The sequence below is a fragment of the Apodemus sylvaticus genome, chromosome 20 (assembly GCF_947179515.1).
Source record: "Apodemus sylvaticus chromosome 20, mApoSyl1.1, whole genome shotgun sequence".
Classification (NCBI taxonomy): Eukaryota; Metazoa; Chordata; class Mammalia; order Rodentia; family Muridae; genus Apodemus; species Apodemus sylvaticus.
The window spans coordinates 22,164,025-22,267,079 of record NC_067491.1 but is presented as its reverse complement, the minus strand read 5'-3'; the positions used below and the strand labels follow the sequence as shown (position 1 = coordinate 22,267,079).

At 41.6% G+C, this 103,055-nt stretch overlaps 3 protein-coding genes across 6 annotated transcripts; 1 reads left to right on the top strand and 2 right to left on the bottom strand.

Annotated features, from left to right (window-relative positions):
- The first annotated feature begins 40,324 nt into the window (after positions 1-40,324).
- Krr1 (KRR1 small subunit processome component homolog) lies at positions 40,325-50,965 on the top strand. Its single transcript, XM_052164962.1, has 10 exons — positions 40,325-40,500; positions 43,237-43,409; positions 44,505-44,639; positions 44,858-44,983; positions 45,062-45,145; positions 46,301-46,357; positions 47,151-47,321; positions 49,510-49,587; positions 49,668-49,761; positions 50,563-50,965. Exons 1-10 carry the CDS (start codon positions 40,419-40,421, stop codon positions 50,703-50,705), a joined length of 1,143 nt encoding a protein of 380 aa, XP_052020922.1. The 5' UTR covers positions 40,325-40,418; the 3' UTR covers positions 50,706-50,965.
- Positions 50,966-51,498: 533 nt separating this feature from the next.
- Positions 51,499-69,332, bottom strand: Glipr1 (GLI pathogenesis related 1). 4 transcript variants are annotated; one of them, XM_052164965.1, is made up of 7 exons: positions 69,117-69,332; positions 63,933-63,997; positions 62,304-62,718; positions 58,592-58,831; positions 54,707-54,792; positions 52,722-52,807; positions 51,499-51,848 (listed from the first exon to the last, which is right to left on the bottom strand). In XM_052164965.1, the coding sequence occupies exons 3-7, from the start codon at positions 62,475-62,477 to the stop codon at positions 51,634-51,636; spliced, it is 801 nt and encodes a 266-aa protein (XP_052020925.1). In that variant the 5' UTR covers positions 62,478-62,718; positions 63,933-63,997; positions 69,117-69,332; the 3' UTR covers positions 51,499-51,633. The 4 variants fall into 4 exon arrangements, with proteins under 4 accessions (XP_052020925.1, XP_052020926.1, XP_052020923.1 ...); XM_052164966.1 differs by lacking the exon at positions 63,933-63,997 and having other exon boundaries at positions 51,499-51,738; positions 51,822-51,848; positions 69,117-69,329; XM_052164963.1 differs by lacking the exon at positions 63,933-63,997.
- A 14,206-nt stretch (positions 69,333-83,538) lies between these two features.
- Glipr1l2 (GLIPR1 like 2) lies at positions 83,539-94,249 on the bottom strand. Its single transcript, XM_052164967.1, has 4 exons — positions 94,019-94,249; positions 86,821-87,072; positions 84,646-84,749; positions 83,539-83,638 (listed from the first exon to the last, which is right to left on the bottom strand). The coding sequence occupies exons 1-4, from the start codon at positions 94,247-94,249 to the stop codon at positions 83,539-83,541; spliced, it is 687 nt and encodes a 228-aa protein (XP_052020927.1).
- Positions 94,250-103,055: the final 8,806 nt, after the last annotated feature.

Sequence of the window (103,055 nt, the reverse complement as noted above, 5' to 3'; positions counted from 1 at the left end):
GCATGCTCACAGAAACTAAACTCACAGGGCCACACTACACAATGTATATTTTTGTTTTTAAAGCAAAGTGAGGTGAGCCTCTTACCTCAAGGCTTCTCTCAAGCAAACGGTTGGAGCAGTTTTGACTCTTCTCATGGAATAATTTCCCTCCATGGGATGTTATAGGTTGGAATCTTCTGGTATAAAACCCGCTAGAAGTCACAGGGTTAGCAATCGTTTCTGTAGAGTCAAAGCAGTTACAAAGCTTGACAAAGGATTGGTTTTAAAGCATCCGCGATGCGAGGTAAAGAGGAGGAGTAAGTTTACGGTTCATGTGATGACGGCTGTTCTGAGGGCAAGCGACTAGCTGTGAGAACCGAGCGAGCCTCATCTGTAGCTCCAAGATCACCTTTGCATTGCGATTCCCACACCAGCGGCTTAGCAATGAGTGCGTCGGACTTTCCTCAAAGCCAATTCAAAGGCTAAAAGGTAAGCAGCGTGTATTTGTAAGATTGGGTAATAGAAGGAAGAATTCTCATTTTAAAAAGTAACTCTTGATGGTGGGGGGAGGTGGCCCAGTGGTTAGAGCACTTGGTGCTCCTGCAGAAGGCCAAGCTTTGATTCCCAGAAACTACATCGTAGCTTACAATTATGCAATACTCCAGTTCCAGGGACACCGTGCCCTATTCTAGTCTCCATGGGCACCAGGCACGTATATGTGGTGTGGCACTACAATACCCGAGTACTTTCATAAACCTGAGTTAGCAGGTAAAAGCGACTGTGCCTCGTGAGCCCTTGTCTCTGTGACAATGTTCTATGACTCTATATTGGTTCCTTGGGCAGCCATATCAGAACACATCCTGACTGAAAGAAAGCATGGACCATTCAAGCTGTTTGCTTTCAGACCTCCGTATGGGACAAGGGGCTGGGGTGCATGTTTTACATTACCTAAGCAGACTGGTCTCCAGGTTCTCCCAGCATCCTTCAGTCCCTACCTGGCACACCCTGCCCCCAACCTTGAACTTTCCAGGGGCTGGACTGTCCTTCCCCCAGAGGCTCCTCCCTCTATAATGCAGACACACCCTTCCCCTCCTTCCTCTCTTCCTCCCTCCCTCCTTTCCTCCCTTCTTCTTCTTCTCCTCCTCCTCTTTCTCCTCCTCCCTTCTTCTTCCGTCTCCTCCTCCTCTTCCTTCTCTTCCTCCTTCTCTTCTTCTTCTTCTTCTTCTTCTTCTTCTTCTTCTTCTTCTTTCTTTTTCTTCTTCTTCTCCTCTTCTCTCTCTACTGACACACCCTTTCTCCTCCCCCAGCCCCCATGGTGACTTCCCTGGCCTTGTTCCTCAAGACCAGTGAACTAATCAGCCCATGAGCAGCTTCCCCCTAAACCTGACTTTAATATAATCTAATCTGGTTTGAACTGGCTCATTTCATCAGCAGAGGAGAAATGACCTATCACAGGCACTCAGGATTATGCATTCTACAAGATGCTACAGATGGATGTCACCGGTCTCTATAGAGAATTTGGGTCCTTCTGCTGTTATCTTCTTTTTCTATATTATTTAGTTAATATTTAAAAGATTGCTCATATTTTTCTCTCATACAATACATCTTGACCTCATTCTCTCTTGCTTCCCTCCTTCCAGTTACCCCTCCCCCCTCCCTTCTCCCCAGATCCAGTACTCCTCTGTTTCCCTTCAGAAAAGCACAGACCTCTCAGAGATATCAACTGAACATGGCTTAACAGGATACAGTAAGACTAGGTACAAACCCTCATATCAGGGCTTAGGGAGGCAACCCAGGAGGAGGGAAGGAGTCCCAGGAACAGACAAGATTCAGAAGCACCCCCCACTAGTACTATTAGGAGTCCCACAAATATGCCAAGATAAAGAGACATGCATGTACACAGAGGGCCTGAGGAGACCAGGCAGGCTGCTGGCATCCTCTTAAATAAACCCCTGTGGTATTACAACAAAGCATGCTCAGTATTTCACCAGTCTTACAGGATTGCAGCCGTTCATCAGTCCTGTAAGGTATATCTGGTAACTTTCTGACTTCCAGGTGTACACCACAGTAAGGGTGGCACCTACCCCCAACCCCCTCCAGCATCATGTACACAAACATACTGCTAATAATAATTTTAGAACAATTTCGACACCCACAGCGATGGATCTTATTTTATTTTAGGAATTCTGTCCTAACACCGTCACAGAGGCTATATTGCATTGCACAGGTGTTACAGCCCAAGTAGGCAAGAGGCACATTATAAACAATTACTCAGTAAAACCTGATGAAGGTCTTGGAAAATAAGAAGACAGCTGGGCAGCCGGGCGTGGTGGCACACACCTGTAATCCCAGCACTTGGGAGGCAGAGGCAGAGGCAGGTGGATTTCTGAGTTCGAGGCCAGCCTGGTCTACAGAGTGAATTCCAGGACAGCCAGGACTACACAGAGAAACCCTGTCTCAAAAAACGGAAAAAAAAAAAAAGAGAGAGAGAGAGAAGACAGCTGGGAAAAGTTTTTTCTGAGGCTACACAAACTTCGATTGTAAAGTATATCTGGTAGCTTTCAAGTTCAAAGATTCAATAAAGAAGACAGCTAAGACTGCCTCTGGCTAAAGTGAGTCTAGGGCACGCTTTAGGAGACATCTTCTGGTATATTTGTTATTCTTCATTCTCTTGACAAATACTGTCTAACTACTATCTGTCCATCATTGCCATAAGATCAGAAGACACTACGGTGAATGAAATGCACCACATATTCATATATTGTAGTTTACCCTTAAGCATGCACAAATGCACACACATGGGGGGAGGGGGAGGGATGGGGGGAGAGGGAGAGCATGATTTAAGCAGTGACTATAAGACAAATGCTGCACCATGCCTGGCAGCTGCAAACAAAAATATGACAATATTTCTAGCCCTGCACCCCCCCAAGCAGAAATGATGTAGCTCAGTGAAGAAAGGTTCTTGCCTCATAATTCTGAATATCTGAGTTCAGTCGTCAGAACTCACGGAAAAAATAGAAACATACAAGAAAGAAAGAGAAGACCCGAGTTAACAGAATTCAGGAAGTGAACAAGAAAACATTACAACAGACACCAAAGAAATTCAGAAAGTTATAAGGAATCCTTTAAAATAACAGGGGCAGAGGTTGGAAGGACAGAACCTCCTCCACAAAACTGTCTTCTGACTTCGCATGTACACCATGGTAAGGGCGGCACCTACCCCTGCCCCCCAGCATCATATACACAAACATACTGCTAATAATAATTTCAGAACAATTTCTACACCCACAGCAATGGATCTTTATTTTAGGAATTCTGTCCTAACACCATCACAGAGGCTATATTGCATTGCACAGGTGTTACAACCCAAGTAGACAAGAGGCACGTTATAAACAATTACTGAATAAAACCTGATGAAGGTCTTGGAAAAGAAGAAGACAGCTGGGAAAAGCTATTTCCAAGAGTGAGTAGCCTCCCACAGACCATGCGCTTTGTCTACAGCATCTCTCCCAGTCCTTAATGCATTTTACACAAGCAGCTAGGAGTTTTCCTATGCATTCAGCGCTGCAAATTGGAGCCAGCCCCAAGGACGGAATTCCCAGTCACCTAGCCTCAAGCTGCAAATGCCAGGGGGTTTGAGTGCTTGGGTCTCTCAGTAGCAGCCAAGCTTTGAGTGCCCTGCCCATATGATGTTAAAGCCAGCGGCTGTTCCGCACGCACAATAGAAACATCAAGAATAAGAAAAGCAGTTCGAATCTCTCTTCTAAAAGCTACCGGTAGCCTTGAATGAGTTAAGTCTCTGCAGCTTCCTCATTCATGAAATAAGCTGTTAATCCTGGACTCCCGAAGCTCCTGGAACTCTGACAATTAAGGTGACAAGAGAATTAGGCACTTTAAATTCCTCACAAAGGAATGCATTCCACTAAACAGAAAGACTAAAAATAATTCTATTCACAACAATAGTCCTCAGGCAGGGTCCTTAACGCAGGTTCTCTGGAGGCAGCTATGGCTACAGCTACGGGATCTCTCACTCAAAGTCCCTGACATTTGTCTGAGATATAAATAGACAAACATAGGATGGCTATTCCTATGTGTTAAGATGTCAATGGCTTCTTGGGCTTTGCTTTCAATTTTTAATTAAATTTAAAATCGTACATTTACGAGTTTAAATTTTCAAGTCTTAAATTTACAAGTTTAAATTTTCTGCATATATCCATGCATCTATTAAAATGTGTCTCAGAAATACTTTATTGTGTACTGACTGGTTCCAATGGTAGGTTCCAGAGAAGAGCACATGTAGAGGTGCCTGTCCTGCATTCACAGTACGTAAACTGGTAATGGATACAAACGGTTTGTAAGTTATGGTCAGGTTTAATGTCTTAAGGGTTCTTTGATCCCACAGGAGTAAAGGATTTTGAATTCCCTCACAGACAACCTGGAAAAACAGAAAATAACTGCCTTAAAGAAACAAAAGTACAGAATAATCATAGGTCCAGTGAATTGCTGGTGGGAACAGAAAAACACTCCTTATAGAAGTGGCTCTTGACCTATGTGTTGAGACCCCATTGGGGTCAAATGACCCTTTCTTAAAGGTCACAATCATAAATATCAAATATGAACATCATGATTCAGCAAAATTACAGTTATGATGTAGCAACAAAAATAACTTTATGGTGGGGGGGGTTCACCACCACAAGAATAAAGGGTTACAGCATTAGGAAGGTGGAGAGACACAGGTTCAAAGGATGCCGAGAGAGTCTCTGAAGCGCTCTCTGATGCGAGAGGGCTTCTCTGAAGAAGTTCCGTTGACTCACAAGAAATCCAGTTTATTACATTAAGAAATCACATATGACAGGGATCAGAGAATAAAGCCACTTGCTGCCAATCCTGACACCCCGAGTTCAGTCCGCTGGACTCACAGGGGGGAAGGGAAGAACTGAGTCTCAACAGTTGCCCTCTGACCTCCACACCATTACCGTGGTACATGTGATATGTGCACACTAAATACATATATGCATACACTAAATACATACATACATACATATTACAAAAGGGAAGACATGTAATCAGCTGTCCTCAACTTCTCATGTACTACCTTACCTGGGTGTAACCTTAACAGACCAATCTTCTTCAATCTCCATACTCTATCTCCTGACCTATATGCCAAGATAAATCTCTCTTACTTTAAACAAAGGAAAGAAATAAATCAATGTGATATGAATTTTAAAGAAGGGATATAGAAATTGAAAACAACCTAGCACTGATAGTGTGTTGTGTGTGTGTGTGTGTGTGTGTTGTGGGTTAGAGGACTGTATTTAGAAGGCTCTTCATTTCTTCCACCGTATGGGTACCAGGGATCAAACTCAGGTCTATTGAAGTTTGGTCTATTGCTATGTATAAAGGATTAGAGGTAGGTGGGTTTCCAGTTACCTGGTTGGGGGTGGAGGAGAGAGAGGAGTGAGGTGAGACCAGGAGAGGAAGAAGGAAGAACTAGGGGAGAGGAGGAAGCCCCCATGAGGGGAGATGGACCATGGGCACACAGCCAGGAGAAACAGCCAGCATCTGGGGTACACCCCTGGAGAGGTAGGCAGGCCAGCAGTTAGAAGAGTACATTAGAGGCTACCCTCCAGTAATTGTCAAAGCCAAATAAAATAACCTTACTCTGTATCTCATTTATTTGTAAGCTAGTCGAGGTTAGACTTAAATTGGTTGCACTCCACAGGGCACTGGACTTGGCCGCAAGTCCTTATAAACCCTTTACCCACTAAGTTACCCCTCATCATGTGCTTTTAAAACCACTGTGTTGATTTTGTTTTCTCAAAAGCCATACTGGTTCACTGTTTATTTCTACATGGTTGCTACGTTACCTTGGCAGATTTCCCAAAGACCAGTGACTAGAGAGTTTTTTAACTTTCTGAGCCTTAGTTTCTTCTGAGAGTGAGACTGTTATAATGTGACATACATACATTTGCTTTAAGAAAGACATTCATCAGGACATATACTTGGGAAAAGGCAGGAGGCCCTGGGTTTGATCTTTAGTTATGTGTGCATGTGTATACATACATGCATACAAATATACACACAAATATACACATATATAGATACATACATAGATATACATATACAAAGACAAGTACATGCACACATACACACATATATGCACACATGCAGACACATATATACCATGCACACAAATTGTGATCCCGATACTAGAGTCCTGACCTGTAGTGGTTTATGTCTGTATTTTATGATTTTTCAGAAGTACCAGTGATGAAGGTCAGTGTGACAGTCCACTCGCATCCAGGAGCTGATTGTGATAATTCCCATGGATTAACCATTTTTTGTAAGCACTTTGCCTAGACCGTCTCAGTTGAGGTGTATTTTTAATCTAGTTCTCAATTTACAGATGGGATTATGTGTGGAATGATCCTGGGCCCCATGTTAACCTCCCTGAGCCTTAAATTAGTCACAAGGCCTTGTCACAACCCCACAAATGCTGATTCGGAAGTCCTCCCATGTGCACACACATATTTAGAACACTAGGCATCTCTGTTTCACTGATTAATTGGCAAAAGCCATGCCAAGCTTGTCTGGATGTCTGGAGCTGTCTAAACAGCCATGATTCCTCTGCCCCCGAGTTTGTCGGATTCTGGGTTCAGGACGCATGTAAACTTTTTTCTCTGGGCCTGTGGCTTGGGTAGGGGCTCTTTCGTACCCTAAGGATTCACTTGGTAGCCAAGTGATATGTTGAGTCATAACTGTAAATGTGGAGGAGGCTCTGGCACAACTAGAAACGGTTAGACAAGCCCATTCCAGACTGTCCGCTTCTTCCAGTTTTGTTACCACTGGCCTGGAAATGGTGTCTGCTGGTACTGACACGACAAGCTAAATAGCCAGTGAGATCCTATTCCTAAGGGATGTGGAACCTCGGCTGTTAATACCTCTGTCTCTGCCTTGCTAGCCCTGCCCAAAAAGCCTTCTGTCTTCCTTTCCACTCTTGCTCCTTTCCTCTTTTGTCACATACTCTTCAGAGTGTCCACAGATGTCAAGTGCAGAGGAAGACATGTGGCACTAATGCTCTCGCGCTGGCACAGAGACACTTCCGGAGGAAGATAGGGCCTCTGGCCGGGTCGCTGAGCCGGCTGCCCATCTGGATTTATCACAGCTCGGGGCCTGTTCTTGACTCAGATAGCTTGACAAATCTCACCCTGGCACGAAGCCACCCGGGGTGCCAGTCAACGGGCCATCTAGCCATATCAAGCCCGGCTGCTCAGGACAGGAATCCTAGCCAGGAATTTCTAAACTGCTGTCTGTGAGAGGTTCCGTGCATTTTGGCTGGAGAACGATTTCCAAAAATAAACATTAGATACTGTGGCCATTTGTTTGGACTTTTGTAGAGGTGTTATTAGTCATTGCGGGTAAGAAAAGGACGTCAGCAGGAAATGAAGTCTAATTAATCATTCTGACAGGAGGAGGAGGAGAGGACTTGAGCCCACTCTTCCCCGAGCAACTGTAGGGAATTTAGGAAATGGCTAGAACAGCATTTTGTCTTACCAAAGTCTATTTATTTCTTCAGAATAAATTGAAAAATCACAGATAAAAATGAGATAAGTCCCTGGGAAGTAAACAACATAGAAACTGGAGGAGTGAGAACATGCCTTCTTGAGACGTTAGTTCTAAGAGGGTCAAGCCAAAGGCAGTTATTTCAATGTTTAGAATTTACTTCCTTTGTATGATGTGTGTGTGTGTGTGTGTGTGTGTGTGTGTGTGTGTGTGTGTGTGTGTGTTGAGGGGTATGGATTGAGACAGACAAAGAGAGAGAAATAGAAAGAGACAGAGACAGAGAGGGACAGAGATTGGACACTAGGCAAATGCTACATTCTTGCATACTAGGCAAAGGCTCTAAGTGGAGCTATATACTACTCTGCCTTCTTTCCACTTTTTATTTTGAGACAAGGTCTCACTAAATTGCCAAAGCTGGTCTTAAACTTGTGATTCTCCTGACTCAGCCTTCTGAGTAGCTGGCGATGTATTGGCTTAAGCTGCCAACCCAGCATGTTCCTAGTCTCTAATGGAGTATTAAACCTAAGGTTTATGTACCTTGGTGAGTTGCTAAAGTCTCTCACTGACGGGTGCTAGCATGTACCTTTTGTTTAAAAACATCAGTTTTTAATCCAAACAAATTAGAGTTGACCCCTGCCTTTCCACTGAAAACATTGTTTTTTCCTTCTTCCTGTTTGTGTAGAACTATAGAAGGGCAATAACCATATAATTTCACAAGAATACTATGTAGAATAAGTAAGAAAGTTGGCCAAGAGGTCAAGGTTAATGGCACAGGGCTGAAGTTGCAGCCACTTTGGAGGCAGAGGCAGGAGGATGACAGGGTCAGGCCCTGCTAGAACTACAAAGTATGTTCAAGGCAAAACTTACAAAGTGCCATGGACGACTAGTGAGTTATCTTCTCAAAACAAAACTCTTTTTGAAAGGACTGACAGGATAGTTCAGTGGTTGGTGCTTGCTTTCCAAGTGTCTTAGGTCTGACTTTCTTCTGGGCAGGAGCTGGGAGGCAGGCAGGACTGAAGGGAAGAGAAGAGGATGGGGGAAAAAAGAAATGGAATTTAGGCAAACATCTTAGCATTAGTTGGTGCTCAATAAATATTAGTATCAAGTGGATCCACTAGATTCCTGACTCTCACAGACAAGGAGTTCCTTTGTTTGCCCAGCCTAAATATATCTTTGGCTTTTTGTGCCTGTGTTTTACCCTGGTCTCCATGTGGTGTGATGAATTTAATTCCTATTAATTTGTAATACGCAATTGTTCCACTTTGGTGCTTTTGAGATACTGGTCATGCTAAAAACATAGAAGCAAACAAATTCGTGTGTGTGTGTGTGTGTGTGTGTGTGTGTGTGTGTGAATATGTATATAATGTATATGATGTATATGATATATGTACATGTATGTGTACATGTACATGAATATATGTGTGTATGTATATGTATATGATGAAGATGATGGAGATGATGTATATGTATATATAGTATATGCTATATATGAATATGTATATATGATATATATGATATATGTGATATATATGAATGTGTGTATATAGATGATGGAGATGATGAAGATGATAGAGATGTAGAAAGTTGTCTCCCAACCCTTGTCACCGGAACCCCCTTGAGTGGTTTGACAACAGCAAGGGACTTGAAAGTGGACATCCCTCTAGTGGTCTCTGAAGGTCATTACCCTCAGACATTAGTGAATGCTGCCCTTCTGGCCTTCATTACAAAGGGCCAATTATTAAACACTTACCAGCATGCAACTGTCCCAGGATAATTTAAATATCCAAAGTAACTCAGGCAAACATTTACCACTGACTTCAATGGACACTTTGAAATAGGAGACATTTGTATACCTACACCAGCTGAGATGTACTCACCGTTTTACCAAGTCAATGCTGCTTCATTTATTATAGTGTCTGAGCCTTTATGCAGTTGATGGCTTTCTGGGAGACCAATTTAAGATTTTCCTACCTCAGTTTCCCGAGTGCTGGGATCACAGACGTGTCCTTTCATGACAGCTCTCCAACTTCTTACAGGACTACTCTTCATAGCCTGACTGACACCGGTCTTGAATGTATTAAGTTTTTAATGAGTATTTGTGGCAAAATGGAATATTTCTACATATGATTGTATTCCTATTAATTCATACTCCATAGAAGTAGGTTTGTTAAAAGACAAAAACAAATTTAACTTAAAAATCTTCTGTGGTTTTGTCTGTGATCCCAGTCTGGGGCAGCCCTTAGCAGCAGGACAGCTCTGTGGGTCAGGAAAGAATGCTAAATACATTTGCAGATGAAAGCAGAAATGGGGTGCATGGTGCAGAGAAGCATGAAGACACTGACAAAAATAACAACAGTCTTTCCAGCCCTGTCAAAATTTCCCCCCGCACTGCTGAGTTGCTTACACTATCAGGACCTGCCCTTGATTTCCTCAACATTTTAATTCTCAGTCCTTATTGATGACCTTCTTTATTAGTGACTCCGGTGAAAGGCCAGTCAATGTGAACAAGTTTATGAACCTACAGGGAAGATGAAGTCCCTGAGGGTTTCAGTTATCTACAATTCCATTTACCACCCAAAGCCTCACACTATTCTGGGAAACAAACACACTGCAAATGTTAGGCTGTCTACTGTGTGATGTCTAGAACTGCTTTTCCCTCCAGACTCAAGAGAGTAACTGCAGTCTGGAAGTCGACTATTTCAAAAGTCCATGCCTATTGCTGAGAGCAAAACATTATTAATCCACATTAAACTGAACACACCATGGCTAAAATCTGATGACAGCACATGAGGCAAGACGTTTACTGGCCAAGGTAAAGGATCCCTTTTGCTTAGGGAAAAGGTGTTACAGGAAAAATAAATCTTAGAAAGATCTCGCTGAGCCAATTTATAATCCCATATCTATTAGTTGTCTCTATAAATAATTGGGAATACATTAGTTCAGAAAGTTTTTGAAATTGAGAGTTGTCTCAATTTTAGTTTGAGTGAATAAATGACTATCTCTGTAGTAAAACAAAAAGAGACAACTGGAATTTCAGATCTTTTTTTATATAGTTCCTCATAATGTGGTAGAATAGTTGGATGAGATGGACAGAGCTAATGGTGCCAGCTTGCATTAGGTTCTGTTCGACCTTCCTAGAGGGCTTATTTTTCAGGTTTTGAAGATTCTTTTCATTGCAGACCAAATGGTGATCTTCTACTTATAAGTCATCTTCTATTTGTCAATCTATAGAGCAAGAAGGAAGTGCTGGAATTAAGATAGGAAAACAGAGCATGTTCTGTAGGAAAAATCTCTCTTGTGTACTGTATGAACGAAGGCATCACCTGTCAATATAAAGCTGATTGTCCAATAAGCTGAGGCAGGAAATAGGAGGTAGAAATTCCTGTAGGAAGCAAGGACTTTGGGATAGAGTTAGGCAGGAAGAGATTCGCCCTGAACTCTAAGGAGGCAGACACATGAAACCAGCCATGTGGCACTCACAGAATACAATAAACGGGCTAATTAAGTTACGATCAAGTTGGGGACCAAGCCCAAGCTTATGGCCTCAGAGTTATTATTTCAGGAAGTTGTAGAAAAGCCTGCAGTTACAGTGTTCTCCATTGCCAACTTTGCTTTTTCTGTTTTTAAAAGATTTATGTATATATTATTTATACAGTGTTCTATTTGCATGTATGCATGACTTCAGGCCAGAAGAGGGCACCAGATCTCAATAGAGATGGTCATGAGCCGCCAAGTGGTTGCTGGGATTTGAACTCAGGAAAAGTAGCCAGTGCTCTTAACCTCTAAGCCATCTCTCCACCCAAGCTGCCCTTTTCTTTCTCTCGATCATCTTTTCCTCTACTAAGCCACGTGCTAATCCTTCCAGAAGAACCATGATAGCATGGCTTGTGGGGTAATGGTGAATGCAGTAGAAAAGAAGCCTGCAGGGTGAATAAATGCAGCCCTCCGACCCTCTGCCGCTCACAGCAGGCGACAGTTGGCCGCTGGGTTTACTCACACCCTTCACTCTTCCTTTGACTGTATTCTGCAGCATCACGAATCGAGACACAGATCATGTTCCTAAAGTTTTCACCCAAGCACAAAATAACAGATTTTATAAGAATTTGCAGAAAACAGGAAGGTAGTATAATCCAAATGCAACTGGCTTCCAATGTTTTCATAGCACACTAAGAGGGTGTGTAGTTGGTCCCGGTGATTATGGAACACAAAGAGGAATAACCACTTGTACCTTGCAGCATTTAATTATTCAGCCTGGTCTGATTGGCAGATCAAGAGTATGGTCTCCTTGCAAACCTGAGGATTGCACAGCAGCTACTGAGTGGTCTCAGTGGAGATGTCCAGTGAATGGTAACAATAGCAACAATAACCACAAAAAACACCACCACCAATACTACTACCACTACCAACAACAATAACCACACTAACACCACCACCAGCAGCAACAGTAACACCACCAACACCAACAATAACAGCAGCAACAGCAACACCACCACCACCAACAGCAGCAGCAGCAGCAATACCACTACCACCAACAGCAGCAGCAACACCAACACTATTACCACCAACACCAACACTAACACTAACAGAAACAACAACAGTAATGCCACTACTACCACCACCAATAACAGTTAACAGTAACAACACCAACAATAATAGCAGCACCACCACCAACACCACTACCAACAACAACAACCACACCACCACCACTAACAGCAACAATTACAGCAGCAAGAACAACAGCAGCAATATCACTACTACTACCACCACCACCACCACCACCACTACCAGCAACAGTACCAACAACAACACTAACAGCAACAACAACAATAACACCACTACCACCACCACCAACAGCAGCAACAACACCTCCACCAACAACAAATTCTAAGCCACTGCTTCTAAAATTGCCATCCCAAAAGCTCTTATTTGTATTTTTCCTTTGCACTAAAATAGATGGAGTCAAATTTCCCCCAAACAAGTCAATTATTCTAAGCATATAAAAGAAATAACAAAGTTAATTCTTGCATGCTCCCCCTCTGTCTCATTCCCCTCAGCATTGTTTTTCTGCTTTCCACTTTAAAATAGTTGCTTGTCTCTCTTATGAATTTCCTTCAATGGCTTCATTCCTGTTTCCTACCAATTCTCTTCTAATTTAGCACAAATCTTCTCTGGCCCACTTAGGATGCAAAATTGTCATCTAGTCTATTTCTACTCCTGCCTTGTAAGTTTAGACCAGTCACTCAAGTGCAGAACTCAAAGGTTGGGAAGAAAACTAGATGAGGAAAGGGTGCTTTAAAGTGGGTAGGGTCTCTTCTTGAGAGCAGAAAAACTAAACCATGGCGTTTTGTCTCTGGAAGAAGACCCTCAGCGACAAACAGAACCAGCTAGGGTAAAACTCAAGCTGGATCTCTGGATCATCTGTCCTAAGAAATTTTCGCCTCTGGTTAGAGTTTCAGGATCAACTTCAGTCTCTTCCAGAGTTCAGATTGATCACTCTGGTTCTCACACATAATTTCAAGTTTCGTTTCATTTTAAAAGAGATTGCAGGCTGGAGAGGTGGCACAGCACTTAAGAGCACTGGCTGCTGTTCCAGAGGTTCAATTCCCAGCAACCACATGGTGGCTCACAACCATCTGTAATAGGATCTGATGCCCTCTTCTGGTATACATGTGTACATGCAGATAAATAAAACTTAAAAAAAAAAAAAGATAGCTCAGAACCATCATATTTAAGTATAAGTGAGGAAAAATTCTGTCTTGAAATATCCTTTTAATCTGGTTTATTTTTTTTTTACAAAAAGGCAGAAATTCCTTTTTTTTAGGCCACACATAAAACATGTATATGCAAACAACTAAAATATATTATACAACTCAATGGATTGTTAATTTAACAGGTCAATTTATGAGACATCTAGATAATAAAACTAAGAATCAAGTTGAACTCTGATATGTAATTGAGTTCCATAAGTAGCACTTTCTTTGATTTTTTTAAAAAGATTTATTTTATGTATATGAGTGTTTTATTTTATGTATATGAGCATTTTATGTATATGAGTGTTTGTTTTATTTTACGTATATGAGTGTTTTATTTTATGTATATGAGTGCTTTATTTTATGTATATGAATGTTTTATTTTATGTATATGAGTGTTTTGCCTTCATTTATGTATATTCATGTACACCATGCACATGCCTGGTGTTTACCAATGTAAGAAAAAGGAAACAGGTGACCAGGAACTGAAGTTGCAGATGTTTGTGGGTCGCCCTGTGGGTGCTGGGATGGAACCAGGGTCTTCTGCAAGAGCAACAAGTACTATAAATTGCTGATCCATCTCTTTGACCTTATTATCTTAGGGTCACTATTGCTTTGCTGAAACACCACAACCAAAAGCAACTTAAAGAAGAAAGGGTTTATTTCTCTCACGGTTCCATATAACAGTTTATCAGAAAAAGCAGTGAGGGTAGGAACTCAAGCAGGGCAGACAAGCTGGTGCAGAGAGGAAGGGGTGTTCCTTACTGGCTTGCTCCTCATGGCTTGCTCAGCCTGCTTTCTTATAGAGCATAGAACCACAAGCCCAGAGATGGCTCTGCCCACAATGCACTGGGGCCTTCCACAGAAATCACTAATTAAGAAAATGCTCTACAGGCTTGGTGGCAGCCAGATCTTGTGGAGATATTTTTCTCAACTGAAGCTAGCTGCCTTCTCTCTGATGACTCTGGCTTGGGTCAAGTTGACATAAATCCAACCAGCACAAGCCTCCAAATAATAAGTAAGAGGAATCTAGAAATAGTTTTTATAAGGGACTGTATCAAAGGAATTCTCAATACATTGAAAGCTGATGAGACTGTCTATTTCTGGGATCTCTAGATCTTTGGTTTGTTGATAAGGTTTAAGTTTCAGTTGTGCTTTAGTTTTATTTTAGTACTTTCTTTGGCCCTATCAACAGGATCATGAATTCTGTTTAGATTAGTTTTTGCTTTCTAAATTTTTTTTGTAATACTTTTTGATCAATGACACAAAACAAATAAGAAGCTGTAATTTGAGTTGACTCAGAGATGTTTTACACTTGTGAACAGGATGCGTTCAAGATGTGTGTAAGAATGGGGAGAAAGAGAAACACTCCTCCACTGCTGATAGGATTGCAAGTTGGTACAACCACTCTAGAAATCAATCTGGGGGTTCCTCAGAAAATTGGAAATAGTTCTACTTGAAGACCCAACTATATCACTCTTGGGCATATACCCCAAAAATGTCCTACCATACTACACGGTCACATGCTCTACTATGTTCATAGTCACCTTGTTTGTAATAGCCAGAATCTGGAAACAACCCAGATGTCCCTAAGTGGAAGAATGGATGCAGAATATGTGGTTCATTTACACAATGGAAAACTATCCAGCTATTAAAAACAAGGACATAAAGTTTGCAGAAAAATGGGTGGAACTGGAAAATATCATCTGAATGAGGAAATGGTGTGTACTCACTGGTAAGTAGACATTAGCCATAAAGCTCTCAATATCCACGCTACAACCCACAGACCATATGAAGCTGAACAAGAAGGAAAGCCCAAGGATGGTTACTTCAATCTCACTTTAGAAGAGGAAACAATAATCATAGGAGGTAGAGGGAGGGAGGGACCTGGGTGGGAGAGAGGAGAGGAAGGGAAAGAGGGGGCAAGATCAGGTATGGGGTGAGACAGGAAGGAAGCCCAGAGAGCCAAGAGAATGAATGGAAACATGCAGCAGAGTGGAGTCGAGGGCGCGGAAACCTCTAGAGAGTCCCAGAGACCTGGGATGTGAGGGGCTCCCAGGACTCAATGGGGACCACCTTAGCTGAAATGCCCAAGAGTGGAGAGATAAAACCTACAGTAATAGATAGACATGGCCCCCAGTTGAGGCACAGGGCCACCCACCAATCTTCAAATTTTTTGACCCAAAATTGTTCCTGTCTAAAGGAAGTGCAGGGACAAAATTGGAGAAGAAATTCAAGGAAGGGCCATCCAGTGACCTGCCCAACCTGGGATCCATCCCATGGGCAAGCACCAAACCCTGACACTGTTACCGGCGCCATGTTGTGCTTGCAGACAGGAGCCTAGCATGGCTGTCCTCTGAAAGGTTCTACCAGCAGCTGACTGAGACAAATGCAGATACTTACATTCAACCATTGGACTGAGGTCAGAGAGCCCTACAGAGGTATTAGGGGAAGGACTGAAGGCGCTGAAGGGGATGGAAACCCCATAGGAAGAACAACAGTATCAACTAACCCAGATCTCTCAAAGCTCCCATAGACTAAGCCACAATTCACAGAGCATACATAAACTGGTCCTTGGCCCAAGCATATATGTAGCAGAGGACAACTTGTCTGGCCTCACTAGGAGAGGATGCACCTAATCCTTTAGAGACTTGAAGCCCCATGCTGGAAGAGGTGAGTTGGGGATGAGGGAGCAACCTCTCAGAAACAAAGGGGGAAGGATGGGGTGAAGAACTTGGGGGAGGGGGGCAACATTTGGAATGTAAATAAATAAAATAGCTCAATAATAATAATAATAATAATAATAATAATAATAATTAGTAATAAAGAAACAGGGTGCCTTCAGAAATCATCCTTTTAGCTCCTCTCTCTTCTTTCCTCTCGTTGTCTTCCTATTTGGTTTATTGTCCTGTAACACGTTCTTACCATTTAAAATGAATAGGTTAGGACAGAAGACAGAAGCACTTTAAGGAAATAATAATAAAAAAAATCTTCTAAGAATAATTTATCAAGTCATAGGGTAGTTATTTTAAAAATCACCACACTAAAGATTTCTTTACCGGTATGGACTGCATCCCACATGGGCACTAATAAAAAAAAAAAAAGTCCCCTGTCTAATGAACAGCTGTTACTATCAGTTAATCTGATTGGAATGGAGAACATGACCAGCTGCAGAATGCATTCAGGAGCGGTGAGAGAAACTGGCAGCTGCTATCCCGAGTCTATAAATATTTTTAATTAAAATGTGCCTCCTGGTTTTCAATTTGGGCGATAGCAAGGAATTTTAGTTGGTGACTTTAGGGGTGAAAGGATATCTTTCTCTTCAGAAGAGCCTCTTCACTCTTCCATTCACGACGACTATTAGCAATAATGGTGGCATCCTGCTGCCTGATGAGACACTTACGTGTACCCAGTAATTTCCAAGTGCCTTTTCTTTTCTTTTAACACCTGCATATTTTAGACAAAAGTCCCACCTTTCCATCAGAAGTTCTTGGGAAATGTGAAGACAGTGGGTGGAATTACCTTGGATGGTTCTAAACGAGATGGGCAAATGAACGCCCCACCCCCAACACATCCACCCCCTCCATTCCACTCCTTGTCTCTGTCATCCTGCACTTCTGCCTCATGGGACTCCTCATTCACCCTGACAGTTCCCTTTCATCAACCATTTGCTCTCGTGGTCTCTCAGACCCTTCTCTGTTCACTCTCCTTAGATACACTTAAGAGTTCTGTGTGTGGTTTATAATAGTGATGTAATTGTACCCTTCTTTTACCTAAGCACCTAAGAGTCACCTGGGATAGCCCTAGGCACCTATAGCCCTTTAGGGAACCACACACCTGCTTTCAATCTGCTAATCTCAGATAATGGCCCCTGCAGCCTCATTACTGAGGCCTTAAAATAGAGTCACTTAAGACTCCTTCCCCCCCCCCCACCTTCTTGACTAAATCACCTCTACCTTTGTTTCTACAGCTGATCCCTTTAGGTGAGCTGAAAGTGTGCTTGCCTAGCAGCCAGCAACAGCCTCCTCACTGGCATCCCTGTGGTGGAGGGCTGACTATGCTTGGTCCACAGGAAGTAGCATCATTAGGACTTGTGGCTTTGTTGGAGGATATGTAGCCTTCTTTGAAGAAGTGTGTTACTGTGGAGGCAGGGCTTTGAGGTCTCAGATATATACTCAAGTCTGGTCAGTATGATCTAGAGTTTCCTCCTGGCTGCCTTTGGATCAAGATGTAGAGATCTCAGTTCTCCCAGTACCATGGCTGCCTGGATGCTGACTTGCTTCCCACCATCGTGATAATGGACTGAACCTCTGAAACTGTAACCCAGGCCCAGTTAAATGTCTGCCTTTATAAGAGTTGCCTTGGTCATGATGCCTCCTCATCAAACAATGTCCTATCATCAAAGAATGAAACCTGCCCAAGTCACTCCTGCAATTAAGATGCCCTTGGCTTTCTTCCCTCTGGGATAAATTTTAAGTTTTTAGCACAGGCTGCAAAAATCCCCTTGAGTGTGAGCTGTGAGGTCCAAGTTTCAACGCCAAGAAGTGAGGTTCACCACAGGCTGGGAAAAGATTTTGAGGAACTATGGATAAATCAGACGTGCTTTACTTACCTGAACACAGGACACTAGGCAGGTAGATGACATGTCACCCAGGCACACACCAGCACACACAGGCTGCACACAATTGGGCGACTGCATGTATTTAGACTGGCCCACAGACTGCATGGATAAAGGCAGACTTACCGATTGGCACACACAGGAGAACTAACAGACACTCACCTTTGACCTCAAGGCCATAGATACAAAGACTCACACAGAAGTGGCATACTGCCACATCTATTGTGAGGAAGAGTTGTGTAATGGATTACACCACTATTTACTTTTGGTTCCCTGGACAACCAGTGTCAGCCATTTTGTGCTGACTCAGGATCCCCTGGATATCCTGCAATACCCACTTGGCCCTGCAGGACATCTGTACATAAACTGGTCTATATAGTTTCTCTCCCCTTCAGGGCTGGCTTCACTTGCCAATTCTCAGGTCATGTCTAATGGCAGTATACTTAACTAGCTCCTTATATGCATGCTAGCCTTTGAAAGAAAGGGAATAGCTTAAAGTTCACATTAAGTGAAGTCTTCCATAGATGTGCCTTTCATACTTCCAGGTATAGGTGAGCTATGTCTTCTCTAAGAGTTGCAGGTGCGTGTGTGTGTGTGTGTGTGTGTGTGTGTGTGTTGTATGCCCATATATGCTGCACATGCCAAGGACAGAGAAGGATATGTTGAATGTCTTCCTGTATTGCTTCTATCTTAACGTTTTGACAAAGGGTCTCTCACTGAAGCCAGAACTCAGCATTTCAACTAGGCCGGCTGTCCAGGCATTGCTTGTCTTCATCCTAGTGGGCACTGCACAACACAAGCCACCATGCCTAGGGTTTGTAAGGAATGTGATGGTTCAAACTCAGATCACCTTGTTTCCATAGCAAAGCATTCTTACCCCCGGGAGCCATCTCCATGACCCTTCATCATGTATAATCACTGTGACATTTACCAAAGACTATTATAACCACTTTTACAAGCTCATGTCTCTAATTGTTATATTCTTAGAGCAAAAGCCATGTCTAACTTACTATCATTTCCCATAGTTACCATCGCAGAGACTATTAAGTGTTTTGCTATAAGAAAAACTAAAACAAAAAAATTCGAATAGATAAAATTAGATCAGCAATTTTGAAAGTCTTAACATTAAGTAGGCAATTAAAGAACATTAGAATTTTTAAAGTACTCATTAGTTTTATTTAATCAGATAAATACTTTGCTGAAGTCTGAAAAGGATTTGTGTGTCTTTTATTTACAGATGATATTCAGCCAAATCCATTTATTCTTGTTTAGGATAATGGCACATTGAAAGCACCTTATTTTCATTTAATTAGTTTCTCTCTAATGGCTAAAGATGTGTGCTTCAAATATCTCTCTAAGGTGCATATTTTTCATAATATATCATTAATATTCCTATTATTGCAATACAAATAACCTTTCTAATACATTTACTTGTAAAGAAATTTTAAGCCTTTCTTCATCAAGAAATCAAGACTTAGATGCAAATCTAAGGAACTGAATATATATACACATATATCTATATATACATACACACACACAACACACACACACATATTAACAAGTACATGGTAGAGAATCTGCTTGCTTACACATTGCCTGCATTGTTTTCAGGCAGAAATGCAAAGGACCACATGAAATGTTACTTAGTCCAATTCTCTGTAGCCAAGTGTTTCTGTAGGTGATGTCAATCCCAGATCAGCCTAGGATATAATCTTATCAGCCCAATGGGTGTGGTAATGCCCTGTAGAAGAGCGCTGCTAAGGGTAACATGCCACAAAGACTTGCCTGACAACCTAAAAAAGACTATAAAATAAGTGTGCTTGATAGTTGTAGGAGATAGAAAAAATAATTAATGAAGAATGGAATTCTAAAAATAGATAAAGACAAAAATGGGGGGCCAAGTGAAACTTGAAGACGTCAGTGGTTTCACCTAGCCCAGAGTATGGGAGGCTGTTCGTCTATGTCTTTGGGGATTTTCTGTATTCTGACTATGTTCTATCGATAGAATATGAAACCATTCTCATTTTCTCCCCTTGCAAGTTTCTGCTACGTTTCTAGAATGTCCAGGTCGACTGGGGACACCTATTGGGTTCATGTAGCTTAGCAATTTACATTTTCATTTATAACTAGAGTCACTTTGCCTTTACAAATTAATTATAGTCAATGATAGTCTAAAAGCTCCAAGTATTGCCTGTTTATGAAGAACACGTTTGGGTTTTGGAAGCAGAACATATTGATACTGTGTCACTTTAGAACCCGGGTTCTATTTGTGGAATTATCAGCAATACAAAATTAGCTTCTGAAGACTTGGTAAAATACATGGCTTGTTTGGCTATCAATCATCCTGCCAGAGTAATATTAATTTTAATAAACAACTCAGTGGCTTACATTTAAATCTGATATCATTGCTAACTGTCTTAAATAAAACTAGTAAATAGCCGGGCGGTGGTGGCGCACGCCTGTAATCCCAGCACTCTGGGAGGCAGAGGCAGGTGGATTTCTGAGTTCGAGGCCACCCTGGTCTACAGAGTGAATTCCAGGACAGCCAGGGCTATGCAGAGAAACCCTGTCTCGAAAAAACCAAATCCGAAAAAAAAAAAAAAAAAAAAACTAGTAAATAAATAAATTTGGGCTTTTTGTTTTTTCCCATAATACAAACAGTACTAGAAGCAAAACAAGACCCAGGAGATCTATGTGGGTGTTCAGAGCTGCTAGGGACCTTGCGGTCTTAAAAATATCTCTTCCACTTGGTATTATGAAGGTGAAATCAACTATGCTTGTAGTGGCTATTCCTGGTTGTCAACTTGACTATATCTGGAATGAACTAGAATTAGAAGGCTCACCTATGATCCTAATTTGGAGGCTCAGAGATATAAATTTCTGACCTGGATCTTGGCATGGAGACCTTGAAGCATAGTGGCTAAGACAAGGAGATCTCCAAGTTCAAGATCATTTGGGATTAAAGGCATGGATGCACATACCTTTAATCTGGGACACACCCTCTGCTGGAGACCTACAGCCTTTAATCTGGGCTACATCCTCTGCTGGAGATATATAAGGACATTGGAAGAAGGAAGACTCTCACTCTTCCTTGCCTGCTTGCCTCCATGGGACTGAGAAACTGCTAGATCCTTGGACTTCCATCCACAGCTGCTGCTGACCATTGTTGGGGAGTTGGACTATAGACTGTAAGTCATTGACAAATTCCCTAACTATATAAAGACTATCCATACGTTCTGTGACTCCAGAGAACCCAAACTAATACAATGCTCTTTAGATGGAAGGTTGTTGGAACGTGATTAGGTCGTTAGGATGCTGTCACCATGGATGCCAGTAAGAGCCGCCATGCACTGTGCCAAGGACTCCTCCCCAAGGAAGCCATCATCTGGAACCTCAACCTCCAAAATAGAAGATATTTTGTGTATAAAGTTATCCTGTCTGGAGTACGTCCTTATAATAATAATCTAAAGCAAAGAAACACACAGGGAAACCAAGCCTTCTCAAAATTCCACATTTACTTAAAAGGACAAAGCTAAACGTGTTTTAGCGAAGGCTTGACGGGACAGTTGATGTTAGAGCCTCGCTTTCATATGAGACAAAGAATCTCACAGCTAGTACACATATCTAAATATCTGAGAACTGTTTTCACCAAAATAGAAAATATGCTCCCAGGGATAGAGAGATGGCTCAGTAGTTAAGAGCACTGACTGCTCTTCCAGAGGTCCTGAGTTCAATTCTTAGCAACCACATGGTGGATCACAACCATCTGTAATGGGATCTGGTGCCTCTTCTGGTGTGTCTGGAGAGAGCATGTATACATAAAATAAATAAATCTTTAAGCAGCATAGCATTCTCTCTCTCTCTCTCTCTCTCTCTCTCTCTCTGTGTGTGTGTGTGTGTGTGTGGTGCCTCTGTGTGTGTGTGTATGTGTGTGCATGCAGGTGGGAGTTTTCTTCTCAATTGTTCTCCGTCTTCTCTGCTGAGGCAGCGCCGTCTCTGCCACTTTCTCCACCCACCCACCTTGCTTGAGGGTCCTCCGTCTCGTCTCCCCTACAAACGGGCATTGCAGACAGGCCGCCATCTCCAACAAGTTCTGGGAATTCTAACTCTTGCCCTTCTGAGCATCTTCCCAGACTCTAACTTGACATTTAACAATGAAACCATGAAATCCTCTTCTTTCAGCTGCAGGCTCATCCCTGAATGAGACACAGCTCTTCACCATTCACGTTAGAGTGATCGCAGTCCTGGGCTTCTCAAAATTAAAACCATTTTCACCCTCCCTTAGAGGCAGGTTGGCGCTGGCAGATTTATTTTTATTTAGTTAGGCTATTCTGATGTTTATTGATCAAACCTCAAACCTAGAAGATAAAATGCTGCTAAGATAGCTTCATACCTCAGAAGCAGTATCAGCATATTCTGACCAGTTTTTGACTGCTGAAAGTGTTCATTATGACCTTTCTATATATGGTCAATACTATTATTATTATTATTATTATTATTATTTTAGGATTATATTAATCTTTGATAGACAAACACTAAATAAAGTAAAGCAAACATATCAGATTTAATACAGATTGTGCAAGCTTCCCCCCCCCCCAAAGCATTATTAAAGAACTCAGCCCAAAAGTGGTGTCACATTCCAGCACTCAGAAGGCAGAGGCAGGTGGATCTCTGAGCTCCAGTACAGCCTAGTCTACAGAGTGAGTTTCAAGACAACCAGGACTACACAGAGAAACGCTGTCTCAAAATAAATAAATAAATAAATAAACAAACAAACTTTAATCCCAGCAGTCTGGGAGGCAGAGGCAGGTGGATTTCTGAGTTCGAGGCCAGCCTGGTCTACAGGGTGAGTTCCAGGACAGCCAGGGCTACACAGAGAAACCCTGTCTCAAAAAAACCAAATCAAAAAAAAAAAAAATCAAATAAGCAAAAATAACTCGATCTCTGTTCCTTCTGGTTGTGCTGTGTGTTTCAGTGTCAACTTTTACCTGCATGACTTCATGATGGCCGTTAGAGTTTCAGGCAGCACAGACTTGTTCTAAGGATCAGAAAGCGCATTTCTCTTAATTCCCAGGAAGCTTCTCGAGGAGAAGCAGGCTCCACAGCTACCCTTCCTTCAGAGAGAAGCCAGGAAGCACTTGGTGCATCCTCTTCCAGCCTTGACGACAGAGGAGAGCCACTGAGGGGCATTGAAAGAGTCACACTTCAGCGCGGCTGGACGCCACCTCAGGAACTGTAGGAATGATCAGAATCCTCTATGTCGCTGTGCACGCGACGGAATCCCTGTACTTGGTAGGACAAGGTCTGGGGCATTTTTGCACATCTCCTTAGTTCTCGGAAAATGGGGTGCAGGGGTCTGAGGTTGCCCCGCAGGGACACAGGCAGCTCACTGTGGACGGGAGGACAGCATGAGCAGTAGGACGAGGGAAAAGGGGCTTGGCTCTGGGAGACGGCATGGCACGTGGTCTAGCCAGGGTATTTCCAGTCCTAGGATTGCAGTGTCGAACCTCACAGTCGGCCCTGTGGGCAAAATCATGGATATGACCATTGTTTCCACTGAGTCTCCAAAAGCCCCCAAACTGCACTCACGGGTACAACCTTGAATCTACCATGGAGGTTAGGGGGATAGTATGTTTTGAAAGAAAATGTCTCCCATAGGTTCATGTGCTGGTCATCTCTCCCTCTCTGTCTCTCTGTCTCTCTGTCTCTCTGTCTCTCTCTCTCTCTCTCTCTCTCTGGTTTCTCTGTTTAGCCCTGGCTGTCCTGGAACTTGCGTTGTCAACTAGGCTGGCCTCAGACACACAGAGATTCACCTGCCTTTGCCTCCTGCCTGCTGGGATTCAAGGTGTGTGCCACCATGCCTACCTAAAGGGTAAAGTTTTTTTGTTTTGTTTTGTTTTTTTGTTTTTTATCATTTAGAGAGACTATCTTGCTTGCATCCATTAGCAATAGTTAAACATATTTCTATAATGAAGAAAGAGGTCATCTTCGAAATTTGTGGAAAGCATATCCTGACATCGTGGGAACTTCAGCAGGTGGTGGGCCCTAGCTAGAGGTTGCTAGGGTGTGCCTTTGGGGGTGCAATGTCTAATTCTGACCTTTTCTTGGGGTTCCTTTGCTCTGCTTTTCCCCTACCCCATCAGCAACTTTGCCCCGTCAGTCCTTTGCTACCTTGAATTATGGAGACCTCTGAAACCCTAAGCCAAAATATGCAATTCCAACCTGTACCTTTTCCTGTCAGACCCGTGGCTACAACCATGTAAACATACCACGTGGCATTTGACAAGGATCCCATTACCTTGACCCTGCCAATTCAGTCCAAGCCCTGTTAGCTGTGTGTGAGAAAACGGAAGCCTAGGAAACCAAGTCATTCACCCCAGCACGTCACAATGTAGGTCATTCAATGCCCTGGTCTATTTCTGACCAGTTGGAAGAAGTAGAATACCGAAGTGTGTTTCTGCTGCACTGTGTGTCTGTCATGTGGAACACAGACGAGTTAACACTATGCGTTTAGTTCAGGGTAGTTTAGTATCTGCCTAGTTAACACCAGCCATTTGCTTTAGCTTATTTTATTTTATTTTATTTTATTTTATTTTATTTTATTTTACAGAAACCCATGGTTATTGTATTGTTGCAGAAAAAAAAAAAGCAACAGACAAATCCAACATCCCTTGATGCTAAAAATCTTGGAGAAGCTAGGGATACCGGACATGTTTGAACATAATGAAAGCAACATAAAATAAACCCACGATCAATAATACCATGTTGCAAAGAGAAAACTCAAAACCTTTCCACTAAAATCATTAACAAGGCAAGGATGTCTACCTTTCTCTACTCCTGATCATTTTAGCACTTAAAGTCGTGGTGAGAGTAATGATACCAGTGGAGGGGATTAAGGGGTTTCAAATGGAAAAGGATTAAGTCAAAGCATCCTCAGTTCTTATAATGCATGTATACGTAAGAGATCCTAAAGATTCCATTGGAAACAACTACAGCTGATGAATACATTCATCATAGTAGCAGGATACAAAATTATTATACAAATATCAATGGCCTTTCTATCTATAAAAACAAAGAGTGAAAAAAGAAACCATGGAGACCATTCTATTTACAACAGCCTCAAAATGTATTGGAATAAATCTAGCCAAGTATATGTGAAAGACTTATACAATGAAAACTTTAAGACCCTGAAGAAAGAATTTAAAGAATTAGAAGATGGAATGACCTCCATGCACACAGATTGATAAGATAAACATTACAAAAGGACCATTGTACCAAAAGCAATATCTTGGTTCACTAAAACCACCATAAATTTTTTTAAATGTCTTTTTTTAAAAAAAAATACCAACTATTTTATTTATTTACATTTCAAATGGTAACTTCCTCCCTGTCCCCACTCACATTGTTCTTCACCAGCTTCCCCAACTCCTTCACCACTTAGAGGATGTTTCCCCTCCCTGCCCCCATTTCCCTTTCCTGAGGCATCAAGTCTCTACAGGATTAGGAACATCCTTTTTTTTTTTTTTCAGTATTTTTTTTCTTTTTTTTTTATTCGATATATTTTTATTTACATTTCAAATGATTTCCCCTTTTTTGGCTCCCCAGTCCCCGAAAGTCCCATAAGCCCCCTTCCCTCCCCCTGTTCTCCCACCCACCCCTTCCCACTTCCCTGTTCTGGTTTTGCCCTATACTGCTGCACTGAGTCTTTCTAGAACCAGGGGCTACTCCTTCGTTCTTCTTGTACCTCATTTGATGTGTGGATTATGTTTGGGGTATTCCAGTTTTCTAGGTTAATATCCACTTATTGGTGAGTGCATACCATGATTGATGTTTTGAGACTGGGTTACCTCACTTAGTATGATGTTCTCCAGTTCCATCCATTTGCCCAAGAATTTCATGAATTCATTGTTTCTAATGGCTGAATAATACTCCATTGTGTAGATATACCACATTTTTTGCATCCATTCTTTTGTTGAGGGATACCTGGGTTCTTTCCAGCTTCTGGCAATTATAAATAGAGCTGCTATGCACATAGTGGAGCATGTATCCTTATTACATGCTGGGGAATCCTCTGGGTATATGCCCAGGAGTGGTATAGCAGGATCTTCTGGAAGTGAGGTGCCCAGTTTTTTGAGGAACCGCCAGACTGATTTCCAGAGTGGTTGTACCAATTTGCAACCCCACCAGCAGTGGAGGAGTGTTCCTCTTTCTCCACATCCTCACCAACACATGCTGTCTCCTGAATTTTTAATCTTTTTAGCTTAGTTTAGAATCATCAGAGGCCTCTTCTTCACTACATTTTCACATGCAGGTAAGAACTATGTCAATCTCTTTAAAGCCCTGTGCAGTTTGGGTGGTGAAACTGTTATTAGATAGAGTTTCATAGAGTGAATCAATGACAGAAGTATCATTCAAAAACATACTAACCAGGCCCTGGTAAAGCCCGGTGGGCCCCGAAGTGAAACAAACCCAAAACAATAGGACATGAAAGTGGGATGGGGACTTTGTGGAAGGCTGGTGGCAGACAGAGGCAGGTAAGAGAGGGTGGAGAGGACAAAAGTGGTGAGAATATATTATACACACATGTGACACTGTCGATAAAGTCATAATAAATAAGTCTTTCAAAAAAACTATTAAATTTTTTTAAATGCTACTACCCAGCAGAGGTGGAGATTATATTTTCCCCTCAAGTCACTGGAATGCCCAAGTCTGTCACCAAGGACACCAGCAGAATTAAGAGCCAACACCTCTAGATGAGAGGTTCCCATTGCTCTGTTTCTGACTTTCATTTTTATTTATTTATTTATTTATTTATTTATTTATTTTGGCTTTTTGAGTCAGGGTTTCTCTGTATAGTCCTGGCTGTCCTAGAACTCACTCTGTAGACCAGGCTGGCCTCAAACTCAGAAATCCTCCTGCCTTTGCCTCCCAAGTGCTGGGATTACAGGCGTGAGCCACCACGCCCGGCTTGTTTCTGACTTTCTCATTGTCCACTTTCTCCACAACTGAGGAGCATTCAAGCCCATCTTGTGTGTGAATCTATGAGCAGGGAAGGAGAGACATTTCTAGGAAAATGTTCCATTTTCAGAGGAGACATTGGGTACCCAGAAATGCTTATAGACCGGAGCCTCCCAGGTGGGAAGGAACTGAATCACACAGATGTTCTCATTGGAGAGCTTCAAAAGGCCAGACTGTGTCTGTTGGGACCACCCCTGAGGCATCGTCACCAAGCTGCCTGGCTGATGTGGAATGTAGCTGGTCTGCATATCCTTCACAGACATTAGCCAACTGGAGGCCCACGAGGGAAGGGGGATTATTTCTGTTGTAACTATCTTTGGACTCTGCTGTCTGCCTTATGTTTTCAATACCTTACTTTTCGAGTGCCATTCCCATGGCTTCAGAATTAATTGTGTAATTTCATTCCCGATAGAGATGTTGCTTAAGGTCTGGAGGGTTGAAGAATGCGAGGGGCGGGGAGAACGGCGCCCCCTCCCTGCACTATACAGCCTGGTCAGAACAGCACATGAGGATGTGGACCGATGTCAGGCAGTAGCTGGTTACCCAAGGTAAGAGTGTGCTACAGAGAGAGGACTAATTGTAAACCCTGTGCTCACTGCAGGATGAGACACCACAGTTAGAAATGATTTTGAGACATCAGTTATTTTAGGGTATATTTATAATGTGTGAGGGCTCCACCTAGTGGCCATAAAGAGAAAATCAGAATCCTCCCTCCCACAGAGACAGACCTGTGAACTGAACACAATGATTTTGTTTCCCTTTAAATTGGGGTCTAAATAGCTGGAGCTTGACTTCAAGGCAGAGGTTCTCAACTTGTGGTCCATTATCCCAAGTCTATCAGAAAACACGAGTATTTATATTGTAATTCACAACAGTAGCAGAATTGCAGTTATAAAGCACCAATATAAGTCATTTTACGGGTGGGGTCTCCACAACATGAGGAACTGTATTAAAGGGTCACAGCATTAGGAAGGTTGAGAACCACCAGCTGAAGGCAACTGCCCTAACTGGTATACTATCTCTGTATCATTCATTTCAAACCACTAGTCAAGCGGAGTCATTATGTATTCTCATCAAGTCAAGCAAATGTCATTGAATATCTGTTGAATTACATATCAGTAATTTCTCATTTCTTAGTCCACAAACATGTTATTGATAAGTTATTTCTCCATCAGTAAAATGAGCCAATCCAAGCCCGACTGGAGTATATAAAGGCATGTTTATTGGGAAACTGCTCTCAGAAGGGGTCACTGATCCCAATGAACTATTCCAGAGAAGTCACCATGGGAAGAGAGATAGCAGAGGTGGAGGAGGAAGAGAAAGAGAGAAAGCATGCACAGAGGGAGAAAAAGAGGGAGACTCAAACGTCTGGATGATATAGGGAAGAGCCCCCGGGAGAGGGGAAGCCCAGCCTCCGGGAGAAAGTTCAGGGTAGAGGGCCTGGGTATCCCAGGTAGGGACTGAGGGGTCCCAGTCCCGGGAGGGCCTGGAGGCCAGGTTCACATTGTTTTGTAAAATATGCACCTCAGCTGTTTGACCCAGGTCTGAATGCCAACAGTTATAAACATAAATATAAACATAATGACACAATCTACCAATTTTTGCTTTTATTTTCGTTTTACAAAAATTATCTTTTATTGAATTTTGTTTTTCAGATTTTCTGCCGGGTTTGTTTCAGGTCAGAGCTCACCCCGCACTTCCTTGATAGCGTGGGATTTTTTGATGTTTTTTCATGACAGACATTGCAAGATTGGCAATTATATCTATATAACCATGCATGCATCTATGTAATATTGGACATCTATAGGTTGTAAAAATAACTCAAGGTTTTTGGTTCTTTTTCTTGTCAGTCCCGTTCTTTGCCTCTAAAGAACTTCAACTCCTATGCTAGTGCATTCAACATACTAATGCACTCATATAAAAGATGGCAAGTCCTGGTGAGTTGTTTGGGTATGCATGTTGGGGTTCACTGGGATTCCATAGCCTCCACTTCCTCCCTCTTGGGATGTGCAGATGCTGCTGCACCCAGGGCTGTTAGGAAGAAGTGGAGTCCAGAACGAGTGGGGATTTGCAGAAGGGGGTGGGGGAGGCCTTCTCCAAGGACCTTAGTGTTACAGCTCTTTTAGACAAAGACCTTCTCTAACGATCTTCAGTGAAACAACTCTCTTAAATGGTCTTAGCTTGTGTACCTACCTTTATTTGAGGGTGGCTTATAAAATACACTTTATTGGGGTGAACCAGGGCTATATATAGGAACCTTGGGGAGTGGGAAGGAGGTTCATAGGGTGAAGTTTCATTGGCTGGAGTTTAAAGTATTGGGAATGCCTCATTGTTTGGAGAGACATTCCAGGAATCCCAAGTCCTTACTAGGCAGGTTCTTATGGGGAAAGAGGAAGTTGAACCCCTTATGGGGTAGAGGGTATGGTGGGACCAGCTCCCCAGGCAAGATCAGAGGAGGGGAGGCCTTGCTAGTAAAGGGAGTCCTCCATTTTGCACCTAGCTCAGTGGAGCTGTCCAGTCATGGTAGACTGCAAAATGAACAGGGTTTCCCCACAAGTTGTAATAGATGTTCAGTTATCATCAGTGAATACGGACCAAACAAGAAATTTATCTTAGGAGAAAAAGAAAAGGCAGAATTTGAAGTCACCATTGAAAGGAAAACACATTCAAATTGCCTTCTAGCCACTGTGACCTTCCATGTCCCCAGATTTACCTGAAAGCAAGTAGCTTTTGTGATGAGAGACTACGCTGTAGTGAGCCCCGGTGAGATGTTGTGGTATGTATGTTGGGGTCCAGCTGTGGTTCCACATCCTCCACCTCCTCCCTCTCAAGGTGTCTCAGTTACATTCACTGTTACCTAGATGCTCATGTCTGTACACTACATACATGACAGAGAGAGAAGCAGGAAGCAGGCAGGCAGACAGACAGACAGACAGACACTGGGGGGGGGGAGACAGAGACAGAGACAGGAACAAAGAGTGAGAGATAGGCAGATGTATACACACACACACACACACACACACACACACAGGGATGGTGAGGGGAGAAAATACCATATATAATTGTTTATTTTTCTGGGGTTCATGCATTAGAAACTTGGTCTCAGTAGAAAAAGTTGAAAGGTTCTACAGACTCTTAAGGGTGGGGCTTCATGGAAGGTGGTTTAGGTCGGTGGAGGCATCACTCTCAGAAGAGATTGGTGTAGTAATTTTTATTATATTATTGATGTTTAACATTTTTTATAATCAAACACATAAAATACTATTATCCTTTCCATTTCAAATGGAGAACACAGGAAATTAGAAAAGTTAAGTAACCTGACCAAGGTCACACTACTACTAAGTTGCATAGCTGGAATTTAATTGCATACATTTGTCTATTTGCCCAATATTTGCTCATGCAGCAAATATTTACTAAGCACGTACCAAGGACGTGACACCAAGGGAGACTATGAGGAAATGGGAAAGGGAAGCAGTTGTATTCTTTCAAAGTCACTGGTAAGTTCAAAAGAATAGGGAAGAAGAATGGTCCCATGCTGCAGGCCTATAATCTCTGGCCTGGGAGGCTAAGGCATGACCAGTCAGAGGTCAAAGCCACCCTGAACTAAGTAGTAAGACCCCAGCAAAGCAAAACAAACAAACATATAAACAAATAAAAACCCTACCAAACAACAACAGCAAAAGGAGTCCAAAGAGCAGAACAACCTCCCACCATTATGGAAGGACCACCACACAACAGTCTTTGGGTGAGAATCACTCTCCTTATGAAAGAAGAATGAGTTTTGGGGGTCTTGCTAAGCGGTTAAACCCCTGGATCCAAGCTGTCCTTTTGCCTTGACCTCCCAAGTAGCAGACATCACAAGCATACAGCACTGAATCTGGCTAGCAGAGAGATTCTCCACTTAGAATTCCTTGCGTGAGAAGGGACAAGAAGTATACATGAGTGAAGGCATCAATAGTGGCTTATTTAAAGGTTCTATACCATATTCACTTGACATTCATTGACTACCTGCTTATTTACCTTGGGAGTACTCTGACTCTGTACCAATATATTCCTGGCAGGGATGAGAAGTTAAGCCATGTGAGGGTAGTGTGATCTTTGATCACACCGTGAGTCCTGAAAATGTGTTATTTACTGAAAATACCTGTCTCTAGTTGTGGTGTGACTCAGCCCTAGCACACATCTTTGATCCCAAGCAATGAAGGTAATGTTAGTTTGCGGCAGGGAAGCAGCCATGATTGAAAGTGATGTCTGGTTGAGTGGCAGACAAAGTGACAGGCCAGAGAAAGATTTGATAGAATAGGATATGCCTGAGTCTCAGGAGAAGAGGGAGGAAAGGAAAACTATGAGAGAGAGAGAGAGAGAGAGAGAAGAAGAAGAAGAAGAAGAAGAAGAAGAAGAAGGAGGAGGAGGAGGAGGAGGAGGAGGAGGAGGAGGAGGAGGAGGAGGAGGAGGAAGAAGAAGAAGAAGAAGAAGAAGAAGAAGAAGAAGAAGAAGAAGAAGAAGAAGAAGAAAGAGAGAGAGGAGAAGAGAAAGAGGAGAAGAGAGAGGAAGATGAGAGAGAGAGGAGAAGAGAGAGAGGCAAGAAGAGAGGGGGGGAGAGGTGGGCAGTTTTATTTATCGGAAAAGTTTCACAGGAATAGGTTGCCAGAGAGAACAAGCTAGACAAGGTGAATGAGCCAGAGAATGAGAAGGAGTCAGATTAGAACAAATTGCCAAAATTACTTTGAGGCCAAGCAGAACAATTCAGGAGAAGCCAAGAAAAGCCGGTTTGAACCAGTCATCTTGGAGAGCAGTTTGAGCCAGAAGAGCTGAACTCAATCAGCCAGCCAGCATTCAGAAAGAAGGCTGAGCTTCTTCAGCAGCAAGTCTCAGAGGCTGAAAACATTCTAGGCCCAAATAAGATTGTACGGAGGCTGGAAGCTTCCGTGTCTAGGTCTAGGTTAGCAGACAGAGGCAGTAATTTCCAGAGATGACAGTTATTACAGGAGGATAAAAAATACTTTTACACCCCTCCCACCCAACTGAGATGTTGACATTAGTCATTGCTTTGGTGGAATAATTGCTTCAACCAAAACCACTCCTGCGAGGCACCTGCTCATCTACCCTAAAATATGACTAATTATCATTGTAACGGTTCTTCAGCTGTATTAAGCACCTGTCTTCTACAAAGCCAGATGAAATTAATGCAGGGTTCTTTTTGTTGTTGTTCATGAATCACTATAACGTTACTGTTGAGACTGTGTCTTTGTTACCCTTCTATTGCTGTGACAAAAAAAAAAAACAGGGAAATTTATGAAAGAACACAGTCACTTGGCTCATGATTTCAGAGGGTTTGAGTCCATAAAGGTAGAGAAAAAGTATGGCGGCAGCAACAGCTGAGAGCTTACTTCTTGATCTGCAAGTTGGAAGCAGAGGAAGCAATAGGCACACTGGGAACAGCAAGGGTCTTAGGAATCAAGGACAAGCCTCCTTACCTTTTCCAAATAGTTCTGCCAAGTAAGGACCAAGTATCCAAGCATATAAGCCTACGTGTGGCCATTCTCATTCAAACCTTCATAGGGAAGGTAAGAGTGTATTCATGCTTAAACATTAAGTCAATAAAACAAAAGGATGCTTTGAGAAAGTTAACCAGGATCACACAGAGGGAGTCCTCTGTAAACAAGTGAGGGGTAATATATTCCTTGCTTTTATATTTCTGAGATCAAACACCATGACTAAGGTAACGTCTAGATGGGAGAGTTTATTTGGGGCTTAAGGTTCCTGTCCTTGTGAGGGTTTTTATTGTGGATGAAATACCATGACCAAAGCAACTTTTGTAGGAAAGGGTTTAATGGCTTATACTTCCAAATCCCTATTCTTCATTGACAGAAGTCAGGGCAGGAACTTAAACAGGGAAGAAACCTGGAGGTAGGAGCTGATGCAGTGGCCATGGAAGGGTGCTGTTTACTGGTTTGCTTCCCCTGCCTTGCTCAGTCTGCTTTCTTATAGCACCCAGGGCCACCAGCCCAGGGATGGCACCACCCACAATGGGCTTGGGCCTCCCCCACCAGTCACTAATTAAGAAATACTTTATAGGCCTGGGTGCAGCCAGATCTTCTGAAGGCATTTTCTCAGTTGAGATGCCCTCCTCTCAAGTGAATCTAACTTGTGTCAAATTGACAGAAAACTAGCCAGCACAGTGCCAGGGAATTAAGAGTCCATTGCCTTCACCGCAGGGCAGCATGGCAGTGGGTAGGTGTAGCAACTGGAGCAGCAGCTGAGAGCTCACATCTCAAATCACACCACAATCCCAGAGGGCAGAAGAAACAAGAAATGGTATGTGACTTTTGAAGTGTCAAAGCCAACCTCTCCATCCCCCCCTTCAAGGAGTCATGCCTTCCTGCAAGGTCACATCTCCTAATCCTACCCAATCAGCGCCATGAACTGGGGACTATGTATTCAAATGGTAAGAATATGGCAGACAGCTCATTCAAAATTCCACAGACAACACACTCATTCAAGTTTTCGTTGTCAACTGGGCATAATCTTGAAGAAGGAACCTCAACTGAAAAATTTCCCTAATCAGATTAGCCCATGGCTGCATCTGTGAGGAACTACCTTGCCTGATGACTGACGTGGATGTCATCATTCCTGAGCAGGGAGAGCCCAGACTATAAGATAGGATGAGGAGACAGTTGCTAAGCATGTCTCCTCATTGTTTCTGCCTCATGCTCCTGCCTCCAGTTTCTTTCCTGATTTTGCTCAGTGGTAGATGATGACTTGGAAGTAGAGGATGAAGTAAATCCTTTCCTCCTAACTTGCTTTGACCATGGTGTTTATTGCAACAGAAAGGCATACTAACATAGTTATCAAATTATTTTGTATTTGTCTTTCAGTGTTTTACAGCTCGCTATTTAAATATCTCAGCATTCTAAAATATTTCCAGAAGCATAGATAGACAGACAGACAGACAGACAGACGGACGGACAGACAGACAGACGGACGGACGGACGGACAGACAGACAGACAGATGATAGATAGATAGATAGATAGATAGATAGATAGATCTGGTATAATGAAAGACTATCATCTGCCCATGTATCATCCCCTCTCCCAGAAGGAGGGGCACCATAATAAAACGTAAACTGTCTCAGAATCAAACCTAGTTTTACTTCTTTTAAGCTTTGTCTTTGGATACACTACAGATTCTCATATGCTCATGGGCGAAAATGTCAAAGGCATGTTGTGTGTATCAAATATGATTCTATATAGCAACACAATAATGGCTTATAACAGGCATCCAGTAAATAGGAAGGGTTATTTTCCTAAGTCTTGTCACTTCAGAAATTTTAATACATTAATTAAATTAAGGAATGGAAAGGATTAACAGAGCACTTTCACCCTTTATTCTATGCCTATCATTTAAAAAAAAAAACAAACAACTAAATTGATTAATTTTAGCAGTTAGCTGATCTATGTGTTGTTAGATGATGCTGAATTAGTATATTTAGATCTAGCCTGTATGAGTTAGTGTCTCTGGGTATTTTCATCCTTATACATAACTTAACAGCTGACTCAGATGTCTTTTTTTTTTTTTTTTTTTTTTTTTTTTTTTTTTTTTTTGCATCTAAACTCTGGGATTCCATGGATACAGGCAAAGCCTTTCAACTTTTAACCAATACCATCGTCGTGCCCTCTAGTGGCAAGAACCAGAGACGGATCCATCAAAAGATGTTAAGGGTTTCAATGAGTTCTTAAGCTTACTTCAAGATGATACTCGTTGTGTTTGCATAAAAATTGATTTACCTTTCCAATAGCTGCTTAAAACAATGAGCTGTCGTGGAGTGAAGATTTGGTCAACTGTCTGTTGCGTGGGGATGCTAATGTGAGACTTTGGTTTCTCAAATGAAAGCCGCTTCACATGGGTGCTGCTTACCCTGCAGAGTGACAGCTGGCTTTTCCCACGTGATAGGAGGAAAGGAGACACAGAGAGAAGTGGCCGAGAGAGGAGATGACTGTCTTTATGTCACTGTGCCTCCTAAATCTAGTAGGTAGGTTCATAATCCCATGATTATGTAATAGGTCACCCTCTTTAATGACTTTAAGTTAATCGTCTATGTCTTTTGAAGGAATCTCAAGAAGATTGCTATATGCTGAATCTAAGTCAGTTCCAACTATAGAGTTTTGTGCTTATTTATTGAGGTTTAAAAGTCCCCAAGCCTCTCCTGAGACGCTCTAATCTCAGAGTATTCCTTTCTCATAAGACCCTCCCTAGCCCCTTGAGATATTCCTACCCTGGTCCTTAAGGAAGTATAACCTTGATACCTGAATCACTGGAGCTTCTGGGGCAAGGCGCTCTTCTGAGTTCTCAAATGCATGTTCTTTTCTGCGGAACAATGTGGACACTTACCAGGGCGTAAAGGGACTAGTAAACAAAAGTGGGTTATAACCACCATGTGTTCCTAAAGAGGAATGATGAAAAGCTTGAATCTTCATGTTTCCCAATGGATCTCAGGCAGTTAGACTGTTCAAATGGAGAATCTGCAGTAACGAAGTTGCAGTGTTTACTAGTACCATTAAGTGACTTAGTTAAATACATATTCACTAAGTGTCTAAAATACTTTCCGTAAAAAATTCATTTTATTCCCATCCATCTACCACTATCTCCATTAAGAATGAGAGGAACATATAAATTTAACAAACGACTAAAGATCTGCTTTCCCAAATGCTCATATATTCCTCCCGTGTTGTATATAAAAATAAGATACCGTAGTTTGTTCCCTTTGCATAGAATACTTTGCGGCAATATCAATACATCTCACATGCCACCAATTAAATCTTAAATATTCATGCAGGCATTTAAACCCCTTCTGCTGCTATGCTACAACCTAATATTAAGAAATGTGTTCCAGTTCTCCTTTAGGGAGAAAGAATATTATAACTGCAAATGAAATCAAAGCTCTTGCTGTCAATGAGAACAGCACAGGAGAAGGGAAATGCCTGTTGTGTAAGAAGTAGGTGAGGGGGATTAGATTTTCAAAGAAATATAAATGTTTTATTGATTTAGAGCTCAGAGGAACTAATAGTCAAGCCACAATGAATGTCTTTAGACACCAAGCCTCCCCTGTGCTTACAGGTCCTATTGTGTGGGTAAACAGGCAACTGAATCCTAGACAACAGAGGCAAAGTTAAGAAATGGAACAGGGTTGCTCATCAAGAAGCCTAGCAGATGAATAAGCGTACTGTCAAACTTCCTTCTAAATATTCATAACAGCGATGGTGGCGCATGCCTGTAATCCCAGCACTCTGGGAGGCAGAGGCAGAGGCAGGCAGATTTCTGAGTTCAAGGCCAGCCTGGTCTACAGAGTGAGTTCCAGGACAACCAGGGCTACACAGAGAAACGCTGTCTCAAAAACAAAACAAAACAAAACAAAATCCAAAAAGACCCACTAAATATTCATAACTATATGCATAGTCGAGTACTGCTTTCAAACTGGACCAGAGAAGCCTCTGTATAGTAGGACTCAGTGGAGACACTCAACACTGGTCCAGTGTTGAGAAGTGACTGCTGAGTGCCACGCCCTAAATGGGACACCCATACCAGCCTCATGACCCAGGGCACATCACAGAAAAGGATCTGGAAGGTCAGCAAGAGTTCTGTGAAATGCGGTCTTTTCGATAGGACATGGCCCTTTAACCCAATAAACTCACCGCAGCTCTGGCTTCCTAAACGATGCTTGTACAAGATGAATCGGATCCCATTACAGATGGTTGTGAGCCACCATGTGGTTGCTGGGAATTGAACTCAGGACCTCTGGAAGAGCAAGCAGCCAGTGCTCTTTACCACTGAACCATCTCCCCAGCCCCAAGGAGTGATTATTATTATTTTTTGGGGGGGTATTTTGGATTTGGTTTTATCGAGACAGGGTTTCTCTGTGTAGTCCTGGCTGTCCTGGAACTCACTCGGTAGACCAGACCTTCTAGCTGGAAGCACTAGCTGCAAGGACCTGACGGGGAGGGGAAGCTATGGAAGGACATCCTGGGAGAGTTGGGTGAAATGGAAGTTTCTGGTAGTGTCATGTGATATACTCATGTGGGGTTTTGCTGAGGTAAGACCTGTGGGAGGACACGTGATGTTTGGAAAGAGTATAAATAGGACTCAACGGACAGCTACAGCTTGCTTGCATCGCTAGCTTTGCAACTCTGTTGGTCTCACATCTTCCTACACAGACAGAGGAATAGAAACTGACTCTGCATGGCATGCTTGGTTGAGATTAAGGCATTTGCTGACCCTTTGTTTTGGAATCCTACAAATCCAAAACCATAAAGATATAGACCAGTGTTTCTCATCTTGGAGCTATTCAGATTTTAATTTAAATAGTTATTTGTTGGTGGGGGTGCAAATTCTTGGGCCCTTCCCAAGTACTCTCTAAATTGGGCCAATAATTGAACACAATTTCTTCCTTTTATGTGTTTGGTTCTTTTTGTACTTTCTCTGGGAGATTACTGAGACAGATGTGAACGCTTTATACTGCTAGATTGTTTTGCAAAATTCCAGCAATTGTGTACATTTCTACTAGAAGTGTTTGCAAATAGTCTTTCTTCTAGAAGAATTATTTCTCTCTCTGTTTTCTTGCTAAACTGGTGGGCAAGAAGTGATTTTTTTAAAAGATTTATTTATTTCATTTATGCGTACACTGTAGCTGTCTTCAGACACACCAGAAGAGGGCATCGGATCCCATTACAGATGGTTGTGAGCCACCATGTGGTTGCTGGGAATTGAACTCAGGACCTCTGGAAGAGCAAGCAGCCAGTGCTCTTTACCACTGAACCATCTCCCCAGCCCCAAGGAGTGATTATTATTATTTTTGGGGGGGGTATTTTGGATTTGGTTTTATCGAGACAGGGTTTCTCTGTGTAGTCCTGGCTGTCCTGGAACTCACTCTGTAGACCAGGTTGGCCTTGAACTCAGAAATCCGCCTGCCTCTGCCTCCCAGAGTGCTGGGATTACAGGCGTGCGCCACCACCGCCCGGCTTAGGAGAGATTTTTTATCGTGACGTTTGAACACTTTTCTAGCAGGAGTGATGCTGAGAATCATACATGAAAAAGCCGCTCATCTAACAGTGTTCGTGGTAAGATGGTGGGCTGATCCTGGGAAAGGGCTCATTGCTGCAGAATCTGTTCTTGCTGGGGAGTAGCTGCTTTCCTTTTTCTGTTCAGTCTTCAACTTGTGTGAGTCCTGCACACTGCTATAAATGTAAACAGCGATACTCACAGAAGCGTCTAAAACAGTATGTGACTAAATATATGGGCACTTTGGCCCGGTTAAGTTGCCTATTCATATTTTTTTCTGTTAGCTTATACTGTTTTATTCCTTTTCAAACCAGAAATATTAGTCAAATCAATGTGTTGCAAATATTTTCTCAGATTTCATGTTCTTTAATTTTGTTAAATGATTTCTTATGATATAAACTTCCCATGAGTGTTTGCGTGGTGATTTTAAACAGACTGGTCTGAAGATCACTATGTAGACCAGGTTGGCCTCAGACGTGAGTTACTCCTCCTGCCTCAACCTCTCAAGTGCTGGGACTGTAGACGACTGTGGTCAGCAGAGCATTTTATCTTTTATTGTTATGTTCTTTTGTTTTTATTCTTTACATACATTGTTTTCCAGCCAGTTCCCCCCTACTCTCCACTCCTCCTGGTCCCCTCCCTCATCTTCCCCAGATCACTCATCCTTTTAAAACAAAAAGTTGATATCCCTCCCAGGGATATCAACTGAACACAGCATAACACATTACAATAAAGCCCCCTATGTCTTGTATCTTTTAAATTATTGATTTAAATACTTTATGATCAATGAGTAACAGACTCAGTAAAATCTAGATGGAAATTATTCAGAACATGTGGATGCTTCCAATCTGATAGTCATGTTGAATTTCCCATCTTCTCAGTTGATCTTAGGAGACATTTTAGTATTTATTGAAATATTATTATGCTTTCAACTTAAAAAATAAAACAAGGGCTTGAAAGAAGTTGAAGCAAGACCATCAGCCCCTTTTCAGTGAAAGCAACCCAGACCCACACAACCATATGTGGAAAGCACTCTTTGACAGAACATAACACTAATTATATGTTATTCTCAAAGCTACTCAAATGGGTTTACCATGATGAGGCATCAGTTTGTATACAGAGAGTTTCCCTTAAAGTTTGTTTAAAACATAATTGAATACAGTGGTTACCAACCTTCCTAATGCTGCAACTTTTCAGTATAATTCTGCAGGTTGTAATGACTCCCCCCAAACCACATTATTTCATTGCTACTTTATAACTCTAACTTTGCTACTGTTGTGAACTATAGTATATATATATATATATATATATATATATATATATATATATATATATATATATATATATATCTGTGTTTTCCAATGGTCCTAGGTGACCCCTGTGAAAGGTCATTTGACCCTCTGAGGAGTCACAGTTCACAGGATGAGAACCACTGATCTAAAAACCTGAAATAGTGTTCTCTTCAGTGTCTCAGTTTTACTAAGCATATGTGTACGCTCCTCTTTTCTTTATCTGGCCTATTGACCCACGTGCTCATTAAATGTTTCCTGGAGGTTGGGAAGAGCATAGTTCAGAAGGGGAGATCCTACTGTGTTTTCAGACCCTTGTTACATCTCTCCACATCTTAGTGTCTAATTTACTGAATATATTTTGTGCTATTCTTTTTTGTTTTTACTAACTATATCCTAAGCTTTTAAAAGTTATGATATAAAAATAATAAACAATAAAGTTTTGGTAACAGTTTCCCCCAAGCCCCCACCAAAGAAACCCAAACATTTGAATGTTGAAGATGGGTGTGGTGGTACACACCTTTAATCCCAGATTCTGGAGTCATAGGCAGGCAGATCACTATGACGTTGTGGCCAGCCAGGTCTACATAGCACATTCCAGGCTAGAGAACGGTACATAGTGAGAGACCTTGATTCATAAAATGGTAAGGTCTTCGAAGAACAATCTGGAAGCTGAGAAAGTTAAAATACAAAATTCAAAGTAGGTTTTCAAATGGGTTAAAGAATAGCAACAAAGTATGGGTAGATTTTAGAAAAAAATTACCATTTTCATTAGATTTCTAATCCTCCTCAAATAAGAATTTTAATAATTTTCCTCTCTTTTTTCCCTCGCCTTCACCCACCTCTCTTTTCTCTCCTGTTCTTCACCCCCTTTCTCTTCCCTCCCTTTCCTTTCTTTGGGGTTACAAGCAGCTACAATTTAGAGCTTGATTAAAAAACTACAATTCCCAGCTTGCAACACAGAGGTTGCAATGCATCCTGGGAAGGAACCGTCATGCTCCCCCACCATTGGCTTCCTGTCGTCTGAGCAGAGACGGCGCAGATTTCGTCGGGATTACCCGGAACTCATTTTGCATTTTAGACGCTGATAGCCGGCGGGATTAAAGAACAGTGCCATTTCCGGTGCCACCGGAAGCAATTTCACCATGGCTACTTCTGTGGACGCGCCTGCCAAAGAAGCTCGAAAAAGTGACTCTCAGCAGCAGAAACAGAAGCGCGAGAACCAAGGTGAGGTAGTGCGAGAACCGAGACCTGGAGCTGGTGGATCTCGGAGCATCGTTTTTTCTTTGCTTGGATGGAAACTTGGGTGGAGCCTCCTTTAGACTGTTAGGTACCTGCTGCAGCAATTCCCGATCTTTGGGGGTGTTGACTGCGCCGGCCACGTGTTGCTAACGCGGTGGTTTTGCCGGGACTGTCCCTGTCAAGTGGAGCTGATGTGCCTTCTGTCAGCGGTAAAAGATGGGGACTCAGATTGAGGAAGGACGTTGATGACCTCTGGGAGGGAGAGTTGAGAGGATGCGCATGTGGATCAGGTGGGATCTGATCCACGTCCTGTGGGCGCTGATGGCGAACAGGGGGGCGGAAAGGTGGGGACGGAGCTAAGTGGGAAGTTTTGTCAGAACTTTTACCTGACTATTAAATTGCTAGATGACACGGTTCAGTCTTTAGTTTTGACCGCTAGTTTGATTTTTTCTTTTTTGCTCTTCTGGTTTGTTTGCTTTTTTCCGTTATGATGATAGTTTCGTTTTCTTTTTCTACCTTCAATTTTTAAAAAGTTAAAAGTTTTGCTTTTAAAAACTAAGTACAGTACACCGGTAACGTGGCTACACCAGTAAAGTAAAACTATAGATACCGGTAAAAGCTCAAACCAACGCTTGAGGAATTGACAGGCAGAGTTGACGAATCTTCTGCAAGTTTCCCATGTGCCAATCACAGATGGTAGCTTCCGTTCTGGTACCCGGAATAGTTCATTCGAGTTTTTCTGTTATCTTTCTATAGCCGTTAGGATTTCTGACAAAACGCTTCGCTATTTGCCAGATTTTGGATGACAGGAGAACGAAAGGAGCTTCTATGCATGTTTCTCTTTGGTTGTGTAACCAAGGTGACATTTGTAGGTGTGATTTTTATTCATTACGATGCTGTGTAATATTTAAATTCCCCTGTTGGGGGACAGTTGACGTCTGCCCTCAGCTTGCTCAGGCTAGCATCTTTACCCGCGTCTTCTGGTAATGCCCAGGGTTTCTGCAGGAACATAGGATGGAAACTGAATTGCAGAGTATCCTCAAGTTATGCCAATGCTCCCAGAAAGGGCTGTGCCAGGTTTTTTTCTTTGTCTAGGAAAGGTTTGTTTGGGTTCACAGTGTGAGGGTACCGTCAGCCATGGTGGGAAAGCTGGGCCAGCACAGCTCTACTAGATGAGATTTCTCATTGCTACAAATTTAGTGATTTTTTTTTTTATTTCACTTTTGAAAATGGTATGCCTGGTAGATAAGAAATTGTATCTGATTGTGTTTTCAATTGGGCTTCGCCAATGATGAAGTTGCAGTTTCATATTTTGGGGCTATCTCAGCTTCCAGTGTTGTGAAAGTGGCTTTTATTTCTTTTGCCTGTTCCAGTGCTTTGGTAGGTGGTCCTTTTCCCTTTTACAGATTGACAGCACTTTAACTGTTTAACTTGGATTGGGACACACTCATAATGCAATTCGTATTCCCGGTTTTTATAGGACTTTAGTTTGTTTTTTTTTGTTTGTTTGTTTTTTTTTTTTTTTTTGGTTTTGTTTTGCTTTTTTGTTTTTGTTTTTCGAGACAGGGTTTCTCTGTGTAGCCCTGGCTGTTCTGGAACTCACTCTGTAGACCAGGCTGGCCTCAAACTCAGAAATCCGCCTGCCTCTGCCTCCCAAGTAATAGGATTAAAGGCGTGCGCTACCACCGCCCGGCCTTTAGTTTGCAATTTTAAAAAGAATGTATTGGAGAATGAATGGTTTATGAGGACCCTTTGTCAGGAGTTTGAACCAGAGATTGTGGAGTGGACATGAGTGGAAGTAGAAGGCACGTTATCTTACCTCTGGCTGATACCTTGGGCCAAGGGCCTGCCTTCAGACTTTAGTGGTTTACGGCAGACAGGATGAGGTTGTTTAAGCACAGACCTCTGGGCCTCACCTCAGAGATGCGGGCTCACTCTGCCTGGGAGGGGGCCCCAGATGGCATTGCCCACAAACTCCCACAGGTGTGTTGACGACGCTGCATGATCTCGGATGGTTCTCTTTGGGTCGAGTTGGATTTGAGGGATTTCTCAAGTTCTGGGACAGGGAGTTTTGAGAAGTGACGCAGGCTCTCTGGAGGTGGTCTCGTGTAATTGTCAGGATTCTAGGCCATTTCAGCATTTGTCTCTCTGGCCCGTCAGGCCTTTTGGTTTGAATATCTTCTATAAAGTAGAAATAGTAACAGCGCCTTTTCTTGTATTGATGAAAGGTGTGTTCACACCTTTGGAAATCCTACAGTTCTGTCACAGTGGTTGTTAATTGACATTGTACACCAGGATCCACTTTTAGGAATTTTACACACACATATACACAGACATGCGGGAAGAGGTAGGGCTCTGTACCAGGAAAGTCAGAAAGGTTATTAATAATAAGGGATAAAAGTGATAATAGGGTGTTTGAACCACATTATAGTGTAGGAAAAGAGTCTTAGGAATTACTGTGTACTAATGCACCCCAGTTAGAGTGGATACAAGGAAGTGTTCTTGTTCTCGAAGAACTTGTTCTGATGAGGCAACCAGTGTATTCAGATGGTCGTATTACACGACGAGGAGGACGACAGATGGTCATGGTGCAGAATAAAATAAAACTAGGGATGCGGATAGGAAACAATGCATTGGGAACCGTATGAGGATGCACACAGAATGTGCACCATGTGTGTGAACAACCATTAACATGTGATGTGTAAATTCTCTCTTCTGTAGATGAGGCGGAACTCCTCACTGTTCCTGATGGTTGGAAGGAGCCAGCTTTTTCCAAAGAGGACAATCCCAGAGGACTGTTGGAAGAAAGCAGCTTTGCAACCTTGTTCCCAAAATACCGAGAGGCTTACCTGAAAGAGTGCTGGCCATTGGTCCAGAAAGCCTTGAATGAGCACGTACGCTTGTTTTAAACATTTCTTTGGAGATTTGGCTCTTGCTTATGCCTTTACTTTTAATGAAATTTGTGTGTGCTGGTGGATTTTGGTTTTAGAAATGCCCACATAGCTGGTTAATTTGGTTTCTTTAGTACTAAAAGAATCTAGATAACCTTTATCCTTAGAGTTTAGTCATTTTAATCTTGTGCATAATAAAGTATTTTGAGAAATACCTATCCTCTTAATATTTCAGAGTTTTCTCAAGCTATCTAGAACTACCTGCTCCATCCAGAATTCCAAATGGCTTTTGTAGGCAGTAGTGGTTATTTTGTTCTCCTGTACTTGACCAGTTTGAGCCAAGCCACGGTTCAAATTTTAAACAACACACTGGTGCACCTAGCTTTTCTCTGTTCGCTTCCTGCTGCCAAGTCTCCAGAGTGCTGGTGTTGAAATGGTCATTGTGCACCGTAATGCAGGCTTCTTCTGAATGTGTCACAAGGCAGAAAAGAGCATTTTTTTCCTATGCTTTGTTAAAATCCAGTTCTTGGGGCTGTGGAGTCGGTGAAGTCCAGTCGGTGAAGTGTTTGTAATGCTTGGGTCAGTACTGGAGTTCCATCCCCGATAAGGGATGGAGGTGGAAGAACCGAGGCTCACGGGCTGGCCGACCACCAGCTCCAGGCAGAGCCTGGGAAGTTGACCCCTGACCTCCACATGTGTATGTGCACATGCACGAATGTGCGCCCTCCCTTCTCATGTGCTCCCGTGTACAGAAGGAATTATTTCTTAAACATGTGATTCTTGTTACTGAGAGTTAGTGCTCATTTCTGCTAATTATTGCTTCTTTGTAAACTTGTGATTATTTGTTTTGTATTTAGTAATTGTAAAGGAAAATTCATTTCTCAGTCTGGGTTACAATGTCTTCAGTTTCTTGCATCCTGCCAAGTGTGAAATTAATCAAGTATTCATCATTTGTACTGAATGGCCCAGGTTATCTGGGGAGGGAGTTTCGAGGCTTGGGTAGTTAGCTCATCATTAGGAGGTTCACAGCTGGGTTGGGATCTGCGCTATAATGATCTACAGCTGAACCCACTTGGGGTTCTCTCCTTCCTTTTGCAGCATGTTAAAGCAACGCTGGACTTGATTGAGGGTAGCATGACTGTCTGTACAACAAAGAAGACTTTTGACCCTTACATCATCATCAGGGCCCGAGACCTAATAAAGCTCTTGGCGAGGAGTGTTGCCTTTGAACAGGTGTGTGGGTCAGGGGGATTACCGCAGTGAGCTACGGGCCAGCGAGAGAGACTGCTCACCAAAGCAGGGTGGGCAGGGCCTAGGGAAACTCGGGAGCTTGTGGTACTGTGTCCTTCCACCTGCTCCCCACCCTCCCTCCAGTTCTCATGTTTGTACTTGTTTATTAGCCTGGGCTTGGAAAAGAAGAATGCTGATACTTTTTCCCCTTCTCCTAAAAGGCAGTACGGATACTTCAGGATGATGTTGCGTGTGACATCATTAAAATCGGCTCTCTAGTGAGAAATAAAGAGAGATTTGTGAAAAGAAGACAGCGGCTTATTGGTCCCAAAGGATCTACGTTGAAGGTACCTGTCATGACTAGGGCGTGGCTTCTCTGCTGTTGACTTTCACGAACTGAGCTTGAACGTGCTCTTTTGCTTCAGGCGTTGGAACTCCTGACAAACTGCTACGTCATGGTTCAGGGGAACACCGTCTCCGCCATCGGCCCCTTCAGTGGCCTGAAAGAGGTGAGAGCTCGGGCCTGCCTCCAGCAGACACACATGGGATAACTGGGCTGTCTATGGTTGCCCACTGGGGAACGTCCTAGAATCAGTCTGTATGTCTAGAGTGTGCTTTGATTTCTAATTTGTGAATTGTTCGCCATGTAACTTGAGGTTATCATCACCTCCTAGAATCTAAGGTGCTTTGACAGCCTTTGACAGCTGTGGAGACATGCAGTTCTGAGTTAGGTCTGGCATCCTCACCTTCCCATTGTAAGGCTTAAGGGTAGTTCAGCCCCTAGGAGCTCACCTAAGAGCCCAACCCTGCTATCCACACAAGGCCTCAGTGTGCAGGTACTAAGTGGAGGCCCCGATAGTGTAGTAACTCGTGCAGCCAGTAGAGGTCAGACTGAAACCTTTCCCTTTAAGCCACCGGACCTTTTGTTTGTGTCTTTATACTACTGTTGTGAGAACACCATAGGACAGAGCTTCCTGTCAGGTCCTGTCCCTCCTGTGCTGAGCTGGATCTGGCTGTGGGTGTGCCTCCCTGGGATGCCTTTAGTGGTAATTCTGATGGCGTCTCTTGCATGCATCGCCTGCTCTATTCTAAGGGAGCAATAATAATACCGAATACTTTACGGTTTTACAGGTTTTGAAATATTTTACTTAATCTTATAGTAGATCTGAGGTAGAGTTCTATGTCCGTGTTACAGATAGAAAGCTGAAGTGGAACTATGAATCGACTCTTACATGATGTGGTAGTTCCAGGATTATATTTTATTTATTATCATAATAACAATTACTAGTTTGCAGTGCTGGAAATCCACCCCAAGCCTTGCACACAATAGGCACGCTCTCTCCTGCTGAGCCGTAGCCCCGTGCCAGGATCTGGACCCTCGTCTAAATCCAGCTGCCTTCCCTAAGTCACTAGCATCCCTAGGGCCTCGGGTATTCTGTTTCCTGTATGGTCCTGGTCATGCTTTGCTTGAGAAAGTTGACTGCTGTCACAAAAGATGGAGGGAGAAGCCTCTGAGAACAGTTAAAGTGTATTCAATGTGGCGATGGCCTCTGACTCCTGGGATAGTTTACAGGAGCTTAGTCCGCCTCTGTCTGTTGAAATCTCTGTGACTGCTGCTGCTGCTGCTTCTTCTTCTTCTTCTTCTTTTTTTTTGTAAATTTCAGGTTCGAAAAGTAGTCCTTGATACCATGAAGAATATCCATCCAATTTATAACATTAAAGTGAGTACTCTTTATATGTTATTAATTAGTGATTGTCAGACTTCTAACTTCACAAACTGAGAATTAAATACTGTGTGAAAATGCAGTAGGCAGAGAGCTAGAGCAGAGGCATGTGGGGTGAGCTGGGCATAGGACTTGTCCACCACGCTGCCCCAGCCGTCCTTTGGAGACTGTATCTAGCTGCTTTGTAAACGCTATGGGAAGAGAGACTGCCCTTTATTGTAGCATTCTAGTGCAGTGCAGAGAAGCCTCAGGACCGATTAGAGGCGGGGTCAGTAGGATCTCAGTGTGGACTCAGGTTGCTGGAGAGCTTCCTTTGGGATTTAATGCTCGCACCATGCATGGGGAGACAGTTGACTGGGCCGGCATCAGCCATAGTGCAGCGAGCCGTCTGCTGATGGGTGCTTGTGGGGAATGCACCTGCATTTCAGGAACATGGGGGTAAAAGTGATTTTAATGCCTGGAATTTATGATGCCTCAGTTGATTCCAAAAGCTTCCCACTCACAGGAAGCACCCGCTAATTAAGCACCGCCTCTCCCAGTTGTTGAGTGGCATTGAATGGCAGCAGTACAGCCTAACTCTCCTGTTGTTTTAATGAATAAGATGTCTTCGTTTGATCTAGACTCTTAGAGTTTCCCATACTTGGCTAGTTGTGCAGGTTTAGTTTAATTGCAATTAGTTTCGTTCTGAATACATGGGGAGCGTGTCCCTTACTTTTTAGAAGCAATGTGATAATAATAATAATGTATGAATTTAAGATGTATAGTTTTATTTATATGTGTGTGCCTAAAGACCTTGATGATTAAACGGGAGTTGGCAAAAGATTCCGAGTTACGATCGCAGAGTTGGGAAAGATTTTTGCCACAGTTCAAGCACAAAAATGTGAATAAACGCAAGGAACCCAAGAAGAAGAGTGTCAAGAAGGAGTACACGCCCTTCCCTCCCCCGCAGCCGGAAAGTCAGGTGGGTGGCCTGTGCGGGGCGCTGTGCGGGTGGAAGTGCTTTGTCCTGTTTTTGGAAACATTAGAGCTCGGGTGGCTGCGGGTGTGCATGTGTTCAGGGGTCTGGGAAGTGGGCATCCCTCTGTGAGTAAACTGTTGGGGAGACGCCCGGCAGCCAGGGTTCTGTAGCTAAAGCTGCCTAGGGCTCTAACTAACACTTTTGACCATGTTCTGTGTCATTTTAAAGTCTTAACTCCAGCATGCATTTGTTGCCATAGTTCTAAGTTACAGGTTCCTTCCTTGTTTCTCAGCTGTCTCCTGGTCCTCTCCTTCACGATCACACCCGGGATCTCTCCTGTCTCCCCCATGTCCTCACAGACACATTCTGTAGCCACACCCTCCCAGGGAAACTCAAAGATTGAAGTTAGGCAAAAAATTAAGTAGAGAAAAGTCATACCTTTGGATTAAATTCGCTAAAGTTTGTGTCTCTAACTTCTGGTAGGCCTAACTATGTGGAAGTCCTTTGTGTCCCCTTTCTGATCCCTCCCACACCTGGCAGATTCTACAGCTCTGGTATATTCGAGGTCATCAGAAAGGAATTCCTTAGATTCCTTGTCTAGCATTTACCCTGACCATGTAAAATCTGTCTTCAGGCTTGGATTGGATCTACACCTGTCTGCGATCTTGTCTTACTAGTCCCTTCTCTGCCTGTGTTTGAAGTACTCAGTCTTTACTATGTTGTTCCTGATTTAAACAGAAGCCATTTTCTGGGCACCGTCTTCCATTCCTCATTGACCTGTGCTGAAGTTTCCAGGGAAACCCTTAAGGCTAGTGGTTGGGGGAGGGGTGTAGTAAGAATGGTGTTCATAGTGAGGCAGCAATGGGAAGGAGGGAAGGTGACAGCAAACGGAACACTGATAGACAGCAGGCCGGGTGCCAGTGCACCCTGCTCGTCACACTTGCAGCTCCGTGCTGAGTCCTGGACTCAGGAACTATGGGCTTCTGGCTTTTCTCCTTTCCCAAGATTGCTTTGACTCTAGGTTGCTGTGGGTGACAACGGACATTCATCACTGTGAATTCTTTGAATCCACTAACAGGGAAGACCTTTCCATCTTTATCTTCAGTTATTTCATTGCTGTTCTATAATGTTCATTGTAGAGGTCTTCCACTTCTTACTAAGCTTCCTGGTGTGCATGCACACGTGTGTTACAGTGACTCTAGTGAGTACGGTAACTTCCGGGCATTCCCAGCCTTCTGCTCATGTTTCCCAGGATAACCATGAATGCAGCCACTGCATTTGTAGATGGGTGTCACATCAAAAGATGTGATACCCTTGAATTTAGTACTGGGGATAGAAAAGCTAAGGGCTTTGTCTGCTGATTTGTATCTTTTCCTGAGTTCACTCATCAGTTTTAAATATTTAGATGGCATCCTTAGCTTTTTCTGTGTAAATCTGTAAACAGACCAACTGCCTGCTTACCTGCCTCTGCAGCACTGCTGAGTGAAAACAGCCGGTTCTTACAAGTTTAAAAATTGAGCACTGAAGCCATTTGGTGGTCCTGGGCTTTTTCCCCTTTAGTAGGAGACTTGATACTCATTTAATCTCTTTGTCATTGACAGATTTGTAAATGCCTAGAACATTTTCCCCCTCAAGTTTTATAATTAACATGTAGTTGTGTAATAACTGCTAGTGAATTTTTGTGTTTAGTTAATGCGGGTTTTAATAGCCCCCGTTCCAGATAGTTTCCTTTGGGTCTGAGTTCTTGCTGGGCATTTGGTTCTTCTGTCTTTATTTCTGACTGGTCAGTGGTGTTGGCCCAGCAGCTCCATCCTCCAGCGTTAGCCTCCCTGGCTGTGTGGACCAAAACCATGCACAGCCATACCTGGCTTAGAGCCTCTCACTGTTCTTTGTGCCATAGCTTCTATCCTTTCTAAGCTACGTTCCACCTTCCTGGAGTCTCAGGTTCCCCCAGACTCATCTGATTCCTTCTCACTTTTCTGACCCCCTGACCTTTGATCACAAACAGCGCCTCCTGTCCTAGCCCCACGTGTGCACTAACCCAGCTTGTATTTACCTGTCCTGTGACCAGTAATTAAGCAGAGTATTGATGCCACGCTCTTCCTAACCCCAAGGAGCCACACTGTGGCTTCTTAGGACATTCCCTTGTCTACATTGTTTCTGGTCTAACTATAAATACTGTTTCTACTAGATTGATAAAGAATTGGCTAGTGGTGAATACTTTTTGAAGGCGAATCAGAAGAAGCGGCAGAAAATGGAAGCAATAAAGGTAAGGGTTTTTCAGATCTCACATCAACTGCACCATTTGCTGTCAGTTGTGCTTTACTGAGGCGTTTCTCACTGATGTAGGCCAAGCAAGCAGAAGCTCTTACAAAGAGGCAGGAAGAACGAAACAAAGCCTTTATCCCACCTAAGGAAAAGCCAGCGGTGAAGCCAAAGGAAGGTAAGGTGCCTGTGGTGTACGACAGCCAACCCCAGAGCGCAGCCTCTAGAAACAGCCGGCCTCCTCAGCGTGCTACTTTGAGGCACAAGTGATCACCACGGATTGTTTAATCTAGGCGAGGCTGCCCTGAGCTGGGGTTAGAGTTCTTACTGGGGAAGATGTGACTCCAGAGCCCTGAGTCATCTCTGTGAAGACATGCAAACACTGTTGTCATGCTTTAGAGGCCTTCCCCAACTCTGGTTTAGAAAGTTCTTTTCTCATCATCTTAAAGTCTTAATAAGATGTCAAGAGGGAAAACCTCAGGTCATCCCTTAACCACATCTGGCCTCATTCTGATCTGTCCTCCATTTTCTTTGACTCTGGTAGCACTTGTCGGAGTAACCTTCCAAAGCCAACCTTAGCACGAGGGGGGAAAACACACTTTAAGCACTTTAAGTAGCTGTGTAAAAATCAATGATTAAAGATGTGGCTGCCCGTAGAGTATATAGAGAGTCACACTACAGTTTTTATTAACAAAATTATGTAACATACTGCTAGTTTAATTTGATAAGCCTTGTTAAAGTTACTGAAGGGACCTCTCTATACTTATTTTTCATGAAATATAATTTTGAAATACTTTGTGTGCAGTGTGTAAAGAGTAGGGTTGACTGTAACTGAATTCACCATACTGTCTGTCATGGTGTTTCATCTGTGTGCCGGTTCTCTCGGCTCGAGGGACCAGCTGTCCTTAGCCGGCTCTGTTTCATAGATGACCTCTTAAAACTATAATCTGAAATTTGCATCTATTTTAAACTTCCGCAGCTTCTACTGAAACTAAGATTGACGTGGCTGCTATCAAGGAAAAGGTTAAGAAAGCTAAGGCGAAGAAACTGGGCGCCCTTACAGCGGAGGAGGTAAAGCTCAAAATGGAGGCCGACGAGAAGAAGCAGAAGAGGAGAAAGTAACAGTGGAAGAAGGCCGGACTTTCTAAGGGGTTTCCTTTTGTAAAGGATTTTGAGATGCGAAGGCTTTAGCCGAGTCAAACTCAGAAAATCATGACCAGTTTTCTTCTGGTCATGGATGTATGTTTTGTAAATGTGTAGGTGGTAGATACCTATGTGTACATTGTGCCCAACCAGTCCCAGGCAGGTTTTGCCTAGATGCTTTAGGAATACCTGTTATTTTAAATTATATAGAGTTTTGGAATGAAACTATTCAAATCCAATGTTTGTTGCCATTGGCTGGTCTTTATAATACTCAGAACATTTGGTTTTGAGGAAAATATGTGCTCAATTTCCATTCGATTTCTTTTGCCATTTTGCTCCAGGATTAAATCAACAAAAAACCCATAAACAGAAAATCCAAGGTCTCTAAATTAAATTTCTGTCATTCTCTTCTGACTGAGGAAATGATATCAGAAAAATGTAATGGGTATCTACCCTGATGTAAGCACATGCCGACCTGGTCCCCGTCCCCACTGAGGCCAGAACAGGGCCTAGAGTCGACTGGGACGAGTGGTGTAGGAGGAAGGGAGACACAGTGTGGGGAACAGTGTGGGACTGGAAACCAGGCACTGGGCTTTGCAAGAGCAGCAAGTGTTCCTGAGGGCAGGGCAGTTGGACTTAGAATGATCAAAATGAGTGTTACAGATCTGGGAGGCTCAGATTTCCTGGGATTACGCTACTTGGTGAAAACCCAGCTGCAGCAGCCTGGTCAGTCTGCATTCATAATGCCGAAAGATGAGTTAACGCTCTAGACTTAGGAAACTAAGAAGTGCTGAAGATTTTATTGAAACGTTTTTTAAATAGCCACATATGAATAAGTTGTCCCCCCAACCATGGCATTAGTCCAAAATAACTAAGTTAGGATATTTGTGCTTTACCCAAATGGTAATTATAACAGACAGTAATAGAAGAACCGACTTAGTAATGAGAAAGAGAGACGTGTATCTGTTTCGTAGATATATAGGCCAGTCTGGATAGTCAACAGAGTAGTAACCTGTGAAACAAACAAGAATGCACTCAGTTTCTCATGATGTGCTAACCGAGCCCGGGAGAACAGCTTAAGGTTTGTATACATACGTGAGACCTGATCTCGTCGTGGGTTAACTGTAAAACAGAATTAAGGAAAAGTTAGGATTAGGGGAAGCTATGTTTCTAATTCTTTACAACCATGAACTTGATTTGGCTTTAAGTACAATGATTTTTTAAAGATCAGTCCATTTTTTGCTGCTGTGACAGTATGATATTTTTTCAGTCTTTTTATATGAACTTGATATGTGAATTTTTGTACAAAAGAAATACTACCAGAATGAATGGAAAGACATTTGATATGCCACAACTACCAGATGAATCTAATTTTGAGCTATGGTTGAAACTAAAAATTAAAATATGATTTGTTTTAAATAATGCAATTAAAGTATTTCTTTTAATTAAGTAATTTGTTTATAATGAATGAGGTAGCAGTTTGTCATCCAACCCAGTAGGACACCAAAGTCTCAGCAGGGCATCCGGCTTATCCAAAGTCATAACTCCTTCTCAGCCCCCATCCCAGCCCTGCTGCTGTGAGTCAGTCTGTCCCAGATGTGGCCACGAAGACCCCTGGGATTGGGGTAGCGGCAGCAGCTTTCCGTTCCCTTCACACTGTGCAAAAATAGACGGCTGAAAGGGCGATCTGTTAAACTCAGCTTCTTGATTGGTTTGTTACAGCTTTCTAGAAATTAGCCACTGAATGACAGTTTCCAGTTCTCCACAGTGTCTGCCACAGAGGTCCCTTGCAGGCCCAGCATGGCCTAGTCCGCTTTACCTACCAGTCTGAAGAGATACAAGGCCCCAGGTCGGTAGCATCATCCTCCAAACCTCTGTGTGTACATCCTTCCTTTACGCCTAGTATGTTGAGCTGGTTTCTGGCTCTTACCAAGGCCAACTCAAAACACATGCTTATACCTCAGTTCTATGGAAAGTTATTATTATGTTACTTACTGCAGAGATTGTTCAGACACTTGTCATCTTTTGGGCAGTTACTGCAAGTGGCTCCTTGCTTATATGGCTGTGTTGGGTAATTTCCTCTGTAAAGCAGAAGACCGTTAGTAGAGGGGCCCGACACAGTTGCACTTTACTCCAAGTGTCTCACCCAATCCAAATGATGAGAAGGATGAAGACTCGGGAGCCTGATAAAATGCCTACTAGAGGTGGAAGCCAGTGAAGGTTGCTGGTACTTGGAGGGTTCATGTCGTGTGAACCCTGTGTCTATGAACTTTGTATAATTTATACTGTCACATGTATGAAGACTCTTGAGAAGGAATTATTTTTGTTTCTGTTTAGCAGATAAGGAAACTGAAGATCTTAGAGATTAACAATTTGCCAAAGATGTCAGTTTATATGTATGAACCAGGAAAAAAAAACATCTAGAAATGTCTTATGTTGGGCTCTTTCTACTTAACCCATAGCATATATGATTACTTCTATCCAAACACTGCCTATCCTAGAAAAGCTATTACACATTGTATGTATTTTCTGTGTACCAGGCCATCATAGGTTTTTATTAGATACACCATTCAGCTTGGGTAATGACCTCCAAAAGAAAAAAGAAAATTAGAATAAGTTTATTTGTATATAAATGTGATAGTAACTGATAAACTAATGAGATATCTAAGGGACAGAGAGAGCTCTAACATGTTTAGACTTTTTTCTGTGCGTATGCTGAGGATAACTTATCAATTTTTGCAGCATTGGAGATTGAATTTAAAGTTTCATCCATGCCAGGCAATGTTCTATCAATGTACCACATTCCCTAGCCCCAACCCCCAAAAAGCTAATTTCTGAAGCAACTTACCACAAAACCAAATGAGATTAGAAGATACAGACATATATGTATATAATATATGCATGCAGGCCTGGGAATGAAATACAGTTATAGTGTCTTTCATTGTTAAAAAGCACAACACTCCGTAAGCAGCCTAAGTTGTAGAATGGTTATGATTAAATCATTATTCTTTTTTAATTGTGCATTCCAAACTAAAAGGGGAAATGTCACTTAAAATTGCTAGATTTGGAGAAAACATAAAACTAGGAAGATCTGGATTCGTTTGGGTGGGTATGCTTAAGAAAAAGACGTTACCATATTCTGCCTAAGCAAGCAGATTATTTTTGAGTTTGTTGTAGAAACCTGGGGGATAAGTGGTTTGGGAGCCTGGGAAAGAGGCAAGACACAGAGTGTGAGCAAAGGCCCCAGGGGACGGCCTAAGTGGCAGTGCCCGAAGGACACTGGGCTATACTTAGGTTCAAAGCTTACAGCCTTCTGTTCTGTGAACCCTGGAGTCGTATGTTAGAACAGACGTTTATAGTGTTCCCTCCAGACGCTAAAGAGCATACGTCTCAAGTAGCTTGTGGTACTTTCTCTAAAACTGACCACATATTAGGACACAAGCAACTCTCAAGAAACAGGAAATATTGAAATAACATTCACCCTGTACAAAAGGAATGAAGATATTAAGAAATAAACCAACACATAAAACACGTAGGATGTCCCCACACAGAACGATTCAGCATCATCTACCGTTGTTTTTATGATTACCGGAACCTAAACAGTTTCTGTCTGAAAAATTCAACTGTCAACTCAGCAATTCTACCTTAGTTCTTTGTTTTGAAGTGTGCAAAAGTTTGCTCTGATTTTAACAAAACAAACAAGTTAATATCAATTCTCTTTCCTTGTATTATGAGTATATCAATTTACATCCCGGGCAAGCATTTTAATCTTGCTACTGTTAAAGATAAATGCTCTTATAATGTTTCAAAGCATGTATGTGTGTGTGCATAAACACACCCATGTGGTATGAATGCAGTGCGTCTGGGCAGGAGATTTAGAGGCCTTGAGCTTTGTTTTTTTTTTCTTTATACTTTTTCTAGATTTTCTGTATTACAGATGAATACCTATATTAATGTATTTTTAGAATTCAGGCACTTACGCTGGTCCATAGTCGCATATAAAATTTGCTCCTTTAGGGCAAAATTGCACTGCACAGCCAAGCTTGTAACTGTCTGCCCAAACAACCTGAAAGTACAAGAAGATTTCTTAGCATAGGAATGATTAAATGAGCCCTTGATGATGACCAAGCTTTCATGGTTGTGTTAAGGACTATCTAGTTAGTTGCATAAGAGTCTACTGAGGACATTTTAAGCATTCAGAACTCAGCTGGAAACAAGTCCTGAGTGTGCACAGGGTGCATGTGTAAAACAACATACATGACAAGATGATACTGGAAAGCTGTCCCAGGGTCCCTGCAGCTATCACTGCGAGCCCGGAAACGAGTCACGAAGAGGTGAAAATGAAAACTAGGAACAGCCTGACTTGGACAGTCAGGCTGGGTGAAATCTTCCAGAGCCTGATCCTGAGGTTTAATTCTCTTACACATTTCAGCACAGTCAAACTGGGGGCAACGTCTCCACGTGATCGTTCTTATAACAGCTTCAGGACGGCTGCATCAAATTCCCTTACAAAGTAGCAAAGCACCTGCGACCTTTACAATGAGTTCTGTTGCCTGATAAACAGTGTTTGGGGCTAGGGCCTAGAGCAGAGGAAGGATGTGCTCTGTTGATGGAAGACACCGAGGTACATGGGCCTCTCATAAGAATGAGTTCTATTCACTAAAGCCCGAGATCCGCCCAGACCGTTCTCAGGATTTGAGGGAAATCCAGGTGGAGCCGGGCTCCTAACAGAATAGCAAATGGTCACTGGATTGTTTGCCCACGCTGACGCCAGCTTTCCAAGTGACTGGACATCATCCTTCCTTCCACTGAAGAGAGCAAACCCATGTGCTCAGCAGGCCTGTTTTTCTCCAGTGCTTACCCTAAGCAGTGCTTCCTACAGAAAGCTGCTACAATGAAATAAATAAAGCAGGGGAACCTTGAAGAAGTGTCTGAAGGGAAGAAGTGGCTGACCCAAAGGGTGTTGAGGGAGGACATCTCTGAAATGACCTTTGAACCACAAGATGTAAGTGATAAGGATATAGACAAAAAAAAAAAAAACAAAAAAACAAAAAAACAAAAACCAGAAGACTTGGACAATGGACACCAACCATTCTTAGGGATAAAGGCCGCTGGAGTAAAAGCTGTTTGGCATGTTAGAGTGGCAGAAAGACAGCAAATGGAGGCACAATCTGCATGGGGGACAGTCACAGACAATGAGATCAAAGGGAGCAGACTGAAGGAATTCTGGTAGGTAAGAGATATATATATTGAGTCCACTTGGCCTGAGAAGACCAGGGGAAGAGGAGGCAATTCCGGAGGTTTATTGTAGCAGTATAGGAATGAGCACATGGTAACTCACTCTTGGGTGATAGCATTCCTGGAAGCTGATGATGGAGTTCATGACTCCTTCATTGGATTTTATTCTGAGTGTGGGGGAGCATTTGGGCTTGGGAACCAGGTACGATTTTTTGTACAGAAAACCAGGGACCAAGCAAGGTGAGTAGGAACCTGGGCAGAGAGTTCTGCTCAAAGCATGTTCATTTTGAGCTGCGTATTATATATCCCAGTAAAGACTAGGTCCTAGGCTTAACTACCTGTAGTTACAAGGATTGGGATAACAGAGATACAGATCTTGAAGTCACGAGGTTGAATACAACCATATAGGCAGAGGTAATAGAAAAAGGCCAGGGGAGCTTTTTATGTTTCACACCTTTTGCACCTGTTGGGGACAAGTGATGACATAAAGGTGCTGCTATGTCCCTGAGGGCAGGCAGGTGGAAATGTTGGTATATTAGTTGTTAGTGTGACAGAATTTCAGTGGAAAGGCATGTTCTGGGTCCTGAATGGTCAGTTCACATTGCCTTTGGGTCTGTGATGAGGATCTTGGAAACTCGTCACACCTTGTGGTGGCCAGGAAACCAAAGACAGAGAAAAGGGGATAAATCCCCAACATCCCTTTCAAGTGAGCACCCCCATGACCTATCTTACCTTCCTTTGTGTAGACCCCACCACCTAAGGAAACAGTTCCCTACTTTCCAACATGCTCCAGACCTTTAAGCGACCTTGCAAATAGTTTTCAAAGTTAGGCTTAGCTGGTTATGGTGTATTACATCTGTAATCTCAGCATGCCAGAAGATGAGACAGGAAGCTCACTGTGAGTTCAAGGCCTGCTTGGGTCACACAGTGAATCTGAGGCCAGCCCGGGCCATCCAGTTCGTCCCATTGTCAACTGTTCTTATTAGTCAAAGAAGCAAAGCCAGGGTCACAGGGTCAGGGGGAATATGGACTCAGATTGTGTAACTAGTCCATATATGGAACTTGCCTACCAGCAAATTTTTCATTAAACAAAAATGAAAATCTTGCAGGTCTGTCTCCAGTAAACATGAAGCTAAAATGTTGAATTAGTATGTCAATTCTATACTATTCTCATAGAGATTATCAATCTGGATTTATGCTCTGTATCTGTTTATCACTGGGCAACCTAAGTAAGCAACTTGATTTTCCAAAGAGGATAGTAAGAGGTTTCAATCCCTACTTTAGTTAACTTTCCAGTAGGAACGTGAAATGGCCTGACTAGTCTGAATCTCTCTGCCACCACTAAGGTCTCTGAGAGGGATAAAACAGGAACGTTAGACAAGGATAGGTCAGAAATCCTCTTCTAACATAAATTATTACAAAACTAGATTCCGGGGCTGCACTCTTTGTTAAGTGGCTACCGACAAAGTGTTGGTCCAGATTCCCTCACAGCTCACTCTGAGCATTAGCTTACATGACAATACAATCTCAGAAGTGTGGGGAAGGAGAACTAGGAACAGGGAAAGCAGGGTACAGCTGCGGGTGGTTTCTGACTCTCAGGAGAGCTCCCCCTGATTTTGGGAGACCTGTGTGCATGGCTAATTCAATTGAGAGAGACTGACAGAGGCCATCTGAGCAAAGATGACACAGATTGTCCAGCCAAGGGCTCACACCGTGCTCCATGCAGTAAGAGGTGCTCCATGCAGTAAGAGGTTTGGGAGTTGGTTCTTGAAAATGGACTTTGTCAAATGAAAAGAAAGACACTTCCCGATAGCCAGGTGAAGACGGTGTGCAAGGTATATGCAGGAGACTGTTGCTTTAATTGGAGTTTAGTAGCTGTGTGTGCTAAATACATAGCGGTCAGAAGACAATTCACTTTTTAACAGACTTGTTACCCAAATGAATATCCCTCATCCCAGGGAGCCAGAGCAGGAAGAATAAACTCAAGTTCATGTCAGACAGACTCGAGACAGCAGAAACTTCCCTCAATTTGTAAGTTCCTCCTTTCCATCTAGGGAACAAAAGGAAGGCTAATACTTGGGACATGAGAAAACTAATTTTCAGAGTCCTATCTGTCCCACAGATAGGAGATCAAATTAGTGGTCCTGACCTCTTCAGTAGACATGGTCTGTCTTTCCTGCAGAAGAGACGAGAATGTTCATGGATTCCCAAGTCTAGGAGACTTGACAGCCATTTAGTCAGTGAATATGGAATTTATCTTCCTGACCTGAAAGCCTCAATCACTTCTTACCACAAACATGTAAGGGAGGGTCTAACATCCATACATCAACAAACTCAGTTAAAGAGATTATGATTTTCTCTAAAGCTGCTTAACTAATAAGAAGACACTTCAAATTCAGTTATCAGCCATATTGCAAGACTTTAAGGAACATAATGTTATCTCATGTGAGTATCTTGTACTGTCTAGATTGATGGCCACTGCATATGATTTTATCCATGTAACTAATGTCTCCACATACATTTTTCTCTCATAATCTTACTAGCTCATTATATATTTGCTCAACACCATGTCCAGTTCTCTCCACCTTTAAACAGGCAGTTTCAAGAAGCTATAGGGGAGTACTTACCTGAGTGTAATGGCCACAGATGTCTGTACATTTCCTAGTGCTGAAGTCATAGTACTTAATTTCTTCATACCAGTCAGAGATGGCTGAAGATACTGAAAAGATGGATAGAGAGCCAAGCCAGATATTTTCTCCCAGGGCAGTGAAATTTGGGTGTATCCTCGAATGCAGCTGTGGGTTGTGTTTAAATTCACAAGATTTTGCCCATGCTTTTGCAATTTGGGCTAGTTTCGGATCCCAAGACTGCAAACAAAAAATAAACAATATAGGAAATAAATATATTACTCTAGAAAGAAATATCTTACTTAAAAAAGTAAGACTATTATTAACAAGCACAAGGCTGTTCGCCTACCTCGACTCAGATCTGGAGGCCCTGCTGGCTTACTACTTAAAGGCCAGGCTCCAGGTCCTTTGAGAGTAGGAGTCCCAGTGACAAATGAGGTAGATTCCAGAAGCGACATTCTGCTTACTAGTCTCTACCTGCTGACTTGGTTGAGAATACTATCATAGGTTTCTACTGCTCCAAAGACATACCATGAAGAAAATGCAAGTTGGGAAGGAAGGCATTTATTCAGCTCACTTCCATATCTCTGTTCAAAGAAGTCAGGACTGGAACTCAAACAGGAGAGAATCCTGGAGGCAGGCGCTGATGCAGATGCCATGGAGGCATGCTTTTTACTAGCTTGCCTCCCATGGCTTGCTCATAGAACAAGCCTGCTTTCTTATAGACCCAGGACCACCAGTCTAAGGATGGCAAATCGCTAGAACTCTTCCCCCATCGAAAATGCCTTGCAGCTGAATTCCATGGAGACATTTTCTCAACTGAGGCCCCTTCGCTGATGGCTCGTATATCTTGTGTTAAGACAAAAGCAGCCAGCACAATTAAGAAGTAATGAGAAGAGAGAATAAGAATAGGAGAGAAGCAGAAACATCTGCGTGTCTTGTCTTCAAGTGATACTGCCTTATAACCATAAGCTCTAAGAGATAAACAATGTGACACACGTAACAGGGCAAGTAAAATCATGTGATACATGGTAGCTTTTGTATGAAGGAATAGTACACTGTCCAAAAAAAAGAATAAACCAAAAAACTCCAGAATAATTTTGATAGTTCTCCAACAGTAAAATATGTAGGAAAACATCTTACCAAGGGGGTAAAAGATCTCTACAATGAAAACCAGGAAACACTGAAGACATGCTGGAGATAACACTGGATCATCAGTTCTCAACCCATGGAAGAGGGTTCTCATCTCTCTTCAAAAACATCCTCGCATTACAACTCAAAGCAGTCGAAAAATTACTTAGGATGTAACAACAAACATACTTTATGGTTGATGGTCATGCAGCACGATGAACTGTTCTAAAGGTCACGGCATTAGGTTGAGAACCACGACTGGAGAGGATGGGAAGGCTGTGCATGCCCATGGATTTGGGTAGGCATTTCCAAATGATAGTATCACTGAAAGATGTTTATAGATCTCACTACGCTCCTAAGGCTTTCTTCTTAAAGCTAGGAAAAAGAGCTGAAAATTTGAAGCACAAAAGACTTCATATGCCAAAGGACTTCTGATCAGAAATAGTGCTAAAGGGCTTGTCAATCTGGACTTCAAAAACAGAGTGCTGTCTAGAAAACAAACAAACAAACAGTGCTGGTCAAAATCAAGTGGTATTGGCATCAAAACAGACAAGGAGATTAATGCAAGAGGACACTAGACTGCTGGTGCTGGACAACCTGGATACGCACACACAGACGCACAAAACCAGGTTCTCACAGAGCAGAAGAAACGAGTCAGACCGTATCCCAAACCTTAATAGGAGGCCTGAATCTACCCCAGTCAAATGTCTCAATTTTACATCTTTTTTTTTTTTAATTTGTGTGTGGCTTTTATTTTTTTCTCTTTTGCCCAATTACTTTGGCTCATATTTAATAATATATGAAGTGCAGGTGATTAATTTTCTGAACATGGCTTCCATGGCTCAGGAAATACTTAAGTACTGACAAGTGAGACTGTGCTGATTAAAAATCAGAGGCACAGTGAACACCAGCATTACCCGAGGGCACAGCTTAAAGAATGGGAGAGAAATTGGACATGGTGATACAAGCCTTTAAACTCACTGAAGGTGGGGCTGTAGAGTCAGGCAAGGCAGGTCTCTGAGTTCCAGGTCAGCCTCATATTTTTTTTAACTCAAGAGAGAGAGAGAGAGAGAGAGAGAGAGAGAGAGAGAGAGAGAGAGAGAGAGAGAGAGAGAGAGAGAGAGAGAGAAGGAAGGAAAGGAAGAAAGGAAGGAAGATAGGAAGGATGGAAGATATGAAAGGAAGGAAGGAAAGATAGATAAAAGAAGAAAAAATGTGGAGTTGTAGAGTCAGGCAGATCTCTGAGTTTCAGGCCAGCCTCATTTTCTTTTTAACTCATCAAGTTGAAAGAAAGAAAGAAAGAAAGAAAGAAAGAAAGAAAGAAAGAAAGAAAGAAAGAAAGAAAGAAAGAAAGAAAGAAAGAAAGAAAGAAAGAAAGAAAGAAAGAAAGAAAGAAAGAAAGAAAGAAAGAAAGAAAGAAAGAAAGAAAGGAAAGAAAGAAAGGAAAGAAAGGAAAGAAAGGAAAGAAAGGAAAGGAAAGAAAGGAAAGATAAAAGAAAAGAAACAATAGAAAATATATTGCAGCTACTCATCCACGAGCAGATTAATACCTGAAATGTCTGAAGAGCTAAAAGCATTAAACCCTAAATGTGTGAGAAATGCAACAACCAACAGATGAGCAGAACACAGCCCTTCAGAGGTGTAGCTCAACATCCTCAGCCCTTAGGGAAATCTGACTATTAAGTCCACTGATATGAGGGTGGAGAAAAAGCCCTTATATGCTGCTGATAGGAATGTAAATTAGCTCAGTCACGGAGGAAATCAGAATCACCAAAAACTACAAACATTAGACTAGCGTGTGATTCAGCTACAACCTGTTTGGGCGTGTACCTACAGGGACGGAAGTCAGCACACGTTGGAGATAGATCCATGGTTTTTGTGGCACTACTCACAGCATCCAAGCTATGGATTACATCCAGTGGTTCCCAAATAGATGAAAGGGTAATGGTTTGTGTACAGATATGTTTATATAAACATACATTGAGTTATCAAGAACAAAATTGTGACATTTGCAGGAAAATGGATGGACTTGGAGATCATCACACTAAGTAACATAAAGCACACACAGGAGGGAAGGTACCATGTCCCCTTATAAGTGAAGTATAGAGGAAGACAACCGATGGACGACCACAGAAACAGAAGGGGAAAGGGATCAGAGGGCAAGGGCCTAGAGGACAATGGGATGGGTGTAACCTAAGCACACCGGGAATTATCCTAATGAAACACCATTATTTTACCCAGCATATAGTGAAAAAAACAAACCCTAAAGACACACAAAAAAGAAACCTCACAAACATTAACAGGAAAAACCACAACAGCAAAGAAGTCTGCTGCTCATGGCTGCGGAGAGGAAGTATGATTCAGACAGAACACTGAATCATGCCTGTGGCATTGCTCAAGACAGTCGGGGAGAGGCTACGGTATGCATGGTGGACTCTGATCGCAGGCTGAGGTTACTTACTGCACACATTCATTACAAGAAAAAAAACCCCACTCAGGGTTACCCAGAATTCACACCCAAATTAATGCAGGCGAGTTGCTTCTGATGGACATGTGCTGCAAGCCCTGCTCGTGAACTCACCATGTACAGCATATTCTGCGCTGTTGGCTTCACTTTTGACCGAAGCCGGTTGTGAACTTGAACACATTCTTTGATGAAGTCCTCGTTTGTTATATCTGGCAAAGTACTTGCTGTAAATGAAGAACTGGACACAGGCGAAGCCACCCAGATCATCACAGCAAGGATGACCTGCATGGTCCCTCCGGACCTGCTGGACCTGGGATCCAGAGCCTCGGGGTTCTGATAGAATGCTTGGTTCTCTCTGTGTGCAGACTGTCTCTGTGTTGGAGCTCCGATGGACCCAGGGATGTTTATGCTAGACAAGTGCTCTGCCTCTCAGCTCCATCTTCAGCATGCTGGGGTTTTTGTTTCTTTCTTCTTCTTTTTTTTTTTAAGGTCAGCTTTACAAAGCACAGCCTACTTCAGCTTGAGAAGCCTGAGAGAAGAATGACGTCATGAAACTTACACCGGATTTCTCCATATATGGCTTGCAGCTCTTGTTCTCTCTCTCTCTCTCTCTCTCTCTCTCTCTCTCTCTCTCTCTCTCTCTCTCTCTCTCTCCTCCCTCCCTCCCTCCCTCCCTCCCTCTCTCCCTCCTCTCCTCTCTTCCTCTCTCTCCTCCCCTCCTCTCCCCTCTCCTCCCCTCCTCTCCTCTCTTCACCTCCCCCTCCTCTCCTCTCCCCTCCCCTCTCCTTCCTCTCCCCTCCTCTTTCTCTCTGTCTCTGTCTCTGTCTCTCTCTCTTTCTGTCTTATGGCAAATAACAAAGAATACTTTATTGAGACTTGAATACAGAAATTGATTTTCTTGTCATGATTTATAAAACCAAACAAGGTGTGCAAACCAACATGGTTTTTATTTTATAGTTTCAGAGAAAGTGAGGCTCTTCACTGTAATTGCACTGAGGAGAATTTCTTTTCTTTTCTTTTCTTTTCTTTTTTTTTCTATATTGAAAGGACAACATAAACCCCACTTGTAAGAACCAGGCCTGATTTAGAAAAGAAAGCCATAAGGCCCAGCTCCTGGAATAGATCATAAAATCCAGAAACAAGGTCATAAAACCCCCTCCCAGAGAACAGCCAGGGGATAATCACGAAAATGGGGAAATATCTTATCTCAGAATGAGCCGTCTGGGCTGGGCGGCCTTATCTCAGCTTATGGTTAAACATTCCCAACATAGGAATGCAGACAGCTAACCCACTGCGACCCTTTAGCACACAGGAATGAAAATTTAGATTACCTAATCCGTCTGGAGAGTTTCCCTGGTTCCCAATAAGAAGGCTGTGTGCCTTTGTCTAGGGTCACCATTTCAAAAGGTTTGGGCGTGTACCTACAGGGACGGAAGTCAGCACACGTTGGAGATAGCAGCATAGCCATGGTTTTTGTGGCACTACTCACCACATCCAAGCTATGGATTACATCCAGTAGTTCCCAAATAGAAACCCACCTACTGGTTGTTTCTGCAGCATAAATACTCTTTGTCTTTGCACACTATCTGAGGCTGTGGTCTTCCTTCATTCGGTTTTCAGATCCTTACAATTTGTTTGTTTACATCCCAAATACGGTCCCTCCTCCCAGTCCCCTCTCACTGAGACCCTCCCCCATCCACCTTCCCCTTCTCTGAGAGGGTGAGGTCCCCCGGGCATCCTCACCTCCCAGCATCAAGTCTTTGCCAGATTAGGCACATCCTCTCCCACTGAGGCCAGACAAGTCAGCCCTGTTGGGGAATGGATCCCACAGTCAGGCTACAGTTTCAGGGAGAGCCTCTGCTCCAGTGGTTGGGGTCCTACATAGAGACTATGCTTATCTGCTTAGGAGGGGAAGCAGAAGAGGGCCAGGGGCCTTGGTCTAGACACTGTGTGTTCTTTGCAGTCTCCGAGAGTTTCCCTGGTTAGGTCCAGATTAGGTGACTTTGTTGGCCCTCCCCTTGGGGATCCCATCCCCTTCAATCTTCATTCAACTCTTCCATAAAAGTCCCCTACCTTCATCCAATGTGTGGCTGTGGGTATCTGTGTCTGTTTTAGTCATCTGCTGGGTGGATCCTCACAGAGGACTGCTATGCTAGGCTCCTTTCTACAAGCATATCACAGTATCAATAATAATTTAGGGATTGGTGCTTGCTCATGGGTTGGGTTTCAAGTTGGATTGATTATTGGTTGGCCATTCCTTCAGTCTCTGCTCCACCTTTGTCCCTGCATTTCTTTTAGACAGGACAAATTTTGGGTCAAAAGTTTTGTGGGTAGGTTGATGTCCTTGTCCCTTCACTAGGGGTCCTGAGGGCTAATATCCAAATTATATAAAGAACTCAAGAAGTTAGACTCCAGCAAACCAAATAACCCAATTAAAAGTGGGGTACAGAGCTAAACAGAGAATTCTCAACACAGGAAACTCAATGGCTGAAAAGCACTTAAAGGAATGCCTCAGCATCCTTAGTTATGAGAGAAATGCAAATCAAAACAATCCTGAGATTCCCACCTTACACAAACTAGAATGTTAAGATCAAAAACTCAAGGGACAGCACATGCTGGTGAGGACTGGAGCAGGGGAACACTATTCCACTGCTGGTGGGAGTGCAAACTTGTACAACCATTCTGGAAATCAATTTGTTGTTTTCTCAGAAATAGTTCTACCTGAAGACCCAGCTATACTGTTCCTGGGCATACACCCAAAAGATGTTCCCCCACACCACCAGGACACATGTTCCACTATGTTCATAGCAGATTTCTTCTTAATAGCCAGAAACTGGAACCCAGATGTCCCTAAACCAAAGAATGGATACAGAGAATGTGGTTCATTTACACAGTGAAATACTATTCAGCTATTAAAAATACAGACATCATGAATTTTGCAGGCATATGGATGGAACTAGAAAATATCGTCCTGAGTGGAGGAAATTCAGACCCAAAAAGACATAAATGGTATGTTCTCACTGAAAAGTGGATATTAGCCATTAAGCACAACATACTTGCGATATATCCAAAGACCCAAAGAAGCTAAACAAGGGAGGCAGGCCCAAGGGAGGATGCTTGAATCACACTTAGGAGGTAAAACAAAATAGTCATAGAAAGCAGAGGGAGGGAGGGAAGTGGGTGGGAAACTAGCAGGGAGTGGGAGTAGGGGGGTGGGGGGTAGGGGAGTGGGGGGGTAGGGGGTGGGGGCTGGGGGGGAGGGGGAGGGAAGGGGGACAGGTGTGGGGAGAGACAGAAGAGAGACCCAGAGGGCCAGGAGGATGAATAGAAGTCTACACCTGCCCACGGTAGGGGTGCGGAGAATCTTTAGGAAGTTCCAGACTTGGGATGGGGGAGGGTCCCAGGGGTCAATGCTGGTGACCTTAGCCAAGATGCCTAACAGTGAGGACATGGAACCTGAAGAGGCTCATTTTGTCTTAACTCAGTCTCATCAGTGCCTCTTGGTGACAGGGCATGTACAAAACACAGATCCCTGTTTGATGACATTGGGCTTTGAGTTGGGAGGGATCTTTAGAAATAGTCCTGTATTAGCCAGGATTCTCTAAGAAACAAACATGACAGGATATCTGTATCAAGAGGGGTTTAACAAACTGGCTCTCAGGAGTGGTTTGAGAGGTCAACCACTGTTGTCTCATAACAGCAAGGCTGAGAATCTGCTACTTGTTCTGTCGGACTGGAGACCTGAAGAATTCCTGAAGAGCTGCTGAAGAGAGCAGTTTATATTGGAATCCTGAAGAAGCTGAGTCTGCCACCAACCACTGCATCCAGGTAGAAGAACTTACCAGCAAGAGCCAGAGCAAGCAGGCAAAAAAAGAAAAAGAAAAAGAAAAAAAAGAAAAAGAAAAAGAAAAAAAAAGAAAAGAAAAGAAAGAAAGAAGCAAAGAAACAAAGAAACAAAGAAAGAAACAAAGAAAGAAAAAGCAACCTTCTTTTAGGTCCTTTCCTGTGGGATGCCACCAGAAGGTAGGGCTCAGATTTCGGGGTGGGTCATCCTACTTGAAATGATCTGTTTAAGAAAATCCCTCAAGGGATTCCAGTTGTAGTCAACTAGACAACCAACTTTACCATCACAACTCTCCACTAAAGACTTGCAAATGTTTTTGGAAAGTCTTCAGTTGGACTCCAGGGTGCAAACTGTGTACAGTAAATAATCCGCCCTATCAGAGGGTGTCTGAATGAGAGCCCTACCCAGACTACTTTCCTATGTAGATTTAGGGGTAAAGTTGAAGTAACAACTTGTACATACTCAATAATCATCAACTCAAACTATCAGGATATTTACTAATAAACTTGCCAGAATCACCACTCTATGCATTGGGACCACCGAATGCATTAAGTAAAATAAAAAGTTTCTAGAACATGGACGGGAATATAAAAAGATTATCTGAAAATAAACAGTTATTAACAGACCAATGACTAATGACCAGAACAGCTGCATATCTATAGTGGACAAAGGAAGGTGATGTTCAGGGCAGGATAACTTACAGCAGTGGTACAAGATTTCATGATGTTCAGAATAGCATACAGCTTAAAGCTGATACATTGTTTAATTCTAGAATTTTCTATGTGATACTTTCAGCCAGAGGTTGACCATGAGTAACTGAAGCGACAGGAAGTAGAGCCATGAGTAAGAGGGGGCAGGTCGTGTGGTTAATGTGGTGACTTTATGTAGAATTCACAGGGGGAAGTGAAGCGCGCACAGGCATGCCGGGTGAAGGGTGAAGGAGGGCGGGGAGAGAGCAAGGGGGGAGGGGTGGGGGAGGGGAGGGGAGAGAGCAAGGGGGGGAGGGGTGGAGGAGCAGCAAGAAGGAAGCAGATGGGAGGACCAGCAGTTTCAGTTTAATTTCTGTGACTAGCTAGCAGCTAGCTATGAGACCTTGAACAGCTTAGCATACCCTCTTAAGTTCTCAGACACCTATTAAATGAGGCTAATCGGGTTGTTTCTGTTTCCGTGATCACAGAGGTTTGGGAGGATCAAATAAACCTTAATTCAATGCATTAAACTCCTACTGTGTATATTAGGTTTAATATATATATTAAAGATATGTATATAATATATATAAATATATAATATATTTAATTCTATATATTATGCATTATACATTATACATATATTTTCTTATATATACTAATATATATAAATATATACTTACTTTCTTATATATTTTATTATATGTAACAAATAATATATTACATATATAATACATCATAATATAGTCATATAAAATATAATATATATTAGCACAATATATTAGAATGTATTATTATATAATAATAAATTAATATGTGATATATTGGGTTAAGGTTTGATATTAAAATATATAATATATTAATTATGTATATATAATTTATATAAACCTAAAAGCAATCAAGGGTCTAACCCTTAAAGGAGCTGTGAGACAGCAGCGTAAGAGTGGTTACAACACAGCTGTTGGCCTGAATGATGTGCACATAAAGGTGTGGTGCCTTAGGAGAGGACACACAGCGAGCGCAGAGGAAACATTCTACATCTGGGACAGCCGTCTCCCACCTTCCTAATGCTGTGTCCCTTTAATACAGTTAAGCTCATGCTGTGGTGATGCCTAACCATAAAATTATTTTCACTGATAACTATAATTTTGCTACTGTTATGAATCATAATGTAAATAATTTTTTGGAGACAAAGGTTTGCCAGAAGAGTTGTGACCCACAGGTTGAGGATCACTGATCTAGTCGGAAAGTTTTTTGCTGAGACCAAACTCAAATTAGGTGAGGATTAAGTAAAAATCTAGGAACCTTAAGGCAGTCTTGTTATTGGTACATAAGCAAATGGCCGTGTTAGACACTCAAGGTTAATCTCAAATTCTGTCTAGGATGCTGCTTCTAGTAGCATTGCTTTCTAGCATAATCAATAGACTAAGTGCTTTCTTGGCTGACTCTCAAGCAACGTTAGAATCGATGTTGTAAGTAATAGTCACCAGTGAGGAGGTTCGCAGGCCTGGGTCTGCTTTCCACCTCCTGGGTCTGTTAGTTATGCTAGCTGGATGTTGGACAGAGAACAAGAAACAAACTCCACCGGGGAGCAAAGTGGGTGTGTTCGTGGTTGCTTGAGCACCCAGTTACACCACGCAACGCCAAGAGTGAACGTTATTGTCCGGAAAGGTGCCCTAGTTTTCTTTCTGTTGCTGTGATAAAACATGGAGCAAAACAAGTTTGACAAGGAAAGGGCTTATTTGGTTTATCATTTCACACCACACCCAATCAGTGAGGGAAGCCAGTCAGGACTAAAGCAAGAGTCCCCTTCCCCTCCCCCTCCTCTCTCCCTCCCCTCTTCTCCTCTCCTCTCCCCTCCCCCTCCCCCTCCTCTCACTCCTCTCCCATCCCCTTCCTCTCCCCCTCCCCGTCCTTTCCTGGCCCCTCTCCTTTCCCCTCCCCCTCCTCTCCCCTCCCCCCACTCCCCCTCCTCTCCCCTCTCCTCCCCTTCCTCTCCCCCTCCCATTCCTCTCCCCCTCCCCCTCCTCTTCCCTCCTCTCCCCTCCCCCTCCTCTCCCTTGCTCTCCCTTTCCCCTCCTCTCCCCTCCCCCCTCTCCTTCTCCTCTCCTCTCTCCCTCCCCCTCCCCTTCCTCTTCCCCTTCCCTTCCCCTCCACTCCCCCTCCCCCTTTTCTCCCCCTCCTCTCTCCCTCCCCCTTCTCTTCCCTCCCCTCCCCCTCCTCTCCTTCTCCTCTCCCCCTCCCCCTCCCCTTCCTCTTCCCCTTCCCTTCCCCTCCACTCCCCCTCCCCCCTCTCCCCCTCCGCTCTCCCTTCCCCTCCTCTCCCCCTCCCCCGGCCCCCCCTCCAAAGCAGGAACTGAAGCCAAGTCTAAAGGCACTGGTCACTGCATAGCTTACTTTCTTAGAGCACCCAGGATCTCCAGCCCAGGGGCGGCGCTGCCCACAGCCGGCTGGACCTTCCCATGTCGATCATGAATCACAGATACGCCTCCTCCGCAGACTTCCCTACAGGTCAACCTGAGGAAAGCACCTCTTAGGGTTCCCCGGGTGACTCTCGAGAACGTGTCAAGCAGGCAACCTCAGACCCGAGCCCCACCTCCTCTGCTCACCCTGCATCTCTGCAGTGAAGCACGAGGGAGGCGGCTTACCACCGAACAGCGGAAATGAACTCTGCTCAGCTCTTCTTGGCAAGTTTACACCTGTCAGAGGAACTCCCCCCCCCCCCCTTGCCTTCAGGATTTGCCACAGCGCCACTTTAGCAAAGTCTTCTTCTGCTTCTCTGTAATTTTCTTTTTCTTTGACAGTGGAGCTACAGTACCTTTTATAGTAAGACAACAAACCCTTTTAGAGAGTCATATGTACATTAACACACAGATAGAGCATGATAAACCTGTCCGCAGATGAAGGATAGCAGGACTCCCTGTACTATCAGGACATGAGAGGGCAGAGGAAAACCAGCCCAGGATCCTGCACACTCTTAGCCTCTCCGACTCTGGGTGTCTCCACCCCTTTGGAGTCCAAATGACCCTTTCATAGGGGTCACCTAAGACCATAGGAAATATCAAATATTTACATTGTGATTCATAACTGTAGCAAAATTACAGTTGTGAAGTAGCATCGAAATGATTTTATGGCCATCGCACCGTGAGGAACTGCCTTAAAGGTCACAGCGTTAGGGAGCTGGAGAGCTGCCCTGGAGACTATTTTTTTTCAGTTCCGACAATCACTCTGTCAGTCACGTGTTCTCGTTTTAAAAGGACTGTTTTAATTTGGGTAGCTCATCTTGTTTATAACCAGGAATTCTGGCTTTGGGTTTTTTTGTTGTTTTGTTTTGCTTTTTGGGTTTTGTTTGCTATCCGGTCTTATTCTGTAGCCTAGGCTAGCTTCTAGTTTGTGATCCTTGGGTCTCAGCCCCGAAAGTGCTGAGATTCCAAGTCTGAGCTACCACATCTGGCTTCTAACTGTTGTTCTGAGGCAGGGTCTTCCTATTTTGTAGCCCTGGTTGTCATAGAACTTGCTGGTTCTAGACCGGGCTGGTCTTGAACTCACAGAGCATCGCCTGTCTCACCAGTGCGGGGATTAAGGCCATGTGCTCCCAAGACAGACAAGCTTCTTTAACGTCGGCTTCCCCTTCGGTCATGGGTATATGTACACTTGAATACACATGTGTTTCAAAACATAAATAATAAATTGCGTGTTTGAAGGTTTCAGTGAGACCATAATTTTATGCATGTTGTACCATTTTTCATAATCATAATTTTGTGAAAATGCTATTGTTATTATAACTTTGTACTTTATGATCTGTATTTTGACAAGTGAATAGACCATGATTTGCATATTATTATAATATAAATATATACATATGAATATTCATATTTCTTTAAAATTTTTCATAAATAATGCTGTGGAAGTCTTCATATAAAGAGAATCCTGAAGCAATTATCTTTAGAACTTATACTAATTTATATTATCATTAGAATATGCCTGCCAGTCTGACTTTTTATCTTAATAGTAGACACTAAGAGACTAAAGATATGTCTGGGTTTTTTTTTTTTTTTCATATTGTTAGCTAACACTAGAGTGAGATAATAATGCTCGGCCCAGATGGATTTTATTTGGAAATATCAGTTAGCTCGATTTCAAATGCAATCAAGATACCTGAGGAGATACAGTTATCGCTAGCAGTGTTAACTCTATCTTAACTGTAAGATGTTCCCTCCATGTCTTCTGTTTCTTACGATAGGACGTTGATATATCAAGGTAGGAGAGATGAGACACCCTCTGAACTGTTGTAAGAGCGCTTTTGCTTAAACTGGTGTATGCAGGTCTAGCAAAGGGTCAAAGGTCAAGGCTTATTACAGAAGAGGGCTTAGAGCTTCCAGACTAGTGCAGTCAGAGTCTGGTCGACACTCACACCTTCCCCCTCCCTTCCTTCCTTTTGCACGCTAGATCTTACTAACTGATTCCTAACTTGAACTCATCTTGGGGTGAAGCTTTCCTACAGAGGGATCTGAACTGGAATCTCCACATTCACCCTAGGATTTGTGGTGCTATCTACCATGGAAAAAGAGCTCCCCACTCAACATTCCTAGTGCCAGGACCAACTTTGCTCACACAATAATGGCTTAGAAAATGATTTGGAAGGCAGTTATCAGCCAGGTTTTTCGCTGCAGTGACAAAATTCCCAGAAAAACACCTCAAGGAAGGAGAGATGGGTTTTCATTTAGGGTTTCAGGGCATGGTGGGGTCTAGCCTGGGGTAAGGCAGCACTGTTGAGTCCAGTGAGAACAGTGCTGCACACGCCACAGCAGCTGGAAGCAGAAAGCAAGAGGGGAAGGGCCAGGAGACAAAATGGATCTGTCCTGGACATGTCACTAAAGTCCTCCTTCCAACTGGGCCCCACCTCCAGCTTTTCATAAGCCCAATAATTTCTCATGAACTAATAAGTTTCTCAGAGCCTATCAACTGGCAATGACACCCCAAATGCATGAGTCCGTGGAAACAGCTTTCTTTTTCTTTCTTTCTTTCTTCCTTTCTTTCTTTCCTTCTTTCTTTCTTTCTTTGTCTTTCCTTCCTTTCTTTCTTTCTCTTTCTTTCTTTTCCTTTCTTTTCCTTTCTTTCTTTCTCTTTCTTTCTTTTCCTTTCTTTTCCTTCCTTCCTTCCTTTCTTTTTCTTTCTTTCTTTCTTTCTTTCTTTCTTTCTTTCTTTCTTTCTTTCTTTCTTTCTTTCTTTCTTTCTTTCTTCCTCCTCCTCCTCCTCCTCTTCCTCCTCCTTCTTCTTTTTTTTCGAGGCAGGGTTTCTCTGTGTAGCCCTGACTGTCCTGAAACTCACTCTGTAGACCAGGCTGGCCTCAAACTCAGAAATCCACCTGCTTCTGTCTTCCAGAGTACTGGGACTAAAGCCACCATGGCCTGGCTTAGCCCCTTTTTCAAATTATAATAATGCCGAGGCTGAACCCCAGGCACACCTAAACGCTCAAACATGGCTATAATTATTGCAAACACATATTTTACTTTACTGGTGGGTTTCAGACATTTTAAAACAGGTTCACATCCTGCTGGTACATTTGAAGCTGAAAGACGAGGAACTTGGTTTCTCAGAGCATCAGAGGTTTAATGATGTTTGAAGAGAAGCTGCCTGTGTGTGCTGTCTGGCTTCCCCAGCACAATCTACGGGGAGAGACCTGTGCCTCAGAAGTCACATTACCGGATTCTAGGTATCTGAGACTGCACAGATGGAATACTGTACAGGAAAAGCAGCTCTCTTGTGGAATGGCTGAGAACTGCTGTGAGGTTTCTATGGAAACACAACTTTCTCTTTGGCTCTCGAGACTGTTTAGCTACACGCTTGTGCCTTTTCAGCTCTTTGGATTTGACCCCAAGACCAAGGAAGACTAACATAACAGGCATATGATAGTCTATTCTGCTGGCTTAAAAAGGGCAGGTCATTGTGACCCAGGACCTTGTAATTTTTTTCATGACAGTACAGCATGGCATATTCTGTTAATTTTTACTTCTTTATAACCCTGGAATTCCATAGGTATGTTATATTTAAAAATTTGTTTATTTTATTTTATTGAGATATGTCTCATGTAGCTCAAGCTGGTCAATAGGTAGGAAGGATGACGTGGATCTCCTGATCTCCCTGCCTCCTCCTCCAAGGGCTGGCCGTTCAGGTGCACACCACACCTCACGATAGGTACGTATCTGATGAAGAGTCCACGGGCCAGCGTTGAAAAACTTACTCAAGTTCACACAGAAAAAGAAAAAACTGAAGCGAACTTGGGTTTCCTCTTTTCCTGGCAACAATGGCTTTCAGACCTTGGTAGCAACACAGTGACCAGTGACCCAGTGACCGACTGGTGGTTGTCCTTTGCTCTCCTCCAGAGCTTCGGGGACACGACCCTATAGGACAGCCACACTAAGTAGTGTTAACTGGACAAAACTAACCAGCACAATTTCCAAAAAACTGAAATTCTGATCTCTTCTAACGCAGAACTGCAGGTGCAATCGAGTTAAACAGGAGACCATTTGGGTTGCTTTGCCTAGTGTAACTGCTGTCCTTTGAAGGAGTCGGACAGAGCATCACATGAAAAGAGACCCAGGAGGCGGAGGCCATGCACAGATAGAGACAGAGAATGAGCTTTTTTATTAGAAGGCGAGTAGTTGCAGGGGCCTCCAAGAGTCAAGAAAGTATCTGCTCTGTGGCCTGGGAAGGAACACAGTCTGCCTAAGACCTGGATTGTAGGGTTCCAGCTTCCAGAAATGTAAATGGATTTATCTGTCAGTCATCATCTAGCTTGTTGTACTGTGGGCACAGTATATTTCTAGTAACTAAATCCTATGCCTAATCCCTATTTGCAGGGGGAAGGCATTCCTTCCTTGTGTCGGAACAGAGAGGGTGATAACAGCACAGGATCTACTTAGAGAAGAGATTTTCTTGGGTTCCACTCAGGGAGGTTTCAAAAATAAGCATTCCTATATCTCTGTGGCAGAATCAGACCAGGCATGGTACAGAGATCATTCACAGCTCAGGGTTTCATGAGGAGAAATGGTTTCATTTATTTGCAAAAATAGCTTTTTTGCTCTTATGTTGCATAACCTGACAGAGTAGATCACGTTAAAAATGAAATTATAGTCTATTATAAATATATAAAATTTCAGTTTTTAAGTATTAAAATAGGAGAAGAATGGTTATGCAAAGGCCACTTTGATGGTAACATATTGTTGTCATTAAACATAACTCATAAAGATTATAAAGTTCTTAAGATACAGTCCAGGCTAAAATGTGAGGATGCATCATGCCACGGGTGGAGGAGCTCAGGATGTGAAGAAACAAACCACCAAGACCAACAAAAGAAAAGAGGTTTCAGGCAGAGAAAAAAGCTGAGTCTATATCATAGGGCTATAGAGCGTTTTCCCTTCACCAAGGACCGCCATCTAAGGTCTTGAGGACAGACCAAAGCATGTATCCACCAAAGTTCACGCCGATGCGTTTATTGGGTTTCCTAATACAGCATAGGTGAGGGGTGACTCACTAGAGTGTAGGCTCTCTCCCCCAAATGCCACACCAGAACTCTTTATCAAGTAGGGATGACTTTCTTATAGCTGCATAGATGGAGCCCCACCCCACCCCACGTCCCTGGCTCCCATATACTCTAGCCCCTTCCAGAGTCCTTGTACAGTTGTTGAGAGCTTTTGGTGCCGCGTCTAGGAATTTGGCATTTGTCTCTGGGCTCGGACAAGGAAGAAGGCTCAGATAAGAATATTAAGAAACAGTGACCATGGGCTTTGTTAACTACTTTATTACCTCGTGTGATCCTTTTGTTTTCTACTTCCCTTGATTACTTTGTCTTTGCTCTAAGAACCGACCATATTTTTTTTTGATGTACCTAGAATGATATAAAAGCAGGTTGGAAATAAACCTGCCTTAGCCTCAGCACTGGCTGGAGTCTTGTTATAATGACATTAAGGTCCATTGATCCCTAGAACTGTCAATTTATCAACCAAGTTGAAAATGACAGACAACCCTGGCCACCTCTGCAGGGGAGTAGCTAGGAAGGTTCTCATCCCGAGAGACCTTCCTTAGCAGCAGGTGCTGTAGGAATTACCTTAACCCATTGGTCACCTGTTGCACTCTTAGACCGAATTGCTGGTCTGGCCTTAAAACCCTCCATGGGGTGAACAAAGTGTTCAGTTGCCCACCAGATCTGTCCTTAGTGACTTAGATGCAAGTCCAGCCACATCTGTATTTGGAAAATGTGAAAGGTGGTTTGCCTGGCTTCCTCTCCTCTCATTGCTTCTCTGGTTCTAGCACCATGTGCATTACATTTTACATGCTAACTCGAAATGGTTGGATTGGCCTGCCTCACATAGGTCCCTGTAGCTAACTGCTACCAGTGATCTACACCAGTCTCACAGTCCTAGCTTAATCGATTTTTGTCTTGGGTCTCCCATAGACCTGGTCATCCTATACCGTTTCCCAATACCCAGTCCCGCCCTTTTACTGTTCCCTGTCCTTGACGTTCACAAGGCCTTCAGCTATGGTAAGCAGGAATCCCCAATGGCTTGTCTGAGCCAATCCATCAGGGACCGACTGCCCCAAGACTGCCTTAGATTGACTGTGAAGGCTTTGTCTCAAAGACGGACGGCTCACTTCATAGTGCTTTGCTTTTCTGCTTCTGCAGCATTCAAACTGACCCCATCCGCTCACCTGCACCACAAGGCAGGTGGCAAAGGGCTCCTTCACTGCTTGTTTGAAAAGTCAGATATTAACGTCAGATGTCTTGTACAAAACAACAGTGGCTTTGCAGAGTAGTTCTTAGTGTTAATAATTGTGTGGAGGCACTTCAGGATGCTATCAGGTAGAATACAAATATACGGTAATAACAATCAATACAATCACAAATAGAAACATCTCTATTTCTCTACCCAACCCTTTTTCTGGGGATGCTGGATGAAAGCAGGTGACTTTATAATAGAAAGCACATCAATTTCTAAAATTTACACCTCTTGAAAAACAAAGGAAATGAAACAGACAATAAGCTTAGGTCAAAGGCTGGTAATTCTTGCGTTTGTTTGTTGTTTTGGGGGTAACTGTCATTTGTCTGACTGTAGAAAAAGCTTTTAATGTGATGCTGGTCATAGAAAAACTATTAGACTTGATAAGAACAGATTTTATATCACTTTGTGTATTTTGTCAAGCTAACATTTTATTCAATGAATTGATCAATATTACTATTCATATGTCAACTTATTTTTCCCACAACGTCTACTAAACATACTGAGCAACTATAAGTAATAACTTGAGATCCACTTTATTGTATAAATGTAGAAGCAGCTGTGTTGCTTACTTACAGTGAGTGATTTTTTTTCATTTCTTGGACCTTCTTGACAAGTATTACAGAAAGTCTGATGAATTACTGGCCGTGGAGTAGAAAGTATACATTTATCTTCTAACTTAGTTTCAAGTAAACTATTTTCCAAGTATACATAAAATATAAAATATAAAAAACATTTGATGTTTTGATACCACATGGAAAATACAACCACTACAGATAACTATAGTAGTAATTGTTAAAATGAGCTAATATTTATCAAATGGCTATTCTAAACTCAGAATGGTCCTTAGTGTCTTATATGGACAATTTCATTTAACTTAATACTTCAGATACTTTTAAACTCATATAAAAACTCTACACAGAGATAGAAATATGAATTATTCCTTGTTTTTATCAGATAGCATAATAACATTTGAAGGCAACATTTTGCTGCTTTTGCTGCTCCTGTTATCTGTTCTCTAGGTCTTTAAGAGCTTAATATTTTCCGTACAATACAAGCCTTGCATTTGTGCTGTTTTTGTTTTCCAATGTAAATTTGTTAAATAAGTATAGAAAATGAATGAAGAAATATTATAATCGAGGTTTGTATTTTTTTCCTAAAGTTCAGCATTCTATTTTTCAGTGTCTTGGGATTTTTTTTTCCCTATTGGGTTATCTTCTTCCTGCCTCTTTTCCTCTCCTTCCTCTGGGGTTATCTTCTTCTTACAATTCATCTTCTTCAACTTCTTCTTCTTCTAGCACCTCTTCCTCCACCTCCTCCATCACTATTTCATCCTCAGTTTTCAGTCCCTCGTCTGCTGCTGAGATTACTGTCGGAGTTTCCATTGAGATAAATGGAAACCGGGACTGTATTAACAGAACGATGATGACGCACAGCAGGAAAGATGCCACTCTCAGGAAGAGGACGAATAAGCACAGCGGATTACACACGAGTGGGCGGGGATTCTCCCAAGGTGGGTACCAGAACTGGTAGTCTGTAAAAAAAAAAAAAAAGAGGCAATTGAAGAAAGCTAGATTTCATGTAACATTGTTGATTTAAGAAATAAAAGATAGCAATACATACAGGTTGCTTCATCACGATCTGCGTTACCTAGAAAGAAAAAAAAATAAAGACTATAAATAAATAATTTGTTCTACTTCTATAAGAATTTTCCCAATAATAGTACCACCATGTCTTTGTTTGTAGAATCTAAGGCAGTCTTAACTTGTGAGTTGTGACCCTTTTGAGGTCGCATATCAGATATCCTGAATATCAGATATTTATATTACCATTCATAACAGTAGCAAAACTACAGTGATGAAGAAGCAATGAAATAATTTTATGGTTGGGGGGTCACCACGACATGAGGAATTGTATTAAAGGGTCACAGCATCGAGAAGGCTGAGAACTATTGCTCCAAGGTGATCATGGTCTTTGATGTCTGCTCCAGCTAGTAACCAGCCACACATAAGTACACACTATTTTTTAAAGTAGTCTGGTTGGCTAGAGAAACACAGAACTAAGCAGATATGGATTTTCATGCTGTTGATGTCTGAAAAGTACTTAGCTTTTAAGACATCTCAGCTGAAGCACTTGTGTCCTCTTGAGGTCCTTCCCATGCGAACCATATAGAGCACCACAGGGCTCCCATCTTTCTCCATATTGTTACTTGAAATTAATGTGGATTTACTCATTTCTCATGTAATTCTTATATTTCATGGTAGTCCATTTTAATTTCTGAGACAGCAAGGTTAAGTCTACCACCTGGGTTTCACTGATTTTAATTACATTTTTCAATGAGACAAACTCCTTCTCATCTGCTCAACTGAGTGGAGAGGGTCAATCATCTAATTTTCCTTTTATTGAAAATAGATTCTTTTCTCACACAATACCCCTGCTTTCCAGTTTCCCCTACCTCTGCTCCTCCTAGTCCCTCCCATCTGGACCCACTCCCTTCCTAACCAATCATTCTTGGCTTCCACTAAGAGGATATATCAGGAGACACATGCAGGCAGCACAGGGTTGATGTGGGCTTTGTCTGGCATTGATATCATCTCTAAGGTGTTATGTAGAATTTATTTTTGAGGGTCCTTGGATATGAACTGAACTCTGGTGTACCTTTGATGTATCTTAACATTTTGTTACTGGTCCTTATACTTTACATGGTGACTCCTATATTTGAACATCTTTCAAAAAAGAATCCTTGTCTATATAGTGTGTAGGTTCTCTTACTGCTGCATGTGTATTTATTGGTTCTGAAGTAGAAGTAGGAATGCCACAGAGCATTCTTTCTTGGCACATTTCTTTCCTCCTCCTCCTCCTTCTTCACTTGTTACCAGCAGTTTTTGTTTATTACATTCTTCTTTTATGTTTGTATTTTATTAACTATTTAAACAGAATTTACTTTATTTATAAATATATTATCTGATTTTGAAGGAAAGATTTTATTGTGTGTGTTTATATGTGATCCTTTTATACACACGCATAAAAGGTGCCTGTGGAGGGTGCAAGGCGCTCTGACTCATGAGCTACCTGACCACCGAGTCTTCTCTCCAGCCTGTACAGGGTTTCTCTGACAGTTGCAGCTGTACTTGAACTCACTTTGTAGACCAGGGTGGACTCAAATTCACAGAGATCTACCTGCCTCTGCCTCCTGAGTACTGGAACTAAAGGTGCACATCACGTCTGGATTAATTATATCATTTTATTTTATTTATTTACATTCCAAATGCTGTCCCCCTTCCTGGTCCCCTCTCCATGAGTTCTTCACCCCATCCTCCCTCCCCTTTGCTTCTGAGAAGGTGCTCCCCACCCAGCACCCACCCCACCTCACCTGTTAGCATCCTCTCTTCCCTGGGGAATCAAGTTTCTACAAGATTAAGTGCATCCTTCCCCACTGAGTCCAGACAAAGTGTCCTCTGCTTCATATGCAGTGGGGGCCACAGACCAGCCCAGGTATGCTCTTTGGTTGGTGGTTTGGCCTCTGGGAGCTTTAAGGGATCTGGATAAGTTGTCCAATGGTTGGCTGTAAGTATCTGCATCTGTCTCAGTCGGCTCAGAGCCACTCAGAGGACAGCCATGCTAGGCTTTTGTCTGCATGCACAACATAGTGTCAGTAATAGTGTCAGGGTTTGGTGCACATTGCATGGATCCCAAATTGGGCCTGTATCTGGATGGCCTTTCCTTCAGTCTCTGCTCCATTTTTGTCCCTGCATTTCCTTTAGACAGGAACAATTCTGGGTCAAGAATTTTGAAGATGAGCAGGTGGCCCCATGTCTAAGCTGGTGGCCATGTCTATCTACTGGAGATGGTCTTTTTACGTCCCATCTCCCCACTGTTCAGCATTTTGGCTAAAGTCATCTCTACTGGGTTCTGGGAGCCTCTTACATCCCTAGAGTCTGGACATTTCTAGATGTTTCCCCTGCTCCCCACCCCACTGCTACCCTTTTCTATTCCTTCTCCTGACCCTTGGGCTTCTCTCTCCTGTCTCCCCACCATACCTAATTCTGCCTCACTTTTTCCTTCCCTGCTCCTGTCTCCCACCCAGGCTCCCTCCCTTCCTCTGCCTTTGGTGATTATTTTGTTCTCCCTTTTAAATGGGATTTAAGTATACACACTTGGGTCTTCCTTCTTGTTAAGCTTCATATGGTCTGTGAGTTGTATCTTGGGTATTCTGAATGTTTTGGCTAATATCCACTCATCAGTGAGCATACAGCTTGTTTTAGGTCTGGGCTACTTTGCTCAGGATGATATTTTCTAGTTCCATCCATTTGCCTGCAAAACTCATGATGTCCTCATCTTTAATAGCTGAATAGTATTCCATTGTGTAAATGAATCACAGTTTCTGTATCCATTCTTCATTTGAGGGGCATCTGGGTTGTTTCCAGCTTCTGGCTATTACAAATAAGGATGCTATAAATAGTGGAGCATGTATCCTTGTGCTATAATAGAGCATCTTTTGCATATATGCCCAGGAGTGGTATAGCTGGGTCTTCAGGTAGAACTATTTCCAATTTTCTGAAGAACTGCCAGAATGATTTCCAGAGTGGTTTTAGCAGCTTGCAGCCCCACCAGCAACAGAGGAATGTTTCTCTTTCTCCACAGAAATGTCTTATGTTGGCCATAATTCACAGTTGAGAATTCTCTGTTTAGCTCTGTACCCCATTTTTTAATTGGGTTGTTTGGTTTTCTGGAGTCTAACTTCTTGAGTTCTTTGTATATTTTAGATATTAGCCCTCTGTCAGATGTAGGGCTAGTGAAGGTCTTTCCCCAATCTGTAGGTTGCTGTTTTCTCAAATTGACAGTGTCCTTTGCCTAACAGAGCTTTTCAGTTTCGTGAGTTCTCATTTTTCAATTACCATGCAGTTTCACCATGTCTCAGCTCTCCCAAACAGCCCGGGAGCTGCACAGGGGCACTGAGAATAGTCAGCAAAAAGAAACTCAAGGCAATCAGAGGAGGAGGAGGAGGAGGAGGAGGAGGAGGAGGAGGAGGAGGAGGAGGAGGAAGAAGAAGAAGAAGAAGAAAAGGAGGAGGAGGAAAAGGAGGAGGAGAAAGAAAAGGAGGAGGAGGAGGAAGAAGAAGAAAAGGAGGAGGAGGAGGAGGAAGAAGAAAAGGAGGAGGAGGAGGAGAAAGAAAAGGAGGAGGAGGAGGAGAAAGAAAAGGAAGAGGAGGAGGAGGAGGAGGAGGAGGAGGAGGAGGAGACTTTTCTTCACCATTTGATTGACTTCTAGCTTCAAGCATTCAGGACAAACCCCTCTGCTTTCTTCTTGAGCATATCTATTTGCTTGCTGCTTTGGCCCCATACATGATTCAAACATAAATGAGGATTCTATAACTGGAAGATGCCAGATAGACTTTAAAGAGGTATGTACTTGGAAGAGAACAGGAAGAACACTTATAAATTTGTTAGTAGATGTGGTGACATAGATCAGTCCTTGGAAATGGACATCTAAGCCATATTGGATGAGACTGTGAGAAAGAAACATAGAAATAAAATAAAAGGCATTTAAAAAAAAGCACCTCAACTGTTTGTGACTTCTGAGGTCACGTAGAGATGTAAATTTGGCACAGATCTAATATCAAATAGCATGTTAAGAATGTTGAGAACTGAGCTAATGTATGAAGAGTTTCCACAGGGTCTTTGATTGACTAGGCCTGTACTTTGGTGATAGATCTGAAGAGCATTGTAAAGACAGAAACTGAGCGTCAGAATGATAATCCACAGAAGAAACCACTTTAGATATTCTGACCTGGACCTAATCAGGGCATGCTTCCACAAGAGCCACAGATTAAAAAAAAAAAAATCTAAATTCCAGGCCTAAGAAGTTCTCTTATGAGTTCTTGTTCTTTGGAGTCCAAGAGACTTCCAAAATAATATAGACTATTGCCATTGCCCCTGCTTGTACCCCAGCAGTCGAAGGCACCTCCTATTGCCAAAGACACCATGATTTTCAGACAGACATAAGACCCAAAGGGCCCAAGCTGCACCTAACATAAAAGCATCCTCCCTGAGGTCTAGTTTTCATGGTATCAGAAGCACCAGCAGTCTTCCAAGGGAGAGAAGCTACCAACAGTCCTACCCAGAAATGATGCCCATGAATTACAACAATGTAACTCAAGGTAAACAAGGTAAAATAACCCTGATGACCAACAGTGCCATTAATACCTGGATCCAGACAAAAAAGATGTTTGCTGTGAGATTTCAGTTAGAAATTTCAAGGAAGCTATACCTATGAAGTCTCAACAACAGAGCTATCTTAAACAAGACCTGGACAAGGATGACACCAAACATGTGACATGGATGGGAGAGAATTACAGGGCTCCAACACTAGACAAAGAACTATAGGTGAATAAGGAACAGTGAGGGCAGGAGGAAATGGCGCTCTTCAGGGAAGATTCTCCTCAATTGTCTTCATCAAGTGATCAGTCCTAAAACCATATTTTATACAAGTAACATATGGACTGAGTAGATTGTATTTATGTATTTAGGAATACACACAATTTATCAACTTGTACTTATATTTGGAGGAAGTAGAAGAAAAATTAGTCAGACATACTTTCTAATGTTTTTTCTCTGAACACATACTTTCCCAGTCACAGAAGCCATATAGGAAAAGCAAGCGAGTGAGTTTCCTGGAGATGCCCCACTGTTCTGCATGGCTGTGATAGGTGTACTCTATAAAGGCACAGCTCCAGAGACTTCATCCCTGGATTCCCTCTCATTGCTGAGATGCCTTTCCTGCCACCATTACATAGCTCAATGGTTCTTGGGCATAAGACCCCCCCGATTGGCAGATTTCCTATTCAACAAAGAAGAACTTTCATGAATTAATGCTAGATGAATTAATTACTTTATAGTATTCCTGGTTTGATTCAAATAATTTTAGGAAGAAAGTTTAAGGAGATAACTTTAGTTGTTTTGCCAGAAAGATATAATAAGTTAGAATCAATAATAGAATGTACCCCATCCTCATAGAATATCAAGTAAAGGCTGCAAAATAAGGAAAACAATGAGCTTCCATAAATTGCACTAAGAAGAGAAACAGACTTGGGACAGATTTGTGATCAAGGGAAAAACATTCATCCTAAGTCAGGTCCAAGGATGAGGCCACAGGTGTGCACCATGATAAAGCAAGGCCATGGGAAACAGCTGCTGGAACTTACAGTGAGCTTACAGAATGACACACTGCTTTAAACTTAATATCAACATCCTTCTGTAACTCCTCCTTTGTATAAAATTTTATCTATGAGGTAATTTCATAAAAAAAAAAAAAACCTTTTGTCTAAGAAGGTATAAAAGGTCATCGAGAAGAGATAAAGTGTGGCTTTTGGGCTCTTCCCCATTCTCCAAATGTGTATCTGTGGCTTTTGGGGCTCTGTTCCACCTACCAAATGTATATATGTATATATGTCTGTTTATGTGTATGTACACTTAAAGGTTAAAAACGTTCAGAGATTCTTGCGGGGCACTCCTGCCAGCCCCAGATCATTAAGTTTTGTTCTGTGAGTAGTACTGACCCTGCAAATCACCTGCCACTGTCAACCCCTCCCCACCCTGTTGGTTGCTATCAGCATGACACCTTTCACTGCCGGCCTTGGTTAACCCTGAGATGCACCCCAGGGGACTGAGAACAATAAGAAAAGATTTCTTAAATGTGTTACTTTACTATTTTTTTCTTTCTGTGGCTACTTTGGAATATTCTTTTCTTCAAGGAAGTGATTGTGAGACTGACAACTATTTACAAAGTTAGCTGTGAAGTTGTTGCAGAGAATAACTGTAAGTTCTCTTTCCTTAGTTTAGGATTCTTTTTTTTTTTTTTTTTTTTTTTTAAGGGAGAGCACTAGGGCAAAGAGAAGCAGAGAAGCCACTGCAGTTTGAACACACAGGTGACACTGCTTTGACAGTACAGTGAGAACATCAGAGTTGGGGTCACTATTAACAGCACAATAAAAGTAGTGTCAACCACTTTGTTTTCTCCCGGTCTTCCATCTTATGGATTTATTTAATCTTACTGCATAGGAAGTCTGTGCATTTGTCTTCAGGGCCACACCGAGTACAAAACTGCCCTGCTTGATAAGGCCTTCTTGTCAGTGTCCCTCTAGAAAAAAGGCAGGAAGTAAGAAAAGAGTCAGGTTTTATGTTATAGAATGTTAATTAAATTTATGTTAATTATGTTATTAATTTATGTTAATTAAACAATGCTGTCTCCACGTTTAACTATTTTAAGAAGATGATTTAGTTAAGAAAATTAATTTATTTTCTTTATCTAGGGGAAAAAAACCAGTAAACATTGAGGTTTATCTCTCTACCATCCTTCCCTCCTTTCTGTTTTTCTCTTCTTTTTTTCTCTCCCCTTCCTGGTTTAGTTTCAAAGAATACTCTTTGATCCAAGGTAGTCAAGTCTTTGTTTCTACTTATGATATTGATTAGAGTGTTTCCTATTTGGAAATTATAGCCCTGTTACTAATAGTATTTTACAACTTAGGACTTCCTAACAACTTAGGACTTTTACAACTTCGGAGATGCAGGCTATTGAGTGGGACGGGGTAGTTCCTTGCCACAAGTGGCAGGTGCTCAAGTGGTGACAAAGCAGGAAGAACTCAAGCTTCCAGTGGGTAGTTTGACTCAAAGCCTTTCCAAGTGCTCATCCGGCTCTGATGTTAAATGGATCCTGTAGGACCAGTTCAGGGTCCTTCATGTTACGAGGCTGATGTATGCCTAAAACAATTCCTACTCCACGAACTTCAACTTAGCTTGAGCTCTGAAACTTTTATTGGTGATATGAGAATATACCATTTTGAAAAATTGATGAAAAACTGACAACAGCTCCGTTAGTTATTATAACTGGTTAATGCTAAGCTTCCTTCTTGTGGGTGGTAACCATTAAAGAGTTTGTAAGGAAAGCCAATTTGCTAAAATATGACTTACTTCATGTGAAATTTAAAAAATTTTATTATGAAGTCTTTTATTAATATCATATATTCGAAGCTTTTATGGTTAATAAAGACTTCAAAAACATATTATAGGTAAGGAAAACTTAAAGTTGAAGTATTCTCATTTTATTTTAATATCTCATTTAACTTTTATTCCTTTAAGCCCACTCACCCTGGTGCATAATTGCATATGAAAAGTGCCGCATATGTGATACCTCCAAGCCTTGCACACTTGGTAACAGCACAACCAACTTTGTAGGAGTTGTCCCACACAAGCTGCAATAAACATGTCAAAGAAAATGCAAAGTTTATTTATAAGTACTTATTCTATAAATACTATGTTCCACTCACACAGAAGCTTTAAATTCAAAGACTATCAAAAATCGTGTTTAGACACAGGTAGGGCACCGCTGTGAATTCAGGGAGCATTTCCAGAACTGTATTAATGTAAATATTGTCATAGTCTCATATTATGGGAACAGCTGAAGATCACTGATTCAGGACAGCTATACAGTGAAGTCATATCTGATAAGGCAATTTGCTGATACCTGATTAGACTGGAAAGTTTTAGGTGTTTGGCATGAGGAAGGAAAATTAAGAGAGGAGGAGCTCTGTAAAAGTGGAAGTTTCTAGAAGGAAGAGGAAGGAACAACAGGGCCATAGAGCGAAGCAAGCAAGAAGCCAACACCAACAATGGCCTCAGCGTCTCTTTCCTTCTGTGAGGAGGCTCACTCACAAGATGGCATAAAGTGGGAGCTCTGCACTAGGAAAGACCATGATGGTCCAGCTGCACACCTGCTCAGAGGAGAAGGGAAGCGGGAGGGGAAGGATTGTGGGAAGGCTGACTTGAAGGGGGACAATGCACAGGATATAAAGTGAATAAATAAAAAATAAACTAAATTAAAAAAAGAAAGAAAACACCAAGAAGAGATCTGCTCCCTATAGCCAAAAAAAGCAAAAAAAAAAAAAAAAAAAAAAAAAAAAAAAAAAAAGGAAGAAAGAAAGAAAGAAACAAAAACAAAAACAAAAAACCTTCCAAGAAACCCCAAAACACTCTGAATTAGAGGGATTTAAAAAAAGACCAGGATAATGAGAGTAATTCCAGAAAGTCTCTATGTGATCTTAATATTAGTAAGATTTTAGGTAATAAAAATGTTGTTCGTTTTGCTCATGATCTCTGGGGAAGGGGAGCCATTTCTATCTCCTGCTTAATTCTTAACAAACTTTAGTTATCCATTCTTAAAGAAATAATAGTGCTCTTTAAAGAATAGAGATGAAAATCTGGCCAGGTGGTGGTGGCACATACCTTTAATCCTATCACAGAGGCAGACAGATCTTTGTGAATTTGAGGCCAGTCTGGTTTACAGAGGTCCAGGACAGCCAGGGATATGAGAAAGAAACAAAAGAAATAAACAACAACAACAACAAAAAAACCCCAAACAAAACAAAAACCAACCAAACAAAAATACCCCCTAAACAATGACAAAATCTTAGGGTAGACCGCTACTGTATGAGGGTTGTCTACTAATATGTGAAGCCCTGGGATTCCTACCACTGCAAAAATAACAAAATAAAATAATAAAATATAAGAGTGGAATCAAAGTCTAGCAGGTCCAATATCGGGAACAAGAATGTCTTGGTGGCTGGAATTATAGGGCAGAAAACAGCATCCTATCAGGATGGGGATGAAGGTACAGTAAGGAGTCTAGTCTTCCTAGCCAAAGGAAGAAGGGGAAACTGATAAAAAAGAAGTAAGGTGATTGAGAAAAACGTGTTGTTTCCAATGAATTCAACTTCATTCCAGATCTCTTTGCTTTCTGACATAAATGTTCACTGAAGAAAGTTAGTAGGGTCATGTTATTTTGAGACTGGGTGGGTAGAAAGGCAAGGTTCCTGTTCTTGGTGGAGTTTGAGCTCTTTATGGTTCTGTGTGGAAGAGTAAAGGCAGTGTGGAAAGTGGACGGTGGCTGCTAATGCCTGGAGGGTGAGGTGAGCCCTGGAGTGCCGGGCAGAGCTGTGGAGACAACACTAGAAGCCGGTCTGTAAGCCACATCATCTGCCGGCTGGTAGTGGGGTGTCAGATGTGAGTCGCTTTCTTTAAAAGTTTTCCTTCCATCTCTACTGTGTGCTAGTTTCTGAACAAACTACTTGGTCTTGAAGTATGCAGAGAATGGCTATTTTTTGTATGATTTACATAATGGATGGAATGGTGGGCTTTTAAAGACACAGACAGGATTAAAATTTTTATGGTGTTGAGGGAATCATTGAGCTTGTAAGTTTGAAATAGAAAAGTAAGTAAAGCAATTGCGAAGTCTACTGATTTAATAACAATGTACAAATCAGATACCTGAATATAATGAGAACAGTCCTCTTCCTCAATGCAAGTGTCATTTAAGTAACTGTAACTCTTCCTTTCCTCATGCCAACTTCTGATAGCATTGCTTGCAGTAAATTCCTGTTCAGGACCAACCCACATGTTTTCTCCAATACCAGTAAATACCGGATGGGCCTCATGGACTTTATCTAGATGAGTATTACGATGAAGCATACATTTCTTCCCCCATGCTCTGGCAGTACGTGATAAAGCTACATCCCAAGTCTGAAAGAAAACACATAAAAACAAAGAAAACAAAATAATTAAAAATAATGATGTCTTAATGCTCTAATTTATTTTCTTGGCATTTATTCCCTTAGGGAGAACTAGACCAACTTTGTATTATTTAATGTGTTTTTTTTTCCCTGAGCAGTATTTGTAGGAAAGAACTGTTTTCTGGTTATCAAAAATAAGATGACTGCTTTCTAAGACAGAAGATTATTTGTTTGTCCATAATTGAAATAGTCAAGTGAAAGATTAAACAAAGCATTCTAATACTCATATAGCCTTTTCAGGATTATATAATAAACTTATATACAGTTTGATCAGAATATACATTTTTAATGTTCTGTCTTTTGTGCCTAGTAAATTAAAATATCCATCTAATAGCTATTTATTGAGCATTCACTATATATAAAATATTAGTGTCATATATAAAAGTAGAAGTCAGTATACATTTAACCCTTACATTGCTATATTCACAGCACTGAGGAGGTAGAGACAGGAGGATTGTGAATACCTCCTGCTGAGCCTCAGCAGGACACCTCAGTTGAGCAAACAGGACACCAGATCAGGGAGAAACCTGGTCCTTAAGGAGTAAAGTGGAGAGGACACTGGACACCTTCCTCTGGCCTCTACATGGGCATGTACCACTGGGCTCACAAACAAGCATCACACACACAGACACATACTTACATACACATACACACATGTACATACACAGACATATGTGCACACATAAGGCATGCATGCACACACATATGTGCACACACATACATACATACTTGTACACACATAGACATACATACACACACATACAAGCATCATGTACTCATACACACACATACCTATAAGCATCACACATAAGCATCACATATGCATGCACACACACATACACAGACATTTACAGTCACTCACATATCCTAACTTGTGTCCAGCCCTTGTGACATCTAAATTTATAAGACATTAGTAAATATATCCAAGCACATTCTAACTTATGGCACACATGAAATTCTTTTTACATAAGCTTTCGGATAACTTTCTAGATTCATTACATCCTTATCTTAAAATCTCCTTTCTCATCGGTAGTAATTAGTCTTTTTACTTTAGAACAAAATTATTATTTACCTTTTGTGCAAAGCATAGTGAGTCTGTGGGGCTGAGAGTGAATTTTCCACACCATATATCCTTCATGCTTTTTATACCATTCATACAGTCTGTCTATTTATAAGTATTCCTTACTTTACAGAGGGCTGAAATTGACAATCTTGGATGGATATCTAAAACTTAACCTGCCATAGTTTTAAGATAAAATGTTACAAAAAAGATTCTGGAAATTATTTTTAGGAAGACACATTAAACATTAAAAAAAAAACCCTCTAGATATCTTTTCAAGTTATTTTTCTAGTAGCCACTCATAATTATAGTATATGCATGTTAAGTGAGTATCAAAACATTCACAAAACAAAAAGACCTTAAAAAGTTAGAATATAACTTAATATGAATGAATGATAGATAGCAGGAGGTTACTTTTATTGTATTTTCTCTTTGTTCTCAGTTTGAATAATTATCTTTATGGCTAAAATTATATAGTAAACACAATAAAATTTTTGGACTAGTTAACCTAAGTAGAAGAGGAATCTATGCTGTGTTATACACACACACACACACACACATGAAAGATGGTACTTTGCAGAGGGAGATGGAACCCTCCTTATCTGGGCTTTGCCTAAGAATGCATACATGTATATGAATGCGAGAGGCTGGGAAGTATGGCGCGTCTTATACAGCATGGCCTGCCTGATACACTCTGACTTTTCCCTAAGCCCACTAACCCACTTCCACTGATGGGGATCTATTTCTAATCATGTATTCCTGGTGCATATTTCTCCCATAGCTCTCCAGTCCTGACTCCCTGGGCTCCCTCTCTGTTTCTTACAGCCCATGAATAAGTTTCCTCTATCTTCCCTCCTGACAACTGAGGGATTTTCAGCTTGCATGCAACTGCTATTTTTCCTTTCAAACACTAATAAAACTATCTTTAAGCTTTATGGTTTTAAATTCTTTAATTAATTTGGTGAAAAGCCCAAATTAATGAGTTGGAGGTCATGATACTTTCTATCAGAACCATATTAAATTAGTTTAATTTGCCAAAGAACCAGAGAAGCCACCCTAAACCTCAAAAAATAAAATCTGAATCAATTTCTGCTTTTATAAGAGTTTTAGGAATATTTAATCCATGTAAGTGCTTATTTAGCTTTTAGCTAATTTTACATAAGACTCCTTTGAAAGATTTGATAAATTTATTTAGTTATACCATCCTGAGGATAAAAAAAGTGTATATATATATATATATATATATATACACACACACACACACACACACACATATAATGTATATCCAGAAACAGAACCATGTATAGAATAAGTCAGGGGATAATGCTCCTATCCAGAAACCAGAGGTTATCAAACAGAGTCTAATGGCAGATATGGGATACCACACTGAGTTGTTGATCCAGGGGTCCCACCGACCCCCCCCCCCACAAGCATTATAGGCTATTGCTACTTCTCTCATCACTCACCAGACCTTCATGATAAGATCCTCCTGCTGAATACATCACACACTTCCATTCATCATACATAAATGAAGCTAGTACTGACCTAGAAGCTTCCTCCTCGATGGCTAGAGTTTGTACTCCTCAAGGTGGCTGTAGGCTGCTGGTTAAGAGAAACCATCCATACCCTTACCTAGTTGTGAACCCTGTAAACTGTACTAATGACCAGCTAGCTGGTCAAGATATGCCCTCTGGTGTAATAAAAGCATGAATGGCAGGGGCTAACCAACCCATGGCTGGTACTGTAAACTTGGCTATTCTAGATTGCTTTCTATTGCTGTGATAAAGACCATGGCCCAAACCAACCTAAGCAAAGAAAGGGCTCAATTCATCTTACATCTTAAAGGCCACCATGAAGGGAAGTCAGGGGAGGAAGTCGAGGCAGGAAACAACAGGAAGAACTGGAGCAGAGGCCATGGGAGACTGACTGCTGCTTGCTGGCTTGATCCCCATGGCCTGCCCAGTTTGCTTCCTTATATGACTTGGAGAGGTGGCACATCCTACATCAGTCACCAATCAAGAAAATGCTCCAGACACATGCCTATAGGTCAACCTCATAGAGCATTTTCTCAGTTGGGATTCATCTTCCTAAATGATTCTTAATTTTGACAAGTTGACAGAAACCTAACCAACACACTGCCCAAGAACCAGTGTCACAAGAATAGGTGAGAAACCTATTACTATTAGTTTGCTAGAAATCACAATATTATTCTGACTTTTAAATTGTTATCTGTATACCCAGAGACTTGGGAAACTCTTACTCTTCATCACGTCTATAAGGAGTGATCAGCAGTTAACACAGAGACCCATAACTGGCCATTGCACAGAACACAAAGAACTGTGGCTCAGTACTAAATACAACATCAGTACCATATCTACTCACTCCCAAGGCTCAGGGACATCAATAAATAATGGACTTAAAGATTTTCAGAGCCAGGGAGGGGGAATGGATGATTTCTATGAATGATGTCTTCTGGACATGACAGGATCTTTGCAGTTATGGATTTACAGCAGTGGGAGTTGCTAGCATAAGACCTGCACAAGATCAGTCCAGTCAACACTGCAGCATAGAGAGAGACTCACGAGGCAAACAGAAAGAGAAAGAAACACCAAGGGGCCTCAAATTTCAGTACACTTCAGAATCACTTGTATGACTTCATGTTAAAATATAGACTAGAAAACTGGACTCCAAACTTGGAGTTGGGATTCAGAAGGATTGGGGAGGGTCTGAAAACTGTTATTTCTAACAAGCTTACTTGCAGGTGCCAATGCTGTGAGTTTAGGGACCATATTTTTAGGACTCTGTTAGGTTAATGAATAGAAGAAATGTCAACATCAATAGAGAAAAGCAGTGTTGGGGCAGATGGGGAAAACTCAGAAGGATCTCTGGGGCTTGCTGGCTGTCAGAATAACATTATAAATTGAGCTCAGTTTGGAGATGCAGTCTCCAAAGAATAAGGCTCAGAACATCAAAGGAAGATACTGGATGATCCGCTCTGGTCTCTCTCTAAACAAATGAACATAATATATGTACCTGCACACATGTACACACATGATACAAAGTATGAAGATTATCTTGGATACAGAAATCTGGGACTTATTATTCATACCATGACTGAGCAAACTATTAAAGGATGTATTTTAAGTACAGGAGAACTTAGAAATTATTTGAGTAAAACAGGAGACCTTAATATTAGCATACATAATTACATGCATTTCTATACATTTATAATGAACAATCCAAACAGAAAAATTAGGCAAATAACTCTACCATGATAACATTGAAAAATAATAACCTTATTCAAATTGGTTTTAGAACCACAGAATGTTATTGAAGAAAATCAAAGAAGACACTAATTAAAAGGCTGATGTCGGTGTCCAAAAGACTGAGAGACTTAATATTAAGATGCCTCACAACACAAAATATTCTATAAAGTAGTGTGACTCCCACCAAAAGCTATTCAGACACTTTAAGGACACTGAATAGAATTGAAATAATAATAAAGTCCTGAAAGAAAACAAACTCAGAGAGCTTGGAACACTGAAAGAGCTTAGAAATAAATTCCTGGGTGCTGGAGAGATGGCTCAGCAGTTAAGATCACTGACTGCTCTTCCAGAGGTCCTGAGTTCAAATCCCAGCAACCACATGGTGGCTCACAACCATCTGTAATGAGATCTGATGCCCTCTTCTGGGGTCTGAAGACAGCTACAGTGTACTTACATATAATAAATAAATAAATCTTTAAAAAAAAAAAGAAAGAAATTCCTGCACACACAGGAAAGGAAAGTGGTTTCTACCCAGGCTACCAAGCGCATTGACACTTGATCTTAGCCCAAAGGCCGAGAAGCAATTACCAAGGGCATTTAATTGACAAAATCCAATATTTTAAAACATGCCTTGGCAAAACTGCATATCCACACACAGAAAATACAACTAGATCTTTAAAGAAATCATAAATCCACCAAAGACCTAATTGTAAGACCGAAAATTATTTTTTTTCCAGAAAACAGAAGACAAATGTTAATAACTTGATTTGGCTATGATTTCTCTAATATAGGACCAGAAGCATATGCGTGAAGGAAAAGGAGGACACCTCATTAAAGTTTTAAGATCTTTTAGAAATGTTTCTTTTTCATAGGCATGAGTATTTGAAAATTTAGAAAGAAAACAAGTAAATGCATGGTAGAGCCTTAAGCTAAACCTAAAATATATGCTTTTCAAATTTTAAATCATATGATGTAAGCTCACAGGCCTGATGTTTTCTCTTTTTTTTATTGAAATACCTTATGTGTTTCAGAGATCACAAAGCATATAAAGGTTGTGCCAGAAACCACTATGTTTACCCATTTTTAAGAGGAAAGATAATCAGATTTGGTGGGAAAAATACCAATGAGAAGGAAACACAAAATGCTGTCTAGAAAAAAGTATCTTCGGTAAATAGGACTATGTGAGTGTTTTGATCTGAAGCACCTCACACCCCAAGAATAGCTGTGGCCATTTTGTTCCGTGATTGCCAGCTTTTTCAATACTGTTGCTGTCACATGCCTGCCAGTCATCGACACAGAGACGTGACCTGGCTCAGAGCAAGGACAGGCTGACCTTGTTTTGTTCTGTCTGTTCTGAATATCCTGTATGAGGTTTGATAATCTTAAGAAATTCCACAAATCTTTATGTAGGATCTATCGAATCAAAGGTCAATATTAACTGTTACATCTAAAATATCTTGAGTCATGGCTGACCACTGGTCAGCACTTGCTACACCTGAGTATGAGCTCATCGTGTGTGTGTGTGTGTGTGTGTGTGTGTGTGTGTGGTTTCCTTTATAAGCAGACAGAAAGAGCTATCCATTGTCATAGTTCAGATAATTCTAAGCTATGTCCCTGGTCTGACCAGTATTAGGGTGTGCATTCAATATACCATTCTTGCATGGGATCAGTATTTGTATGATTTGTGTGGTGATTCCTGAACCCTAACAGTGAGGAAATGCTGACCATACAAGACAGAGAAAGTGAGCAAGAAACAGGTGGCCAATTGAAGCAACATTTAAAAAAGTAGCATCAGGTCCTAAGAGATCACTCTGCTTTTGAAGGTGCCTGCCCACTCAAGTTACGTCCACAGGGCAGGACAGAACTGACTCTGCAAGTTGTCATCTGATATTCATATGCTTGTCATGACTTGCACTTGTATGTGTGTGTGTGTGTGTATGTGCACATACATACACAGTAATAAAATAAAAATTTAATGTAAAAGAATTTTTTAAAATTAATATTAAAACAAAATCCCATTTCATAATTAATTTACCAAATGATTGAAAACTTGCAAGAGAGTGAAGATATAAAAACACAACACTAACATGTTGCTGGTGTTTGCTGAATTTGCCACTGTCTTTGACAATAGTAACTGCTGCATTTCATTTTTCTTTTTAAACATCACATCTTTAAAGTCTTACTTCAGAACTTTTTGTGACGAAACTAATCCTCAAGATAGAAAAGACATATCTCTAGGGAGGGGCTAGGTGGGTGGGAGTACCCTCATAGAGGCAGGGCAGGGGGAGTGGGGTGGTGATGGAGGGGAAACTGGGAAGGGGGATAACATTTGAAATGCAAATAAATAACCAATGAAAAAGGGAAAAAAAAAAACCCACACAGTTTCTAAATTGGTGTGCCTTAAAATATGCACCCCTGGGGAGTAGGACTTGGTCCTATACAAAACAATGGAACTGATCTTGTTATCCGAGAGGCAATGGTGATATGTATTTTTAAACTCAAATGAGATTCTCTCTTGAGTGTCCCTGTGCTTTGGAGCAGTGGCTTGGGAAACAGCTTTCTGGCCTCACCATGAAGCGCAGGTTAACCCCTGGGGGGAAGACGGTGCCTCGGAGCTGATTGTGGAGATCCACATATTCATTGATAAAGTCTACATCCTCTTCAAGCGGAAGTTTGGCGTTCAAACCCGAGCCCATTAGTAGAAGCCACAGCTCACACAGCCACAGTTTCAGGACACCTCTTAGCCTTATGGAATTCGACTGGGCATGCCACACCACAGACAATGGCAGAGAGGCCTTCATGCTCACCCAAGGGCAAGCCAGTGCGCAGGCGCCAACTCATCCCTGTGACCTGCGGATCTACGGGTCGGCAGAGGGCTCTTAATTGGGAAGAGAAGGAGGAGCGAGAAGCAGGGAAGAAAAATGCTTGATAAATGTCAGCTGAATGACCAAAGACAGACTAAAATGAAATGAGTATATGTTTTTTTCACGAGGCTAATTGAGCACTATCTAGAGTTGATTTCTGACACCGAAGGATGTGGATCGTTCACTGATCAAACATTAGTCTGTACCTCAAGTGTTGAATGATTAATAAATCTGAGATACCTTAGAAGGGGAAACCGTCATTTTTCCTAACATTCATCTCACATTTATTTATTTTTTATTTATTTATTTATTTATCTATCTATCTATTTATTTATTTATCTACTGAGTTGTGAGCGGTTTTTGTTGTTGTCGCTCTTAGGGGCAGAGCATTCTCTTTAAGATTTATCACAAAACATCTAAAAAGGAGTGTTGTGAAAATTATCTTTGATTTATGTCTTGGAAAGCACAGAGCCCACACAAGGTGATTCTGGTTGTGCCGTTATTCTTTTATTGCTTATTGAGAGGCAGCATGCTAAACGGTTGAGAGGACAACACTAGACCAGACATAGCCTGTCCGTTCAAATGGGAATTAAGCAATTTTATATTTGGGAGATGTTTTGATGCTTGTATGGGCGCATTTATCAGACACATTCTCTAATGTAATATGGACTGGTGATGGTTGCTCTATTCTAAGTCCTACTGTTTCCTTTTCGGACTCCGTTTAATATTAGGAAGAAACTAAATTCAAGGTCCCAAGAGCTTCTGTTGTAAGCAGTTATCGGAGTTCAGACATCTCAGGGATAATTTCTCCATCTTGTTGGCTGGGTTAAATAAGTCCATGTTCGCAGGCCTTTGTCCCTTTATCACTCTGAGTTCGGGACCCAATATCTAGGAGAACTAACTAAGGATCTTGAAGCCAAGTGCCGTGAATATAGTTCAGTCTCCATTGGATAATCCGTTGCTTATCCTACAAAGTCATAATACAAATGGATAACACTACAGCTCCTCCCCTACCTCACTTTGGGTTCCCATCCTTGAAAAATGTCGTACAATCTCCTTTCCGGGACGTGCTTCCAATCCTGAACTGGCCACCTCCCCGAGTGCTCAGAAAATAAAGCTTTCATTTTCATCTTCCATCACTAAAATTAGGATTTTTTTTTTAGCTTCTATCCCGAACCCAACAACGGTCACGCGCGCCTTCTGTCCAATTATATAGGAAAGTCCCTGTCTCCTAGTGGCTTATTCCATTGGTGGAGATCTCAATTACGTTGATAAATACTTCTGTAATACTTCCTGTAGAGTCTATGATGCTATAAAAACTGAGAAAAGTAGATGAGTCTATCCATAAATAATTTATTAAGCAGTGAATTACAATTTAGTTGTGAATATTATTTTAAATTATTTAAATTAACCTTATAAAACACTTATCTTTTGTATCTCCTGAAATAGATGGAAAATCACTTCTGGGGGAGGTCAAGTAATTTGTCTAAAAAAGCATGCTTTTCATTAAATCTTGAAGGTAGTTTTTCATTTTATTCAGTTTTTTTTTTTTTAACAAAAGATGAGTTCTTTAGGTTGAGAAGTACAATTACGTCTCATGTGATCTCTCTCCTCAAAAAAACATGACGCTTTCTCCACTATCAGCATCCTTTGCTGGAGCTAAGTGTGGTGCTATTTTCCCCTAAGTCCAGAACTCAGGAGTCTGAGGCAGGAAAATTATGAGTTTTAGACCAGCCTGGGCTACACAGCAAGTTCAGACTGTCTCAGGCTACATAATAAGACTATTTCAAAGCGGCAAAATGGAAAAAAACAAACAAACCCTCCCCAGCCACATAGCCATTAATCATCCTGTGTACTATAAACCACGAGTTTGTGTATCTGTTGTAATTCATGAGCCCACACAGTGGTACATTACTGCCCAGATTTCACAGTTCACATTCAGGTTCATTTTGGATGCAGTACATTCTGTGGATTTGGACATATGTATAATGACCTATCATGACATATTACATATCATTGAGATTAATAATTTTCGTGTCACACTGGAGAGTTTCAGGAATCCCTCCATGCTGTCTGCATGTCCTTCCCTCCAGCTCCTCGGCGCTCTCTTCTCTCTTTACAATTTGCATTTTCGAGAGTGCTGTGCAATGCATTTCTGCACTGTACAACATGCAACAGGTAAGCAATGCACAAGCTGTTCACACGGACCACGGTGTCACATTTAAATTTCTTCCGTGCCTTTTCTTTGATAGTTCATTACTTTTAACACAACAATAACCCGTTTTCTCAATGTAAAAAAAAAAAAAAATCATTTCTTTATCCATTGAGGGAACGGCAATATTGGTGCTTTCAAGTTTGGGCAGGTAATGCAAAAGAACATATCTATTGATTGTATGGGAGGTAGGTGGTCAGGATGATGATGATGATGATGATGGTGATGATGGTGATGACGACGGTGATGATGATGGTGATGATTTCGTTATTGTTTTCACGTCTGTGTTTGATAACTTGTGCCATGGCACAGGCACACACGTAAGGTCAGAGGACAACGTTGAGGTGACATTTGTACCCTTTGTGAGTTGGAATTCAAGACACCAGACTTGCTTTCAGATGCTTTTGTAGCAAACAAGCAAGCAAGCACTTTTACCTGATGGGCTGTCAGGTAATGCCCCCATGCTCAGCTTTATTGGGAACTGGGTGTATGACTTTCTGGTGTGTCTGTACCCTTTGCATTCCCACTAGGATTGAGTGAGAATCCCTGCTGCTTCACATACCTGTTATTGTCAAGTATGGGAGGCTTTTAGTCGGTATATAGTGCTGTTATAGTCTTCTTTCCCCGATGAAATACCTTTTTTATATGCTTTTTACTTTATCATGGATGCTAAGGTCTTTGACCCACTTTTTTCCTAATGACTTTAGTATTAATTCTTGAGTTTGAAGAGTAATTTACCTCTTTTGGGTAACAGTCATGGATCAGGTATGTTTTTTGTTTGTTTTCGAGACAGGATTTCTCTGTGTAGCCCTGGCTGTCCTGGAACTCACTCTGTAGACCAGGCTGGCCTCGAACTCAGAAATCCGCCTGCCTCTGCCTCCCAAGTACTGGGATTAAAGACATGTGCCACCACCAATGCCCGATCAGGTATGTTTTTAAAAGTATTTCTTGCTTTTTGTCAGCAATTTATGAGTCTTTTTAATTTCAATGGAGTCTAGGTTATCTCTGTGCTCTCTGTCATGGATTATGCCCTTAGTGTTGTGTGAAAAAATTCATTGCCAAGTAGATTTAAGAATCATTTCTTTTGCTTTTTGTCTTCTACAAATGATTGTAGAGCACTGTTATAACAGTATCCTTTTTGTTTGTTTTTTTGTTTTGTTTTGTTTTAAGGCAGTGTCTCCCTGTGTATCCCTGGCTGCCCTGGAGCTCACTCTGTGTAGCCCCTGCTGGATTCAGGGATTCAGCTGTTCTTGCCTCTGTATAACAGTACTCTTACATGTTTGTTAAATTTTACTAGTGAATTTATCTGTGCCTGATGCTTTCTATTTGGGAAATTAGTTGATCATTTCATCAATTTATTTAACAATCATATGCCTATTCAGATTTTTTTCTTTTTGTATTAGTTTAATTTGGCTATTAAAATGTTATGAAAAGTATACAAATTTAAAATATAGTTTTCTGTACATTTAATGAGAACAAATAAGGAATAAGGCTAACAATACAGAAAGGTATGATTTTTGTTTTCTGCATTGGTCTTAGTGGGAGTATACTTTAACTTTTGGATTCTTTTTCTCAGTCTTTCCTATTTTTTCTTCCTGTGTGTGTGTGTGTGTGCATGTGCACACATGTATGTGTGTGTGCACACACGTGTGTATATTTGTGTGTTCATGTGTGTGGGGAAATACATGTAAGGTGCCTATTGTATTTTGGCTCTGTGGGGTGTCTTTTTGGATTTCTCTTCATGTTCTGTGCTGAGACAGGCCTTTTAATTGACTTCATAACTTGCTGATTAAAGTCTAATTAGCCAGCCTGCTGCAGAAATCCTTTTTTCTCTACTTCCCAAATGATGGGACTGGGTGGACTGTCATACAGTCCTGAGGTTCTGAACTTTGGTTTTGGTTTCTCATTTGCATGAAGCCACAAACAATTTATGTGTGTGTGTGTATGTTCATATATATATGTATGTATATATATATATATATATATATATATGCTTTATCAACAAACTACCTTAAAAATAAAACCTTAAGATTGACTTTATTCCACTGCTTTCTAATTATTATACTAATAAATATTATTTATTAAACACATTAATATTTTACATATAATATACTAAATATATTACAGTATATATGATACATATAATATACTAAATATATCACACACAGTATATATGATACACATATATTAAAATGATACATATTTATATAGCACATGTATTATCCGTCATGGGAGTCCTCTTAAATACAACATAAATTCAAAACACAAGGTCAATATACATGACAAAAATTTACTATAACCAAGCTGCTATGGATTGATCAAGGACATAGAGCAGACTCGGGAACTGAAGAGAAATTGCACAGCATATATGGAGGGTGAGATCATAAAGGGAGGGGGAGCAGGGTGGGCTGTAGTGTTGTTTAATCGTATCTTGGTATGGGGGCTGAGCAAGGGCGGTTTCACCAGTCAGGTTAAGAGTGGGTTCATGCCTGGGAGCATGAACTTAGTTTGACCCTGCCAGGAAGATGAAGAAGCTGTCCTTAAGAAGGCTGGACACAGGCAACTGCTCCCTTACAAGATGTCCCTGAGGTGTTTGAACTCAGACTGTTTGCTTATAACAGAAGCTGTTCAGCTATTTGAAAGTCCCCAGTTCCCCAAGGACCTGGGACCTTGAATTTAGCCTGAAAATGAGGTGGTGATCTTTAGAATATGTTTTTATTGCTTGTTCCTTTTTGAATTGAGAAATAGACATTGAATTTAGATTTCAGACAAGAATGTAGAAAATGTCATGGAGAAATAAACCGATGCTGAGTTCCAACTAGTCAGAAAAATACTTTTTTATTTTAGCATTTAAAATTTTCTTCTGAATAGAAATAACAGTTAAAATAGTCTCTGAAGAATAAGTCCAAACACAAGTAGACGGCATGCTGTTTCCTGCTGAGGTATTACCCCAGGGCTGGGACCTGTCGACAAAACACAATGATAGACGTCAAAGATCTGTCAGTAAAACATAATGATCAAAAGCTCAATGATCTATCAATAAAAAGCAATGATCAGAAGCTCAATGATCTATCAATAAAACACAATGGTCAAGGACTAGATTTAATTTTAAAAAATAACTAAAGGGGTTGGAGATTTAGCTCAGTGCTAGTGTGCTTGTCTAGTAAGTACAAGGTCCTTTGGTCCTCAGCTCTAAAAAACAACAACAGACCCCCCAACATAACTAAAACACTTTCTAGATGTACTGCCATGTAAAAATTATGGGGGTTTAATGAGAGAGAAGTTACATAAAATAAAAAATATTGAGGGTTTTTTCTTTTGGCTTTTAAAATAAGGTAATCCATTAGAAAAGAATCTTGAACTTAAGAAAACAAAACCTTTCAAACCTTCCTGGAGTTAAAAGCTTTATACTACTGCCTATCACTAAGGTCATGACAATGCACATTCCTAGAATACCTCTGTATTAGAGGCATAAATATCTAAGTAGAACTACAAAAAAACAAAAACAAAAACAAACAAAAAAAACCACACACACAGCAACAACAAAATTCTTATTTTTGACATTCTGCCATGCCTGGCTTGAGTCTGTGAGGAAAATTCAATTCTTTTATGCGGACTTTCAAACATGATCGCCATTGCTGTAGTAGTACTTACCCCCAAATTCAGCATCCCCACATCTACAATTTTAATAGAATCTTGCGTGTGATAGAAATTCGTCATTTTCATTTGCTTCCTACCCCCATTTTAGGAAGTGACACATTTTCAGTCACTTCCTACCATGTCCCATATTTTTAGGCTTTATACATAGTGGTTCTCAGAAAAGAGAAGACAGCAAAGGGAAAGGTTTTATTATTTTTCAAGACTTATTAATTTATGCATAGGAGTGTTTGTGCATCTGCACGTCAGAAGAGGACATCAGATCCCATGGGACTACAGTTATAGACAGTTATGAGCTGCCATGTGGTTGCTGGAATCGAACTTGGGACCTTTGGGAGAACAGTCAGTGCTCTTAACCACTGAGCCACTTCTCCAGCCCCTATCATTAATTTTTAAATGGAACTGATAAAAGCAACAAAATTAGTCATTTTAGGATGATAAGCACTATGAAGACTATACATCAGATTATCAGAATATAAGGAGGGATTTCTAATGACAGAAAACTAAAAATTAAAATTTGATGCTGGCTTACTGTGCTTTGTACTCATATCACTTTGTGTGACTTATTCTATCTAATCTCCTTAAAGTCCTCTCAATTTAAGTTGTCTAATTCCAACACCCACATGTTGAAGCAATACCTATATGCCTGCTTTTAAAGAAAAAGTCAACCAAGCTAAAAAAAAAAGTGCATTAATCAGCATTAAAGGCAGATCAATAAATAGAAAAGGAAAAGCATACATGTTAGAACTCACAGGGCTTAGATGGAACACAACTACAGACAAAACAGTTTAAAACTGGAGTATGGCTTGGTCACTAAAGAAATTAATTCACTAACTAACACACACATAACACATCCATAATATGAACAAAGTGGTTTTTTTAAGAGACTGTCTCCCAAATATAAATAAATAAATACCCACATCATATACATTGAAACCACAATTTCAAAAGAAGTAAGCCCTCAATTTCCAGCTCTTTTCTTTTCTTTTCTATTTTTCTTTTCTTTTCTTTCTTTCTTTCTTTCTTTTTTTTTTTTTTTTTTTTTTTTTTGTAGCGATTACGACCTGGAAACCAAAGCTATTTGAAGAAGAATGGAGATACAAAAACATATGGTAACTCTAAGCCTTAAATTAAATGCCAAAAACTATAAAGAAAATACTCATGATTATCTAAGTCATTTATTAAGGAAACTTTTATGACTGTGTTATCCCAATCCCTAAAGCCCAACACCTGGCATCTTTAGATCTCTTTACTGTGTGGTTGTGTTGAGATAGAAATTCATTTACACTAATATACCAGTGAAAACACAGAACACTGTTAAAAGACTCAGGGAAAAACTCATTTAAATTAAGTATCCTTTGACTTAAATCTCTTCTTTCATCTCACAGCAGGGCCCACTTAAAAAACAATTGGAAGCAAATGTGTATAATGTTGAAATGCTGTTGTTCTCAAAGCCAGGAACAAGAGAAGTTGTCCTCCATCGTAGCACTGTAGGAAGATGAGCTGTCTATGGCTATCCACAAAATGAATAATGGATAAAAAGACTGGAAACATGACCAAAAGTTATATTGGTTTCTATAAGTAACAAGATTGTTGTAGATAATCCAAGTGAATCTATAAGATATTAGAAATGGATAAATTTGGTGACTAACTCAGAAGAGTGGTAGACTAAAACGCAAATGCATTTGTACTTCTTTACATCAGAAAAATTAAGAAATATAATTAAGAATACTTATAAAAGCAACATATCTGTTTTAGCCAGGACTCTAATTTGAAATGCAAAACCACTACTGTGAACATTTCAAAAATCCAAATCACTGTCTCTAATGAAAATAACTCGTGCGATAATATTTCTCTCCAAATTTATTGTTTTTAAAGATTTTATTTCTAATTATGTATATATGTTTATGTCTGACTGTGAGTTTGTGCACATGAGCACTACTAGTAGCCTCCAAAACCAGAAGATCAGAGCAGATACTCTGAAGCTGGAGGTGCAGTGGTGAGCTGAGAACTCAACCCAGATCCTCTTAAAGAGCAATATAACACTTTTAACCAACAAGCCGTCTCTACAGCACTCAATTTATGACTTCATATTAATTTTTAAGTGAGCATCGACAGCTCAATTTATCTCCAAATCCAATGAAGAGTCAATTATATGGGATGAATAGTTTTCCCTAAAATGAATTTGTAAGACCTAAGGGACAAGGAAAATTGAATTTCTGAATAATTTGGAAAAAGGCAAAGATGGAGAAATATCTCCATCTACAGCTATCAAACCTTAGTGTGCTTTCTTCCCATGCAGTACAAGGTTGAATGTTATATCATATCCTTTGTCACTGGCTATTGAAATCTCTGGATGGAGTAATTTGTGTCAAACGCTCTGATCAAGCACTATCGGGACAGCTAAACCACACACCACAAAACAATGTTCATGAGCACAGGAAGTTTACTGGAGAGCAGAATGGAGAAATGTAGATCTCACAGCAGGACACCCACAGAGACTTGAACTGATAACAAGCACCATTTTTTTTTTCCCACCCTGGGTCTACTGGTTGATTATGGACCCGGGATTCAGGATAAAAATCTAGGTTTTTGTTGTTGTTGTTAGCCAGAGATGGATGTTTGGTAAGAGAGGAGCCAGGAGTGCTTTCAGTAGCATTCCAGTGTTAGACGAAATTGGAGAAACGAAGGACTCAAGATCCAGGCGATCTATGTTCTATGTCTTCATCCAAAGCAAGCCAGGAACAGGCTGTTTCCTGGAAGCTAGAAGTGTGTCCAAGCCCCACCCCTAGAGCTACACACTTCCTCCAACAAGGCCACACCTCCTAATAGCGCCATGCCCTGGCCCATAGGGATGTAATTCGGTTGGTCCAG

Excerpts from the sequence above, each read along its gene's own strand:
- Krr1 (XM_052164962.1), top strand. The coding sequence starts at position 40,419 with ATGGCTACTTCTGTGGACGCGCCTGCCAAAGAAGCTCGAAAAAGTGAC. Across the intron at positions 43,410-44,504 it reads AGAAAGCCTTGAATGAGCAC|CATGTTAAAGCAACGCTGGA; the intron begins GTACGCTTGTTT and ends TTCCTTTTGCAG. Across the intron at positions 49,762-50,562 it reads AGCGGTGAAGCCAAAGGAAG|CTTCTACTGAAACTAAGATT; the intron begins GTAAGGTGCCTG and ends AAACTTCCGCAG.
- Glipr1 (XM_052164965.1), bottom strand. The coding sequence starts at position 62,477 with ATGCAGGTCATCCTTGCTGTGATGATCTGGGTGGCTTCGCCTGTGTCC. Across the intron at positions 54,793-58,591 it reads TCTGTGGCCATTACACTCAG|GTTGTTTGGGCAGACAGTTA; the intron begins GTAAGTACTCCC and ends TTGTACTTTCAG. Across the intron at positions 51,849-52,721 it reads GTGTCTGAACAATCTCTGCA|TTAACCCACGACGAGATCAG; the intron begins GTAAGTAACATA and ends TCTGTTTTACAG.
- Glipr1l2 (XM_052164967.1), bottom strand. The coding sequence starts at position 94,249 with ATGAAGGCCTCTCTGCCATTGTCTGTGGTGTGGCATGCCCAGTCGAAT. Across the intron at positions 87,073-94,018 it reads GGGTTAACCTGCGCTTCATG|ACTTGGGATGTAGCTTTATC; the intron begins GTGAGGCCAGAA and ends GTTTTCTTTCAG. Across the intron at positions 84,750-86,820 it reads ACTGTTCTCATTATATTCAG|CTTGTGTGGGACAACTCCTA; the intron begins GTATCTGATTTG and ends TGTTTATTGCAG.